At 45.4% G+C, this 107551-nt stretch overlaps 3 protein-coding genes and 1 long non-coding RNA gene across 12 annotated transcripts; 1 reads left to right on the forward strand and 3 right to left on the reverse strand.

Moving 5' to 3' along the window:
* Positions 1-7985: 7985 nt before the first annotated feature.
* On the reverse strand, positions 7986-60975 carry LOC143498992 (NLR family CARD domain-containing protein 3-like). 9 transcript variants are annotated; one of them, XM_076993920.1, is made up of 16 exons: positions 60882-60975; positions 60639-60777; positions 56556-56626; positions 55704-56472; positions 54125-54264; positions 53518-53774; positions 52984-53091; positions 52646-52870; positions 47926-47980; positions 47358-47562; positions 44891-46679; positions 43844-44017; positions 17548-17721; positions 15480-15653; positions 8952-8998; positions 7988-8849 (listed from the first exon to the last, which is right to left on the reverse strand). In XM_076993920.1, the coding sequence occupies exons 7-16, from the start codon at positions 53031-53033 to the stop codon at positions 8311-8313; spliced, it is 3432 nt and encodes a 1143-aa protein (XP_076850035.1). In that variant the 5' UTR covers positions 53034-53091; positions 53518-53774; positions 54125-54264; positions 55704-56472; positions 56556-56626; positions 60639-60777; positions 60882-60975; the 3' UTR covers positions 7988-8310. The 9 variants fall into 9 exon arrangements, with proteins under 9 accessions (XP_076850040.1, XP_076850035.1, XP_076850034.1 ...); XM_076993919.1 differs by having other exon boundaries at positions 53418-53774; XM_076993921.1 differs by having other exon boundaries at positions 53418-54264.
* Positions 60976-64229: 3254 nt separating this feature from the next.
* Positions 64230-75428, reverse strand: LOC143498986 (uncharacterized). The gene is made up of 3 exons (XM_076993908.1): positions 75410-75428; positions 73723-75321; positions 64230-68130 (listed from the first exon to the last, which is right to left on the reverse strand). The coding sequence occupies exons 1-2, from the start codon at positions 75426-75428 to the stop codon at positions 73763-73765; spliced, it is 1578 nt and encodes a 525-aa protein (XP_076850023.1). The 3' UTR covers positions 64230-68130; positions 73723-73762.
* LOC143498981 (uncharacterized) lies at positions 64230-76599 on the reverse strand. Its single transcript, XR_013126030.1, has 2 exons — positions 76064-76599; positions 64230-67237 (listed from the first exon to the last, which is right to left on the reverse strand). It is a non-coding gene; the product is annotated as an uncharacterized LOC143498981 (long non-coding RNA).
* On the forward strand, positions 68016-69452 carry LOC143498985 (ras-related protein Rab-35-like). Its single transcript, XM_076993906.1, has 2 exons — positions 68016-68150; positions 68437-69452. The coding sequence occupies exons 1-2, from the start codon at positions 68016-68018 to the stop codon at positions 68986-68988; spliced, it is 687 nt and encodes a 228-aa protein (XP_076850021.1). The 3' UTR covers positions 68989-69452.
* Positions 76600-107551: the final 30952 nt, after the last annotated feature.

Below are 107551 nucleotides of genomic sequence, written 5' to 3' on the forward strand. Positions count from 1 at the left end.
GGGGGGGGGGGGTGCATGAATAACAATAGGAGAAGGTGCGGTGTTAATGTCCAGACAGTCAGAGACTGAAGTAGCAGGAGAAAAGATGAGGGGGGAAGTGGAGGAAGTGTCAGCCTGAGCCATAGGGTCTTGAACAGGGCAGTCAAACCGGTTATAGAAGGTGTTGAACTCATTGGCTCTCTCACCGTCACCGTCTGTGGCACTGTTCTCCCTCTGCTTACAGCACATGATGGTCTTCATACCATTCCATACCTCCCTCATGTTATTTTCCCTCAGCTTCTGCTCCACCTTCTTCCTGTAGGAGTCCTTGGCCTCTCGCAAGTGGACTTTGAGCTCCCTCTGTACACTCCTAAGCTCCTCCTGGTTGTTGTTCTTAAAGGCCCTCTTCTTTTTGTTCAGAAGGTCTTTAACGCTGCTGGTTATCCAGGGTTTGTTGTTGGCAAAGCAGCGTACAGTTTTCACAGGATCAACAACGTCCATGCAAAAGTTCATGTAGTCCGTCATGCAGTGTGTCATCCCCTCGAAGTCGGCGACGTTCCTAGCAAATTAGACTTAACGTTACCTCAGAAAAATGCTCAACTATTTCAAGGTTCACCTCACATTAAAACCAATTCAAAATAAGACAGAGACCGAATTTGAGTAACTAGCTATGTCGCTAGATTTAGTTATGTTCAATGAACCTTATAACAAAGACTTGATTACTGCATAGAGCATTATTTAACCCATTATGTATTTAACAATGACCGAATTAAAGTATTTTAAAGCATCGGAAAATATTAGATATTAATATTTTATTGTTTTCATCTTTATCAAATGAAACATTCAAGTGAAATGTGTTTTTAGACTGGGCTAACTAGCTAGTTAACTAGCTAACGTTGGCTTACATAAAGTAAGGACGTTTTCTTACCTGATGTCACCAATAATGCTTCACTTAAATTTTCTTCCTCTGTGCCCCGTTTCCATCTTATTTTGTGGAATCATCCAACGATAATCCGCTCAAAATAATAATTTGGCAGGCAGATGTAAAATAATCCAGGTAGCTAGCCACCACAGCTCGTAGGCTGACCACTAGGGGTGGGCGGATCGATATTTATATCGATAGTATCGATACAAAGGTGAGGATCGGTATCGGATCGATACCACGGCGAAAATATCGATTCTTTTGCTGCAGTTTAGAGGTCTGCGCGGGACTGCTTTTTTAATCCCGCTCCCGCTTGTTTTAATCCCGCTCCCGCCAAAAAATCGCTTGTTTTAATCCCGCACCTACCCGCACCTGCTTGTTTTACGCAATCCTAATATGAATTGAATTAATTAGATTTAGTACTTGAAATTTTCTTATGTATTTATTAAAACAGCAATATAGCGATAGATCGCGCTGTCCCATTTCTTACCACAGTCCAAACACATGCCGTCAGGTGACGTACACAAACACTTTCTGATATCAATCACAACAAGCCGATTTCCCTCTCCATTAATTACAATGGAATATGACTCCCATACATCAGACTTTCCTGTAGTTGGCTTAATTGTGGTGTATTCGCCTGTTTTAATTGAATTTTCCACAGCTGAAACTGGTTGACCGTCTACAGCAGGGGTCGGCAACCTATGGCACGCGTGCCACCATTGGCACGAGGCATAATCACTTGCACGCGACACGCTGGACCAGCATCAGCAAAAATATATAAATTATTATATTAATGGATTATAATTTAAAGTAAAAAGTATCGCCCCCCCCAACGGTTTGGAAGTATCGGTATCGATATCGGCGATACTGACCAGTATCGTATTGGTATCGTATCGATACCAAAATTCAGAGTATCGCCCACCCCTACTGACCACCATAATGTCCACCGTCAGCACACTCACTGAAATTTTCAAACATGACCTGAGAGGCGCGAACAGTCATTGGCCAGTTTCCTGAAACAGTCAGATTAAACAATTATGGTTAAAAGCAACACGTTGAGCTCAAATCACGTTTATGCCCCTAGCCTAGAGATAACATTTATATTTAAGTGGTTGTGGTTTATTCCAGTGTGTAACTATAGGCACACACATTTTTAAGTTTAAAAGCCTGTTCCATTACAATGTACGTCTACCAGTATATCAGTTCATCTGTCTCTCAGTGTGTTACAGGTTATTTCCTTGGTTATGTTCAAGTATAGACCCAGTGTTTAGAAATGTTTCTTTTAAAAGCACCCAAACAAACTGCCATTTTCGATTGCCATTGACTGCACAAGAACTAAAATGAGAGCAGACATCAATAGAGATGGAACTATCAACAGAAATCTCCTACAGCCATTACTACTGTTACATACTTTAGATATGCCAATGTAAAAATCTAATGTCTGAACTGACATTAGGAAGTCACTCTTTATTCTGTAGGCATCATAAAAATGAGCATTTTCAATTGCAGAAATTATTTTCTTTTTCGTCAAATCAATTACCATCACGTTCTGTGGCAAATTAATATGTCCGAACCTATATATTTTGTCCTGTGTACGTTTTTCTCCTGAACATCAATGGATCCTCTGAATTACGAGGACGCCTAACAATCAAAATACAAGTATTGATACATGTAAGCTAATACTATGAAAACCACATTCATTTCTGACATTGAAAATCATGTTTAAACCAGCAGTGCCAAAAGACATAAGATTTTGATTAAAATGACAGAGAAAAAAACTTTTTAGTTCTTACAGACATAAACCTTTATATAATCAACCGAATGTTTAATTGCAGATAATTGCTGTAAATATACATGAATCTGTATATAATTTAAGAAAGCAGAAAAATACCGTATAAATAATACTGTATTATTTCCGTAAAAAAACGAGAAAAGCATGTAACTTGTAATTACTGTCATAATTCTTAAAATAAAAGACATTTTGTCAAATTACAAATGTCTGTAATTTTACAAAGTTTTGCATACAATTGGAAAAAATGTTAAAATACATTAAATATTTACAGTTATTTTCCATAAAATTAGGATTTTTTTTTACAGTGTAGCGTCGGCCCAATGGGTGATGACGCTAGCTACCCATGAACCCCAGCGGTTCCGGGATTGTCATGTTATGTCAATGCTCATGTCTATGTGATTATTGATTATATGTGTGAATATCTGTGCTGTTTAGTTTAAGTTGACCCATGTCTGTTTATGTAGTCGTACAGTGTGAGTCATTCCTGCCATGTGTGTGTGATTGTACCCTGTTACTGACATTGCCTCATGTTTCATGTAGTAAGTCGAGTTTGTTCTACGTGATCATTCTTCAACCACATGATTACGTTGCTAGGCATTTAAAATAAAAGAGTCCCTGAATTAGAGTGGGCGTTGCGCGACGTTGAGGCAAGGTCAATGCCGGATTGGGACGCTGTAGTGCGGCTGGGTCCCGTAGCCAAAGCCATCTGATCGAGCTGGTGCAGCATGAGGGTCATAAAGGGCATCTTCCCCTTCACCCGCAGTGCGATGGGCTAGTCAAATGATTCAATTGGACTCTGGCCGCCCAACTGGCCATCGCTACCAGAGGACACCAACAAGACTGGGACAAGCATCTGCCTCTTGTACTGTTGGCTTGCCACTCAGCAGTACAGGAGACCACCGGTTTCACGCCAGCGATGCTCATGTTCGGGCGGGAGCTGCGGTCTCCTGTAGAACTGGTCTTTGGTGCTCCCCCGAACGATGAGAACAGCATGCAACCTGGACCCCCGTATGTCAGGGACCTGCTGGACCGGCTGCGTGACCTGCACAGACACACCAGGAAAAACCAATCCGCAGCTGTAGACAGGCAGAGGCGCGCATACGACATACATTGCTACGGTGCGCCTCTGCCTGTGGACTCGGATGTCTGGCTGTACAACCGTCAGAGAAAGAAGGGACTGTGCCCTAAGCAGCAGTCGGCCTGGGTTGGGCCATGCAGGATCCTCTCCTGGTTAGGAGAGGTGGTCTACAGGATCCGTTGGGGTCGGCGGCGCCTTGTGGTGCACCGCAACCGCCTGGCTCCTTACAGGCCAAAGCTAGTGGGCACTGGACATCACCCGGACTCTCCCGTCCCTGTTTCCCCCAGTGCTTCCCCCGTTGTTCCCCCTTCTGTGTCCCCCATGGCCGGACATGCCAGACCGGCGCGCGTGCGGAGGCCACCGCGTTGCCTGCAGGATTACGTGTGAGTCGCCTACTGTCTATCGCGGTGTCTATGTGTGGGTTTGGAATTTCCTGTGGGGACGTTAATGTGTTATGCTATGTGTTGAAACAAAGTGAGTGTTGAGTTGTTCATATATGCTTAAGAATTTCCAGAAGAAAGTGTCATTTGAAGTCTGAGATATTCCTTTCAGCACAACAAAAACTGTTACAGCTCCTCCAGTTCCTTTATTCTACAGACCTAATAGGTCACATATGAGAGGACTGACTGAAATAATCTTGAAGATCTTTAATATTTATGGGCTTTATAATCTGCTCTCTTGTCTACATTTTCAATTCAGCTATTTTGTCATCTTGCAGTAACACTCACAGATCGATTCGTACATATACAGACTGGATTAAGCTCCTATATCGTTAGAAGAATTAAACAATATATTTTGTACATAATGTAACATTTGTAAGATTTCTCAGTATAAGTGTTAATAAACTCACCGTCATATGTCATAGACCTGCATTCATGTGGTGATTCTTCTTGTTTCCTTTCGGTTTATTCATCTGGCCTCACCCATCTCACCTTTACTTGTTTTACCCGTTTGTGTTGTTTTGTTAAACAGGTGATGGTGGTAACCGCCTACACAAAAAACATAGGTAGGTTTGCAATATCCTATACAGCACTTATATATACTGTATACTGCATACTGCTCTCAGTATATACTGTATACCACTGGAACCCACTATATTCTGTATATACTACAGTTTTATATGACTGCATGGTGGTTCGGTCCACTTGTGAATGGTTTTCCTCCACCAGTTTGGTGCTTGTTCTGTCCTCCTGACAGTCAGCCCTGGTAAGATTTTTGCTGCAGATGCATTAAACTGAAACTGCATGCAATTCATTTGTTTGTGTGCCAGAGAAATATGCAGTTCTGCCATTCTTTTGCATGCTGAGATATAAACTTATGCACTATGTAAATGTCTGTTTCTTTTGTAGCTCGAATAAAAAAACTAGTATATGTTTTTAAAATAATGCCCATGTGGGACCCACTAGGGCCTGCAACTATAACCCAGCTGGGGCCAGGATTTACAGTATAACCCCAGTGGGGCCCGAATAGAACCCATGGACACATGTGACAGAGAGAAATATGCAGTTCTGCCATTCTTTTGCATGCTGAGGTATACAATTATTAAGAAAATGGAACCTAACACGCATTTTCACATTCACAGGCTTAGGATCAACAGATGTAAAGGTCTGGATGTCCTCTGCTGAAGTGGAGGACCTGAGTACTGAGACGCCCATTGCAGACTGAGCTGTTCTTAGCTGAATATTAGAACTGCTTTTTGCATCAGTCATTTCTGAATGGATAGACTAAACATGTTTGTCCAAAGAATCAACAATTGAGCTCGTATTATTAACAGCACCATTCTCAATGCTGCTGATCTTCTCTTCCATACAGGTACTGCCATCACATGGAACAATTGAACCTTTCATTGCAGGATGATTTACTACATTAAAGAACCCTTGAATAGTGCAGAACCAGCAGTGATTGTCAGCGGACAATCCAGAGTCTTTAGGGGCTTCAAGCACCTCGCTTACAGCTCTGAAGGTCTTTGCCCTTTGATTCTTTTCTCCAAATAAAGAGTGTCATACTGGAGAAATTTTGTTTGGACTTAAATATGTGAACCCACATCTTTCTTGCTTTCACATTTTGCATTACAGCTGCCATCCATGCTATCAAGTGCCACAGCGATCGTAACCGTGAAGGTGGCTGCATCTGGGTTAGACTTCTCTCATGCCTGTTTCATTCCTGGAATATTTTGTCCAGTCACTGCAGTCTCCAAGGGGTGAGCAGCTTGAATTGTGTTTGACAGCATCTTTGCCACCTTTGCGGTCACAGAAGGCCTTGCTGTCCTCCAGGTCTGGGATAATGGTGTTTTGGTAGCAACAGATATGAAGACTGCTTCTTGCATTGCCATTTGCACTTCATTCGCAGTCATCTGGCACATGGAGTCCGACAGGTCCACTGACGATCTTGATGAAGACATAATTGTGAAACAAGGCAGGGTCATTAAATTTCTTCTCATATGACACAAAATAGGTAAGATCTTAAATTTCTAACATATTAAAATGCTAAATGTACTAAACTATTATAAATTATAAACTAGGCCCCTGTTACAGCCCCTGACCCCTCCCCTTTGGGCGTGTGTTTATGTTGTGTACGTCTAGTCGTCTGCATCTGTGGATCTTCGTGGATGTGGATGTGTCTGAGTGTTCATATGTCTCACCTGTGGCTCGTCTCTTGATCACTCGGGGCTTATGTGGTCTGTCTATTTAATGTGTGTTCACGCAGTGTTCTGTGCTCGTCTTTGTCAGTGTTTGAGTCACACAAGACTTAATGTGTAAGTGTTCTACGTGCGCTGTCTGCGCTATTTGTTTTATGAATGAAAGTGACATTTGTGAGAAACCCATCGTCACAGAAAGACGAGCTGAAGAAGAGTTATGCCAGGATAGGCACCACCAGGATAGGCACCACTAGGCACCACCAGGATAGGCACCACCAGATGCCCAGTAGGCACCACCATGCCTCTTCCCCTGTCCATCACCACGAGAACCCCGTGACCTTCAACGAGATGCGGCAGGATCCCGTGGTTGTGTTTCTGCTGCGTCAGGCTCAGGAAACCAAGGAAGTGTCACTGGCGGAGCAGTCGCGCCAAGACGCGCAACGGTTTTGGAGAGCGAGAGACACCTCCCTTCCTCCAGAGACACCTCGCCTCTGAGAATTGGCTCCTTAGAGCTTTGCACAGCGGAGAAGAGCTTTGCACAGCGGAGAAGACCCCCGAGAGTGAGTTTGAGGGGGAGGAGTCAGAAGAGGAGAGCCCTCCTCCATCCTCTGCCCCCACAGAGCGAGACGGAGAGGATGCGACCTCTCCTCCGTCCGAGTGCTCCGACCTGTTAGGAGTAATCAGACGGTGAACCGTGCACGGGGAGGAGTACTCGGAGGGTCAATCATACACCGAAGGGGAGGAGGTGAGCCCGCTCCCATCGGAGCACTCCGGGGACACTGTGAGGGGGAAGGGAGGCCCGGCTGAGGGCGTTTCTCATATGTCTTGTCTTTGTACCAGTTGACCAGGTAATTCTTCATCTTCCACCTTTCTCTGGTCCTTGGTCTTCAGTGGTGTCTGTATCAGTTGCTGGGACACAATGTCCTGCTCTTCTTTTATCTGTTGTTCTGTCTTGGTCAGTGTGTCCACTGTAAAGAAGACATGAGGATATAACGAGGATCCAGCAGTGTCACTAGCACCAAACATTTTCTCTCCTCCATCCCTGCAAACCTTTTCTGCAGCAGGTTTCCCTGAGTGTTTCCATCCTCCTCGTGTTATGACCCTCTGCCTGAAGCTCCATCTTCAGCACAGCAATGCTTGGGATGACACTGGAGATGGAGCCTCTGAACTGTTGATCTCAAGAGGAACTTCCTCAACAGGTTCCAGCATGTCAATCAAACTGGAAATTATGTCCCATTGATCAGCAGTTGGCGTAGCAAATGTTCCCTAATCTCCAGCGTAGATGTTCAGTGTTTCTGCTCCAGCATCTCTGCATCATGTGGTGTGTGGAGCTCCAGCGAGTGGGTTCAGACTGAATGATGCTGTGCTGGAGGAGGCCAAGTTCTTTTACAACTGTTTTCAGATTCTGCTTTGCAAGCACAACATGGTTGAAATGTTTATCAATGTTCTTTAGCTTGGCAATAACGTACAAGTGGCCAAGAGAGAGAGAGACAGACAGTCCTGTTATCTAGATGCATGTGTGTGTTTGTGTGTGAGAGAGACGGTCCTGTTAACTGCGTGTGTGTGTGTGTGTGAGAGAGAGAGAGAGAGAGAGAAGCAGAGAGCTTTTGAGGGTTGACACTATTTTATTGTAAGAATTCTTCAACGTTACATTCATACTGTACAACATCTGCATCTGTGTCACTCCAACAAACAGAAAACAGAATGAAAAACCTTTCACAGTTTCCACAGAGAGTTGAACGTAGTGAGGTTGTGATTCAGCGCGCGCGTGTGTGTGTGTGTGTGTGTGTGTGTGTGTGTGTGTGTGTGTGTGTGTGAGAGAGAGGCTTTGTTCTCCAGTTGTGTGTGTAGAGTGTATGTTTCCATGGAGACTCAGGTGTGCTCCAGTACACAGGAGGTTATTCTAGCTCACACACACATACTGAGTAGTCAGAATTAACCCAAAACCCTGCATAGAGGGGCTCAGTGAATGTGGAGTGGAATGTGTGTAAGTGTGTGAGTGTGTGTGTATGAGAGGAGACGCTGTAGAAGGACAGAGTGCCGGCCGGCCAGTCCAGATACACTCCTACTCTGTTAGAGCTGGAGGGGGGGGCAGAGATGTAAGTGCGGTTATTATTGTGGTAGACAGTGTATCTCTTATTACAGCAGTGCAGCATCCAGGACTTTATATTACATCCAAACACACAGTCATCAGTGAGTCCTTTTCTGTTGATTCCTTTATATGTCACTGCTATACCAGCAGTTCCACTACACTCAACCTCCCAGTAACAGCATCCAGTCAGACTCTCTCTACACATCACCTGCTCCCAGCCATCAAATCTCTCTGGATGATCAGGATACGTCTGCTGCTCCCACACACACGTCACCTTTCTGTTCCCCTCATACAGAGAGAGACGTGTGTGTGCTGTGTTTGGGTCCAGTGTGAACTCACACGCATCTGCACACAAGAAGAGACATTAGAGGAGATCCCAAATACTGTGTGTGTGTGTGTGTGTGTGTGTGTGTGTGTGTGTGTATTAACTACATAAATGCTGCTTACATTTTCTTAGTCCTGGTTTGAGTCTGATCTTCCCTGCATGATCCAACCTAAAGAACACACACACACACACACTTATTTTTTTATTCTGAAGGCTTTGTCCTTAAATATAGAAATAGAGGTAGAAAGCTCCCTCCCTCTGTCTCTCTCTCTGACACACATACACCTAGATAACAGGCCTGTGTGTCTTGCTCATACACACATGCAGATAGGTAGCAGGACTGTCTCGCACACACATGCTGTGACAAGCACACAATAGGTCGACTCCTGTTAATGTTTTTATTTTGTTTTTTGGTTTTGTGGGTTGAAGTGATGTTTCGGTCGATACGAAAATTAATGATATCGCATCACTTTATCCCTTCCACATCCGTTAAGCCCTCATCACCTCATTCACGACGTCACGGGCAAATCGTCGAATCGGAAGTGAGGAAGGAGCACAAATAAGGAAGGAAGGGAGAGAGGAGATATGCGGGTGGACAGCATGGTTTGAAGGTGTGGGATACCGTTCTAGGGAGCCGATTTTTTGGAGTCGCCTGGCGTGCACGCCGAGGGTTTTGGACTGTTTTTACAGAGGGTGATCCGGCGCGGGATAACCGGCTTGTAGTGTTGCACGGTATACCGATACTAGAGTAGTATTGCGATACTTTGTCATTAAAAACGGTACTATACCCAATTTGCTTAGTATCGGTGCTATAGGACTGAGTGCGTTTTTTTTTTTAAAGAGCAGTATTTCCAAAGAGTGCCACACGGGGGCAGTGTGCGCGTACAGCAGTGCAGCACTTGCCTCCTCTCTGCAGAATAAGAAGAAAACGTGTATGATGGCTGCTAATACAAGCAATATTGCGGACCGTCCTCAGCTTGTTGAAAAACTACACGCACGAAGCAAAATATGGAATTATTTTGCATACATTTCAGGCAGTCATGGCAACCCCGTGGACACATTAAAACCAGTCTGCAAACGGTGCTTTAAAGCTGTACCAACCAAAGGAGCCAATCGATTCTTTTTACATAAAATGCGCTTTCGTTTGACCCACCCAAGCTGCCGTAATGCACAGAACAGTTTGTAATGCTGAAATGGAAGCTAAAGCAAACGCAGTGTGTTCGCAGCAGAAGTGCTGTGTGGAAATACTTGGAAAACCGAAGGACATGAACAAGCCAGTTTGCAAGCGGTGCTTTCGGAACATTTCAACGAAGGGCGCTAAAGCCTGGTTTATACTTGACGCGCCGCGAGCAGCGCGAGGGTCTGCGCGGCGAAAATGATGTAATTGCGGTGGCCTCGCGCGCTGTCGATTCGCGAGGTTGTGCACATGCACCTCTAGAATTTTGTAACTTTGTCATGTTTGCAGGGTTCATACACCAACAAGGTGGAATTAAAGCACTTGTACGTCACTTTCAAGGTCCATTTCAATATTTCCCAGCAAGTTAAACTTTAGTTAAATATTTATACATATACTCGAAATGATCAGAAATAATTCGCTTTTTATCACATTATTTAATGGTGGTTTATTTTCAAAACACCAAATCTTAACGTCTTCACGTTCTCTCATGTTTCGTCCTGGAATTACAAGAGGATCGTATTTGTTAACGTAATACAGGAGAACTGTTCAGACAGATAGCTATTTGTTTCAAGGATTTTCAAGCACTTTTCAAACCTGAAACGGTCAGGTAAATGTTTCTTCCCCTGTTGTTGAGGGGTGTACGGAGCCCGGGAGGGGACATGGGTAAAAAATAAAAATTAAACGAGGGATCGTTTTACCATTCGAGCGCACGTTTTCTGTAATTCGTGCTCACGATTTATTCATTCGTGCGCACGATTAACAATTCGTGCGCACGTTTTGTTTTAATCGTGCGCACGTTTTAATTAAACTCGTGCTCACGATTTAGTAATTTGTGCACACGTTTTGTTTTAATCGTGCGCACATTTTCATTCATTCATTTGCAAACCCTACTGGCCTAAGCGCATACATTGCAGATACAAGGAGAAAGGCAGTAACAGTTCCCTGAAACTGTATATACTTTGATTGTTTAGATTTATGCCACAATGAACAGAGATACGTTTATTAGGTCTTATTTGCTTATGCGTCATGAAGACATTGTAGCTTCCCTTGCACAGCGGGGAATCACAATCAGTAAACGGCATCTGAAGCGAATTCTAAGCCTTTTAATGAACATTTATGACGAATTTTAATGTTGCTTTGTGTTTCAGGTTTGAATAGGCTACTTTAAATGCTTGAAATTGTAACTACTTCGTTTCACAACAAATATCTGTCAAATAACTGAACAGTTCTCCTGAACCCTGCAAACATAACTTTGTTCATTGCGCTGAGGCGCGACACGCGAAGTTACAAAATTTGAGAGGTGCACGACCTCGTGAATCGACAGCGCGCTAGACCCTCGCGCACGGGCAGAGCCACAGCATAAGCAAATAAGACCTAATAAACGTATCTCTGTTCATTGTGGCATAAATCTAAACAATCAAAGTATATACAGTTTCAGGGAACTGTTACTGCCTCTCTCCTTGTATCTGCAATGTATGCGCTTAGGCCAGTAGGGTTTGCAAATGAATGAATGAAAACGTGCCCACGATTAAAACAAAACGTGCGCACGAATTACTAAATAGTGAGCACGAGTTTAATTAAAACGTGCGCACGATTAAAACAAAACGTGCGCACGAATTGTTAATCGTGCGCCCAAATTAATAAATCGTGAGCACGAATTACAGAAAACGTGCGCTCGAATGGTAAAACGTTCCCTCGTTTAATTTTTATTTTTTACCCATGTCCCCTCCTGGGCTCGGTAGGGGTGTTTCTTTACACTACCACATATCGTTTCGGACAAGCGGTTCGAGCAGGGTCGTGAGGTGTGTGTACGCGCGCACTACGGTCACTCGCGAAAGTATAAACCTAGCTTAACACAACGAATCTGACCAAACACTTGAAGGCACGCATATTTGTACAAAACATTCCAAGAGGTTGGTGATTATTCCCATTTCTAGTATTATAGCATACAAAATTATGTGTCCGATTATGGTATCCTAACAAATGTTTGTCATATTCTTGGTTTAAGAGCCGTAAGTGCGACAGCATACAGGGAGAAAAAAAAGAGTGATCATACTACAATGGATCAATCATCTATGAATACTGAACTTTAATCTAATACTAAAGTTTTAGTTACTTAAAGAGTTAAAGTTACTTAAAGTTGTTTAAAGAATACTTAAAATACACTTTTTGCACTAGCCTTTTTTAACTTCTAAATGTGAATTCCAGAGTGCACTACTATTATTTATGTTAATTTATATTAATGTGCAATTATTTATTTTTCTGTTTTAATGTGGTAGGGACTACACCTTTTATTTATTTGACATTTGTGAAACAAAATACAATATTCATTTGTTTGTTTATAAAAAATAATTAAAAAGCCTTTAAAACGGAAATGAGCACAGTATCTGACTTTGGTATCGAAAATCGTATCGAATTTCAATACTTTTTAAAGTATCGTATCGAAGTTGTAATTCTTAGTATCGTGACAACACTACCGGCTCGTTACTCTGATCGGATATTTTTCCCTGGAGTTTCATCTTCCTTGCTGTGGGTGAGCTGACGGATTTCAAGTGAGGCCGCTGTGCCTCCCATCCTATTCTGCTCTCTCTCTCCTCCACCTCCCATGCGCTTGTTGGAATCATTGAACTGTGTCTCGCGGTGTTTTAATCAAGGCCGCTGTTGAACGGACTTACTCACGCACCTACACACATAAGCACGCACACACACACATCTGTCGAACGGACACACAGGGGGCTAAGACCGCTGAGTCTTGGTGGTTTTGTTTGAATCATGGTATTATTCGCTTGATATGTATATACAGTGATGTCAGTAACGCATTACTTAGTAACGCGTTACTCTAATCTTATCACTTTTTTCGGTAACGAGTAATATAACGCGCTACTATTTCCAGTACAAGTAATCAGAAAAAAGTTACTTATCCAAGTAACTGTGCGTTACTATTTTTATTTTCCCTAGTAAAAATATATATTTTTGCTTTGTTCTTGGCTCAGTTCTACTTTTGCATCTGACCGTAGCGCTCGAGTTCGCACGCTGCGCGCGACCCTGTGAGAGCGCGAGCGCATTTTACAAGTCATTTTTTGCAGTGTCCTCCCGTAACGATATGTGGTAGTGTAAAGAAACACCCCTCAAAAACAGGGGAAGGAACATTTACCTGATTTACCTTTTAATGTTGCTTTGTGTTTCACGTTTGAAAAGTGCTGGAATTTGGACGTAGCCTACTTTAAAATGCTTGAAATTGTAATGGTATTTCGTTTCACAACAAAATGACTGAACAGTTCGCTTGTATTACGTTTACAAATAAATCTACTACTATTCACTACTCCTCACAGTGAATTCCCTAACAGACAGGCACTTGGCCACTCAAGGAGTCTTAGCCCTTTAAGTGACACTGGGGGGCGGAGCCTGCGCGCGCCAGGGTTGCGTTATCAATAAAGTTTCCCTCAGGATTTTTGGATTAAGCAGTTTCTGTCTCGGTTACCGAACCTGCTTCAATACATTGTTACTGTTAAAAATGCACTTCCAATAAAAAAGTGAGTATTGCAAAAATTTATTTTGCTGCTGAATGTAACTACTAAAATAACTTGTATTCTAACGTAGTTACTTTTAAAATCAAGTAATCAGTAACGTAACTAAGTTAAAAGGAGTAATCAGTAATCGGATTACTTTTTCAAGGTAACTAAGCCATCACTGTGTATATATATGTATATGTGGGGAAATAACAGGGCTGTCTCTCTCTCTCTCTCTCTCTCTCACACACACACACACACACACACACACACACACCTAGATGTATGCCGAAGTTTATAACTGTCTTGCATTGTATAGTTCTTCTCACAGTACAAGCATGGTTTTGTAAAAGCATGGTTGTATGACATCACTCTGTGGCCTTAGTGAATCATCTTTGGCATTTTGTTTTCATTTCTTCTACTCTAGTTGTGAAACTACTTTGTTTTCCTAATTACTTTGATTTTTAATTTTGATTGACTTTTCCAATCCTTTTTAAACCTTAGTACAAGGTTGAAATCTCTAAAGAGCGGGTCTGACACAATCTTTGTTTGGCGTTCAACAAAGTCCACCAGCTCGATGAAAGACGCTACAGATGATATTGTCGATTTACGTATCTATGCATAAATAAGAGCTAGACTTTAATTATCCATCACAGAAAACGGCACGGCATTATCTATGTCCAAAGCCACACCGGCTCAAGGGTGTTAGTTATTTTAAATAAAATACACACTGGCTATACCGAAGTTCACCTCTGACAACATGACTTCATAGTATTACAGCAATATTATGTTTAAATATCTAGTTAGGACAAAACTAGAGTGCTCAATGAATTATAGTGAACAATGAAGTTATAGTTATAATTATAGTCACTGTAACTCACTAATATCATCTGTAGCGTTTTTATGCGTGTGCAAACGAGGGGAGTCGGTATTTGGCACAACACATGTTTGTTTGAAGAAAATTCTCTGTCGTGCCTGCCACTGGCATGTGCTAAATGAAAATAAGCACTTTCTTCTTTGATTTACAACTTTGACCTACCACCAGATTAACTTTCTGCTCCGCCCCCTGACGGGTGAAGAAAAGTCTACAGAAAAGCCCCACCTCATTATAAGACGCATGGTTCAAATTATGGGGGAAGAAGTAGCCGCTTATAGTCCGGAAAATACGGTATATAGGATTTTATAGGTCGAATGTGGACCAGTCACTTACTGCAAATGCTGGTGAACAAAAGTTGTGGCGGCTGGTGGTAACAAGACCAATCTGCTGAATCACCCGCGAATTTGGAGGCGGAGACTCTCATTGCGAGGGAACTGTGCTTGTTCAGTGATTCGTTCACTGAACTAAACGAGAGCCCTCAGTTCAGTGAACAAATCAGAGAATGAATGAGAGCCCTCAGTTCAGTGAACGAATCAGAGAATGAACGAGAACCCTCAGTTCAGTGAACGAATCACTGAGCAAGCACAGTTCCCTCGCAATGAGAGTCTCCACCTCCAGATTTGCGGGTGATTCTGTGATTCACAGACCACACAGCAGTTCCTCTGCTGGCCTGCACGGTCCCAAACAGAAAACGGCTGTGACTCTATGAATGTGCGAGCAGATCTAGAGGTGGTTTTCCAAATTAGCTTGACTTTCTCTCATTCTGTTGCATAAGGCAAGTCAGAGAGACTACACTCAATTTCCTTGAGGTAGTCTTCAACATGGTAGTTTGACCTTGCGGGGTTGAATGGCTCCATGCCCTTGGCTAGTGAATCTAGCAACTCTAAGTAGCATTGTTTCTCTGGATAATTTGATGGTGGCGGCACCCCAGCACCCCCTACTGACGAGCTGCCACTGGTGTCATGTATGATACTGTATGTATTAGGAACAAGGCCATGTGTGTGTCATGTGTGCTGTTTCTATGTATGACACTGTTCTTCTCACATTTGAAGTACGTGTTCAGGTGTTTAAGGGGATTCCTACATACCTGAGTGTGTCCAGTCTGCAGTGGGGATCCTCCAGTCTAGCAGAGAGCAGCTTCACTCCTGAGTCTCCTGGGTGGTTGTAGGTCAGATCCAGTTCTTTCAGGTGTGAGGGGTTTGAACTCAGAGCTGAAGCCAGAGAAGAACAGCCTTCCTCTGTGACCAAACAACCAGACAATCTGCAGAAAGGAGGGAAAAAGAGGGAGAGAGACAGTGAGGGAGATGCATTTCCAGAACAGCCAGTATGGGGCGCTACAGAGGCCTGTAACTGTAGTGGAGGCTTCACCCTGTGCTTTATAATAAACCACTGGCATGGTGAGGCCTCGTATCCATTCCTCAGCTATGATCTTACTATGATGATAATAAGACACTTGGGGCAGAGCTGTTTTAGAGGCTATGTGTTTCTACAGGCTCTATGTAGGTGTGTGTGTGTGTGTGTGTGTGTGGTCGGCTTTGTGTAGTAGTGTGTGTGTGTTCAGCTCTGTGTAGGAGTGTGTGTGTTTCCATAATTTTATTGTTGAACACTTTTCCACCACTTTGTTAGCGTGCTGTTTATAGTCAGGCCAGGCAGACACATATAGGCAAAACAAAAGTCCGAGTTGCAGTTTGTTTTAACCAATGCGGCCATTTTTTTTACCTGCTGCATTTTATTTGGTAGCCTAGGCTGTTTACTTCAGACTCTAAAAAATTAGCTTGTAGTGTGAAATTACATGTTTCTGTCTTTGTTTTTGCTCTTGTGTGCTGTTTGTGGTGTCCACATTATGGCTTACAATTCATGAGCATGTTCTCTTTTACTTACTAGTCAGAATGCCTTTAGTATACCAGTAGAAGTTTAGAGAAGTCATTTTCTCAGTGTCTAAGTAGTATAAATTACTGTAATGTATAAGTAATTTTAAGTAAATACTACTGAACAGAAATAAGACAAAGTATTTTGTCTTTCTTTTTCCCTAAATATTTGTAATCAAAGTAAAAAAGAAAACAAAACATAAATCAATATTTTATTTCTTGAACTCAAGATACTAAGTAGTCAGTCATGGTCTGTGGTTAGGGAACTGGTCTTGTGACCGGAGGGTTGTGGGTTCGATTCCCAGACCTGAGGCCATGACTGAGGTGCCCCTGAGCAAGGCCCTTAACCCTCAATTGCTCACTTGTATAAAAATGTAAGTCGCTCTGGATAAGGGCGTCTGCCAAATGCTGTAAATGTAAGTAGAATTAATGGGTAAAGAGATTAGGATCACAAGAACAGAAAAATTCAATCATTGTACCCTTGATGCAAACCAACTTTATATTTTAAGTAATACTGACTTACATTTTCATTGCACATTACTTACATTTTTTAGTAAACTCAACTTATCCCTTTAGGTAAAACAACTTTATGTTTTAAGTAATACCAACTTAAGTTTTCATTGTACATTACTAAAATTTTTAAGGCAACCGGTTTACTCATATTTTTAAATAAACTCAACTTATCCGGGCTTACAGTGTGTGTCTCTTTAGAGTGTTACGTTTTTCTTGTAGGATATTCTGGAAATCTGCTTATGCTTCACAAATTTTTCTTTCTCTCCACAATGTTGTGATTTAATTAAATCTAGTTCATTTAGTTACTTTTAACAGAAAATATTTGGAATGGTTTAATGAAGAAAACTTCATAAATTAATAATAAAGTGTGAAATTGTCTTGCATTGCCTTGTGTGGTAGTATTTTTTTAATACTGTATTCAAAGGAAATGTATTCAACTGGTACAAAGATAAGACGTATATAGACAGACAAACGACCCTCAGGTGAGACGGATCGCGGGCTTCGCCCACATGAGGGACGAACACAATGGCCACAACAGGACAACTGCCACTGTAAACGGGGGCGACCAGTAGGGGGCCCTCCGTACCGTGACACTTCCATTGCCATGTGTGGTAGTATTATTTTATACTGTACTCAAAGGAAATGTATTATTTTAAAAGGAAATTGACATTTTAAAGGACATAAATCTTTATTTTATCTTAACATTCATTAAAACGCTGTAGTGTCACCACACGTTACTGTTTCCATTCCAGATTAAACTGAAAGAAAACTCACCTGAGAATCTCCAGTTTACAGTTTGAACTCTTCAGTCCAGCACAGAGTTGCTCCACTCCTGAATCTTGTAGATCATTATTATTCATTTCCAGCTGTCTCAGTGAGGAGTTTTCTGTTTGTAGAACTGATGTGAGAGATTTGCAAGACTCCTCAGTGAGACCACAGCCAGACAGTCTGTAAAGAAGGATTAAATACAATACAAAATGCAGATAAATCAGATTATGCTTGTGAGGCTCACAGCAGGGCGACGGACGAGGCACAAGTCCCACGGTCTCACGAACGTCACTTTATTTATTACAAAAATAGCGCAGACAGCGCACATAGAACACATATACATAAAGACGTGTTAGATTCAAACAAAGACGAGCACAGGACACTGCGCGAACGCACATTAAATAGACAAACCACATAAGCCCCGAGTGATGATGAGACGAGCCACAGGTGAGACGAATGAACACATTCAGACGCAACCGCACCCACGGAGATCCACAGACGCAGACGACTACACGTAGACAACGTAAACACACGCCCAAAAGGGAGGGGTCAGGGGCCATAACGTGACAATGCTAGACTACAGAATCTGAACTACTGATTAAATTATCCTTTGTATCTTGGAAAATAGGATGAAATTAATTGCATGAACAGATTAAAAGTATCAACCAGTATGGGGCACTAGAGAGGCCAGTAACTGTAGTGGAGGCTTCACCCTGTGCTTTATAATAAACTACTGACATGGTGAGGTCTCGTATCCATTCCTCACCTATGATCCTACACCACCAAACACCCTCCACAATATTAAAGCTAATAATCCTAACCTGCTTATGTCATGCCAAGCTCCGCCCTCCTCCCTTGTCCCACCTTGTTTCCCCGTCTCCATAGTTCCCTCCGTCTGCCATGCCCAGCCCTCAGTGTTCTCAGCTGTGTCTCGCTCTCGTTTCCCTATCTCTGTGTATTTAGTTTCCCCAGTCTCGTGCTTCCTCGTCGGTGGTTGTCGTAAGTCCTCTCTGTTCCCTGATTCTATATTATTATTATCCCCTGTAATTTTGCTATTGAGTATTTTGTTTCCCTTTAATTCTCGCCCTTCTTCCCGTGATGAGGTTCTTGTGCCTCTTTAACCTGTGTAGTCTCTGTGGTTCTGTTGTGGTTATGTTTGGATTCTCCACGTAACTTTCTTACTTTTCGTTGCTACTTGTCTTTTATGCTTTTTTCCCTGTAGCCTGCTTGTGCCCTGGTTTAATTGTTCTTTAGTTGCTTTGTACTTGCTATGTTTTGTTATTTGTTGCACTAGCTTGGTTATTCATTCATGCTCATTATTCTCTCTGATTAGTGTTGTCTATTTTGCTTAGTTTGTTATTCCACCCCTGGTTTTTCTGAGTATTGTTACTTACATTTTGTCATATATCTCATGTATATCTTGATTCCAGTTGGTCTAGTTTAGTGAATTGTCCTGACTGCTTGGTTGTGTTCTGTTGTATTTCCTGTACCTAGTGTTTAGTGCTCCTCTTATTTAAATAAAATTTAAAACTTTCTGCACTTGTGTCATCCTTTCCTCAGTTAAGCGTTTCAGCATGGCTCTGAACTTTGATATAATGTAGTGAAATGTATGTGAGAGAGAATAGAGGGGGGCTTATGCCAAAAAGTGATTTACGACTTTGACCTCTAGTTGACCCCGCCCCTTGCACAACACGTGCACAAACCCTAGTCACACAGACCAGCGCTAAAAGATAGGGATCTCAGACACACACACCCGTAGTCTCACACACACACACACACACACACACACACACACACACCCACTCCCCTGAACAGAACAGGAGGATCTCAGACACACACACACACACACACACACACACACTCCCCTGAACAGCGCACACACACCCCTAGTCACACACACCCACTCCCCTGAACAGAACAGCGCACACACCCCTAGTCACACACACCCACTCCCCTGAACAGCACACACACACACACACACACACACACAGAACCGCGCATGCGCACACAAATATGCTTACTTTGAGTAACTTCAAACAGTTAACAAAACTCTGATGAACCAATGAGGAGGCAATCTCAACAGACCAATCCGGGGTGCGTGTTTAGCGCGCGAGCATTTAAAGAGAGAGAGGGGAAACGTTTCCTTGAGGAGTCACCATGCAGTCTATGGTGGTATTATCCATACAAACCATTTTTTTCCTGAGAGAGGCCTCAACCTCTCATACTGACTTAAAGCTGTAACTCTGAGGGTCCTCGGCACGCTGAGTTGACCTTGGCACCTTTCTCCAATGAATTAACTCAGGTCTTCCCACACACACACACACACACACACACACACACACATACCGATGCACTCGCACATGACCTTGACTCACGCTGTAGGGAAACCTCCGTCCACTGCCCGCGACACACACACACACACACACACACACACACACACACACACACACACGCGCGCCCCCTAGTCACACACTCCCCTAGTCACACAGAACAGCGCACACACAAATATGCCTACTTCAAAGTAGCGTACTTCAAACAATTAACAAACTCTGATGAATCAATGAAGAATCATTCTCAACCGAGTTAAACCACACTGTATAAACATTAAAATTACCTCTTTTGAAATTTAATGTAGAGAACCTTGTTAAACTATCAAGTTTATAATGACAATCTTAAAACAATGTAAATATATGTAAAAGATTAATACATTGTTTTATTCACTTTTTTTTCTGAAAACATGGAACTCAGATTTCAGTCTCCCTATATCAAAGAAACTGCCATAACTTTTTATCAAATGTTGGAATATCTCCTCAGGAATCACCCGACTCTTTTAAAACATATCCTTTCTAAAGTCTGCAGGAGCCTATGATACATGTTGGGTCATAGTGCTTAATATCCGTTATGTGAAGCTCCACTGTGTAGCAGAGTTTCAGGGAACTTCCTGAAGACTTATGAAAGGCCGTCCTTTAACAGTAAATGTGGGTTTATCAATAAATGTGACAAACCCATAGAAAGTTGCAAAAAAACACGGGACCGAGGCATGAATTGTGCACCAGTTTAACACCAAGTTTAATCAATATGCATAGCAGTTCACAAAAATTGCTTCTGGGGCAATTTCTTTAACTTTATCTTAAAGTCCTTTAGCGGGAGCCATGACAGTAGTCACAATGTACATCACATTTTTTACATCACAAAGTGCTGCATCTGTTATTTTAAAACACCAAAGACAGATTGGACATTTTGTCGTTCTGAAATATAAAACATCCACAAATCATTACTAAGTTTGGGCCTGCGGTATTTACATAACAAATTATCAGACTGTTGTGCATGACATGAAAATGTCAGTTGTCTTATCTACTCGCCAGTCAAAAATGTAAGCAGATGGAACGTCATCTTTGATTTCATTAAGGCCAGAGGCTGTAATAGCAGAGCCTACAGTTGTAAATAACTCTGAATGTAGTTGGACATCCCAGAAAACAGAGGATGACTGGAGTGGTTAAGACATCATCGTACACGGATATTCTCTGTAATTGCCCTTGTTAGTAGATTCTACCCTCATTACAACCTCTAAAAGTGAGCTGTTTACCGTCGAGCAGTGAAGAACATCGAGATCTGGATAGTTGCTATTTTGTGCTGTTAAATCTTTATCTTTTGGTCCCTTAATATGTAGCCCATCATCAATCACACGTTCTACTGTGACTCTACATAGGAAACCTGACCATGAACATGAGCTCACGTTCCTTGTTTTTCTATTGAGTTTTGCATATCTAGTCAAAATTAACCAAACCCTCCAAACACACCTTTCACCAAACAATATGTAACTGAGATGATTGCGGCCAAACATTCTCTTCGTTTAAGGTAAGACACTACAGGTGAATAGGGTAAAAATGTCATCTAGCAATCACTATGAAACTTACCACATTGATTATTGACATTAAGAGAATTACAAGTTTTCTGAAATGTTATGTTTAAATATGCAACTTAGACGTTATCTAATTAAATATATGTTAATTTGCATTTATTTCAAAAACAAAAATCTAAACAATGCATAAAGTCAGGTTCAAAATTCTTGTTTTGAGATTCTGAATATCTCTTTATTACTTTATAAATCAGAAAAAAACTGTTTACTTACTCTCAATCTAATCATATCATTAGAGCATCCCCAACAATAAAAGGACAAACAACAGCAAAACAGAGCAATGTAATGACTAAATTTAACTTCAATAAAACGCAATCACAGCGCACACACTGCAACCTGTAGAACTTTTACCTTAGATTGTTGTATGTCTGTCCTGCACAATAGTTCCCCAGTCCTGTTTACAACCTAGTCATCCATCCCTGCTCCATATGTATGTCCCTCACACATTTCCTCATGATGTCTTTTCAGCTTTTTAGCTGTGCTCAGGTTTGCACTTGTGTTTCACACTGGCAGACGTGTCAGATGCGACAACCTCTGCTTTTGATATTCTGAGTATATCAGGTTCATTACATTGACAGTAAGACTGTGCTCTGATCATATCAGCTTCATTATATTGACAGTAAGACTGGGCTCTGCAGCCACAATCTCTCCATATCAGTCATCATAGCAGAGGCACCTTCACTAAAGGTAGAAATGGCCATACCTGTTGCTGCCTCAACCCTGCATTTACCAACACGATTAAATGTATAGGATATCACTACCTGTTCATCTCCTCACGTTTAATTGGTGTATTTATTTTTTACTTTTACATAACATAGGTATGAGTTTAAAACCTTTAGTCACAAAACATTGTATTCATTCACTTTTATTAATATTTTGCCCATTCTACCACTAAAGAAAAAATCTGTAGGGTAAAACTGACATTATTTAAATGTCATTATATAAAACTGTCTCTATCTCAACCCTGTCTCATACCTGTATTATTTTTGTAAACCTGCATGTCCCAAGACGCGTATATGTATATACAGGTTTGCGGTACCCATCTCTTTCACACAGACTGCACTCTTAAAACAAACTGCTGCAAATTCCGTGGTCTGATATTAATTTTAAGCCCTGTGCCTACACAATTAGGACAAATTAATCCACTAATTAGTTCAAACGCGCTTTGCTGTGCGGCGCATTTGGTCCGACCTGCTATCTAAAGTCTAAATGCGTGTAAGCATTTCATTATCTAATTGATTTTTGCAAGTTTCACCTTGCTTCTTCTCGCAAGTGACAATTGTTGTCTTTTCTGAGAAGCTGTTAAAAGCAATACTTTCGGCGTTTTTATATTATAAAGATACCGAAATGCTAAACCAGAAAGTGTGACCGCATGTGACCACGTGACGCTCTCAGGTTTCACATTCTCAGAAATCGACACCGGCCAACGAGATGTCAAGCTTGCGTTTAAATCACCCTTTTATTCTTTCACGATCTGTTGCTGTTAGAAAGGAAATGATCATATTTGGAGCAGATGTACTCGTGTAGGAGAGAGAGAGTTTTACAACGATACTCATGATGATGACAGATGGCGGTTCATGCTCAGTAAGAACGCTAACTTTTCGTGAACTTATGAAAAATCTACAGGCGCATCCAGATAAAGTGTAGATAAATAAACACTTTAATGTTTATTTTGCACATTTTCTTTCCATCAGCTTGAAATAAGACATGTTACGGAATCAAAATAGCCTAAAACCTCAAAATTGACCGGCGCATGATAAAACTATGTATTTGCCTGCCGTGTCTCGCCATAAGCACCTCTAATAATCATGTTCCCGGTCGTAACAGGAGAGTTAAAATAATGCGCTCCGGGCACGTCCAACAGGGAGGAGACCCAGGTCACGTGGGAGAGATTATATCTCTCAGATGTCCTGGGAACACCTCGACAACCCCCCCCCCCCCCCCCCCCCCCCCCCCCCCCTGGGTCTCTTTGCTCAGGGTACTGCCCCCCGCGACCAGGGCCCCAGATAAGAGGATGAGAATGGGTGGATGGATGTATCCTGAATTTTGAACTAAATGAATGCTGTGTGATGCTGTTTAATTCTCTACATAAGGAATGCCAAAACATGGCCCACATTTGCATTTTACACCTGAGAATATCCCTCTGCAATCTTCACTAAAATGAAGCGACTTAAGAAGTCAATATTTACATTTTTCTACAGTATATACAAACAGTATAGTAAATAATAAATTAAATGAGCTGGAGTTTATGAGTTTATATTCCATATATGCCCCATGAACCGAGCTTGAATTCCTCCAAATGCCGGGGTATGCTTTTAAAACTATGTTCTTTGTCAAAGTGATGAAAAGCTTCAGATGATCTTCCAATCATTATATATTACACTGCACAAATTCATTCCTACTGTGCAATAAATGTGTAAATATTCCAGATAACAACTGAACTGAAAACTGAACTGAAAAAGAAGTATACAGTCTGAAGTGTAGTACTGAACCCCAAATATGCGCAATGTCCGAGGGGTTAAACGTGTTGTGCTTCTATGGGGGAAAACGTCACGCTAGTTGATGACAACCTGTGAGAACTTGTTCTTTGAACACTTGCACGTCCGGTACATTGTTTTGGAAGAATATAGTTATGTACATATAATATTAAATATCTGCAGAACTTTTTTCAAGATATTTTGGATATTTTACCTGTCCTTACCTCACAGTTGCCTTTGAACTGCGGTTATCTATTACACTTTAGGTCTAAACTCATATCCATACTGTTTAAAAGGTTTTGAAGTAATGTAATGTTTTGTACTACATTTTCCATATGACTTGTGCAGTTTAATGAAGTTTATATATAGGCTACTTTGCACTTCACTTGCCCGGCTGAAGACCTCTGTCTAAACCTCCTGTTTCTCTATAAAATCTGCACAATTAGGGGAGACCGGGTATGTTTGTAACACTTTTTGCTTCCAGTATGGAAAACACAATATGTATTAGTTAAACAATATACAAGACTCGTGTGGCTTAATGAAATGTGGGAGTGATAGAATTTATAATTATTTTATAACTGTGGGATATTTTTCTTGTCCAGAATCAACCAGCTTTTTGCTGCCATGGTTCTATGGTGTAACTATTTTGCACTTCACTGCACACACAAACACACACACACACACACACACACACACACACACACACACACACACATCAACATTTTTCTCAACTAGGTATTCAACAAGTGTATCAACCACTTTGCAAACATTAATCTGTTTCTTTGTTGAAAGTTTTACTACACAAATGTCTATTATATACACACACAGACAAAGCACATGATCGATTTTTACAGCATTGTTGCTCTTAGGCATGAGAACCAACAGTTTACTAATAGACACTGTCACGTGCGGCTACGCCCCCTCTCGTAGCTGTCACTCTGGGTTCCCTCATGTCCGTGTTCCCTGCCTGTTTGTCCCGCCCTGCTCGTTTGTCTTCGTGTTTCCTTGTTTGTTGCCACGCCCCTGTGTCATTGTCATCACCTGTCCCTAGTTTAGTCCTGTGTTAAAAGCCCCTGAGATACCTGACCGTTGATTGTTCCTGCCTTTTTGATCCAGAGTCTGTACTCGTGTCCCCTGTCTTGGTAATGCCTGTTTTTGCATGTTATTCGGACTGCCCTCCCGTTATCGACCCGGACTGGTTATCTGACGACGAGTATGGAATGTCCTGCAATAAATCTCGCTCCTCTCAGCGGTTGTGTCCGTCTCCTCGCTCCGTGGCGCAAGCCACGTTACAGAATACTCGACCATACAAGGACACAGCGAGAGAGCGAGACTCTGGTAAGTTCAATCGCTGTAATGAGATGTTGGCTGGTTTAATTCGGTTCGACTCTCCGGTATTACAGCGTGAACGAACCAGAGACAGGAATTCCCCTTGCGCTGTGGGTACAGGGGAGTCTCGTCGCTGTAAAAACAAGGCGAAATCGCTTTCGGTTTCTAGCTTTGGCGACGAGCTCCCTGATAAGCGCTACGTGTCTGCCCGACTCGACACACGCTACAGGGAGGAGCAACCTGTAGCGCGAGATTCGGGTAGACGGAATGAATGTGCAGACAAGCGTTGGCTTGGCTCTCGGTTGGCTTCCAAAAGCCATTGTGAACTCCCGATACCTCCGACGAGGCGGAGTCACAATGAAAGCCACCGAGAAGCAGTTGTGTCTGTATGTTCTTCCAGGCGCAGACCAGACCGGGGAAGGAGGAAGACCACGCCCCCGGTTCAGAGCCCCGCTGCCACAACGCATGAGGTCGTCGCCTACCCTGAGGAGCTCCTCCCTCCTCTGATCCTGCCAGCTTCTCCCCTTAAAACGGCAAAGAATTTTTTGGGGGGGAGTAGTGGACACTCACGGCAGGAGTGGCCGACTCCGCCCCCCGAGGACGTCAGCCCGGTGGTTCCGCCCCCCGAGGACGTCAGCCCGGTGGTTCCGCCCCCCGAGGACGTCAGCCCGGTGGTTCCGCCCCCCGAGGACGTCAGCCCGGTGGTTCCGCCCCCCCGAGGACGTCAGTATGGCGGACACAGCCCCCGAGGACGTCACTATGGCGGTCACGCCCCCCGAGGGCGTCTCACCCACGCCGGTTCCTGTCTCCGCGACCCAGGAGGGGTCGTCCACGCCGGTTCCTGTCTCCGCGACCCAGGAGGGGTCGTCCACGCCGGTTCCTGTCTCCGCGACCCAGGAGGGGTCGTCCACGCCGGTTCCTGTTCCCGCTGCCTGTCTGCCGGCTCCTGTTCCCGCTGCCTGTCTGCCGGCTCCTGTTCCCGCTGCCTGTCTGCCGGCTCCTGTTCCCGCTGCCTGTCTGCCGGCTCCTGTTCCCGCTGCCTGTCTGCCGGCTCCTGTTCCCGCTGCCCGCCTGCGGGCCCCGCCTGTCCCCGCTGCCCGCCAGCGGGCCCCGCCTGTCCCCGCTGCCCGCCAGCGGACCCCGCCTGTTGCCCCTGAGACTGTGCTGCCCCCTGTTGGGCATGGACTTTGTGTTCCCCCTGCTCCGTCATGTGCCTCCTATGTTCCGTTGCCTGTGTTCCCCTTGCTCCCTGGTCCCATCCCTGGTTTTGTTTTGGTCCCTGTCCCCGTGGTTGTGTCTGTCAGGGTCTGTGTTCCTGTTCCTGTGTCTGGTTCTTGTGGTATCGTCTCTGTCCCGGTCCCCATGTCGGTTCCCCAAGTCCTGACCCACTTTGTTCCTGTGCCGGTCTCAGTCGTCCACGCCGTGTTTGCCTCTGTCTTTGTCTCTGCCCTGTCCCCTGGCCCCACTCCTGTGTCTGTTCCCAGTCCTGTCCCGTCCGGCCCTGCTCCCGTGCCTCGCCCGGTCCCTGCCTGTGTTGCCATGCCCCAGCCCAGCTCCTGGCCAGTCTCTGTTTCCCCTGTCTCTGTCCTGCCTCAGGCTCCTTGTCCTGCCTTGCCCGGTCTTGTCTGTCCCGTAGCGTCCTGTCCTGTGTCCCCTGTCCCTCGCCGTGTACCGTGGTTCCCCGTCCTGTCCGAGTCTGGTTCCTGTCTTGTCTGCCCTTGCGTGCCCCGGAGTGGCACGCTTTGAGGGGGGGTTCTGTCACGTGCGGCTACGCCCCCTCTCGTAGCTGTCACTCTGGGTTCCCTCATGTCCGTGTTCCCTGCCTGTTTGTCCCGCCCTGCTCGTTTGTCTTCGTGTTTCCTTGTTTGTTGCCACGCCCCTGTGTCATTGTCATCACCTGTCCCTAGTTTAGTTCTGTGTATAAAAGCCCCTGAGTCTCCCTTGTTCCTTGTCGAGTATTCTGATTCTTCGTTTCATTGTGTCTGTGTTGATCACTATACCTGACCGTTGATTGTTCCTGCCTTTTTGATCCAGAGTCTGTACTCGTGTCCCCTGTCTTGGTAATGCCTGTTTTTGCATGTTATTCGGACTGCCCTCCCGTTATCGACCCGGACTGGTTATCTGACGACGAGTATGGAATATCCTGCAATAAATCTCGCTCCTCTCAACGGTTGTGTCCGTCTCCTCGCTCCGTGGCGCAAGCCACGTTACAGACACATGGGGTGTTTCGTTAGAATCTACACACAACTGGGCCAAATGATGCCAATCATACTTTGTTGTTTTGACAACATTCATTTGATTCTTGAAATTTTGTAAACGTTTAACATCATCAGCGTTCATGTTATTAAAAAGTGTAAAATCATCCACACTATCGCCAATACAATTATACAACAAATGTGTCAATTCGTAGTACACACGATGTTTCATCACACGTTCTGACAAACACCTTTTTGAGTGATTTATGACCCTTGAGTGACATGTTTGATTGACAGGTCACCCCCACAACAGGGGCAAGTCTGGGCATATCCTACCCATCTCCACCCAACCACCCCCTTGATTTATGACATCTTTGAGTGACATGTTTGATTGACAGGTCACCCCCACAAGGGGAGGTCTGGGGGTACGCCCCTGCCACACCACACCTGTTGGTGCATGACGCCTTGACGTCTATGTCACACAGTTTAGTCAATCAGACACGAGACATTTAAATATGTAGATGTAGTATATAGTATTTAAACCGACACTGCAGTTTATGTGGCTACAGCATTTTAAAATGTCTGCTGTGTGTGGATCAGGCTCTTTTTAGAGATTCAACAGTTACGCCAAGATTTAGTTCTAGTGGTGAAACCAATTTGTTTTTAGCGCCAAGGAAGAGACGGTATACCAAAGCATTTGGTCAAATACCTCGCGACCACTTTAGGGATGTTAAAATTAATCTGTTTGATTCTCTGGCTTATGACGTTTGTGGGGTGGTCAAAGAGGATCACAGCCTACCCGAAAGTGCGTTAAAAGAAACACAACTCCACATCGTGGGCACACAACATCAAGACAAGGCCAACATGCAGGCCAACGTGTTTGAGGATTTTCATCCAGCAGACCAGCCGGATGCCTGTGAGCGTGTGTGGTATAGAAACTACAGAGGTCCGTGCTTTGAATATACAGAGATCGGCACCGGTCGTAGGTTTGTGGACTACAGCTATGATGAATCAGCTATGGACAACACGGGACCGGACAATAGTATGTTGGCTCTTGGATATGTGAATATGGCCTCCCCATCGGATGAGCAAGTCGATGTTCCAGAAGACACAATCACACATGAGCAGCCCGATGATGTGGACAGCCGAGTGTGTACTACGGCGTTGAAACTGATAAAGTCTGCCGTTGTTGCAATCCTACAACACATCATAGATCACAAGTTGAAGGAGATGTGTCTCGGTTGTGAGGTGAATCACCCCAGCCAGCGTCGACACACGTGTCTCTTTGAGCCGGATATCTTCTTTTTTGAAAAATACTATAAAGATATAACACAGTCACTGTTCATACCCGAGTTAAGAGAAGCCATAGCGGGTCTTCTAAAGTGTTTTGGAATACAGCTGGCTCTTCAAAAAGTGCAAGGATGTGCTGAAACCGTTGTCTGTGAATTGCGGAGCGAGCCGTACATTGTGGAAAAGCTGCAGGAGCTAAGGAAAAGTCTGGTTGATCAAACATCCGAACAATTCGTCTCTGACGCCGTTGACCATTGGGAAGGCGGTTCAAAGACTCGTAGTGCTGTTTAAGTCGAAAATGGGTCTGGCTTGTGTACGACAGAGTTTGTCAGAACGTGTGATGAAACATCGTGTGTACTACGAATTGACACATTTGTTGTATAATTGTATTGGCGATAGTGTGGATGATTTTACACTTTTTAATAACATGAACGCTGATGATGTTAAACGTTTACAAAATTTCAAGAATCAAATGAATGTTGTCAAAACAACAAAGTATGATTGGCATCATTTGGCCCAGTTGTGTGTAGATTCTAACGAAACACCCCATGTTTCTATTAGTAAACTGTTGGTTCTCATGCCTAAGAGCAACAATGCTGTAAAAATCGATCATTTGCTTTGTCTGTGTGTGTATATAATAGACATTTGTGTAGTAAAACTTTCAACAAAGAAACAGATTAATGTTTGCAAAGTGGTTGATACACTTGTTGAATACCTAGTTGAGAAAAATGTTGATGTGTGTGTGTGTGTGTGTGTGTGTGTGTGTGTGTGTGTGTGTGTGTGTGTGTGTGTGTGTGTGTGTGTGTGTGTGTGTGTTTGTGTGTGCAGTGAAGTGCAAAATAGTTACACCATAGAACCATGGCAGCAAAAAGCTGGTTGATTCTGGACAAGAAAAATACCCCACAGTTATAAAATAATTATAAATTCTATCACTCCCACATTTCATTAAGCCACACGAGTCTTGTATATTGTTTAACTAATACATATTGTGTTTTCCATACTGGAAGCAAAAAGTGTTACAAACATACCCGGTCTCCCCTAATTGTGCAGATTTTATAGAGAAACAGGAGGTTTAGACAGAGGTCTTCAGCCGGGCAAGTGAAGTGCAAAGTAGCCTATATATAAACTTCATTAAACTGCACAAGTCATATGGAAAATGTAGTACAAAACATTACATTACTTCAAAACCTTTTAAACAGTATGGATATGAGTTTAGACCTAAAGTGTAATAGATAACCGCAGTTCAAAGGCAACTGTGAGGTAAGGACAGGTAAAATATCCAAAATATCTTGAAAAAAGTTCTGCAGATATTTAATATTATATGTACATAACTATATTCTTCCAAAACAATGTACCGGACGTGCAAGTGTTCAAAGAACAAGCTCTCACAGGTTGTCATCAACTAGCGTGACGTTTTCCCCCATAGAAGCACAACACGTTTAACCCCTCGGACATTGCGCATATTTGGGGTTCAGTACTACACTTCAGACTGTATACTTCTTTTTCAGTTCAGTTTTCAGTTCAGTTGTTATCTGGAATATTTACACATTTATTGCACAGTAGGAATGAATTTGTGCAGTGTAATATATAATGATTGGAAGATCATCTGAAGCTTTTCATCACTTTGACAAAGAACATAGTTTTAAAAGCATACCCCGGCATTTGGAGGAATTCAAGCTCGGTTCATGGGGCATATATGGAATATAAACTCATAAACTCCAGCTCATTTAATTTATTATTTACTATACTGTTTGTATATACTGTAGAAAAATGTAAATATTGACTTCTTAAGTCGCTTCATTTTAGTGAAGATTGCAGAGGGATATTCTCAGGTGTAAAATGCAAATGTGGGCCATGTTTTGGCATTCCTTATGTAGAGAATTAAACAGCATCACACAGCATTCATTTAGTTCAAAATTCAGGATACATCCATCCACCCATTCTCATCCTCTTATCTGGGGCCCTGGTCGCGGGGGCAGTACCCTGAGCAAAGAGACCCAGGTTTCCCTTTCCCCAGCCACCTCTTCTAGCTCTTCTGGGGGGGGGGGGGGGGGGGGGGGTCGAGGTGTTCCCAGGACATCTGAGAGATATAATCTCTCCCACGTGACCTGGGTCTCCTCCCTGTTGGACGTGCCCGGAGCGCATTATTTTAACTCTCCTGTTACGACCGGGAACATGATTATTAGAGGTGCTTATGGCGAGACACGGCAGGCAAATACATAGTTTTATCATGCGCCGGTCAATTTTGAGGTTTTAGGCTATTTTGATTCCGTAACATGTCTTATTTCAAGCTGATGGAAAGAAAATGTGCAAAATAAACATTAAAGTGTTTATTTATCTACACTTTATCTGGATGCGCCTGTAGATTTTCACGAAAGTTAGCGTTCTCACTGAGCATGAACCGCCATCTACCTGTCATCATCATGGGTATCGTTGTAAAACTCTCTCTCTCCTACACGAGTACATCTGCTCCAAATATGATCATTTCCTTTCTAACAGCAACAGATCGTGAAAGAATAAAAGGGTGATTTAAACGCAAGCTTGACATCTCGTTGGCCGGTGTCGATTTCTGAGAATGTGAAACCTGAGAGCGTCACGTGGTCACATGCGGTCACACTTTCTGGTTTAGCATTTCGGTATCTTTATAATATAAAAACGCCGAAAGTATTGCTTTTAACAGCTTCTCAGAAAAGACAACAATTGTCACTTGCGAGAAGAAGCAAGGTGAAACTTGCAAAAATCAATTAGATAATGAAATGCTTACACGCATTTAGACTTTAGATAGCAGGTCGGACCAAATGCGCCGCACAGCAAAGCGAGTTTGAACTAATTAGTGGATTAATTTGTCCTAATTGTGTAGGCACAGGGCTTAAAATTAATATCAGACCACGGATTTTGCAGCAGTTTGTTTTAAGAGTGCAGTCTGTGTGAAAGAGATGGGTACCGCAAACCTGTATATACATATACGCGTCTTGGGACATGCAGGTTTACAAAAATAATACAGGTATGAGACAGGGTTGAGATAGAGACAGTTTTATATAATGACATTTAAATAATGTCAGTTTTACCCTACAGATTTTTTCTTTAGTGGTAGAATGGGCAAAATATTAATAAAAGTGAATGAATACAATGTTTTGTGACTAAAGGTTTTAAACTCATACCTATGTTATGTAAAAGTAAAAAATAAATACACCAATTAAACGTGAGGAGATGAACAGGTAGTGATATCCTATACATTTAATCGTGTTGGTAAATGCAGGGTTGAGGCAGCAACAGGTATGGCCATTTCTACCTTTAGTGAAGGTGCCTCTGCTATGATGACTGATATGGAGAGATTGTGGCTGCAGAGCCCAGTCTTACTGTCAATATAATGAAGCTGATATGATCAGAGCACAGTCTTACTGTCAATGTAATGAACCTGATATACTCAGAATATCAAAAGCAGAGGTTGTCGCATCTGACACGTCTGCCAGTGTGAAACACAAGTGCAAACCTGAGCACAGCTAAAAAGCTGAAAAGACATCATGAGGAAATGTGTGAGGGACATACATATGGAGCAGGGATGGATGACTAGGTTGTAAACAGGACTGGGGAACTATTGTGCAGGACAGACATACAACAATCTAAGGTAAAAGTTCTACAGGTTGCAGTGTGTGCGCTGTGATTGCGTTTTATTGAAGTTAAACTTAGTCATTACATTGCTCTGTTTTGCTGTTGTTTGTCCTTTTATTGTTGGGGATGCTCTAATGATATGATTAGATTGAGAGTAAGTAAACAGTTTTTTTCTGATTTATAAAGTAATAAAGAGATATTCAGAATCTCAAAACAAGAATTTTGAACCTGACTTTATGCATTGTTTAGATTTCTGTTTTTGAAACTGTGGAGGCTACCCTGTAAGCCTCGGCTTGGACTGAAGGTGTTCTCAAACTCAAAGCCATAAAAGAAAGGTGAAGTTCCAGCCAAAAATATCCTTCGAGGTTGTTCCTTCTTTATTGCAACAAAAAAATATGGTTAATACAAAAACTAGTTCACCTTAGTGCTGTTGAGTGCATTAAAAATGTGCTGTCTTGGCTGGTTCCCCATGGCTACGGTAAGAACCGTGTGTTCCCCAGTCCAAACCGTCCTAATTACTCATCACAGGCACCTGCCTTTATACCTGTGACCTAAAGTGCTCCCCCAAGTGAGTAAATCAAAAATTACACTAAAAACCTACCTATACGTGCAGATAAGAAATGGCTCCTACACCCCGGCCCCTAATTGTGAGAGAATATCAAACCACAATTACCCATTTAAACTAAGGAGCCATTTGTGCAGAGCTAAACTAAATTAGTTCCTAAAACTAAGTATCTTCTCAAGCATCCAGGTCTACCCATCATCTCAACCATCTATATCATCATCTTGGGTCTTGGAACTTGGGACTTCGGCTTCCATCAAGAGGCATATCTTTGTAACTGGCCTTTCCAGTTGCCCCGTTTTTGTTCTCAACTGGACTGAACGCACATGGCCTCTCTTGTCTGGATACGTCTGTGTGACTCGTGCCATCTGCCAGGACCCTCTTGGAGCCAACGGCTCCATCACAACCACGATGTCGCCAACGGCAAAGCTTCTCCTTGGCCTCATCCACTTATGTCTCTCCTGGAGCAGCGGTAAGTACTCCCTCACCCAGCGTTTCCAGAAAAGGTCAGAGAGAAATTGCACCTGTCGCCATCTTCTCTTCAGATACAAGTCATCCCTTTGGAACAACCCCGGGGGTAGGAGTGGCTTTGTCTTCAGGAGGAGAAGGTGGTTAGGGGTGAGAGCTTCCAAGTCATTGACATCTTCTGAGGCCTTCGTGATTGGTCGACTATTCAAGATTGCTTCAATCTCACAAAGAACTGTGTGGAAGCCTTCATCGTCCAGGGTTTGAAGTCTGAGTGTGGAGGCTAGGACACGCTTCACAAGCCGGATCAAACGCTCCCAAACGCCGCCATGGTGAGCGCCTGCTGGAGGGTTAAAAGACCACGTTAGCCCATTTTGTAAAAGATCATGCTGGATCTTGCTGTGGTCCAACTTTGAAACGGCCTCCCTTAACTCCCGCTCAGCTCCAATAAAGTTTGTGCCATTATCAGAAATTAAATGAGATATTTGACCTCTTCGACACATGAACCGCCTAATGGCGTTGATACATGAATCAGTGTCAAGAGCATAGGCTACCTCAGGGTGGACTGCTCTACTTGCCAGACATGTAATCAAAACACCATAGCGCTTCACTCTTCCTCGGCCTTTCTTCACTTCCACTGGGCCGAAATAATCCACACCTACATTGGTAAAAGCGGGCAGGTCTGACACAACTCGTTCCTCTGGGAGGTCAGCCATCTTCTGCTGCCCCATGTTTCCCTGGATGCGCCGGCATTCTGTACATTCTAAAATGACCTTCCTGCAAGCAGAGTTTGCATGAGTTATCCAATATTTCTTTCTGAGAAAGGACAACATGTGATTACGACCTGCATGGCCAAGACATTGGTGTACATGTTTCAAGATGAGTTTAGATACATTTTGATCTTTAGCCAGAATAACAGGGTGCTTCTCCTCTTCGGGCATTGCCGCCCTACTGAGCCTACCTCCAACTCTCAGCATTCCATCTTGCAACCTTGGGTCGAGCTTATAGAGATCGCTGCTGCGTTTTACAGACCTTCCTTCTTGCAGTGCAGCAATTTCCTCTGGAAATTTCTCTTGCTGATAGAAGCGAATAATGGCTTCTTCTGCCCTCTGCAGATCGGCTGTTGTTAATGATTCGCCAGTGACCTTTATTCTTTCTTTCTGGAGCTCAGGTTTAAGGGACTTTCTCTTTTGTGACGATGTTAAAAGCATACCTCTGAATTTAAGAATCCAAGCAGCAGATCTCTTTAATCTTTTAAAATCAGAAAAGTAGTTTAAAAACATTTGTGTTGCATTCAGTGGTGCCTGTACTACGAGGGCACTCACCAGTGATTCCCTTTTCACTTCAGGGTCTTCCAAAAAGACCATAGGCTGATCTGAAATGGTAACCGGCCACTCCTCTTCCCCTTTCAAGAGAAATGGAGGTCCCTTCAGCCACCTCTCACAGGCCAGGAACTCTTCAGCACTCAGCCCTCTGGATGCCTCATCTGCCGGGTTCAACTTTGTGCCAACGTATCTCCACTGTGCAACACTGGTCAATTCTCTAATAACTGCCACCCTATTGGCTACAAATGTATGAAATCTTCTGGTCTCATTGGCAATATACTTTAAAACAGTGGTGCTATCTGTCCAGAACACTGATGGCTGCAAGTCAAGCTGAAATTCTCTTCTCAGCATCTTGTCAAGGCGGACAGCTAGGACAGCAGCAGTCAATTCAAGACGGGGAATGGTTGTTTGCTTTAAAGGGGCTACTCTGGCCTTTCCTAAGATGAAAGCAAGACTCACTTGGTTCTCCTTGTTCTCCATTCTGAGGTAAGTGACGGTCCCATAACCATACTCACTGGCGTCTGAGAAGTGGTGTAGCTGCATAAAGGTAGGTTCCCCAAAGTTGTTGGGCTTCATGCAGCGATTCACTTTGAACTCAGCCACATAATGCAGATTTTTAAGCCAGTTGGACCACTGCTTAGAGAAGACCTGGGGTATATGGACATCCCAGCCGATGTTCAACCTGCACATCTCCTGCAGCATTCTCTTCACTGGCAATGTAAGTGGCGCAAGAAACCCTAAGGGGTCAAACATAGAGGACACAACAGACAATATGCCACGTCGTGTGGGAGGGCGCTCTTCCAAGGCTAACCTGAAAGTCAGGACATCAGCATCAATACACCAATGCAGGCCAAGAGCAGTCTCAACAGCATTTGCCTTTTGATCTAGATCAAGTCCCCTAGTGGTCTTTGATCTCTGGGCATCTGGAATACTGGCTAAGACTTCACTGCTGTTGCTTGTCCACTTCGACAAGTGGAACCCCCCTTTAGCACATGCTGCGGTCAGCTCACTCACCATCTTCCTAGCCTTTGCCTCTGAAGACACGGAAGTCAAACAATCATCCATATAAAAGTTATGCAATATTGTATTTAGAATGCATGGTTCAAAGTGATCTTTGTAATCTTGTACAATTCTTCTCAATGCGTAATTTGCACAACTAGGTGAAGACACTGCTCCAAAAAGGTGCACCTTCATTCTGTACTGCATAGGCGCAAGTGTGAAGTCACCATCAGGAAACCACAAAAAACGTAAAAAATCTGTGTACTCTGGAGACACTCTCACCTGATGGAACATAGCTTGGACGTCTGCCATCAGCGCTACACATTCCTTTCTGAATCTGGTGAGTACACCAAGCAAAGTACTGGTGAGCAAGGGACCTTGCAGGAGCTGGGAATTGAGTGAGATTCCTTGATAGACAGAGGCACAGTCAAAAACCACCCTAAGAGTTTTCTTCCTAGGATGGTATACCCCATGGTGGGGTAAAAACCAAAGCCTGCCATCAGACCTATTCAGCTGTTGACATGGCACAGGCTCAGCATAACCACTCGCAATGACTTCAGACATGAACTCAGTGTACTCTTGATGGAATTCTTTGTTCCTTTTGAACTTTCTTTGGAGACTAAAGAGACGCTGCTCTGCGACACAACGATTGTCTGGAAGCGTAACTTCGGCAACCTTGAAACGCAAGTCAAAGCAGTAGTGACCCTCATCCTGATGGATGGATGACTCAACAATTTGCATAAACCTATGATCTTCCCTGGACAAAGAGGAATCATCTGCTATAGCTTCATTGAAATCCTGATTGTATTGATCAATCAACAAATCTTGTAGCTTGGTAACTGAGATCCTATTGACAGTGACAGCCGGACAATCATACCTGCCCTCATCTTCCCTGCCTCTCAATGGACCACTCACGACCCACCCCAGTAGGGTCCTGATTGCATATGGCCCCTCCCCTTGGCTATTGATCACTTCCCAGGGTTCCATAAGCTTCTGTGCATTGGTACCTATAAGTAATTCGACATCTGCCTCCAAACTAGGAATATTAATGTACTTGAGATAAGCCCACTCTTCCAGATCTTCTTGACAAAGAATGTTTTTCCTGCTTACCGGCATGGCCTTTTGAGTAAACACTTCAGGCAAATCCAGAAATGTTTCTTCATTCAGGCCAGAAATCTGAAAGCCTTTAAGTGAATAGGTGCTAACTACTCTTTCTTGGCCTAGGGTGCGAAGCAGAATGTTAGTTTTAGCACCGGAGAGATTCAGCTTCCTCATGAGTGTCTCAGTGCAGAAAGAGGCTGAGCTCCCAGGGTCAAGGAAGGCATAGGTGTTGATGATGTGACTGCCAGACTTTGCCTTCACCCGTACCGGCACAATGGAAAGGACACATTCATCATTCCCGGCCCCTGTATGGGCACATGTCTGCAATGACACAAGAGCATTACTAACTGAAACATGTGGCGTTTTTGAATCAACATGTAAAATAGTCAGATGGCTCTTTGCACACACAGCACAAGTTAGAGGCTTATCGCATGCCTTACTCATATGACCTGGCATGAGGCAGCGAAAGCAGAGTCGATTTTCTTTTACAGCATCAAGTTTTTCTCTATGTGTCATTTGCTCAAGAGCAGAACATTTTAGCACTGAATGTTGGCCTTTACACACAAAGCATGCTCCATGGTCATACTTCTGTACAGGTGGACCCTTACGCTGATGTCGGGGTGCAAAGGAATTTGATGGTCGGGCAGCATCGACAGCAGCAACGGTAACATGCCCTCTTCCAGAAGGCCTGGCCTTGAACTTAAGGGAGGTGTGGTATGATGGTGTGCCCTGCAAATCTCCAAAGAGAGGGTCAGACATAATTTTCACCTGACGTTCAATAAAAGTCACAAAATCAGCAAACATGGCCCTTGTGCCACGCCTCTCCTGAAGGTCACATGCAACCGCCCTCCATCTCTCCCTCATCTTGTACGGCAACTTCATCATCATCAAGCGCAGGTTGGATGGCACGTTCATCTCCTCCAGATACTGCAGATCTTCCATTACATTACAGCAATCTCTTAGGAAGACAGACAAAGACTGCAAGGCGTTAACATCATCAGGTTTCACCGTAGGCCATTGCACAGCCCTGTCAATATAAGCTGCCGCAATCTTCATTTCATTACCAAAGTACTCCTTTAATAAATGTTTCGCTCTGGTGTAGCCTTGACCAGGTGCCATGTTAAAGCAGCTCCTAACGAGCTCTCTTGGCTGCCCTCTTGTGTACTGATCAAGGTAGTACAGACACTCTTCTTTGTCAGAAGTTTTCCTTTCGATTGCCTGTTCAAAAGCTCTGATAAAGGCGGCATACTTCAATGGGTGTCCATCAAACTCCGTAATAACTCTAGGTGGAAGAGAGGCTAGAGCTTGATTATGAACCAGCTGAGCCGTGATGTTATTCTGACGCTGCATGAGATCATACACTGTGGGTAGATGGTTATGAGGGAGCTGGTGGTTACCAAAAGACGCGGCATGGCTTGCCTGTGTCCGAGTAGATGGATTCATACGTGCAGATGGCGGTAGCTGATGCTGCACTGGGACTGGATTGTGGCTCCTGGGTCCACAGTTATCACTCAATACGGCCGGTCTACGTGATGGTATCTGCACTGTGGGTAAAGGGTTATTAAGCCCATATGAAATGCATTTCTCTTTAGGCCTCACCACCAGTGAAGCTACATTATCCTGGTGGAACACCTCAGGCTTAGGGTGCCAAACAGGAACATTAGATGACTGTAACTGTGCATGAAGATAGGCGTTCATAGCATTGGCTCCCTCCCCCTCATCATCATCATCATCATCATCACCACCATTTTCTAAGACATACAACTTGGCTGTATTAGCTTCCAACTTTGCCTCCATTTCCAACCGTTCCTTTTTTCTCCTCAGTCTTGCCCTCTCAATTTGCAGAACTTCTTCCTCAGCATCCAAATCATGCATCCTTTTTAAGACAGCAGCAGATTTTAACAGAGCAGCCCTTTCAGCCTTTGTTTTTATATGCACTGAAGAGATGCTGGAGGATTTGGAACATGCAGACAGCTGGCTTTTGTGTCTGGAACTTTTACTTGAAACGTTCGAAACGCTGTCCTCTGGCCTTACCTCTGGTGCTACGTTTTCACATTCCAATTCAGTCATAGGAACTGCATCCGCCAACCATCGACACACATCGTTTTCGAATTTTTCAATTTCCTTAGTTTTTTCTATTAACCAGTTTCGTTGTGTTTCGTATTCAGAGTCAGGCATTGGCATTTCTAACAGAGTATTCTGGATCTCTATAGCTTCCTTGCACAGAGCGGTAAATTCGCTCAAATTCCTCTTGACTTGGCTGATCGTGCGAGAAGTAACCTTTACCGAAAGCAGCTCATTTATCTTTGCTTTTATTTTGCCTGCTTGCTTAAGCTTTGATTTCCGATTCTTCTGTAGGTTCTCGCATGCCATTAAAAAACCCTTTGTAGTTAACATTCTCACACGTTTTTCTAATTCTTCAACTGGACTTTTTGGTGTGTCGGCGCGCTCCGATGTGGGAGCGGCGGCCGTAGCCTTGTCAGACTTATCTGTCATGTTGCGCAAAGCACACACCAAGCGCAAACCCACTAGGTAAGCCCTTAAAATTAATTGTTTGAAGGTGACGCTGACAACAGTTGAGATCTCTACAGCACAGCACTTTTACGCAACAGCACGGTGAATAAAAATAAAATTGGGCAATGCCACTACGCCTTTTATCTTTGCAAAGTCCACATCGAACAGTCTCAAAAAGATAGTGTCACCCACCAGTTTATGGGAAGCAGCTTCATCTTTCATAGACATAAGTTTACTCACTCGCAGCAGATCATCAACACCAGTAGGCACCGCAACAAGCAAGTAATCCAATTTCCTATGACGGTTACAAACTTCCAATTCATGCGGGCGTAGTTCTTAGCAGATCCTCAACCTTTGATGTACGTCCATTTAATGAGCCACAAAGGTTCTTACGTTGTGGAGGCTACCCTGTAAGCCTCGGCTTGGACTGAAGGTGTTCTCAAACTCAAAGCCATAAAAGAAAGGTGAAGTTCCAGCCAAAAATATCCTTCGAGGTTGTTCCTTCTTTATTGCAACAAAAAAATATGGTTAATACAAAAACTAGTTCACCTTAGTGCTGTTGAGTGCATTAAAAATGTGCTGTCTTGGCTGGTTCCCCACGGCTACGGTAAGAACCGTGTGTTCCCCAGTCCAAACCGTCCTAATTACTCATCACAGGCACCTGCCTTTATACCTGTGACCTAAAGTGCTCCCCCAAGTGAGTAAATCAAAAATTACACTAAAAACCTACCTATACGTGCAGATAAGAAATGGCTCCTACAGAAATAAATGCAAATTAACATATATTTAATTAGATAACGTCTAAGTTGCATATTTAAACATAACATTTCAGAAAACTTGTAATTCTCTTAATGTCAATAATCAATGTGGTAAGTTTCATAGTGATTGCTAGATGACATTTTTACCCTATTCACCTGTAGTGTCTTACCTTAAACGAAGAGAATGTTTGGCCGCAATCATCTCAGTTACATATTGTTTGGTGAAAGGTGTGTTTGGAGGGTTTGGTTAATTTTGACTAGATATGCAAAACTCAATAGAAAAACAAGGAACGTGAGCTCATGTTCATGGTCAGGTTTCCTATGTAGAGTCACAGTAGAACGTGTGATTGATGATGGGCTACATATTAAGGGACCAAAAGATAAAGATTTAACAGCACAAAATAGCAACTATCCAGATCTCGATGTTCTTCACTGCTCGACGGTAAACAGCTCACTTTTAGAGGTTGTAATGAGGGTAGAATCTACTAACAAGGGCAATTACAGAGAATATCCGTGTACGATGATGTCTTAACCACTCCAGTCATCCTCTGTTTTCTGGGATGTCCAACTACATTCAGAGTTATTTACAACTGTAGGCTCTGCTATTACAGCCTCTGGCCTTAATGAAATCAAAGATGACGTTCCATCTGCTTACATTTTTGACTGGCGAGTAGATAAGACAACTGACATTTTCATGTCATGCACAACAGTCTGATAATTTGTTATGTAAATACCGCAGGCCCAAACTTAGTAATGATTTGTGGATGTTTTATATTTCAGAACGACAAAATGTCCAATCTGTCTTTGGTGTTTTAAAATAACAGATGCAGCACTTTGTGATGTAAAAAATGTGATGTACATTGTGACTACTGTCATGGCTCCCGCTAAAGGACTTTAAGATAAAGTTAAAGAAATTGCCCCAGAAGCAATTTTTGTGAACTGCTATGCACATTGATTAAACTTGGTGTTAAACTGGTGCACAATTCATGCCTCGGTCCCGTGTTTTTTTGCAACTTTCTATGGGTTTGTCACATTTATTGATAAACCCACATTTACTGTTAAAGGACGGCCTTTCATAAGTCTTCAGGAAGTTCCCTGAAACTCTGCTACACAGTGGAGCTTCACATAACGGATATTAAGCACTATGACCCAACATGTATCATAGGCTCCTGCAGACTTTAGAAAGGATATGTTTTAAAAGAGTCGGGTGATTCCTGAGGAGATATTCCAACATTTGATAAAAAGTTATGGCAGTTTCTTTGATATAGGGAGACTGAAATCTGAGTTCCATGTTTTCAGAAAAAAAAGTGAATAAAACAATGTATTAATCTTTTACATATATTTACATTGTTTTAAGATTGTCATTATAAACTTGATAGTTTAACAAGGTTCTCTACATTAAATTTCAAAAGAGGTAATTTTAATGTTTATACAGTGTGGTTTAACTCGGTTGAGAATGATTCTTCATTGATTCATCAGAGTTTGTTAATTGTTTGAAGTACGCTACTTTGAAGTAGGCATATTTGTGTGTGCGCTGTTCTGTGTGACTAGGGGAGTGTGTGACTAGGGGGCGCGTGTGTGTGTGTGTGTGTGTGTGTGTGTGTGTGTTTGTGTGTGTCGCAGGCAGTGGACGGAGGTTTCCCTACAGCGTGAGTCAAGGTCATGTGCGAGTGCATCGGTATGTGTGTGTGTGTGTGTGTGTGTGTGTGTGTGGGAAGACCTGAGTTAATTCATTGGAGAAAGGTGCCAAGGTCAACTCAGCGTGCCGAGGACCCTCAGAGTTACAGCTTTAAGTCAGTATGAGAGGTTGAGGCCTCTCTCAGGAAAAAAATGGTTTGTATGGATAATACCACCATAGACTGCATGGTGACTCCTCAAGGAAACGTTTCCCCTCTCTCTCTTTAAATGCTCGCGCGCTAAACACGCACCCCGGATTGGTCTGTTGAGATTGCCTCCTCATTGGTTCATCAGAGTTTTGTTAACTGTTTGAAGTTACTCAAAGTAAGCATATTTGTGTGCGCATGCGCGGTTCTGTGTGTGTGTGTGTGTGTGTGTGTGCTGTTCAGGGGAGTGGGTGTGTGTGACCAGGGGTGTGTGCGCTGTTCTGTTCAGGGGAGTGGGTGTGTGTGACTAGGGGTGTGTGTGCGCTGTTCAGGGGAGTGTGTGTGTGTGTGTGTGTGTGTGTGTGTGTGTCTGAGATCCTCCTGTTCTGTTCAGGGGAGTGGGTGTGTGTGTGTGTGTGTGTGTGTGTGTGTGTGTGTGTGTGTGTGTGTGTGTGTGTGTGTGTGTGTGTGTGTGTGTGTGTGTGTGTGTGTGTGAGACTACGGGTGTGTGTGTCTGAGATCCCTATCTTTTAGCGCTGGTCTGTGTGACTAGGGTTTGTGCACGTGTTTGTTTATGTGTGTGTGTGTGTGTGTGTGTGTGTGTGTCGCAGGTGTCTAGGGTTATACGGCTCTGGTGAGTCAACATCAAAGAAGATCAAAATAATGATTTAAATAACCTTATCAAGCAAAATTTCAAAGCACAACTTAATACTCTTTGGTCGTCTTGACGTGATTGATGTGATGATGATGTCATGAGTTGGGGTGGAGGGGCGGAGGGGGAGTGTGGGGGGAGGGGGGTAAGGGGCGGGGTCAACTAGAGGTCAAAGTCGTAAATCACTTTTTGGCATAAGCCCCCCTCTATTCTCTCTTATGTGCACAAGCACTGAAAAGGTGGATTTTTCATAACATGAGTTATGGTAGTATATCTGGCGTGCCTGCCGAACCAAAGGACCAAGTAGGCCTTGCCCAGAGGACCCTGGCATGGGAGGGGTGATGCCTCACCTCATGTGAGCCTCATGCTTAACTCGTGTCACAGAAGTATGATGAAATCATGTAGCAGAATAGTATAAAACTATGGTCTGTGAGAGGGAGCAGCTCTCTCTTGCAGACGCTCTTGAGTTTGGATTGATCCATCTTTCTATTTTTCTATCTTTTTTTATTTAACTTTGATACCATACCCAACTGGTGTTGACTGTTCATGCTCACCATTAAGGTTCAAATTTCCATGACACATGTCCTTTTAATATTGGGGTATTTGTCATAGGTTTAAATGAAATGAAAAGATATTGCCACAATTTATTTCACAGTAGTGTGGATGTGGACGTCAGGATTTGGAAGATTAATGAAACACTTGGGGCAGAGCTGTTTTACAGGCTTTGTGTTTCTGCAGGCTGTGTGTGTGTGTGTGTGTGTGTGTGTGTGTGTGTGTGTGCGTGTGTGTATGTGAAATTGTCTTGCTGTGCAGGGTGAGTGAAATAATATGGAAGCGATCACGCCAAGTCTCAGGGAAAAAGGACGGTTTAATGAAGAAAGTGCGCAAACCAAGAACCCGATACGTAGATCCAAATGAAGGATATAATGACCAGCAGTCAACTGGTACAAAGACAAGACATATATAGACAGACAAACGACCCTCAGGTGAGACGGATCGCGGGCTCCGCCCACCTGAGGGACGTACACAACGGCCACAACAACAGGACAGCTGCCGCTGTATACGTAGGCGACCAGTAGGGGGCCCTCCGTACCGTGACACTTGCATTGCCATGTGTGGTAGTATTATTTTATACTGTACTCAAAGGAAATGTATTATTTTAAAAGGAAATTGACTTTTTAAAGGACATAAATCTTTATCTTATCTTAATATTCATTAAAACTCTGTAGTGTCACCACACTTTACTGTTTCCATTCCAGATTAAACTGAAAGAAAACTCACCTGAGAATCTCCAGTTTACAGTTTGAACTCTTCAGTCCAGCACAGAGTTGCTCCACTCCTGAATCTTGTAGATCATTATTATTCATTTCCAGCTGTCTCAGTGAGGAGTTTTCTGTTTGTAGAACTGATGTGAGAGATTTGCAAGACTCCTCAGTGAGACCACAGCCAGACAGTCTGTAAAGCAGGGGTGCTCATTACGTCGATCGCGATCGACCGGTCGATCGCGAAGGAAGTGTCGGTCGATCGCGAAGGAATGTGCGTAGATCGCGTCACATAAAATAGTAGTAGATGAATCGCACATCTGCACTGACGGTTGTATTTTGATTGACATTCACGGTAGCCAATCTGCAATCCACTCAACAAATTACGTTCGCCACCCCCCCCCCCCCCCCCCCCGCTCAACAAATTACGTTCGCCCCCCCCGCTCAACAAATTACGTTCGCCGCCACCCCCGGTAGATCTTTCTGACTTGGTCACCTTATAAGTAGCTCGCAAGCTGAAAACTGTGGGCACCCCTGCTGTAAAGGAGTAAATACAGTACAAAATACAGATCAATCAGATGATGCTGGATTCCAGAATCTGGACTGCTGATTAAATTATCCTCTGTATCTTGGGAAATAGCTGTTTAGCACTAAAATTTATATAATGTAGTCAAATGTGTGTGCACAAGCACTGAAAAGTGGGTTAATGTCAATTTAATATTGGGGTGTTTGTCATGTGTAAATAAAATGTAAAGATATTACCACATTTTCTTTCAGAGTAGTGTGGATGTGGAAGTCTGGAGATGGAACATTTATAAAACTCTTGGGGCAGAGTTGTTTTACAGGTTGTGTTCTGCAGGCTCTATGTAGGCATGTGCGTGTGTGTGTGTGTGGGTGTGTGTGTTCAGCTGTGTGTGTCTCTCTAATGTTCTCTCTCTTTAATGTAGGGTCTCTCTACCGTTCTCTTTCTCTCATGGTCTCACTCTTCTTTTCATTTTCATATACCTTCTGAGTCAAGAACATCCAGTGTTACATCCACTGTTAATCTCTAAATGAAAATACTCACATGGATTTTCTGGATGCTTTGACCACTGGCAGCAGTCTCGGTAGACATTCCTCTGATGGGTGATATTTCCTCAGGTCAAACTCATCCAGCTCCTCTTCTGAGTTTAGCAACACAAACACCACAGCTGACCACTGAGCAGGAGAGAACCTGGCTCCACGCAGACGAGTGTCACCTCCTCTGCTCAGGTATGTTTGGACTTCCTGTACTAGAGAATGATCATTCAGTTCATTCAGACAGTGGAACAGATTGATGGATTTCTCTGGAGAGGGATTCTCCCTGATCTTCTCCTTGATGTACTTGACTGTTTCCTCATTGCTGTGAGAGCTGCTTCCTGTCTGTGTCAGTAGACCTCGTAAGAGAGTCTGATTGGACTCCAGTGAGAGACCCAGAAGGAAGCGGAGGAAAAGGTCCAGATGTCCATTCTGACTCTGTAAGGCCTTGTCCACTGCACTGTTGAGAAGAGAAGATATTGATTTTTTGAAAATACTGAAAAATCCAGGTTGTTGCTGTTCCAGCACATTCGTGTTGGTGGAGATGAAGGTAATAAACACATATAAAGCAGCCAGAAACTCCTGAACACTCAGATGTACAAAGCTGAACACCTTCCCCAGCTGTAGACCAAACTCCTCTCTGAAGATCTGAGTGCACATTCCTGAATACACTGACATTTCTCTGACATCAATGCCACTCTTTCTCAGTTCGTCCTCATAGAAGATCAGGTTGCCTTTTTTCAGCTGTTGGAAAGCCAGTTTTCCCAGTGCCAAAACATGTTTTCTAGTTTGGTGAGGGTAAGTGTCACTTTTCTGATCATACTTTTGGTCCTTGTGTTTGATGTTAAAGATCAGGAAGTGTGTGAACATCTGAGTCAGAGTCTTGGGGATCTCTCCACTCTCTGCTTCACCCAACATCCTCTCTAGAACAGTGGCTGCAATCCAACAGAAGACTGGAATGTGGCACATGATGTAGAGACTTCTTGATGACTTCATGTGTGAGATGATTGTATTGGCCAGACTCTGGTCTCTGATTCTCTTCCTGAAGTACTCCTCTTTCTGAGGGCCACTGAACCCTCGTACCTCTGTTACCTGGTCAACACACTCAGGAGGGATCTGATTGGTTGCTGCTGGTCGAGAGGTTATCCAGAGGAGAGCAGAGGGAAGCAGATTCCCCTTGATGAGGTTTGTCAGCAGCACATCCACTGAGGTCGAATCTCTTACATCCCACAAGCTGTCATTGTTCTGGAAATCTAGAGGAAGACGACACTCATCCAGACCATCAAAGATGAACAGGATTTTGTAGTATGTATAGTGAGTTGGTTTTAATTCATGTGTTTCTGGAAAAAAGCAATGAAGAAGCTGCACCAGACTGAGCTTTTTCTCCTTCATCAAATTTAGCTCCCTAAAAGGAAGTGGAAATATGAAGAGAACATCCTGATTTACATTTCCTTCAGACCAGTCCAGTATGAACTTCTGCACTGAGACTGTTTTACCAATTCCAGCCACTCCTTTAGTCAGCACAGTTCTGATGGCTTTGTCTTGTCCTGGTAAGGGTCTAAAGATGTCACTGCATTTGATGGGTGTCTCCTGTGTTGCTGGTCTCCTGGATGCTGTCTCAATCTGTCTCACCTCATGTTCATTATTGACCTCTCCACTCCCTCCCTCTGTGATGTAGAGCTCTGTGTAGATCTCATTCAGAAGTGCTGTGGTTCCATGCTGTGAGATTCCTTCATTAATATTCTGACATTTTTCCCTCAGTTTGGATTTGAGTTTTCTGTGGAAAGCAGGGGCCAGTTCTGATAAAGAGGAAGACAACAGCACACATGTTAATGTCTTTTGGGTCAATCATAACAGACACTTCTCAGGAAATACAAATAAATACATCATTATGAATAGATTTGTATTCTCCATAGATTGGACATCCTAATTCAGGTGATAAATCTTCAAGGACTGTAAGTGTTAGATATCAGGATTAAACCAGTGGCTGTAAGATACATTATTAAGTTGAGAGAGTCTACTGGATGTCGGTAACACTGATCAGCAATTTGAAATGGAGAACACAGTGTTCATGGAGGAAGTCATTATACCAGTTGAAGTTCCACCACACACATACTAGTCACCTGACTGAGGAGACCTACAACTATCAGACTGGACATCTGAGAGACAATGGGGGGAAATAGAAAACACATCTGTGTATGACATCAAGAGAGTGATCTGTGGTCAAATCTGATCTGGTCAAATCTCAGTTCTAAAGAGTAACAATGTATCCTCAAAACATTCTACAATCACATGACAACAGTGATAAATTTAGGAAAGTCTTGAGTCTGCAGTGTAGCAGACTACACTGAAGGGACGTCAACTGAGGACAGACCAACAATGATTTAAGATACTCATCATGAGCTGAGATTTACCAACAGTTTCCTCCCTCTGAAGCAATAAAGTGATGATATGATGTCATGAACCAGAGCTCTTACTGGTCTGTAGTGTGTTAGCGAGGTCTGTTTGGTTCATGTTCCTCAGAACGTGCAGTGTGATCTTCAGCGCCCCCTCTCTGACACTGCTCTGATCTTCCTCATCCTCCACCTGTCTCTCAGTGCATTCTGGGTAATCAGGACTCAGTAGATTCTTGAATCTCTTCAGCTCATTTTTCACCAGAGAGATGATTTTGTGCTCCAGCTCCTGAATAAACAGTATCAGTAAAACTACAGTGTTACAGACAGATGATTATAACACAGGATAATCCATTAAACACAAGAGAGGACTGAACTGAGAGGGACTGGTGGTTCTGTGAATATTCTGATTTATTAAAGTACATATGCATCATATTAAAGTTTCAATTGTAGGTGATTTTATAAAGCCATAACACAGTATCTTTATAAGTTTTGTTCATCATCAGCTAAATTACAAATAGGCATTAAATTTAAGCATGAACCAGTAAAGCCACAGAGTCTCATCATGATCTGTGATGTAAACACACTCTAATGATAAGAACCTTCTCCCACTCACACAATAAACACAATCCACATACACACACGTACATACCTTGAATACTGCCTCCAGTTTGTCTTTAGAAATCTTTACAGGTTTCTTTTCAGCACTGTTGATATACAGTACAACAACTTTAATTGACAATCTACATTTTATAGACAAAATACACATTACATTCATGAATATGTTACACTTATAAACAAGTTACATTCATGAGTACATGTTACATTCATGAATACATGTTACATTCATGAATACATGTTATGTTATATGATGATGATGTGATATTATTATTATTATAATTATTATGTAACATTTTATTTGTAAAGCGCCTTTCTGGACACCCAAGTGCACTGTACACACAGGAAAAAATAAAATACAATTAAAAATACAGATAAATATGCATAAAAATATAGGATAACACTACAATCTACAAATCTCATCCATATGCCACTTTAAAAAGATGAGTTTTAAAACCTGCTTTAAAAATATCTAAATATCTAAAAACAAGCCCGCATTTCATCAGGGAGCCCATTCCACAGCATCGGACCCGCGACACAGAACGCTCTTTTCCCAGTGGAACTTAACTTATAGGGCGGAACCACAAGCAGGTGTTGGCTTAAAGATCTAAGTGTACACATCGGGGAGTATGGCTGGAGTAACCTACTTAAGTAGGGAGGAGCAAGGTCATGCAGGGATTTAAAAACCAACATAAGCAGTTTGTACTGAATGCGATAATGCACTGGAAGCCAATGAAGGTGACACAGAACTGGAGTAATATGCTCCCAAGATCTTTTATGGGTAAGCACCCTCGCAGCTGAATTCTGCACATACTGCAGTTTGCTCAAGGCCCACGCAGGGGGGTCATACAACAGAGCATTGGAGTAATCAAGTCAGCATGTGACAAACGCATGAATCAAGGTCTCAGCAGCAGCAAAAGAAAGGAAAGGGTGAATCCTAGAAATACTTCTAAGATGGAAAATGTCTTCCCTACATGTATTTTTGATGTGTGACTCAAAAGATAACGTAGAGTCAAACGTGCCTCCGAGATTTCTTACCTCAGCAGAGGTAGAAACAACCAAACCCGGAATGCTAACAGTAGTGTCACCAAGTCTCCTAACTGTAGCAGGAGAAGCAATTATGATGGCCTCAGACTTTCTATTGTTTAAACTCAGGAAGTTCTCCATCATCCATGCCTTAACATCCGTTAAGCAGCTCAACAAGGCAAGAGGAGGCAAGCTATGGGCAGGTTTGGTGTAGATATAAATCTGCACATCATCAGCATAGCAGTGAAACTGCAGCCCATGCTGCCTAATGATGTCCCCAAGAGGAAGCAGGTACAAAATGAATAGCAGAGGTCCAAGCACTGAGCCCTGGGGAACTCCATGTGAAACTGAACAAATGTCAGATTTAAAACCTCCAATAGAAACAAACTGCTGCCTGTCAGAGAGATAAGAAGTGAACCATGCAAATGCAGTCCCAGTTATGCCAATCATATTTTTAAGCCGAGACAGCAATAGGCTATGGCACACTGTCAAATGCTGCAGTCAGGTCCAGTACAATAAGCAAACTAAGCAGTCCTGCCATCAACAAATCAATCACCACCCTGACAAGAGCAGTTTCAGTACTGTGATTTCTCCTAAAACCATACTGAAAGACCTCAAATAGATCACAGGATTCAATATGTTCCTTTAACTGTGTTCCTTCGCTCCAGCAGTTTAGTGAGAAATGGGAGATTCGAAATGGGCCTATAGTTATCAAAATTCTCAGGATCTAAGCCAGGCCTCTTGAGAACTGGAGTGATGGCTGCCAGCTCCAAACATGCTGGAACCATTACTGAGCTAAGTGAAGCATTAATAACCATAGTAATAAGAGGACAGACAGACGGAGAACAGGCTTTCACCCATTGTGTTGGCATGGGATCCAGTTGACATGTCGTTGCCCTAGAGGTCATAACAAGCTTTGAAACAAACTGCTGATCTACAGCATCAAAAGCAGTAAAATAACTGCTACTGGACTGCGAGAATGGTCAAGATGTGTCTAACACATTCACAGTGGACTGAAACTGTGAGTATACTGTGTCTATTTTATGATTGTTCTCGTTTTATGGATTTTTTCAAAGTTCAAACGACGGAGTTAAAGGAAAACTCTTCACAGGGCCAAGTATCCTATTGACAGCTTGAAACAGAGCTCTGGGATTACCGTGGGCACTATGAATAACATTAGAATAGAATAGAATAGAATAGAAAGGGTGCTGGTCTTTTATTAGTTCCAAAAATTAACAAGGTAACAGCAGGGGGAAGAGCCTTTTCTTGTAAGGCCCCCCAGCTTTGGAATAATCTTCCTAAATGCGTCCGGGACTCTGACACAGTCACAATCTTTAAGTCTAGGTTGGAAACCCACTTATTTAGTCTAGCGTTTGATAATTAATATCCCCCCTTAGATAAAGGTACAGATCCAAGGGTTCACAGGCGAAGGATTTTATGGTAGACTGGGGCGCTGGTTCTGTCATCCTGTCACTGCTCGTGGTCACTCAAGTTTGTTGACAGTGCAGTGGACGGATGCCATTGTCTCAGAATGCCCCCAAGCCTATGTTACCTTCTGGTTCTGCCTTTTTTAGCTAGGCTGTAATAATTTTACTTAATGCCGGAGTTGCTGCCACACTCCAGAAATGTTTATAATTTCACCTGTCCTGTATATGTCCTGTACAGCGCTAATTTTTCCTGTTTCATTTCTCCACATGGCTGCCCGCCTGCTTGAGGAATAATGAGATGAGGAAAGACAAGCGATCCATCATGGGCCGGCCACCTCCTGCCTAACCGGATGCCTACACCATGATGGACATTATTACATCTTTTTCCTTTTCTTTCTCTTCTTTCTGTCTAAATTGTTGTTGTTGTCATGGTGACCGGTGTCGGCCAGAGGAGGATGGGTTCCCCCCCTGAGTCTTGGTTCCTCTCAAGGTTTCTTCCTCCAACTTGTGAAGCTGCTTTGTGACAACAACTGTTGTAAAAAGCGCTATATAAATAAAATTTGATTGATTGATTGAATAATAAAGTGTTTTAGCTTCCTGCAGTTTTTCCTTGTAAAGCAGGACATGATCACTGTAAGCACAAGCATGCACAGTTAGGCCAGTTCTCTTTACAAGTCGCTCAAGCTGTCGGCCAGCAGCTTTCAGCTTGCGCAGCTCAGCAGTATACCAGGTAGCAGGCTGAGAAAAAGATACAGAGCGAGTTCTGAGAGGTGCCAGGTTATTCAAGATAACTGACAGTTTCATCATAGTGAGCCACTAGCAGATCTGGATTTAAACAATCAGGTATAGTCTTCTGTCTGAACATCTCCATAACAGCCAGTGGACTAACATTTTTGAGGTTCCGAAATGTAATCTGGTGTGATTGGTGCAGCCCTCGCAGAGGCCGTGACAGTGGAAAATCAAAAAACACAGCTTTATGATTAGACACACATAGATCAATGCTATTAAAATTTAAGGGAGATTTACCCACAGAACAGACAATGTCCAAGATGTGGCCTTTCTTGTGTGTAGGAAAATTGACATGCTGAGAAATATCAAATCACCAAGCAGCAACAGATCAGAGTAAACAGAGATAAGTGAAGCGATTAACTCAGAAAACTCAGCCATGAAAACCGAAGTTAGCTTAGGAGGATGATAAATAAGCACAATTAGTACGGGTCTAGCAGCAGAGACTAACATAGCCAAACACTCAAACGATGTCATGTTTGAGATTGAGACAGATTTAATTTTGAGGTTAGATCTGTAAACTACTGCAAGCCCTCCACCACGACCAGTTAAACACGGTTTATCCATGTATTGGTAATGTGCAGGCAATGCCTGATTGAGAGCATAATACTCATTAGACTGCTGCCAGGTTTCAGTAAGACAAAGCAGATCAATGTCATGTTCCAGAATAACATCTGCAATGAACGATGCCTTGTTATTTAAGGAACGAACGTTGAACAGAGCACATTTAAGATTCAGATCTGCACTCAGCACCGGGACAGTTGTTGATATGTAGTGTAGGTTCCATTTGTTAATTTGGTTGTTTAACCCAGCCACCGCCTGTGAAACCTTCCGGCGTTGTGAGGCCCACATCGAAGGAATATTGTTGGGGAGCTGCCTAAAATTGTAAGACCGACCACGACCCCGATGACAGTATTTAGGTCATCACAAAATGCCAAGGTGACGATGCATCAGTAGCGGAGCAGGAGTCTTATCCCCGTTGCCATGATGGGACCACAATGGTAGTTGCAACCGTCACAGCCCAACAGACAAAATAATACTCCCAAAATAATCCACATAGCCCGGAAGAAGCGTAGGCCCTTACTCACAGCAGTTGTATAACCTCACCGGTGCTCTGCAACACCTAGTGGAATAACCCAACACACTTGAACATGTCACGGTTCACTGGACTCCCAGACTGAGGGACACTGAACCCAAATGCTGTAGTGACAGTAGAACAAACACAGAGAACCTGCACCTGACTTTAACTCTGGTGATGTAGAATAATATTTATGTGAATGGGGCCTCACCAGATACTTTATTAGAAACACCTAGTACCTGTACACACTGGACACCTTTTTAGAAAAAGAGAGTCTAGTTCTTGAATTTCTGTGGCATGTTTACACTCGTAATTGTGATTCAAATTGTAATGCTGTTCTTCACAAAATAAACACACAGCTTTACCGGTTACTTCAATAATTAAATATTTAGAAGTCCATACTTTGTTAAACACTCTGTCACTAATGTATAACTCACTGTAGGTCAGAGGTCACAGGTCCACTGCTGAAGTTAGGAATATCACTCATGGACTTGGCACTCTTCATAGACGCACAGCTGGGTACTGGAGATGATTCACTCTTCATAGACGCACAGCTGGGTACTGGAGATGATTCACTCTTCATAGACACACAGCTGGGTACTGGAGATGATTCACTCTTCATAGACACACAGCTGGGTACTGGAGGTGCTGCTGTCTTTACCCTGATGAAGATGAAGAAAATGTTGAGTAATTACATCCTTCACTACTTCTCATTTATCCTGAATATTCCCTCTTCCTGTTTCCTCAGATTAAGTGCTGATGTAAAGCTCCTCACTTTGGGTCAGAGGTTCCTCCTCCACTGCTGGAGTTATGAGGCTCCATCATGGAGTTGTTCCAATTCACACACACACAGCTGGTCACTGGAGATGCTGCTCTCTGCTCCCTGTCAACAGTTCATCATAAAGAGGAGGAGCAGGACACTGAAACACTGATTATAATGAACCTGATGTCACTGCAGGATAAGTCTCTCGCTAACAGAAGCCCAGTAACACTACAGGAAACAGGATGAGCTACAAACATATTTCATAGACATGTGATTCCTGACACTTTCACTTTTCACATTCTGTACAGTATTGTACATGTACTTCAATTCTTACTTGACTGATACTTGTGATAACACTTGTTCCATCTTTTGGCAACTTATCTATATATTGTTTTCTTTTCTTTGTTTTTTTTAACCAATGTTCCACAAAGAGTGGCTGGGCGCACCCTTAGAGATAGGGTGAGAAGCGAGGTCACTCGGGAGGAGCTCGGAGTAGAACTGCTGCTCCTCCACATCGAGAGGAGTCAGTTGAGGTGGCTTGGGCACCTGTTTCGAATGCCCCCTGGACGCCTTCCTAGGGAGGTGTTCCAGGCATGTCCCCCGGGGAGGAGGCCCCGAGGAAGACCCAGGACACGTTGGCGAGACTGTCTCTCGACTGGCCTGGGAACGTCTCGGTGTTCCACCCGAGGAGCTGGCTGAGGTGTCTGGGGAGGAGGAGGTTTGGGTTTCCCTGCTCAGACTGCTACCTCTGCGACCCTGCTCCGGATAAGCGGTAGATAATGGATGGATGGATGGATGTTCCACTAAGAATTTCCAGAAGAAAGTGTCATTTAAAGTCTGATATATTCCTTTCAGCACAACAAAAACTGTTACAGCTCCTCCAGTTTCTTTATTCTACCGACCTAATAGGTCACATATGAGAGGACTGACTGCAATAATCTTCAAGATCTTTAATATTTATGGGCTTTATAATCTGCTCTCTTGTCTACATTTTCAATTCAGCTATTTTGTCATCTTGCAGTAACACTCACAGATTGATTTGTACATATGCAGACTGGATTAAGCTCCTTTATCGTTAGAAGAATTAAACAATATATTTTGTACATAATGTAACATTTGTAACTTTTCTCAGTATAAGTGTTAATAAACACACCGTCATACGTCATGAACCTGCGTTCATGTGGTGATTCTTCTTGTTTCCTTTCGGTTTATTCATCTGGCCTCACCCATCTCACCTTTACTTGTTTTACCTGTTTGTGTTGTTTTATTAAACAGGTGATGGTGGTAACACGCCTACACAGAAAACATAGGTAGGTTTGCAATATCCTATACAGCACTTATATATACTGTATACTGCATACTGCTCTCGGTATATACTGTATACCACATACTGGAACCCACTATATTCTGTATATACTACAGTTTCATATGACTGCATGGTGGTTCGGTCCACTTGTGAATGGTTTTCCTCCACCAGTTTGGTGCTTGTTCTGACCTCCTGACAATCAACCCTGGTAAGATTTTTGCTACAGATGCATTAAACTGAAAGGGCATGCAATTCATTTGTTTGTGTGCCAGAGAAATATGCAGTTCTGCCATTCTTTTGCATGCTGGGGTATAAACTTATGCACTATGTAAATATGCATGTTTCTTTTGTAGCTCAAATTAAAAAACTAGTATATGTTTTTAAAATAATGCCCATGTGAGACCCACTGGGGCCTGCAACTATAACCCAGCTGGGGTCAAGATTTATAACCCCAGTGGGGCCCGAATAGAACCCATGGACACATGTGACATGTGTTGTTAAAACCTCCCAAAGACCTGTAAAAAAACCCCTTAAAAATCAATTTACTATAAAAAAGACCATATACAAACAGAGGATTCCTGAAATTTTAGTCTTCCCCTCCAATACCTAGTCAGACTCCAGGTAATTAATAATAATAAATAAACACAATGGACTGCGCTGCAGAATGCCTTCATTGGTCAATAATGAAACAGTTCTTAGGACGCTCTACGCATGCATTTGAAAGGCAAAGGCAGGGCTTTGAAAATGGCTAAGCACATCTGGGACAAACATTTGCAGCATTTGTTTCTTGAGGATGTAGAAGAATTTGATTCATGGTGTGAAGCTGTAAAAGATAAGATTAATTAGAACTAGGGCTGCCACTAACGACTATTTTTCTATCGATTCAACTATCGACTATTTTATTGATTGGTCGACTAGTCTAAACGATTAATTTTCTGTTATGCGGGGACACTGCTCTCGACCACGGACCCGACGGACATCCAAAAGGCGGCGAACCGTGTAGACGGGGCCCCCGCCCACCATACGCGGAGCCGGCGGTGGAGGTGCCAGAGGAAGACCACACAAGACCGGCCGGAGTTTGGACACGTGTGTAGTGGTATGGCCAGAACCAAGAGGTAACTGACTACGCCACCCCCGGGGGTATAAGCTTCCGAGGGAAAGTGAATTTGTTAACACCAACTCCTTGAAATGATCCCAATTACCAGGGTTTCCACCCCATTTAGGTTTTTGCAACTTAAGACAGAGACAAGGTCAAAATAGAAATGTTTATTATCACAGTAATCAATTTTATAATCTATTTTTAAAAATCTCAGCTCCCAACACACACCTACTCACTCACACATCGGGTATGGTCGTAGTAGCCCAACAGAACAAACACAAATACTATAAAATAAGAACTAACTAAACCAGGCAGGGAGGGGCTTACCAAAGGGGATGACCGTCGCCACTAAAGTGGGTCAGCAGAACCGCAGGAAGAATACGCTGGCTTCACACCCCAGTGACCCTGTCCTACCCAAAGGGTGAACTCGCAAACGTAAACACCCACCACCACCGGCAGCGGCCTCTTGTCCCTGCTCCTGCCAAAAGAACAAAAAAACACAATCATTGGCCTTGTCCACCACCCTCCCAAAGAATGGCCGGGCGTCCCAGGCCAGCAGCACAACAATCCCCAAAGCACAGTGATCACACACCCGATAAATTGCACACTTGACTCACTACTACATCCCAGAGGGCACTGCAAGCATCACACCCCTACAAGGGCACCACAACGCCCCAACCACCCCCCAGGAGGAACCCAAGGCCCCAAAGAACATAAGGCAAATAAAACACAAAGCAATTAACCACTCCACACAATAAGGAAATAAACAAACCCAAAAACCAAACCAATAAAGTCAAAACCAAGAAATTAATACCCACTTACGCACCCACCCGCACACACACACACACACACACACACCAAACATGCTCGTTCTAATTGACACCCCCGCTCTACCACGTGCAGGGACGACACTCGGCCCCTGCTCGCGGCAATACCGCCGTTTGGCAGGGCCAGCCCCACGTGCGAGTACGCTATTATAAAACATAAAACACCATAAAACAAAGTAGCAGAACAACAGCCGGAGTGAAGCCCAGCACAGCGAAGCTTGTTGTAGGCCCGGTAGAGAGAGAGAGGGAAGGTGGAAACACTCAGTAACCTATAACAAACAGATATAACAAGATTAGCCAACCCCTCAATAGTTACTGCTCATAGTAGCGGCGATATTAAAACACTACTTACCCACAGTCTAGTAGTACTAGACACCAGGCCCAAGTACTAATCTCGGAGGTAACAGTCGCGAGATATAAAGCCTACATGGAAGGAGGAAACGTTAGCCACGACACTATAAAAATGTAACGTTAGCGAGTGCGTGACCGAATAATCACCTGCCAAACCACAGGGAAACCGCGAGCTAGATAACCCCCTGTAGTGGATTGCAAGCGCGTAAGCACCGAACGCAATAACGTTGAGACGCCACTGTAGAAAGCTAGCTGCCGAGTGAATCTACCTGGACACAATATAACAGCTAACATTAGCAATCGATGACTAACTTGCACTCCGATGCCAGAGAACACAATTTACCTACCTCTAGGAAGAGTGTAGTCTAAACGAACCCCAACCACAGCCTTGACAGAAATCGCCCGCAGACAAACAGCATCAAACTAACGCCGATGACCGGACGGCATAGGGCAGCCAGAACGTGCGTTTGGCAATGTCGGCGCCCTGAATTTAAAGTCCAGCCCTACATGGAATGCCCGAGCAATGTGATGACGCAACTAATGACGCGACGTGGCTGCAGCACCCGTAGTGGTGCTGAAGCACCACTACACGTGGAAGACCGGATGCACCCGCATGGAAGGGGGAAGTGCCAGGCGGTAAGCAACAGGGTTGATTTGCCTTTCCACCTTAAAGGGCCCCAAGTACCGCGGGGCCAACTTCCGCGTACCCCTACGGACAGGCAGGTCCTTAACAGACAACCAAACTCGCTGGCCAGGGCGGAACGAGGGAGCAGGGAGCCTATGCCTGTCGGCCTGGCGACGTTGGGCAGCTGAGGCAGATAACAGGGCCCGACGAGCGCCCTTCCAGGCCAGCCGGCATCGCTTGACAAGGGCCCGGGCCCCCGGCACCACGACCTCGCCCTCCTGGTCAGCGAACATAGGAGGGGGGTACCTGTTGAGACACTCAAATGGAGACATCCCCAGGGACGAATGCCACAGCATGTTGTGGGCGTACTCAGCCCAAACCAGGCGCTCGGCCCAGGACGACGGACAAGCGGAGGCAAGACAACGCAAGGTCTGTTCTAGGTCTTGGTTGACCCTCTCGGTCTGGCCGTTGGACTGGGGGTGAAAACCCGAGGACAGACTGGCCTTAGCCCCCAGCAACCCGAGAAAGGCCACCCAGAACCGGCTGGTGAACTGGGATCCCCTGTCGGAGACTACGTCGACCGGGAACCCATGAGCCCGCACCACGTGCTCCAGGAACAGACGGGCGGTTTCTTGGGCAGAGGGCAATTTGGGCAAGGCCACAAACTTGGCCGCCTTGGAGAACCGGTCGACTACGACCAGGATAGCGGTGTTTCCCCGGGACGCCGGCAGCCCGGTCACAAAGTCCATAGAGACATGAGACCATGGACGTGAAGGCACCAGGAGAGGGTGCAAGAGCCCCAAGGGCTTGGACCTGGGGGTCTTACTGCTGGTACACACCGTACACGCTGCCACAAAGCCTCCGATGTCCTTTACCATACCGGGCCACCAAAACCGTCTGCTTATGAATTCGGTGGTCCGGCGTGACCCGGGATGAGCGGCGAACAGTGAGGCGTGACTCCATTGCATGACCCCTTTCCTTTGGTCAGAGGGGACGTACAGCCGCCCAGGTGGCCCGCCTCCTGAATCGGGCTCTGCCACGAGTGCCCGTCTGACGGCCGCTTCGACGTCCCACTGAATGGGCGCTGGCAATATGGCGCCAGGGACCACAGGACCAACCTGCGGTTCCCATTGACGTGATAGGGCATCAGGCTTGGTATTTTTGGAGCCCGGGCGGTAGGACAAGGTGAAGTCGAAGCGACTGAAAAACAAGGACCACCTGGTCTGCCTAGGGTTCAGGCGTTTAGCCTGTTGAAGGTTGAAGCCTGTGTGTTCTACTGTGAGACTCCTCTAGTCATCATAAGTGTTCCCATTTTTACTAAACTCTCTCACTGGGATCAGGAGGGGGAGGACAGAGGAATTTACTTGTCAGCGGTGCTAGAAAGTGTAGATGGGATGTTTTCTGTTTCCACCATTGCAGTATCTGACCAGTGTGTATGTCAATCAGTGGCTCATAGAGGTGCTGATCCAGCTGCTCAGTGATGCTCATCATCTCTCTCCTGAGTAGGAGATCCATGAGACCCCAAGATGTTTGCATATGTTTGCTCGAGAACGCTGGAGTGACCAGGTAATTCTTCATCTTCCACCTTTCTCTGATCCTTGGTCTTCAGTGGTGTCTGTATCAGTTGCTGGGACACAATGTCCTGCTCTTCTTTTATCTGTTGTTCTGTCTTGGTCAGTGTGTCCACTGTAAAGAAGACATGAGGATATAACGAGGATCCAGCAGTGTCACTAGCACCAAACATTTTCTCTCCTCCATCCCTGCAAACCTTTTCTGCAGCAGGTTTCCCTGAGTGTTTCCATCCTCCTCGTGTTATGACCCTCTGCCTGAAGCTCCATCTTCAGCACAGCAATGCTTGGGATGACACTGGAGATGGAGCCTCTGAACTGTTGATCTCAAGAGGAACTTCCTCAACAGGTTCCAGCATGTCAATCACACTGGAAATTATGTCCCATTGATCAGCAGTTGGTGTAGCAAATGTTCCCTAATCTCCAGCGTAGATGTTCAGTGTTTCTGCTCCAGCATCTCTGCATCATGTGGTGTGTGGAGCTCCAGCGAGTGGGTTCAGACTGAATGATGCTGTGCTGGAGGAGGCCAAGTTCTTTTACAACTGTTCTCAGATTCTGCTTTGCAAGCACAACGTGGCTGAAATGTTTATCAATGTTCTTTAGCTTGGCAATAATGTACAAGTGGCCAAGAGAGAGAGACAGACAGTCCTGTTATCTAGATGCATGTGTGTTTGTGTGTGAGAGAGACAGTCCTGTTAACTGTGTGTGTGCAAGAGAGAGAGAGAGAGAGAGAGAGAGAGAGAGAGACAGTCCTGTTATCTAGATGCATGTGTGTGTGTTTGTGTGTGAGAGAGAAAGTGAGAGAGAGAGAGAGGCAGTCCTGTTATCTAGGTGCCTGTGTATGTGTGAGAGAGAGACAGTCCTGTTATCTAGGTGCCTGTGTATGTGTGAGAGAGAGACAGACCTCTTATCTAGGCGCATGTGTCTATTGAGGGTTTTCCATCCACCGAGTTTTTGCGCATTTTGAAAATGCGCATGAAAAAAACTGGATGGAAAAAGACCAAAATTCGAAAAAAGCCCCAAATATCACAAAAAGATTTTTACGCTAGGAGGAGGTGGAAAAGTTAGACTATCGCATCGCCAAAATTCGGAAAAACTGGATGGAAAAGGGTTTTTCGCATAAACGATGACGTATCATGCCTCAAGTCATGTGGTTCTGTACATGATCGCGATGTAAAGATGGCAAATGCATACAAAAACAGTTCTGGAGAGAGCAAAAATTGAATTTAACATCTCCATGTATAGAAAAGAAAAAGAAAAAAATGTTTCAAAACCTCAACATGCAAAAATGCGTAACTGCCAGATGGACGTAAAACCACTATTGTTTGGCGTCCTCTCACGTGATCTAAAGTTTATTCGCATAACTGTAATGAATGGAAACAAGGCTTAATTCGCATTTTTTTCTGCTGAAACTTGGAAATTGCGCATTATTTTTTCGAAAGGTTTGGATGGAAACCCGGTGGGTTTGGGATTTCCTATGGGGACGTTAATGTGTTATGCTATGTGTTGAAACAAAGTGAGTGTTGAGTTGTTCATATATGCTTAAGAATTTCCAGAAGAAAGTGTCATTTGAAGTCTGAGATATTCCTTTCAGCACAACAAAAACTGCTACAGCTCCTCCAGTTCCTTTATTCTACAGACCTAATAGGTCACATATGAGAGGACTGACTGCAATAATCTTCAAGATCTTTAATATTTATGGGCTTTATAATCTGCTCTCTTGTCTACATTTTCAATTCAGCTATTTTGTCATCTTGTAGTAACACTCACAGATCGATTCGTACATATACAGACTGGATTAAGCTCCTTTATCGTTGGAAGAATTAAACAATATATTTTGTACATAATGTAACATTTGTAAGATTCTCAGTATAAGTGTTAATAAACTCACCGTCATATGTCATAGACCTGCATTCATGTGGTGATTCTTCTTGTTTCCTTTCGGTTTATTCATCTGGCCTCACCCATCTCACCTTTACTTGTTTTACCCGTTTGTGTTGTTTTGTTAAACAGGTGATGGTGGTAACCGCCTACACAAAAAACATAGGTAGGTTTGCAATATCCTATACAGCACTTATATATACTGTATACTGCATACTGCTCTCAGTATATACTGTATACCACTGGAACCCACTATATTCTGTATATACTACAGTTTCATATGACTGCATGGTGGTTTGGTCCACTTGTGAATGGTTTTCCTCCACCAGTTTGGTGCTTGTTCTGACCTCCTGACAGTCAGCCCTGGTAAGATTTTTGCTGCAGATGCATTAAACTGAAACTGCATGCAATTCATTTGTTTGTGTGCCAGAGAAATATGCAGTTCTGCCATTCTTTTGCATGCTGAGGTATAAACTTATGCACTATGTAAATGTCTGTTTCTTTTGTAGCTCGAATAAAAAAAAACTAGTATGTTTTTAAAATAATGCCCATGTGGGACCCACTGGGGCCTGCAACTATAACCCAGCTGTGGCCAGGATTTACAGTATAACCCCAGTGGGGCCTGAATAGAACCCATGAACACATGTGACAGAGAGAAATATACAGTTCTGCCATTCTTTTGCATGCTGAGGTATACAATTATTAAGAAAATGGAACCTAACACGCCTTTTCACATCCACAGGCTTAGGATCAACAGATGTAAAGGTCTGGATGTCCTCTGCTGAAGTGGGGGACCTGAGCACTGAGACGCCCGCTGCAGACTGAGCTGTTCTTAGCTGAATATTAGAACTGCGTTTTGCATCAGTCATTTCTGAATGGATAGACTCAACATGTTTGTCCAAAGAATCAACAATTGATCTCGTATTATTAACAGCACCATTCTCAATGCTGCTGATCTTCTCTTCCATACAGGTACTGCCATCATGTGGAACAATTGAACCTTTCATTGCAGGATGATTTTCTACATTAAAGAACCCTTGAATAGTGCAGAACCAGCAGTGATTGTCAGCGGACAATCCAGAGTCTTTAGGGGCTTCAAGCACCTCGCTTACAGCTCTGAGGGTCTTTCTTCTCTCGTGCCTGCTTCATTACTGGAATATTTTTTCCAGTCACTGCAGTCTCCAAGGGGTGAGTAGCTTGAATTGTGTTTGACAGCATCTTTGCCACCTTTGCAGTCACAGAAGGCCTTGCTGTCCTCCAGGTCTGGGATAATGGTGTTTTGGTAGCAACAGATATGAAGACTGCTTCTTGCATTACCATTTGCACTTCATTCACAGTCATTTGGCATATGGAGTCTGACAGGTCCACTGACGATCTTGATGAAGACATAATTGTGAGACAAGGCAGGGTCATTAAATTTCTTCTCATATGACACAAAATAGGTAAGATCTTAAATTTCTAACATATTAAAATACTAAATGTACTAAACTATTTTGGGGCATATAATTGTCACGTTACAGTCCCTGACCCCTCCCCTTTGGGCATGTGTTTATGTTGTCTACATCTAGTCGTCTGCGTCTTTGGATCTTCGTGGATGTGGATGTGTCTGAGTGTTCATATGTCTCACCTGTGGCTCGTCTCGTGATCACTCGGGGCTTATGTGGTCTGTCTATTTAATGTGCGTTCACGCAGTGTTCTGTGCTGGTCTTTGTCAGTGTTGGAGTCACACAAGACTTAATGTGTAAGTGTTCTATGTGCGCTGTCTGTGCTATTTGTTTTGTGAATAAAAGTGACGTTTGTGCGAAACCGCTGGACTCGTGCATCGTCCATCGCGCTGCGCCCATCGTCACAGAAAGACGAGCTGAAGAAGGGTTATGCCAGGATAGGCACCACCAGGCACCACCAGGTTAGGCACCTCCAGAGGCCCAGTAGGTACCACCATGCTTCTTTCCCTGTCCATCGCCACGAGAACCCCGTGACCTTCGACGAGATGCGGCAGGATCCCGTGGTTGTGTTTCTGCTGCGTCAGGCTCAGGTAACCAAGGAAGTGTCACTGGTGGAGCAGTCGCGCCAAGACGCGCAACGGGTTTGGAGAGAGAGAGACACCTCCCTTCCTCCAGAGACACCTCGCCTCTGAGAATTGGCTCCTTAGAGCTTTGTAGAGTGGAGAAGACCCCCGAGAATGAGTTTGAGGGGGAGGAGTCAGAAGAGAAGGAAAGCCCTCCTCCATCCGTGTACTCTGCCCCCACAGAGCGAGACAGAGAGGATGCGACCTCTCCTCCGTCCGAGTGCTCCGACCTGTTAGGAGTACTCAGACGGTGAACCGTGCACGGGGAGGAGTACTCGGAGGGCCAATCATACACCGAAGGGGAGGAGGTGAGCCCGCTCCCATCGGAGCACTCCGGGGACACTGTGAGGGGGAAGGGAGGCCCGGCTGAGGGCGTTTCTCATATGTCTTGTCTTTGTACCAGTTGACCAGGTAATTCTTCATCTTCCACCTTTCTCTGGTCCTTGGTCTTCAGTGGTGTCTGTATCAGTTGCTGGGACACAATGTCCTGCTCTTCTTTTATCTGTTGTTCTGTCTTGGTCAGTGTGTCCACTGTAAAGAAGACATGAGGATATAACGAGGATCCAGCAGTGTCACTAGCACCAAACATTTTCTCTCCTCCATCCCTGCAAACCTTTTCTGCAGCAGGTTTCCCTGAGTGTTTCCATCCTCCTTGTGTTATGACCCTCTGCCTGAAGCTCCATCTTCAACACAGCAATGCTTGGGATGACACTGGAGATGGAGCCTCTGAACTGTTGATCTCACGAGAGAGAAAGAGAGAGAGAGACAGTCCTGTTATGTAAGTGCATGTGTGTGTCTGAGAGAGACAGACCTCTTATCTAGGTGCATGTGTCTATAAGAGAGAAAAAGACTAGGAAAGGAAAGACAGAGAAATACTAGGTGTGTGTATGTGTAAGACAGAGACAGATCTATTATCTAGGTGCCTGTGTGTTTTTTTCAGAGACAGACAGAACTGTTATTTAGGTGCATTTGTGTGAATGTGTGAGAGACACAGACAGTCCTGTTATCTATGTGCCTGTGTGTGTGTGTGTGTGTGTGTGTGAGAGAGAGAGAGAGAGAGAGAGAGAGAGAGAGAGAGAGAGAGAGAGAGAGAGAGAGGCTGAGAGGTTTTGAGCGTTGACAGTATTTTATTGTAAGAATTCTTCAACGTTGCATTCATACTGTACAACATCTGCATCTGTATCACTTCAACAAACAGAAAACAGAATGAAAAACCTTTTCACAGTTTCTACAGATTTCCACTTTTAATGTGTAGATTTGTACAGAGAGTTGAACACAGTGAGGTTGTGATTCAGCATGTGTAACTTGTAGAACAGGATTTATGTCATATGTACAGAAATCAACTGCAGCTCAACAGTCCTTTATTGGAGCATCAGAGTGCTGATTTACAGACTGTCATTTACCACCAGCAACAGAGAACCAACACAAAACCTGTCGTGGAAATTCTCCGTCACAACAACCGGGGTCTCTCTGTAAGAAAAGATGCGAGCTCGGAGAGTGACAATTAGTGAAAGCAACACACACACACGTTGGTTACTTTACCAAATCACTCTGGTTTATTGTTCAACCCTCCAACCCTTTTATACAGTCTTAGGGCTGGTTGGTCATGTGAAACATTATCAGCACAATTACAGTCAGGTGATTATTTGTAAATACATGGCATGATTGAATGCATGTGTGCCAAACATCAAATGTAAGAATAATTCTGCAATCTCAGGGGAACATTTCTTGCTGGGCCTGCTGTCCGTCTGGAACAGAAAACATGTCATCTGCCTGGAACATGTCCTCACTCCCGCCTTCTTTCTGTCTAGTCTCCTTGACCCAGTGGATGACCTCAAACTTCCCCTTTCGGTAGCACACTATGTTCTTAAACACTTCTCTGGGAAAGCAGTCTAATGAAGTCTATATTTCTGATTTCTATTACATTCCCCACTTGTTTGTACTTATTTCACAGTACAAACACATAACTTTACCACAATAAATTTTATCATAATCAACATGAGTACCTTTCATTTAGGATACAGGAAACAGATACAATAAAACCCTTACAAGAATATATAGGAATGCATAAGGATACCGTCATAAATCGTACCTGATTCATTACTCAGGGTTTAACCAAAGATTATTGAAAATAATCAAATAAAACATGAAATTAAACATGTCATTTACTCCATATTACTCATTTCGGAACCATAACATCATTGTTGGATGTATTAGACTTTAATCACTAAACATAATCTTTATTTTACTACATTATTAGTTGTCCTAAGATCTGATTTGATTGTCAACTTTTTGTTTTTAGTCAATTCATAATTCATCAATGCAATTCAAGCACGGTAACAGTTGATGATATACATGTATAGATATATAAAAATGATATGTGGTTAAGAGCAGATTAGTACCTGGATACAAACAATAGTAATGGTTATTAGTCTAGATTAGATAGGCCCCTGCGATCAACACAGAGGACAGAACCACACTGAGTTTGAAAATAACATCCCCTACAACAAGCCTTTCCAGGTTTAAGTTGCAGGATCATAAATCAAACTTATCACTCCACACTCTTCATCCTCCTTCACCATTCTCCCATTATTCATTTTACACACAGCTCACCTTAGGTTCTACTTCGTCATAAACGGGTAATTCTGCTAAGTACACCCGATTCTCTACGGCCGAAACCATTACAACCTCATTCCTCTCCATAGGTTCGTACACAGCATCTTCTTCCTCTCCTTCGCCGTCATTGGCATACACAGCTTCATCTTCTTCATCATCTGCTGATTCATACACCCCATCATCATCGTCAAGGTTATCACGGACATTAAGAGCAATCATTTCCGTCTCCACTCGAGTCATCTGTAACATACGTCTCCCGCTGTACATCGTGGAGACACACATCTGACATATCATAGGTCCACAACATAGCAGAACCGCAACTACCACGATGGCGGGCGTAGCTGCCATGAGCCACGCTCTCCAGGATGCAAACCATGTCCACCACTCTGACGCAGCTCTCTGCTCGTCTTGCTTCAGTCCTGCAGCCACCTCCTTCATCTTTCCCACAGCGATGGTGATGTTTCCTGTGGGCTCATCGTTAGCGGGTATATAGGTACAACATCTTTCTCCTACCATGGCACACACTCCTCCCTCTTTGGCAAGGATGATGTCCAATGCCATCCTGTTCTGTTCTGACATCATTCTCAGTGCAGTCAGCTCGGTTTTGATACCTTCTGTTGCCGCAATAGTGCTGTTCACGAACGTTGCCAGTCTGTAATGCACTCTATTCACATCTCTACGAATGCTGCCTACTCCGTACATAGGTAACATTATTTCAATAAAACGCTGGAACTCGCTGGTCAGTCTGTACTCCTCAGGAACAGTGTTTACCATTGCCCTCCTAGGTCTACTTCTCTTTGGAGGGTCGAATGCGGTGATTACCTTCAAATGTGCCTCTACTGCCACCAGTGCACATCTTCCTCTTTGCGTTCTTGGCAGATATAGATACAGCTGGCTTCCACACCACCAATACCAATCTGGGATCCACAACTTACAGTCACTGTTAAACGCTGGTCTGGCCTCCGCCAGATGGGGTTCGTTCCATCCTCTCAGGTTCACAGAACTCACGCACTGCTCGCTGCTCAAGCCCTTCTGGGATGGTGAAAGGCCTGCTGTGTAGAAACAGTCCTCTCCCCCATCAGGCTTCTCCACACACTGAATCTGGCTCTCGCTGTCAGGGCTCCTCCCGTTACTGTCATTCCTGTAAACACACAAAGGGAAACGGGTCTTCGCTCCAGGCCACACTATCTCTATTCCTGCTTTGGGAGTTGGATGATTCACCAGGAACTTCTCTGTTCTCTCGTAGCCCACGTCACCTATTGACCTCCAGGCTTTAACTGTTGTCTCCCAGGAGCTAGTTGCAAGGGAATAAACGAATGGTCTCTCTGCAGTGTGTGGCAACAGCGCACACACTATACATGTTTTGTCTATGTTTAGAACATCTTTCACAGTGAAGTTGGCATATTTCCAGAAGTGGTTAATCTTAGGGTTGCGTAACCCCCGGCTCGCACTTTTCACTTCCACTTCCTCCTGCGCGATCCACAATATGGCTGTAGCGAGACCTGCAATGACAGTGGCTCCTATTATCACAGAACCCCACTTCTGGATCTCTTCATCCCTAGCCTGTTACCTTCACCTTCCATACCTTTCTTGAGTGTTTACGTGTTACCAGAATGTAAACAGTCTGGCCCCACTTTTCACACAGGATTTCAGGTGAAGTCAGGATCCCTGTTCTACTCTTCTTTCTTCTTGTCCTCCGACTCCTCCTCAGGCTGTGGTACTCGTCTGCAGTGGCTGGCGTGGACCCACGTAGCTCGTCCTGTCACCTTCACAGCCGTCTGCGTCACCAGGAGGACTTGGAAAGGGCCTCTCCACCTCGGGTTGTTCCACCTCGCTCTCCTGAAGTCCTTTATCACCACCCACTCTCCAGGCTGGATGTCATGCAGCGGATCAGTGGCTGGATCAGGAAGTGCCTCTCTGACCTGCTTGTGGACAGATTTCAGAGTAGAGGAGAGTTGCACACAGTAATTTAACATTGCATCCTCACAGCCCACAAGGCTGTCGGCCTGTGTCTTCACCGGACCCACGCCGGTGTTTGGTGGTTTGCCAAACAAAATCTCAAATGGACTCAGGCCGTGTTTCGGTCTTACCTGCATTCTCATTTGCATGAGCACAATAGGGAGGACCTTAGTCCACCCCAGACCTGTCTCTGCACATGCTTTGCTCAATTTGTTTTTCAGGTTGCCGTTCTCTCTCTCAACGGCCCCTGCACTTGCTGGGTGATAGGCACAGTGCTGTCTCATGTCAATCCCTAGAAATGTGCCTACTGATTTCCAAGCCCCACTAATGAAAGGGGTTCCATTATCACTGGATATTTTACTTGGAATGCCCCACCTAGGAATTATGTCTTTTACCAGGGCCTTAGCCACGGCATCTGAATCCTGCTTTGCCGTGGGGAAAACCTCAACCCACTTTGAGAACATATCCACAATAACCAGACAATACTTCTTCCCTTCGCTTGGCGTGAGCTTAACAAAATCCATCTGCAAGTGATCAAATGGTTTCTCAGGTGTTGGGTGTGCTGCTTGCTGCATCTGTGTTCCTCTTCCTACATTGTGTTGTGCACATATCACGCATTGCTGGCAAAATTTCTGAGCATAGATAGCAAACCCCTGCGTGAACCAATGAGATTTTAACTGATCAATCATCCCCCCTTTTGACACATGGGCCTTCCCATGGGTCAACTTAGCATAATACGGAAACATGAACTTTGGCAGGCACGGCCGGCCCGAGGGGCAGCGCCACACGCTGTCCTGGAAAGCACAGCCTGCTTTCTTCCAAGCCGCCTTCTCCTCCTGTGTGGCTGTGCGCTGCAAATCTGTGAGTGAGAGGGAGGGGGTGAGTTGCAAGGTCAAAAGAGGAACTTCTTCCCTTGGCTGCTGAGCAGCTCTCTTGGCAGCCGCATCCGCAGCTTGGTTCCCTCTAGAAACAGAGTCAACGCCGTTAGAGTGGGCGGCACATTTAGGGTAGGCAGCGCCGCGGGAAACGGGCCTAGTCTGGGTTTCACGTCGCTGCACGGGGGGCCGTGTAGATGATACCGAAGCAGGTGTAACGAGGCGGTGAAGTTTGTGGTTCCGAGCCAGATTTAGCCGATGTACCGACACGGAGAGTGTTTTAAACCGTCGGTGTGGGGAAGAGCAGTCTCCTTCTGCGGTTTGCCGACAACACGTTCTCAGGTAGTTATATTACCACAATAGGAGTTGACTTCAAGATCCGAACTGTAGAGATCAATGGAGAGAAGGTGAAGCTTCAAATCTGGGACACGGCGGGCCAGGAGCGCTTCAGAACCATCACCTCCACATATTATAGAGGGACCCATGGGGTCATTGTAGTATATGACGTCAGCAGTGCAGAATCATTCGTCAATGTTAAACGATGGCTGCATGAAATTAACCAGAACTGTGATGACGTATGTCGAATATTAGTGGGCAATAAGAACGATGATCCGAACTCCAAAGTAGTGGAGACAAACGACGCACAGAAGTTTGCCGAGCAGATGGGCATCCGCTTGTTCGAGACCAGCGCCAAGGAGAATGTGAACGTGGAGGAGATGTTTAACTGCATCACAGAGCTGGTTCTGCGGGCCAAGAAGGAGTCGGTGGCGAAGCAGCAACTGCAGCAGAACGACGTGGTCAAACTGAGCAAGGGCAGCAAGCGCAAGAAGAAGTGTTGCTAGCGGAGGCAGCACCACCCACGTATGGAGGCAGCACCACCCATCACCACCACCCCCACTACGGGGCCATGCTTACAGGAGCACACCATCACCGCCTCCATTAACACCCGAGAAGGATTCCGAAAAAAAAACAAAAAACACAGTAATGGCGACATGGAGAGGGAGACAAACACAGAACATGTCCCTTTTGGACAAGTATAAATCATAGACTTTTAAGAAAAAAATAAATGTACAGATTTTATTAGAATTAAGCAGTTTTATGTGGAGTTCAACAGATGTGGTCTTTAATAAAGGATCTTCCTTCTTTGTCGAAGGACCTGCAAGCTGACATGGTCACCACAGTGTGCAGGGTCATATATGCATTAAAAGTTGCTCTTATAGCAACTTCTGTCGTCTCTCTTAGTCACCACATCTCCTTTTCAGGGGTGTGTGTGTTGATCCACCAGCACCCCAATAGATGATTTTTCCTCTGAAATGGAATGACAAGAGGTGCAACCTTCTCACTTACTGCAAATCCATGACCCCCCCCCCCCCCAATAGACGCAGATGCCAAGAACAAAAAAGAAAATTTTTTTTTTGGAGCTTAAATAAAATACAAGTGACTGGAGTGATCAACGGATTTGTCACTTTGTCAGTGACTCAATAGAATTATATTGCCAAGCTTTCTCTCTTTGGGTCGCAGGCCCTCTGGGGCTGTTACCCCAACCTTGCTGTTATCCCAACTACTCCAGCACAGTCTTACTGCTTCATCTCTTTTTTGACATCTTGGTAGGAAAAGACCATGAAGCCAACAGTGACACTGCAGTGGTCTTAAAGGGTAGCGTCTCAGGACGGGGACGGCACCCTCCTGCAACGCTGCCATAGAAGTCCTCCCACCCTTTTTTATTTTATATCAACCGTTGCCATGGTTATATCCTCAGGATTGCCGAATTGGACTTGCGGGAGCCGTTTGTAGAGCGCGTCCCTTTCCCTCCCGAGGCAAAACCCTCTGTGTCATCCGTCACTCTTCTCACTTCTCGACACTGACTCATCGTCGTTATTGAGCTCCAGCGCTCTGTTTCTGTTCCTGCGGTTATGGCAAGTCTTCGTAGGTCCAGTGAGTCGTGACAGTATTGAAGCAGTAATGATAAACAACTGCACATGTCAAGATCATGGGGCGTCTACTTGCTCCGCTGGAACTGTAACCTAAACGTGGAACTACCCAGCAAGGCCAGAGTGGCTATGGGAGAGTCGGTGTACTGCACAGGTTTTGTTTGTTTGTTTTGTTTTGGTTTTTTATGTCTTGGTCAAGCATCGTGTCTTCCATGTCCTTCTGTGGGCGTTGCCAAACTAATGTCCCGAGCTCCTCCTACTTCAGCTTAATCCTTACGTCCATTCGATCTGAAGTTCAGAACCTTCACTGAGCTAATGGGGAAGTTGGGCGTGCACATGAACATGGGGGTCTAGTTCTTTGGCCATGCAGTGACCCAACTTCAACCAAGTAAAAGTGTCAATGGTAACAAGTCATTCTGACTGTTATTAATGATGTATATGTATATATAAATATATTTGTATGATGTATTTAATATATATTATATACATACTTGCACATATCCATGAGAATGGGCACGTGTTTGTGCTATGGTTGAAACACATTTTCAGCTGTGGTGATACTGTACACTGGAGTATAGATATGTATCGTGGATTTCTCCCCCTTAAGAACTGAATTGATAATAAATATTTTAAATTGGTTAACATTTGAAAAAAAAAAAAAAAAAAAAAAGAGTGGGCGGCACATTTACACACAGCAACAGCAGACGGCAATTGGAGAGCATCCAGGAGATCGAGCACAAGCTTGTGATGCGCAATCAGAGTCCCTGAACTAGTGAGAAAATTACGATGCTTCCAAATCGCCCCAAAATCATGAACTACTCCAAACGCATACCTGCTGTCGGTGTAGATTGTAACAGACTTGCCCTCAGCCAACTTGCACGCCTGTGTCAAGGCATACAGCTCTGCGGCTTGCGCAGAAAGATGGTGAGGCAAGGGCCCTGAGTCTACCAAATAGAAGGGGGCTACCACGGCCCAACCTACTCTATTCAGCCCAGTGCTGGGATCCCTGGATGCTGACCCATCGACAAAGAAAATGTGATCAGGATTGTCCAGGGGCTCCTCCTTCAGATCCAACCTAGGGGAGCACAACATGTTAGTCACAGCAACACAATCATGTGGTTCACCATCCTCCTCTGTGGGCAGGAGTGTAGCAGGGTTAAGAACAGTGCATCTTAAAATAATTATGTTGGGCATGTCAAGCAACACAGTGTTGTATCTCAGCCAGCGCTGAGTGGACAAGTGTGATGTTTTCTTTTCAAGAAGCAGAAGTGAAACAGCATGTGGGACGAGTAATGTCAGTGTAGAATAGCCCACGATGTCTCTGGATGCTGCCACCGCTTTCTCTGCTGCGGCCACAGCACGCAGACAAACTGGGAGCCCTGCAGCAACAATGTCAAGTTTACAAGAGAAGTAAGCAACGGGTCTCTGTCGATCCCCGTGTTTCTGCAAGAGAACAGAAGTCATGCAACCATTCTTTTCATCGACCGTCTGAGTGTAGGGTCGTGTAGGATCAGGAATGCCCAGGGTGGGCGCAGTCTGCAAGGCCAGCTTCAAAGTTACAAAAGCTTCTTCAGCTTCCTTGGTCCATTCAACAGCTGCTGTTGCTGGGCCATGGGTCAAGGCCCGCAAGGGAGTTTCAACACAAGAATAGTTAGGAATGAATGAACGACAGTAAGAACACATCCCTAAAAATGACATTAGCTGCTTGATTGTCTGTGGTTTCGGTATTTTCGCAATTGCTTCCGTCCTGGATGTTGCAAGAGTTTTCCCTTCTGCAGAAATGTCATGCCCTAAGAATCTAACTGAGGGCTGCACAAACTGGAGCTTGCTGAGGCTCACTTTGTGTCCCTCGTCTGCCAAGTGTTTCAACAATTTAATGCTGTCATCAATGCACTGCTGATAATTAGGCGATGAGAGTAGGAGATCATCTACATATTGGACTAAATTAGTCCCCTGGGACAGTTCCAGGGAATCAAGACTTTGTTTGATGGCTTGATTGTATATTGTAGGCGACTCACAGTAACCCTGGCACAGCCGCGTGAAGGTGTAGGGCTGTCCGTCGAACATGAAGGCAAACCAGTACTGGCTGTCCGGGTGCACAGGAATGCTGAAAAAAGCATTAGACAGAACAATGACAGAAAACCACTTGGCCTCTGATGAGACCTGACTCAGTATTGTGTGCGGATTCGGAACATTTGGCACTCTTGGAATGACTGCAGCATTTACGGCTTGTAGATCTTGAACGAATCTCCATTCGTCTGGTTGGGGGGGGTTTCTGGCCTTCTTGACTGGAAAAATAGGAGTTCTAACAGGGGAGTTAGGACATGGCACTATTACTCCTTTTTCACACAGTGCTTTGAACACAGGCCTAATGCCCTCAATAGCCTCAGGCTTCAACGGGTATTGCGCTTGTTTTGGTCTAAAATCTGACTTGGGTGTTATCACTACCGGGGTGGCGCTTTTGACAAGGCCAACGACACAGAACTGAGGGAAACTGGCCTACACGCCTCCTCCGTGAAAAAATGTATGCAGGGTCAAACCTGCACTCTTTCCCTTCACAAATCATTACGCTGCGCTCAACATCAATCACAGTTCCCAAATGCATTTTGTACACTGAAAGCCCACTATTGAAAAAAACAACAGGATTCTCTGTTGTCTCCCACTCACGCACTCTGCACATTTTTGCCAACCAATAACCTACACTCTGCCATGTCTCATCTTCAGGTTTTGCCAGAGAGACATGGGGAGGAACATTAGTAAGCTGAAAACAACATTCTTGGCACCCACAGCTCTGCTGCTGTGTTCCAAGCAGTTCAGATAAGGGAGCCATGCGTGTGTGTGCAACTCCTTGGTTCGCACAGTCAGAAAAATTTACCACCACACCAGAATACAAATTCACCGGGGACCAGTACACATCCCCCAACCGCAATCTCTCACGGAGGGGTGGCCTGTCCCCAAACCACACTTTTTCAAAATAAGAGTCTGGCCCATCACACACTTTTGCTGTTACATGAAGTTCCTCAGCCTTCATAACACTATGAGGGCAATCTCGCATGCGCTGTTCGGTCTGCTCAACCAACATTTCAGTAGCTCTTGTTAAATTGTTAGTGCATAGTTTCCAGTTGTACGCATACAGCGGCGGCCCCGGTGCATATTGGACCATTGCAAAATCATCAAAATCATTTTCAGCAATTTCAATCTGTAAGCCCCCAGGCGTTGAAGTGATTCGAACCCCCATTTCACACATTAAATCTCTCCCCATTAAATTTACTGGACAAACTGTGGAAAGTATGAAACTATGCAAGACCCCCCCTTCCTGATTCACACACACATTTACCTGCTGCTGTGAGCGGTTCTTGCACAATCACCCCAGACGCCCCTTTAGTGCACAAGTTTTTTCCTGATAATGGCGGTGTGTTCAAAACAAACTCCTGTTTCCTGATGACTGAATGCCCCGCCCCCGAGTCAACTAAAAACAACATATTTTGTCCATACACATTCATTGAAATCATGGGCATCTCTTTAAAAGTTTCAGTGTTGTATTTAACAAAACATAAACATCCCTGTCTTTTTTATTCCTCTCTACCAGTTGGAATGTATCAATATGTGTGGTGTGTGCATCATTAGAAACAAATTGTGTCTTACCTGCACTGTCCAGTCTCACCAGTTCTTGCTCTTGGCTTAGTCAGTTGGACTGATCCGTACCCCCGGGCGCTCCCCCCGCAGCGTTTGGACAGTCCTTTGCAAAATGTCCAGCTCCGCCACAGGTCCAGCATATATCTCCAGGCCCTGCCGGTCTTGGGGCCCACCCACGGTTTCCGGGTGTCGGCCCCCCTCTTCCTCTTCGCCTCCCTCGGCCTCGCCCTCTTCCGGGTTGACCTTGGTAGGGCATGAACTGGTTGGGTATGTACTGTACCATAGTCAATTCAGCTCCATCCTTCTTCGCTTTACGCTTGTTTTCCCCCTCCTTGGCCTTCTCTTTTGCAGTGTTTTCCGCGTGGAGGGCATGTGAGAGGAGCTTTGTCATCGGGGCTGTTTCCCATCCGATGCATAATTTTTTCACTGTCTTTTGCAAAGTGGGCAGTAGTCCATTAAGGAAATTTGTACACAGCAGGGTCTCCCATACATGTGGAATTCCATCTTCTCTAGCCATTTCTCCAGGATTCTCAATGCCACAATATCTCTCATGTAGCACTATTAGCCTATCCAAGTAGGCCTCCACAGTCTCGTTATCGTCCTGTCGGCATCTGGCCACTTTTCCTGGGTCAGGGCGCAGTGGGAAGGCCGTTTTGATGTGACCTTCCAACCGCTCAATGGCAGCGCGGTATTGCACGTTTTCAGCATCTTCCCAGTCAGGGGCTGTCATTCTCAAGTCCTCCTGTGGCCAGCCCGCGGACACCTTACCCCAGTCCAGACCCAGGTGTTGCATCAGCAGTCTCCTCAACTCACCGGTATTAGGTTTGAATTCTTGACATAACTGGTGGACTTGCCTGGCGAACCTTTCCCCGCCCACGTCTCTAGGGTTGTCCATTTGTCTCATAACTTCTTTGATATCTGTCATAGTCCATGGGCGGTGGACCAACATGATTCCATCGTGGCCCGCCACCTCCACCATTGGCAGCTGGTGGACCTCTCGCCTTTCTTTCCTCTGTTTTTTCTTCTTGATGAGGCCTGTATTCCGAAACTTGGCCCCAGTCCGAGTGAGCCCGCGGCTTTGTTCTTCTTCTGCATCTTGATCGCTCTCTGTGTCGTCCTCGCTGTTGTCCTCGCAAGGGTCAGCTTGACCTCCCGCCGCTGCTCTGAGTGTCTCTTGATCTGGAGGCGGGGGGAAGTGAAAAATCGGTGAGGGGAGTTGAAATCTCACAGCTGTTGTGGGGTCTGCTGCTTGTGCTGATGGGGCAGCCAGCAGCTGGGGCGGTGCCGCTTGTGATGGTGGTATTGTCAGCTGGATTGGGGCTGCTGATGTTGGTGGTAGCGCCAGCAGATAAGTAGGTGCTGCTGGTGTTGATGGCAGCGTCAGCAGCTGAGTTGGTGCCGCTGCTGTCGTTGGTGCTGACAGTGGAATGGGTGCCGCTTGGGTTACTGCTTGCGCTTCCACTCCCGGTTCGACCTTTGTCAGGTTTTCGCTGATGGTGTTGTTCTTGAGGGAGTGGTGGCTGCGCCTGGACCGGTTGCTCGTCTTGTGTTGCTGGTGGCAGTGGTGGCGCTGGTGGGTCCCTCTGTGGTGCTGGATTGTCTCGAGGTCTCGGGGGGGCAGCGTCCAGGTCGGGATCAGCCTGCAACTTCAAGCACTGAGATGGTTGAGACGGACCTGCCTGCCTGATTCTCTTACCTGCTTCTTCCTGCCACATTCCAACTGCCTTCCAATCAGCCCAAAACTTGCGTCTACCTTTCCTATCTACCAGCTTATCTCTTAATGCATTTATTTGCTCTGAGCTAAACGACCCTTTAGCTGGAAAACCAAAATCCGAAACCCATTTTGGAAACTGTTCAACACTTTCTGCACCATAATTTTTTATCATAAAATTAACATTGGGTGGTGTATATTTCATTGCAACATTCTCAGGCTTCCCTTTACTTTGTTTTGTGTTTCTGTTCCCCATTTTCAGTTCTTACCGAGAGACCTTATTTTATTTAAAAATAAATTTAGGCCTGACTTTGTGCTGCACCCGCCACGAACTCCTACGCTGGGCGCCTATTTTTCACGTACCGGTACGAATTTTTTAGGCGAATAACGACCCTTGTCTAGTTATTCCCTTACGCTATCAGTGGTCGTCACCACAAGCGCTCAGTCAGCCTCGCTGCAACTGAGATTTTTAGATACTAGACTATCCTGTCTTAGTATCGGCCGCCCTGCTCTCTTCCCTAGTTTGATCCACCAACTGTGGATACACACTACGGCGTCCGGGTGACCTGCAGCACAACAGGCATCTAAAACAATTCACACTTTTGCCTTAATAATTCGTAAACCTCGCTGGTGAAGTACCTTTCTCTGATGAGTCAGATCCTCACTCAGGAGGTCCCTTCGTGGTCGCCAAAATTGTCGTGGAAATTCTCCGTCACAACAACCGGGGTCTCTCTGTAAGAAAAGATGCGAGCTCGGAGAGTGACAATTAGTGAAAGCAACACACACACACGTTGGTTACTTTACCAAATCACTCTGGTTTATTGTTCAACCCTCCAACCCTTTTATACAGTCTTAGGGCTGGTTGGTCATGTGAAACATTATCAGCACAATTACAGTCAGGTGATTATTTGTAAATACATGGCATGATTGAATGCATGTGTGCCAAACATCAAATGTAAGAATAATTCTGCAATCTCAGGGGAACATTTCTTGCTGGGCCTGCTGTCCGTCTGGAACAGAAAACATGTCATCTGCCTGGAACATGTCCTCACTCCCGCCTTCTTTCTGTCTAGTCTCCTTGACCCAGTGGATGACCTCAAACTTCCCCTTTCGGTAGCACACTATGTTCTTAAACACTTCTCTGGGAAAGCAGTCTAATGAAGTCTATATTTCTGATTTCTGATTTCGTTGACAGTATTTTATTGTAAGAATTCTTCAACGTTACATTCATACTGTACAACATCTGCATCTGTATCACTTCAACAAACAGAAAACAGAATGAAAAACCTTTTCACAGTTTCTACAGATTTCCACTTTTAATGTGTAGATTTGTACAGAGAGTTGAACACAGTGAGGTTGTGATTCGATTCAGCATGTGTAACTTGTAGAACAGGATTTATGTCATATGTACAGAAATCAACTGCAGCTCAACAGTCCTTTATTGGAGCATCAGAGTGCTGATTTACAGACTGTCATTTACCACCAGCAACAGAGAACCAACACAAAACCTACACACACAATCTCAGCTCACTGGAAGAGCTCTCTACTCAAATATAGTGTGTGTGTGTGTGTGTGTGTGTGAGAGAGAGAGAGAGAGGTTTTGTTCTCCAGTTGTGTATGTAGAGGTGTGTGTGTTTCCATGGAGACTCAGGTGTTGCTCCAGTACACAGGAGGTTATTCTAGCTCACACACACACACTGAGGAGTCAAAATCCCAAACCCTAAACCCTGCATAGAGGGGCTCAGTGAATGTGGAGTGGAGTGTGTGTAAGTGAGTGAGTGTGTGTGTGTGTGAGAGGAGACGCTGTAGAAGGACAGATTGCCGGTCGGCCAGTCCAGATACACTCCTACTCTGTTGGAGCTGGAGGGGGGGTCAGAGATGGCAGTGTAGTTATTATTGTGATAGACAGTGTATCTGTTATTAGAGCATTCCAGCATCCAGGACTTTATATTACATCCAAACCCACAGTCATAACTGCCTCCTTTCCTGTTGATTCCTTTATATGTCACTGTTATACCAGCAGCTCCACTACACTCAACCTCCCAGTAACAGCGTCCAGTCAGACTCTCTCTACACATCACCTGATACCAGTAATCAAATCTCTCTGGATGATCAGGATACGTCTGCTGCTTCTTCACACACGTCACCTTTCTGTTCCCCTCAGACAGAGAGAGACGTGTGTGTGCTGTATTTGGGTCCAGTGTGAGCTCACACGCATCTGCACACAAGAAGAGACATTAGAGGAGACAACACAAATAGTGTGTGTGTGTGTGTGTGTGTGTGTGTGTGTGTGTGTGTGTGTGTGTGTGTGTGTGTGTGTGTGTGTATCTGTGTGTGTGTATTAACTACATAACTGCTGCTTACATTTTCTTAGTCCTGGTTTGAGTCTGATCTTCCCTGCATGATCCACCCTAAAGAAAACACACACACACACACACATACACACACACACACACATACCCACACACTTAAGGCTTTGTCCTTAAATAAAGAAATAGAGGAAGAAAGCTCCCTCCAGCTGTCTCTCTCTCTGACACACATACACCTAGATAACAAGACTTTCTCTCACACACACATGCTTCTAGTTAACAAGACTACACACACATGCTTCTAGTTAACAAGACTCTCTCACACACACACACATGTACCTAGATACCAGGACTGTCTGTCTCTCACACATGCACATAGATGACAAGACTGTCTCTCTCTTTCTCTCTCTCTCTCTCTCACGCACACATGCACCTAGATAACAGATCTGTCTGTCTCTCACACACACAGGCACCCAGATAACAGGACTGTCTGTCTGTCTGTCTCTCTCTCACACACACGCACTCACACACACGCATGCACACATGCACACACACGTCTATAGATAACAGGACTGTCTTGCACAAACATGCACTAGATAACAGGACTGTCTGCCTCTCTCTCTCTCTCACACATATCCACCTACAAAACTGTCTCTCTCTCACACACATGCACCGAGATAACAGGACTGTCTGTCTGTCTGTCTCTCTCTCTCACACACACACGCACACACACACACGCATGCACACATGCACACACACGTCTATAGATAACAGGACTGTCTTGCACAAACATGCACTAGATAACAGGACTGTCTGCCTCTCTCTCTCTCTCACACATATCCACCTACAAAACTGTCTCTCTCTCACACACATACACCTAGATAACTGGGCTGTCTCTCTATCACACATAGGGACCTAGATAACAGGGCTGTCTGTCTGTCTGTCTGTCTGTCTCTCTCTCTCTCACACACACACACACGTACACACACACACACCTAGATAATAGGACTGTCTTGCACAAACATGCACTAGATAACAGGACTGTCTGCCTCTCTCTCTCACACACATATCCACCCAGATAACAGGACTGTCTCACACACACATGCACCTAGATAACAGGACTGTCTATCACACACATACACCCAGAGGTGGGCAGTAACGAAGTACATTTACTTAAGTACTGTACTTAAGTAAAGTACAAATACTCAAGAACTGTACTTAAGTTGATTAAAAAAAAATACTTATGACTTTCACTTCACTACAGTTGAATAACAAATACAGTACTTATCACTCCACTACATTTCTGTCCAGCTCTCGTTACTCGTTACTTCCACACACAACTCTCCTCCCCTCCCCCGATAGTATTTTCACAGGTGACAGCCTATCAGCAATCAAGGATGTGTCTGTGAGGTGTAAAATCAGGTTCGGTGTCGCTAGTCGTTCTTTTCCTAAATAACAGCAACATGAGCGGAGACGGCGGTGATGGAGCATGCCAGGGTTGCCAACTTTTCAAGATCGCTTGGAGGGAGATTTGAACCTGGACTTGGTGGCGAGTGTAAATTGTTGATCGGGGGGTGGCGAACGTTACCGGGGCGGTGAAAAATTGACACAAATTAAGTATTATATCGCGATCGCCGGTGGTTGATAGATATAGATCAGAGGTAAATAAACTAGATTTTTTATCGGCGTGAGATATCGGAACTGTGGCGTGAGAGCGTGTGAAAACGGTTAAATGCGTGTGTCTCACGCTCAATGCGTGAGAGCTGGCAACGCTGGCATGCTCTTTTGCACCCATGGCCGTATCTCGACAAAATGTTCCAGTTTTCTGAACGGATGAATCATTCCTATCGTTTTAAATGCATGCTTTGTTTGCCAAAAACAAACTATATCACTGCATACCAAAATTCACCGTCCCACCTGAGGAAGTATATTACGGTGTGCAGCCTAAATGTTTTGTTAAGTGACTATGTAGTCAGAGGAGCTTTGCAGTAAGGCTAGTGAAATGACTTTGCCTGCTCACTCCACTGCTAGGTCTGCTAGGATCACTATTGTAACTGAGTTATAGAGAACGTTCCTGGGTGATACGAAATGCCTCTTGGGGCGCTGTAGTGTGTTCGGCCGGTTCTTGAAAAGAAAAGAAGAAAAAAGTTTTTGTGTGGTGGAGAGAATAAAACAGAGAATGGTGCAATGTTCATACTTGTGTCTTCCAAGTTAATTCGTTTTACACTGCGACTCGAACCCCCGAGAAGCTCGGTTACATTGGTGGCAGCGGTGTTTCTTATTTTTCCTCTTACGCGTTCGCAATATAATTAGTGGTGCGCGGTAGCGTTAATATACTGTCAAGTGAAGTTTAGCTTCGCCGCTAAAGTTGGCTAGTGTTGGCTCGGACGGGCACGTGCTTCACCATGTGGATGGACGATATAGGAGCGTCTAAGTTCAGCCCTGGACACGGCAGGAACGACGTTTCACGCAGCGGATTAAGAATTGAATTGCCTGCCCCGTTTACAGGAGATGGGAGGCAGAGTTTTCTCAGCTGGGCGAGACAGCTGGAGGTTGCGGTCAAAGCACTAACGGCGGATGCTTCCGAAGTGGACTACGAACTAGTAAGAATTCTTCCTACGCGGTTGGGTCAGGCTGCGTTTTTGCTGTGGGACAGTTTCCCCGCGGCTGTGAAATCGGATTATGCTGCAGTTAAAGAGAGGCTTAATGATGCTTTCGGACAAAAACAGTTTATAGACTGCTTCAAAGCGAATCTCGCCGCCCGATTGCGGGCTCCTAACGAGAGCCTGGAAGTCTATGCTGCGGACATTAACAGGTTAGTGCTGGAAGCTTTTCCAGAGTATGGGGATGTGGCGCATAGACAGGAGAAGTTTCGCCGCTTTCTGGCTGGACTGGATCCGTCGCTCAGAGCCAAATGCTATGAGCAGGGGGCTACTGACCTAGAGGAGGCTCTGATCATTGCAGGGCGTTGTGAAAATGCTAGACTGTCTATTGGGTCGGACTATGCGAGCGCCTGCAGCGACAATCAGTTTGTTAAAGGACAGATGACGGTGCACTCAGTGTCGGAGGACAGTGGCCTGAGGAGAGCGGTTGATATGCTTAGTGAGGATCTGTATGCCATGCGACTAGAAATGAAAGAAATGCGGGAGGAGAACAGGAGGCTACGGGCTGGCGCTGGGGAGCATGAGGAAAGACGTGGCTCGCGCTCTCCTTCTCGTCCTGGGTGCGATGGCAGCTGTAAGCAGTCTTGGATGGACCGAGGGCCACAGAGAGGTTGGTCACCGGACCAACACACCCTGCGTGGGAGGGGCTTCTACGTTCAGCGTCAGGACATGGGACAGCCCGCTCGTGGAACACTGGGTCGACGGAGCCCGAGCCCTAGGTGGCGCCCTCGGCAGGAGGAGGAACAGCAGTCACGCCGTGTTGTGCGTTTCCGGTCGCCTCAACGAGATCCAGGGTCCACTCAGCAGGGAAACGGACGGTAGTTGACGTTGAGGCCCGCACGTCAGCTTATACATGTCAGGGCCAGCCTGTTCAGGACAATGCAGCGGATACGGTTGAGGTTGATGTTTGTACCCATAATCTTACATCCTATGTAAGGGGGGTTGTGGAAGGGAGTGAAGTGATGATGTTAATAGATTCTGGGGCTTCTGTTTCACTGATGAGCGCAACATTTCGTATGTCAGTCCCCGCCTTGCGCAGCCGCCCCTTGAATAAAACCTATGTGGGTTCACGGGCAGTAAATGGACAGGTGTTAGACACGCTGGGGACAATGAATGTCACTTTTAGGCTGGGGCTCGTGATGTGGCAGCACACATTCCATATTCTGAGGGAATCCACCCAGGCAGTCCTGCTGGGCCTGGATTTTTTGGCGAGGAATCATGCCAAGTTGGATTTGGATAAGGGGGTTCTTAGTCTGTGGGACACACAAGTGCCGCTGTTGCGGACTGCGGAAATGATTCCTGAGTGCTGTAACGTCTCCCTGGCCCAAACAGTAACGATACCTCCGCTCAGTGAGACGCTGGTGCCAGTCGTTGTGTATGCTCCTTGCACTTCTGATATAACGTCGGCCGTTTTCGAAGGTTACTTGGAGCCGAATACTCCCGAGTCCACAGGGGTGATGGTTGCACACACTGTTGCCAGTGTAAGGGACGGTGCCAGCGTGGCCCGTGTTTTAAACCCGACTGGTAAGGACATTCTGCTCAAACAAGGGGTGTACTTAGGGGAACTGTATCACATTGAGGACACTCAACTTGCACCACTTTATCATCCAGGAGGGGCTAATTCAGTGTCTAACTCGCCTGCCTCCATTCCCGTCACACTGGAGGGGTCACCCATTACACCCCAACAGCGCGCAGGTTTAACTGAACTTCTTCAAAAGTTTTCGGGGGTCTTTACTGGGGCATCTGAGGGTAACACGGGTAGATGCAAATTGGTGAAACATCACATTAGGACTGGGAACCACCCCCCTGTCAAGCAGCGTGCATATCGCACATCCCTTGAAAAGCAGGCGGAGATTGAACGTCAGGTGGCGGGCTTGCTGGCGGATGGTGTCATCGAGGAGAGCTGCAGCCCCTGGGCCTCCCCAGTAGTCTTAGTAAAGAAAAAAGGGGGACAATGGAGGTTTTGTATTGATTACAGGCGGCTTAACTCTGTTACCATCAAAGATTCGCATCCCCTGCCCCGGGTGGATGACAGCCTTAATGCCCTGGCAGGCTCCACCTGGTTTAGTACACTTGATTTTTCCAACGGATACTGGCAGGTCGAAGTGGCTGAGGAGGACAGGGAGAAAACGGCCTTTACCACAGGTCGGGGGTTATACCAGTGGAGATCTATGCCCATGGGTCTTACTAACTCACCTGCGACTTTCCAAAGGATGATGGAGCTGATCCTCAGGGGGCTGCCATGGCATGTTTGTATGGTGTATTTGGACGACATTTTGATTTACAGCCGGACATTTGAGGATCACCTCCAGCATCTGGAGGAAGTTTTGCAGAGAATTCGGCTGGCTGGTCTGAAATTGAATGCCCAAAAATGTCACCTCGCAAGGGATCAGGTAGTGTTTCTGGGCCATGTGGTCTCTCGTGATGGTCTTCAGCCGGACCCTAAAAACACAGAGAAGGTCAGGTCCTGGCCCACTCCCAGCTGCCCTTCAGAGGTCAGGGCGTTTGTGGGATTATGTTCATACTACCGGCGATTTGTGAAGAACTTCGCCAGGCATGCAGCGCCGTTGCACTATTTGGCGGGAAAAAACGTGCCATTCGAATGGACTGCGGAATGCGCTGTTGCTTTTGACTATCTAAAAGGGGTACTCACTTCTGCCCCCCTGGTGATACTACCCGACTTCTCTGTGCCTTTTAGGATTCACACTGATGCCTCGAAGGACTCTGTGGGTGCCGTTTTGGCACAGGATATAGACGGGAGAGAACATGTGGTGGCCTACGCCAGTCGGTCCCTCACCCAAGCCCAGAAGCGGTGGTCCACTTTTGATAGGGAGCTTTGGGCTGTTGTATGGGCTGTCAGGGAATTCCGACATTATTTGGGGCTGTCTCAGTTTGCCATCATCACAGATCATCGCCCGCTGCTGGGCCTGAGAAAAATGAACATTGAAAATGATCCAACTGGTCGTCGGGGCAGATGGGTGTTGGAACTGGACCCATTTAACTGGGTCATGTTCCATAAAGATGGCAGTCGCCACACAAATGCCGATGCAATGTCTCGTCGGCCTATGACACCTGACGAGCCAGCATTGAGTGAGCCGGTGTCGGGAGTGCATTCTGTGGTAGAGGAATCCCACGGCCCCTCGACTACTGCTGAGACCGATGTGGACACAAGCCTGGTTTATTCACTCTCCCATGATGGCTCGGACATAGGTTCTCTGCAGCGGGCAGATCCAGATTTTGCCAGGGTGCTAACCTGGATTGAGGAAGGCGTCAGGCATCCCCCACGTCGTCAGGTACATGGGGGTTCCCTCAACCTTCGGAAATTGTGTACGGAATTTAGTCGCCTTTCTATTGTCAATGGCCTGTTGTGTCGTACGGTGCGTGGGTCCCGAACTGGTGAGCAGCACGTGCAGGTAGTAATTCCCCCAGTTTTGGTGTCTCAGTTGCTCGAACATCTACATGGGGGGCCTGTTTCTGCACACTTCTCAGCAGAGCGTTTGTGGGAGAAAGCACGACGAACGTGCTATTGGCCCTCTATGCTGCGTGACATTAAGCGCTGGTGTGAGCAGTGTGTAGCTTGTCAGACACGCAGATCCCCTGTACCACGACAGCGTGCGCCTATGGGCGGGATGTCTGTCAGTCGACCCCTGCAAAGGGTGGCTGCAGACATTCTAGAGCTGCCTGTTACGTCCAAGGGTAATAGGTATGTTCTGGTGGTGGAGGACTACTTCACCAAATTTGTGAATCTATACGCCCTTCAAAATCAGACAGCACAGTCAGTAACTCGGTGTTTGTTTGATGACTATGTTCTGTTGCATGGTGTCCCAGAAACCTTACATAGTGACCAGGGTCGCCAGTTCGAGGCAGAGGTGATCCAAGGGCTCTGCCGGTTGTTGGGGATTAAGAAAACTCGCACGACAGCCTATAATCCTCAGTCAGATGGCATGGTGGAACGCCATAACAGGACATTGATTGATCAGTTGGCTAAGCAGTTACTGTCTTGTGGGGGCGAGTGGGATGACTTTTTGAAACAGACTGCATTCGCCTACAACACATCCAGACACAGCAGCACCCAGTTCAGCCCCTACTTTCTCATGCATGGCCGTGAAGCTCGGGTTCCCGTTGATGTGCTTGTGCCTAACAGTCTTTTGGGGTCTTGGGGAACTGCGTCTTACACCCCATTTGTGTCTTCTCTGGTGCAACGGCTGCAGATGGCTTTTGGGACGGCTAGACTCAATTTGGCCGAGGCTCGAGAACGGCAAAAGCTATATCATGATGAGAGGGTTCGACACCACACTTATGTTGTGGGCAGTTTAGTTTGGTTGAGCAACCCTGCTGAGGGTCGCGCGAAGCTGGCGCCGCACTGGCGAGGCCCTTATCAGATTATGCAGGTTCAGCGTTCAGGGGATGAAACTGGCCTGACGTACTCCATCAGTAACCCGAGGGACCCGGGGGAGCATGTTCAGATAGTTCACCACAACCGGCTGAAGCCATATACATTGTCTTTGCCCTCACGACCCTCTTCTCCATGTCATGCTTCTCCGATGGCAGGTGACCCTCCCACACAGCTGGATGTTCCGGTTTTAGGCACTGGGGAGAGAACCGGCTTCGCTGATGCGCTGGAGGGGGGTCTGGGGTTATCGGAGCCTGGAGCTGCTGTATCCCGTGCTGGACGTGTTCTGCGTGCCCCGGCTCATCTTCAGGACTTCATGACTTATTGACAGTGGTAGTTGTGGGGTTCATATTTTTTTTTTTGTGTTTGGTGTTCAGTTTAAGGCATGGGGTGACTCGGGCTCATGGTTATTATCCTGTTGTTTGTGGAGCTGAGGAAAGGTCATTTTGGACACTGACTTCTATTATTATAATTTTTTTTTTTGTTGTTGTTGCTGCTGTTTTATTGTCTAATTTTTCTGTGATTTGTTTGTGTGATTATCGTTCTGGAATGTTATAAACAGGGACGTTTATATTTGGGGGGGGACGTATGTAACTGAGTTATAGAGAACGTTCCTGGGTGATACGAAATGCCTCTTGGGGCGCTGTAGTGTGTTTGGCCGGTTCTTGAAAAGAAAAGAAGAAAAAAGTTTTTGTGTGGTGGAGAGAATAAAACAGAGAATGGTGCAATGTTCATACTTGTGTCTTCCAAGTTAATTCGTTTTACACTGCGACTCGAACCCCCGAGAAGCTCGGTTACACTATGAATAATGTTAACATTATATTGGCAAGTAATTCAAACGACAGAAACATCAATAAGGGAAACCGTGTGGGTTAATCGAATCTTGTCAAATAATGTTTCCATTCTAATGTCTGTAGAATTAATGTCAATAATTCTAATGTGGCTGTGATTTCTAGTTTGAAAAGAGTTTGTTAGCATGTTGGGTGGCATGGAGTTGGTGGGCTTTAGCCATACTGCAAAAGGTTGTAGCAAGGTTAGACTACCAAGATGCCACACTGCTAATTTTACTTTGTCTTTGTTTATATTGACTGTAGCATAATGTTGTATTGGATGACTGAATACCTAACTAGCAAAGAGAGAAAACCGTCATTTTATTATTGACTTTTAATATGGTAACATAATTTGCTTAAACAGGTTAGGCTAGGCTAATCAGTGAATTGTGGTTTTACAAAATGTTTTTGTTCCTTAAACTAAAGTGTAGGTTAAACTTTTCTGCTACCACTACCTGAATGATGTACATCATTGGAATATGCCTTATGGATTATTATCAAAGACTGTATGAATATTATGCCCAAAGAGGATTTGGTAGGATGTATAATACTTTTAAACTATAACTTTTTTACAAATGTGACGGAAGGTGTACTTTAATACTTAAGTATTTTTAAAAGCAAGTACTTCAGTACTTTCACTTAAGTAAGATTTTGAACATGCAACTTTCACTTGTATCGGAGTAGCATTTGACCAGTGGTATCTGTACTTTGACTCAAGTAATGAAATTGAGTACTTCGTCCGCCTCTGCATACACCTAGATAACTGGACTGTCTCTCTATCACACATAGGGACTGAGATAACAGGACCGTCTCTCTCACACACACAGGCACCTAGATAACAGGACTGTCTCTCTCTCACACACACGCATCTAAATAACAGGGCAGTCACACACACACACGAACCTAGATAACAGGACTGTCTGTCTCTCTCATACACAGACACCTAGATAGCAGGACTGACTGTTTTTTACACACACACACATGCACCTAGATGTATGCCAAAGTTTATAGCAGGGGTAATCAATTAAATCTTTCCGCGGTCCATTTTTGGCAGATAGCTCAGACCTTAGGTCCGGGTCCGCGGTGGCGAACGAAAGTTGTCGAGCGGGGGGGGGGGGTGGCGGCGAACGTAACACTCAAATGGGTGGTGAACGTAACACTCGTCTGAAAATAAATTCTCCGGTTTAAAATATAGTCTCCCGTTAAAATTTTTTTGGCATTTGGGTCCGTATCCAGTTAATCAGGAATGTGATTGGGTCCGGACAGGACGGCGTTCGGGTCCGGATCCGGACCGCGGTCCGCCATTTGGTGATACCTGGTTTATAGTTTATAACTCTTGCATTGTATGGCTCTTCTCACAGTACAAGCATAGTTTTGTAAAAGCACGGTTGTATGACATCACTCTGTGGCCTTGGTGAATCATCTTTGTCATTGTCTGTTTTCATTTCTTCTACTCTAGTCGTGAAACTACTTTGTTTTCCTAATTACTTTGATTTTTAATTTTGATTGACTTTTCCAATCCTTTTTAAACCTTAGTACAAGGTCGAGATCTCCGAAGAGCGGGTCTGACACAATCTTTGTTTGGCGTTCAACAAAGTCCACCAGCTCAATAAATCTGACTCATCTTCTCTGTCACTCTTGGATGTCATATGTATGAAATCTCCATTGCTCTCTTATTTTAAATGACAACTTGGTAATAATGGCTCTCATGTTGGTGGGATTGTCCATCTCTGCCATATAATCAATGTCCTCCATAGCATTTCTACAACTCACCAAGAATACTGAGAACTTACTGAAAGATTTTCATCTTCAGTCCTAATTTGGGGCCACTTGAATGCATTTTCAATCAATGCATCAGCCACTTTCAGCTCATTCCCATACTTGTCTTGCAGCAGACTGAGGGCCTTTGCATACCCACGTTGTTCTGGCATATGCAAACAACTCCTGACCAAATCACAAGCCTCACTTCTGGTGTACTGCTACAAAAATATAGCTTATCTGCTTCACTTTCTGCTTTAGAGTCAGTGGCATTCCTGGATCCCCCTGGAATACTGGTACATCTCTGGTACAGCCTATGTGCTGCTCACTGACGCTGTTCATTGGTTAAGCTGACATGTGGTTCCTGCCTTACCCAAAACACACCCGCGGCATTAGAGTACACCATTGAGGAGTTTTACAGGTATTTACAATATTTACCACTGTATGAGAGGTAGCAGTTGTCATACATTTCTAAAAAGAAATAAAAACAGTTGTTCAACGCTCCGTAGTGCCTCGTTTATTAATTTAAATTAGCTGTGCTAGTGCTGATAGATCGTGTTTTAGACAGATGTTTTAGTGCACATGTTGTCCTGTAAAGTTTTATTCATTTAGCAAGGCTTTATCTCCCAGCTATTGCTTAAAATGTGTCTGGTAAGTATATGTGAAAAACCATTGTTAGTTTTATAATGACTGAAATGTAAGTAGGCTATGTCATATGAAAGCTTTTAATTATAACCTGACTAGTTATATTAATTAATTCATCTTTTAAAATTTAGTACTATGTTAGTTAGCTACAGAAAACTAAAAACTAGTTTTAATATTAGGTAAAATGGTGTTGCCTCTGCCAAACAGTCATGGCGTCTAAATACCAGGCTGTCTTATTTTGCGTAGAGCCCAAATGAATGTAGCCCTGGTATAGGTCTTCGTTTTTTTTCTTGACTATTTGTGGGTATGGGAGGTGTATTGGAACTAGATTCATTGGTTCATTTTTATGATTTACAGTCGCCACTAGGTGGCAGTGAATATGTAATCTGGAGGAGAAGTCAGTAAGTGGAAGAAAACAGGAAGTAGGGCAGAAATCATTTATTCACATGGATTCCCCAAATGTTCTGTAATTAATTCTAATCTGTCATCTTAAAGTCCACAAAATCAGCTTCATCTGTAAGTTCTATTACATTTGCAGTTATATACTAATGCATGTAGTGATATTTCTTGTGTTGAATACCAGATGCCTGTTAATTGTTTTTTAGATGTGTTAGCATTTGGTGGATAAACACGGGCGCGAGCGTAATGGAGCTTTACGGTTCTATTGTCACCTTTCATTATATTGATTTGTGTCAGTCAACCTTTATGGGTGTACTAGAGACAATATGTACATGGGATCTCAATTAATTTTGGTTGTGTTTTGTCACAGTTTTACAAGAAGAAAAACATTTTTCCTTATTAAATCCTGCCAAATTCAACAATCATCTGTTCCTTGGAGGATGCAAGAGTGAAGAATGTATTGTTGTTCACTAGCTGTATAGCTAAAAACGTAGTTGTTTGCAACAAACTTTAGCAAGGACAGCATAGTAAAAAGACCACGCTCTGTGGGATTTAGGAAGGATTTGAAGACCGATAGGTTACACTGCAGTCAATCATCATGGACACGAAAGACAAGACAGTAGAGGTCCCATCCAAAGGAAAACCATGTGGCTCACAAGAGGACGTTGAATCAGGTTCAGTCCTTTCTAGCAATCGCTCCAGGAAATCGTATGCTTCACACACGACGACGAGCTCTAGAGCCAACTTGGAAGCGGCAAGAGCACACGCTAAAGCAGAAGCAGCCAAAGCCAGGCTGGCCTTCACAGAAAAAGAGAAAGCCAAGTTGGAAGCCAGAATTGATTAAATATCAATCTTCAGCGAGAAGCTGAAACCGCACATGTCGAAGCCGTACTTCTTGAAACAGCAGCAGCGGATTTAGATGGTGCTGATCATGTTGGATGGTTCGAGCTCCTGCTCCCACAAGAGGATACATTAAAAATAACTAATGATTATATGACCCACCAAGCCCTAAATCACTCCGCCCAAGAACATAGGGATGAGAGGAATGTTTACAACCCCGCTCCTCCTGTACCCTCAACCATTCGCCCAGACACCTAGAAGTGAGAAGGATGTCTGCCGTCCCACATTTCCAATAGTTTCAGCTCAACAAGACTACACTAGCCAGAGTGGAGCTCAAACATTGAACGTCAGTAGAAGGTGGCCGCACCAACATGGGGACATAAAACAAATTTACACAGAGGTAAATTTACATTTACCACAACACAGAGATTATACACAGCAACACGCTGCTTCTCCTAACAATCCATCACATCCAAACAATGCAAATCACAATGCCACTGCAGTTGATCTTGCCAAATTCCTTGCTAAGAACCAACTAATATCTTCAAGACTGACAAAGTTTGATGACTTACCTGAACATTACCAAGCCTGGAAGGAGACCTTCATCAATACAGCTGAAAGCCTCAGCCTGTCGCTAAGTGAAAAGATGGATTTAATGATCAAATGGCTGGGTAAGAATTCAAGTGAGCAAGCATTAGAATTAGATCTGTAAATGTCAGACAACCCCTGATTGGTCTAAAAACAATCTAGGAGAAATTGAATAAAACATATGGATCTCCAGAAGTGATAGAGGGCCTTGTTTAGTAAAATGGAGAACTTCACCAAGATTCATCATAGAGATAGTAAAAAACTTCAGGAGTTAGCAGATCTACTGATAGAATTAGAAGTTGCCAAGAAAAATGATTACTTGCCAGGGTTAGCTTACCTCCTTCATTCGTGGTCATGTCTCGTGGTAAGTGTTTGTCTGCATGGTGTTTTGTTTGAAGAGCTCCACCATGCTTATGTGTTTTGTGTGTGTGTTTGTGGCACGGCGAGGACCAGGGCGTTTTCCCTGGAATACTCTTCATGTTGTGTGGGTAAAGTGTACGTGTGAACGGGCGTGGGAATCGGTGTGCGTGCTCGTGGTGTTTTGTGTTTAGTGTTTTGTGTGTGACGTTGGTGCCGCTCGTCACTGTCGCCTCGCTCCCCTGTCGTCTTGTGTTTTGTGTGTTTTGTTTGTCTAGTCTTTGCGTGTGTGTTGTCTTTGTGTGCCTGTGAAATGTTGTATGTAATTCCACGTATGCTCCTCCCCTTAAGTGTGTGTTTGGGGGGGACCGGCTGTGGTCCCGTGCCACTCCCCGTGGGAGGGCGTCGCTCCTGAGGGAGGCCCTGACCAGATAAGTGGGGGGTTCTACTGGGTTTGAGGGAGACCCCTCCCCCATGGTAGGGGGATCAGGGTAAGTACGCGTATGTGTTTTGTGTTGGTGTGTGTGGGTGTGTGTGTGAATTTGTGTTATATGTGCAGGTGTTTCTCCCTGGCGGTGGATCGGGGCGTTCCTGGACCTTGTGGAGGTCTCCACCTGGCAGGAGCCCCCTTATGTTGTGGGGTGACCGGAGCCCGGTCTTAAAGAGCCCCTCCCTAGAGGGTTGGGGCCCCCGGATATTAGGGGACCATGGGGCTCCGGTCTGAAGAGCTCCTGCACAAGACGGAGACCCTTCCACGGGGTCCTGGAAGTGACGTAGCCACGCCCCAGGGAGGTAACCTGCACACACATACCCCCGGACGAACAAGGAGCCGTAGCCCGTCGTCCTCGCACCTTGGGGCTAAGCGGCTTAAAGCTGGTTAGGGCGTGAGGGCCCTGTGACCGACCGGGGCGTGGTTTTGTCTTGTTGATGGCCCAGTCGGTCCAGGGTCCCGCCCAGGTAGGTGAGCTAACGTGTGTTTGTTTTCGCTCACCCTACCCGTCACAATATATATATATATATAATTTCATACATTTCATTATCTTCATTAATTCCAGAGTAACAGTGGTTTAAAGATGAGACATTTTTGTCACAATTTTATTTCTTTGATCTAATGCATTTCAATGAGCCCTAAAAATCCCTAAATAACACATTTTAAAATGTCATAACTTCTGTTTGGATTGATGGATTCTAACATATGAGGTGTCATTTTTAATGTCTCACCAGGATCTATTCAAAAAATCTATATTTTAAACCCATTAGAATAATCTGAAAAATGTATCCAAGTACCTAACACATGTGACATGTGTTGTTAAAACCTCCCAAAGACCTGTAAAAAAAAAAAACCCTTAAAATCAATTTACTATGAAAAAGACCACATATTAGTCAAGGACTTGTGATTAACAAACAGAGGACTCCTGAAATATTAGTTTTTCTCCTCCAATACCTAGTCAGACTCCAGGTAATTAATAATAATAAATAAACACAATGGACTGGGCTGCAGAATGCCTTTATTGGTCAATAATGAAGCAGTTCTTAGGACGCTCTACGCATGCATTTGAAAGGCAAAGGCAGGGCTTTGGAAATGGCTGAGCATATCCGGGACAAAAGTTTGCAACATTTGTTTCTTGAGGATGTAGAAGAATTTGATTCATGGTGTGAAGCTGTAAAAGATAAGATTAATTAGAACTACAGTAAACATGCCTATTAAAAGCTTTTAGAATACTGGAATAATTGTGTCCTCCTCTCAGAGCATTCTGACTCATGGACTTACATTCCTGAAGATGTGCAGAGGAGGAGTAAGGCTTCTGGTCATCAGGTACCAGACCAGCAGGATTCCTTTTATTTGATGTCTTGAAGAATAAACATTAAACAAAGCAAACTGACATGAGGATTCACAAAAGTAGCAAGACAAAATCTATAGAATAATCAACTGTTTCACTGATTTATGGAACAGTAGGGGGGACCTGAGTACTGAGACGCCCGCTGCAGACTGAGCTGTTGTTACGGTGGGTCAGCCCAGACGCCGCCAGAGGGTGCACACACACACACCTTCCTCTACCCACACACCCACTCTAGCGCTGCACACGCCTCCTCATGCACGGTCACTCCCTCGCTCCCAATCGCCCGAGTACTGACACCTGTTACTGATCAGCCTCGGGCTCTTTATATTCCAACAGGTCGCGCCGTCCAATGCTGCGCATACTACTTGCACGCCTCGCAACGTGAGAGTCTCCCGTCGCTTCGCAGGTCTCTGCTCTACACTTCGTTCCTGCCTTTCTTACTTTCGTTAAACCTGCTGTTTTGTACTGCCTAGTGGCCTGAGTTCTTTTGTTTTGTTATGGAGAATAAAACTGTAGGAGCCGTGTCATATTTGCAGCTTTAATGGTTTGTTCTGAGTGTGCGCCCTCTATAGGTGAGCCGTTCCTATAAATTGGCGACTGAGATGCAGAGCCGGAGAGGGGCAGACCAGCAATACCATTGTTGACCTCAGCTGGTTCAGTTGGCGCACTCCAGTTCGCTTGTTGTGAGGCCTGCAGCCATTGGGGCCTGCTAACCAGAGCAACTCCGCTTACTTGGGGATACGCAAAGACTTCATGCTACTATTGCTGTTTTCATTTGTTACTTTGGTTTTTTCCTTTTTTCTTTGTTTAAACATTTGCTTGCAATAAATATCAGCATCAATCAGAAGTCGATTCTCTTTGGATTTATTGGAGGCCAGCTGCGAGTCCGACAATAACACTGCCCTCTCCTGAGTGGTAAAGACAATCTATCTGGAGATTGGAGGCAAGGGGTTACAGGACAAACCCTAAACTGTTTTACCATTACAGTACGTCAACAATGCGCTGTGGATTATTCGCGGATAGAATCCTTGGAATTGCACTTGTTTGAGGACAACAGGAAGCTGCAGCCTCACAATGGCAAGTTGAACAATGAAATGCTTCAACGGAGGTTTGTGCCTTTCAATGTCAGATTTGGATGGGTTTCTCGTTAATACATAATACGGGAGGAATTTAGATGTAAATTCGGTCTAAGATTTTTTAGATGATGGACTGCGATTTTGTTTGTATCTGCTTTTGAATGTATCCAGTCCTGTAGCGTTTAGTGAATTTTGGTTCGATTTTTATGATTTTTGAAAGTGGCTTTTTTCAGTAAGTATGGCTGAGAAGGCAATGACCGACACTTTGAATGGTGACACGGCGGCACGTTTGCGCTCAGCCAGATCTGGAAAAATGTCTCATATCACTCGGAGAATGAACATTTTGAATCAGTTGATGGCCAGCAAAGATTATATTGATGAAGTGAAGGTAAACATGTCTAAATTCAGTGAATACCTCTCCGAGTTTGACGAATTACATACTTCTTACGTCGGTATGTTAAATGAGGAAGAGCGCATTAAAGACGATGAAACATGGTATCAGTCAAGACGAGCTCAAATAACTGCTTTTACCGCAAACGTGGAAGAATGGATTATGGCTGTGGAGAACCCCAGTTCCATTACCACTGTTTTTTCTGATAATGTTGATGCTGAGTCCGACTTTAACGACGCTGCATCGCACAAGTCAACGGAATCAAACGCATCAAGTGAGACGTCAAAGTCATTGCGCATTAACACAGCGGCTGAGAGAGCTGCTTTAATGGCTAAAGCTTTGAAATTACAAGAGAAACATGTTATTCAGGAACAGGAAGAAAAGCTTAGGAAAAGGAGGGAAACTTTAGAATTGAGCGCTGAGATAGATGCAGCAACTGCGAAAATAAACTATTTAAAAAAGGCTGCAGCTGAGCCTTATTTAGTATCAGTACCTTTGTTAGGTGCTGAAGCCATCAAAGCCACAGCCGACACTTTAGCTGCCACACATGTTCCATTGGGTGAAATGTTGACCAGCTCTCTTAATCTTTATGGAACGTCCAATCCAGCAGTCAGGCCTAAAGCAGGCGTTCATGTACAATTTCCCATACTTGATGTGGGCTCAGATGCTGATTATACCAGGTCTTCCTTTTATCCAAGAGCCATTGGTGAAGTGAGGACTCAACCACAACACACTTCAGCTCGTAGTCTCCCCTCTGCTGTTCCTACCACCATTCCTTCTACCCATTCTTTCACTTCCCATCCAGCCACAGCCACAAATGGCGCAACAAGGCATATGAGCTACATGAGCATCGTAATCGGAGAGTACGAATCTTAGATCTTGTCTCTTTTATTGAAAAACAAGCTTTTATATCAGCTGATCCAGTCTTTGGTGATCTTCAAGATCAGACACCCAGTAGGGGAAAGCTTAAGCCTATCTTGAAGTCACCACCTTTAAAGTCATCTGGCACTAGCTATGTTACGAGTGTATCTCTCCCCCTAAAAGAGGCAAAGTTTCAACCTTCTTGCATTCTTTGTCACTCAAAGCACACTTTGGATAATTGTAAGGATTTTGTAAAGAAAGTTCATAAAGATAAGCTCAGCCTTTTAAAGGCCAACAGGATATGCTTTGGATGTCTTCAGGCCACAAACCATATCAGTAAGGATTGCAAACAACGTCTCACATGTAGCATTTGTAAAGGTGCACATCCAAGTGTCCTACATATTGGGAGAAACACAGTACAACAAGCGGACAAGATCTCTGGTGTTATAGGTAGCGCATTAGCAGAGTTATGTGGTCACATAGGGGCTGGAGATCAAGAGAGTGTTCTTCCTATTGTTCCCGTTAAGGTCAAGGCAGCAAAGGGCAGCCATGTCTTGCAGGTCTACGCTCTCTTGGATCCTGGATCTTCTGCCACCTTCTGCTCTGAGGAGCTGATGTCGTGCCTCCATATGAAAGGTAAAAGGACACACATTCTTCTTCGGACTATGAATCAGGAATTGTCTGTTCCCACTTATGTAGTTCCAGGATTGGAGGTTTCAGCATTGGATGGCGATAACTTCCTTTCTCTTCCAAGTACCTTTACACAAAAGGAAATGCCTGTCACCATAAACAGCATTCCCAAGCAAAGTGACTTGAAGCCTTGGGCATATTTAAGTAAGATAACTCTCCCCACCATCAGTTCCAAGGTAGAGCTTTTGATTGGTACGAATGCCCCTAACCTTTTAGAACCTTGGGAGGTTGTTAATAGCCAAAACGGGGGTCCCTATGCGGTCAGGACACGATTGGGGTGGGTTGTAAATGGGCCCTTAAGAAGTTCTGTTATTAGTGGTGACTGTGCAACTGTGAATAGGATCTCTGTGGTGGATCTGGAAAAGCTGTTGATTTCACAGTATAATCAGGATTTTAATGAGGTTGCGTCACAGGAAAAGACTGAAATGTCTATTGAGGACAAGCAGTTTTTAGGGATAGCCAACAGAGCTTTCTTGGACGATGGACATTATAGTCTGAATTTGCCCTTTAGGGAACCCGGTGCGTTTATGCCGAACAATCGGCAAGTTGCAGAACAGCGCTTGCAAAGCCTGAAAAGAAAAATGAAAAGGGATGAGCAATACCAATATGACTACATCACATTTCTCAATGACAGCCTGGAGAATGACTATGCTGAGGAAGTTCCAAAGGAGGAATTGGTAACATCACCAGGAAAAGTATGGTATTTACCACACCATGGTGTTTACCATCCTAAAAAGAAAAAGCTCAGAGTGGTGTTTGATTGCGCTTCTTCTTTTCACAGTGTTTCTCTTAATGCGGCACTACTCCAGGGTCCGGACTTGACCAACTCCCTCATCGGAGTCATCATGAGATTCCGCAAAGAGCCTATTGGAATCATGGCTGATGTCAAGTCAATGTTCCATCAGGTTAGGGTGGCAAAGTCTGATGTGAACTATTTGCGATTCCTCTGGTGGCCACAAGGTGACACCAGTCAGAACCCAAGGGAACACCGTATGCTTGTACACATATTTGGTGCTGTGTCTTCCCCAAGTATTGCAAGCTTTGCTCTGCAAAAAACCGCTGCTGACAATGAGAGCTGTTTTCCCCCTCAGGTGACAGAGACCCTTCGGAGTAACTTTTATGTGGATGATTGTGTCAAGTCTGTGGCCAAAGAATCGGAGGCCATTCAGCTGGTACAGGATCTTACTGCATTGTGCAGTAGAGGTGGGTTTCAGCTTACTCAGTGGGTCAGCAATAGCAGGGCTGTTCTTGCATCCATTCCCGTAGAACACCGAGCCAAGGGAACTAAGTCATTGGACCTGGACAAAGACCATTTGCCTGTGGAAAGAGCACTGGGGCTGCAGTGGTGTGTGGACTCTGACAGGTTCCGTTTCAACATCACCTTAGGCCAAAAGCCGCACACCCGCAGAGGTATGTTATCCGTTGTCAGCTCCATTTTTGATCCTCTTGGGTTTCTTGCCCCTCTAATTCTTCCAGCCAAGCAGTTGTTACAGGAGCTCTGCGGTAGAGGCATTGGATGGGATGAGCCATTACCGCAGCCTGTGCTTGACCGGTGGATGGCATGGACCGGTAGCCTGGAGAGGATCAAGAACTTCAGTGTGCCACGCTGTCTGAAACCCCAGGGCTATGGAGTGACGAGGTGTGTCGAACTGCACCACTTTGCTGACGCCAGTGAGGGTGGCTATGGCTCTGTCAGCTATTTAAGACAAGTGAATGAACAGGATGTGGTGCATGTCGCCTTTGTCCTTGGAAAGTCTAGAGTCCTTCCACTAAAGACCATCACTGTTCCTAGACTGGAGCTGGCCGCTGCAGCACTGACAGGTTGCTTAGGAGAGAACTGCACCTCCACTTAAAGCCCTCGATTTTCTGGACTGACAGCCAAACAGTGTTGAAATACATCGCAAATGACTCAGCAAGGTTTAAGACTTATGTTGCAAATAGAGTCTCGCTGATCCGAGACAATACAAATCCGTCTCAATGGAGATACGTGAGCAGCAACGACAATCCTGCTGATGACTGTTCCACAGGACTAAACGCAAGAAGGTTCTTTGAACAGAGGAGGTGGCTTTATGCCCCTGAATTCCTTTGGAAGTCTGAGGACAGTTGGCCAACAATTGGAGCCTTGGGCTCTGTGTCTCGAGAAGATCCAGAGACAAAGAAGAACGCCATCGCGTTTGCCGCTGTGGTGAAAGCTGAAACACCCACAGACCGGCTTGTTCTGTACTTCTCCGATTGGATGAGACTACTAAAAGCAGTGGCATGGTATCTCAGACTAAAAAGAGTTTTGACCATGAGGTTGAAAGGAGGAAAAGGATTCACCTCATCGCATGGTGCTTGTTCTAAAAGGGGAAAGATGGGTATCAAGTCTAAGGACTTCAGGAGTTCTACTGGTGGTCAGCTCTTTACAGCAAATGACATTGTGGAAGCAGAACGGGCTGTCGTTGCCTACGTCCAACGACAGGCATTTCCCACAGAAGTTGCATCATTGGGTTCTAACCCATGTAGGCTGTATAGGAACAGCAATCTCTGCCGACTGGATCCTGTGCTGGACGACGGCATTTTGAGAGTAGGTGGCCGACTGCATAAATCTGCAATGCCTGTGGAAACCAAGCACCCTTGTATTCTGCCCAAAGAGTCCCACATTTCAATTCTCCTGTTAAAACACATTCATGAGCGCAGCGGTCATAGTGGGAGAAACCACATGCTCTCAAAGCTGCGGGAAAGATATTGGATTTTACAGGGCAACTCTGTTGCAAGAAAGGTACTTTCGAGATGCGTCACATGTCGAAGGCTGAAGGGCAGAGCTTGTGAACAAAAGATGGCGGACTTGCCTCTGGAGAGGATCCTGCCTGATCTCCCTCCCTTTACTAATGTGGGAATGGATTACTTTGGCCCTATTGAAGTAAGGCGGGGAAGAAGCACTGTAAAAAGGTATGGAGTTCTTTTTACCTGTATGTCTAGCAGAGCAATACATCTGGAAGTTGCTTACTCGTTGGATACTGACTCATGTATTCATGCGCTGAGGAGATTTGTGTGTAGGAGAGGCCAGGTGAAGCACATCAGGTCCGACAATGGGACGAACTTGGTGGCAGCTCATGCGGAGCTAAAACGGGCCCTGATGTCATTAAACGAGGAAAGGATCCGAGAGTCCCTACTTCCTGATGGGATCGAATGGAGCTTCAATCCACCAGCTGCATCCCATCACGGCGGCGTTTGGGAAAGGCTCATTCGCTCTGTTCGGCAAGTGCTGAACTCTACACTCCGTCAGCAATCTATTGATGATGAAGGTTTCCAGACCATGCTTTGCGAGGTAGAGGCAATCCTTAACAGCCGCCCCCTCTCTACGGTGTCCTCAGACCCACATGATCTGGAACCATTGACCCCTAATCATATTCTCCTACTTAAGTCTATGCCGATTCTACCTCCTGGGACTTTCTCGAAGTCCGATCTCTATGCCAGACGTCGCTGGAAACAGGTCCAGTATATGGCTGACCTGTTCTGGCACAGATGGACCAAAGAATATCTTGTCTTACTGCAAGAAAGGCAGAAATGGAGAATGGTTAAGAAGAACCTAAATGTTGGAGACGTTGTCCTAGTAGTGGACCCCACTGCTCCTCGGGGTTCCTGGCCATTAGGAAGAGTTTTGGAGACCAAGCCTGACGGCAAAGGGCTAATTCGGTCCGTTAAGCTAAAGAACAAAACATCATTCCTCGAAAGACCCGTTACCAAGTTGTGTCGACTTCTTGAGGCAGAAGAATGATCATTATCTCCTGGTTACACTAAAAGGGAAGTACCACTTACACATCATGCAATTCATGTAGGAGGTTATACCGACTGCTTACTGACATAATTTTTGTGGCTCCTCTTGTCCATGTTAAAATAATTGATCTATGATCATTTAAGGGGCTGGTGTGTGGGAGCCGTGTCATATTTGCAGCTTTAATGGTTTGTTCTGAGTGTGCGCCCTCTATAGGTGAGCCGTTCCTATAAATTGGCGACTGAGATGCAGAGCCGGAGAGGGGCAGACCAGCAATACCATTGTTGACCTCAGCTGGTTCAGTTGGCGCACTCCAGTTCGCTTGTTGTGAGGCCTGCAGCCATTGGGGCCTGCTAACCAGAGCAACTCCGCTTACTTGGGGATACGCAAAGACTTCATGCTACTATTGCTGTTTTCATTTGTTACTTTGGTTTTTTCCTTTTTTCTTTGTTTAAACATTTGCTTGCAATAAATATCAGCATCAATCAGAAGTCGATTCTCTTTGGATTTATTGGAGGCCAGCTGCGAGTCCGACAATAACACTGCCCTCTCCTGAGTGGTAAAGACAATCTATCTGGAGATTGGAGGCAAGGGGTTACAGGACAAACCCTAAACTGTTTTACCATTACAAAAACCTTCGATTTTCAACCTCTGCCTCCAACCCCGCGTTACAGAATGCGTAGCCTGTGGCAGCTGGGGCGGAGGAGCCGTCGCCACTAGAGGTCCTTGCCATGCAGGGCAGGACCATCGGGAAACAGCAACAAGAGATACAGGAGCTGAAGAACCTAATGCAGGCCATGTCCAGCTGTTTGCAGGTCCTCTCCTCACAGGCGAGTGCTTCCTCCTCCCGTCCGGTCCAGGAGGAGAAGGTCCACCTGGCTCCTCCGGAGCCCTACGGAAGTGACCCGGATAAGTGCGGGGGGTTCCTCGTACAGTGTGGTCTATATTTCAAGTACCATTCTCACCTGTCCGAATCGAAGAGGGTTGCGTACGTGATCACACGTTTGACCGGCAAAGCGTTGGAATGGGCAGCGGCGCTCCTGAATAGTGAATCACCGATCCTTTCCACCTACGCCGGTTTCATCGCCGAACTTAAGGAGGTTTTCCACCACCCAAGACAGGGAAGGGCGTGTGGACAGAGCCTCCTCCGGATGCGGCAGGGCGCGCGGCTGGTATTGGAATACGCGCTAGAGTTCCGGACCCTGGCTGCCAGCACCGGATGGGGCGATGCTGCTCTAGTGGACGTGTTTGTGGCCAGCCTTAAGCTGGAGTTGCGTGCCGAGCTGGCGTGCCGCCAGGAGGGCCAGTCCTTTAATCAGCTGGTTAGGCTGGCGGTGACCTACGACCGCTTGCTGCAGAAGAAGCGTCCGGCGTCCGGTTTCATGCCCAGCACACCCCCAGCACCCGCGCCTAGGGAAAGCCAAGCCCCTGAGCCGATGCAGCTGGGAGAGACTACCGCAGCCAGAGAGACCGCTCACCTGGGCGGTGGCAGAGCTCGGGTGAGTAATTCCTTGACCGGCAGTTTGCTCTCCATTTCTGCATCGGTGTCTTATAAGGGTTGCTCTGTGGGGGTTTTCGCCCTAGTCTATTCCGGAGCGTCAGGCAACATAATGGAGCGGAGTTTGGCGGAGCGACTGCGGGTTCCCTTGAGAGAGTTGGAGATCCCGAGGCATGTGCAGGCATTGGACGGCCGGCCGGTGGGCGAGGGCACCATACGTTATCGCACCTCTCCCATCCGCCTCACCATACAAGGTCATACTGAACACATATCGTTTCACGTGCTGTCTAACCTGCGCTACCCAGACACCCTAGGGCTCCCGTGGTTGCGTTTACACAATCCCCTCATATGTTGGTCGTCAGGCCGTATTTTACGGTGGTCCACCTCACCCAGGGGGGCAAATCATCGCGCCCCCACACGTCTCATGACCACTAGTATTGAGAGCCCTAATGTAGCCTCCCTCCAAGCGATCCCTGGGCAATATCGCCATCTGGCGGAGGTGTTCAGCGCCACCAGAGCAGCTCAGCTTCCTCCGCATCGCCCGTGGGACTGCACCATCACCCTCAAGGAAGGCACCACTCCACCCAAGGGCAGAGTCTACCGACTCTCTCAGGAGGAGGAGAAAGTCATGGGTCAGTACATCAAGGAGGCTTTGGCGCAGGGCTACATCACTCCGTCCACCTCGCCTGCCTCAGCCAGCATCTTCTTTGTGAAGAAGAGGGACGGTGGGCTGAGGCCGTGCGTGGATTATCGAGGGCTCAATTCCCTCCTGGTGAATTACTCCTACCCGCTTCCGCTCGTGCCATCGGCACTGGAGCAGTTGAGGGCAGCGAGGGTATTCACCAAGCTTGATCTACGCAGCGCCTATAACCTCATCCGCATCTGTGAGGGGGATGAGTGGAAAACGGCATTTAGTACGTCCACGGGACACTACGAATACCGGGTCTTGCCGTACAGCTTGGCTTCGGCGCCGTCGTTTTTCCAGGCGTTTATAAACGAGGTCCTTAGGGAGTATCTGAACAGATACGTCGTCGCTTATATCGATGACATCCTCATCTATTCACCATCCCTGGACCAACATGTGCATGACGTACGTGCTGTCCTGGGCACTCTCTTGCGCAATAGGCTTTACTGCAAGCTTGAGAAGTGAGAGTTCCACCTATCGGAGGTGAGCTTCCTAGGCTACATCATTAGGCCAGGCTCCGTGCACATGCAACCTGGCAAGGTGGAGGCTGTGAAGGGATGGAAGGCGCCTCACACACGGCGCGAGCTCCAGCGTTTCCTGGGCTTCGCGAACTTCTACAGGCGATTCATCCGTTCATACAGCCGTATAGCAAAGCCTCTCACCGATCTGCTAAGCGGGGGATCCAAGAGGCTGCAGTGGTCTGCAGAGAAGGCGTTCGAGACGTTGAAGAAAGCGTTCGCTTCCGCTCCCGTGTTACACCAGCCTGACCTGAATAAGCCGTTCATAGTGGAGGTGGACGCCTCGGATATCGCAGCACTTTAAGAAGCACAGCTCACCAAAACCACTCGCCGCCTTCTCCAAGAAGTTAAGCCCGGCAGAGCAGAACTATGGGGTAGGTGACCGCGAGTTACTAGCCATGAAGTTAGCCTTGGAGGAGTGGAGGCATTGGCTAGAGGGAGCGAAACACCCATTCACCATCATCACAGATCACAAGAACCTGGAGTATCTCAAGACGACCAAGAGAATGAATGCGCGGCAGGCACGCTGGTCCCTGTTCTTCTCCAGGTTTCGCTTCCAGGTCACCTACCGCCCCGGTGCCAAGAATGGACGTGCTGATGCCCTCTCCCGATCGTTCCCAGAGAGTCGGGAGTCCACGGAGGAGGAGCCGATCCTCTCGGCCGACTGCTTCCTAAACGCAGTGGATTGGGAGATCGACAGAGCCATCAGCGCCGCGAATCCCCATCCGCGGTGCCCTCCTCACCGTAAGTTCGTTCCGCCGGCTCAGCGCACACCTCTCATCAGCTGGGCACACACCTCTCTGGACACAGGTCACCCCGGATCCACCCGGACTTCTCAGGTGCTGGGAGCGCGCTACTGGTGGCCCGGGATGCACAGAGACGTCTTGCAGCACGTCGCCTCCTGCCCGGAGTGCGCCCGAAGCAAGGTGCCACGCACGCCTCCGGCAGGTAAGCTGCTGCCCCTCCCTGTGCCTAACCAGCCCTGGACTCACATTGCTGTCGATTTTGTTACAGTCCTACCTCTGTCGGAGGGAAAAATCGTCATACTCACAATCATAGACCGGTTCTCCAAAATGGTACGGTTTGTAGCTCTGCCCGGGTTGCCCACGGCTTGGGAGACGGCAGAGGTGCTGTTCAGAGAGGTGTTCCGCCAGTTCGGCTTACCGGAGGACATCGTCTCCGACAGAGGTCCTCAGTTCACGTCATGGGTGTGGAGAGAGTTCCTAGCGAAGCTCAGCGTCACCGTCAGCCTTACATCCGGGTACCACCCGCAAGCAAACGGACAGGTGGAGGAGATTCCTAAGGGCGTTCTGTAGCGAATACCCCGATACCTGGTGTTCTCTGCTCACCTGGGCGGAGTACGCACAAAACTCCTTAGTACAGGCAGGCACCGGAAAGACGCCGTTTGAGTATGTGCTAGGTAGACAGCCACCCTTGTATCCTTGGAACACTGCCGCGTCAGACCAGCCCATGGTGGAGGACTGGTGTAGGCAAAGCGAACGTGTATGGGCAGACACACATTGCAAGCTGCGAGCGGCTGTGAAGCGCTTCAAGGCTAAGGCGGATCGCCGAAGGAGTGAAGCTCCTGCCTACGAGGTGGGTGACAAGGTGTGGGTGTCTACCGGCGACGGTCGGCTGGAACCCAGGGGTAAGCTGGCGGACCGCTACACGGGTCCCTACGTCATCCAGCAGCGCGTTAACCCGGTGACGTATCGGTTGAGCCTGCCGGGGAATCGCAGGATCTCGCGGTCTTTCCACGTCTCTGCTCTAAAGCCGGTCCGAAGGGGGCCTCTGAGTGAAGAAGCTGGGTCCAGTCCCCCCGTCCCCCCCGTCCCCCCCCCCCCCCCCTTGCAGATGGGTGACGGTCCTGCATACATAGTGCAGAGGCTGCTGGATTCGAGGCGCAGGGGCAGGAACCTGCAGTACCTGGTCGACTGGGAGGGCTACGGTCCAGAGGAGGGGTCGTGGGTTCCGGCTTCCCGGGTGCTGAACCCCTCCTTGATCGCCTCCTTCCATCGGGAGCATCCGCGTCATCCGGCTCATCGCCACCCGGGTCGTCCGAGGAAGCTTCGGCTGAAGGGGTCCTTGGAGGGGGGGGGGGGGGGGGGGGGGGGGGGGGGCTCTGTTACGGTGGGTCAGCCCAGACGCCGCCAGAGGGCGCACGCACACACACACACACTCACACCTTCCTCTACCCACACACCCACTCTAGCGCTGCACACGCCTCCTCACGCACAGTCACTCCCTCGCTTCCAATCGCCCGAGTACTGACACCTGTTACTGATCAGCTTCGGGCTCTTTATATTCCAACAGGTCGCGCCGTCCAGTGCTGCGCATACTACTTGCACCCCTCGCCTCGCAACGTGAGAGTCTCCCGTCGCTTCGCTGGTCTCTGCTCTACACTTCGTTCCTGCCTTTGTTACTTTCGTTAAACCTGCTGTTTTGTACTGCCTAGTGGCCTGAGTTCTTTTGTTTTGTTATGGAGAATAAAACCTTCGATTCTCAACCTCTGCCTCCTGCTGCCTCCAACCCCGCGTTACAGCTGTTCTTAGCTGAATATTAGAACTGCGTTTTGCATCAGTCATTTCTGAATGGATAGGCTCAACATGTTTGTCCCAAGAATCAACAATTGATCCCGTATTATTAACAGCACCATTCTCAATGCTGCTGGTCTTCTCTTCCATAAAGATACTGCCATTATGTGGAACAATTTCTACATTAAAGAACCCATGAATAGTGCAGAATCAGCGGTGATTGTCAGTGGACAATCCAGAGTCTTTAGGGGCTTCAAGCACCTCGCTTACAGCTCTGAAGATCTTTGCACTTTGGTTCTTTTCTCCAAAAAAGAGTGTCATACTGGAGAAATTCTATTTGGACTTAGTTAAAAACCACATCTTTCTTGCTTTCATGTTTTGCGTTACGGCTGCCATCCATGCTATCAAGTGCCACAACGATCATAACCGTGAAGGTGACTGCATCTGGGTTAGACTTCTCTCGTGCCTGCTTCATTACTGGAATATTTTTTCCAGTCACTGCAGTCTCCAAGGGGTGAGCAGCTTGAATTGTGTTTCACAGCATCTTTGCCACCTTTGCGGTCACGGAAGGCTGTGCTGTCCTCCAGGTCTGGGATAATGGTGTTTTGGTAGCAACAGATATTGCCATTTGCACTTCATTCACAGTCATCTGGCATATGGAGTCCGACAGGTCCACTGACGACCTTGATGGAGACATAATTGTGAGACAAGGCAGGGTCAATAAATTTCTTCTCATATGACACAAAATAGGTAAAATCTTAAATTTCTAACATATTAAAATGCTAAATGTACTAAACTATTTTGGGGCATATAACTGTCACGTTACAGCCCCTGACCCCTCCCCTTTGGGCGTGTGTTTGTCATCTACGTCTAGACGTCTGCGTCTGTGGATCTTCGTGGGTGTGGATGTGTCTGAGTGTTCATCGGTCTCACCTGTGGCTAATCTCATGATCACTCGGGGCTTATGTGGTCTGTCTAATTAATGTGCGTTCGCGAAGTGTTCTGTGCTCTTCTTTGTCAGTGTTTGAGTCACACAAGACTTAATGTGTAAGTGTTCTACGTGTGCTGTCTGCGCTATTTGTTTTGTGAATAAAAGTGATGTTTGTGCGAAACCGCTGGACTCGTGCATCGTCCATCGCCTTGCGCCCATCGTCACAGAAAGATGAGCTGAAGAAGGGGCAGTCATGGCCTGGTGGTTAAGGAACTGGTCTTGTGACCGGAGGGTCGTGGGTTCGATCCCCATACCTGAGGCCATGACTGCGGTGCCCCTGAGCAAGGCCCTTAACCCTCAACTGCTCACTTGTATTTAAAAAAATGAAATTAAAAAAATTGTAAGTCGCTCTGGATAAGGGCGTTTGCCAAATGCCATAAATGTAAATGTAAATGTAAAGAAGGGTTATGCCAGGATAGGCACCACCAGGATAGGCACCACCACACCTCTTCCCCTGTCCATCGCCACGAGAACCCCGTGACCCTCGACGAGATGCGGCAGGATCCCGTGGTTGCGTTTCTGCTACATCAGGCTCAGGCAACTAAGGAAGTGTCACTGGCGGAGCAGTTGCACCAAGACGCGCAACGGTTTTGGAGAGGGAGAGACACCTCCCTTCCTCCAGAGACACCTTGCCTCTGAGAATCTGCTCCTTAGAGCTTTGCACAGCGGAGAGGACCCCCGAGAGTGAGTTTGAGGGGGAGGAGTCCTCCTCCATCCGTGTACTCTGCCCCCATAGAGTATTACGGTGAGGGCGAGGAGGAAGAGGAGAGCCCTCCTCCAACCGTGTACTCTGCCCCCACAGAGCGAGACGGAGAGGATGTGACCTCTCCTCCGTCCCGAGTACTCAGACGGTGAACCGTGCACAGGGGAAGAGTACTCGGAGGGTCAATCATATGACAATCAATCATGTGAGGGGGAAGGGAGGCCTGGCTGAGGGCGTTTCTCCTCCCCTCCCCAAGTCTTCCCAGGGAGGGTGTTCTAGGCTGTCATACCGGCTGTCTCGCACTCAGCTGCAAACTGATCCAGTTAGAGCTGTAGGTCCTGATCCAATATCTCCAGTCCAGAGGCGCTGCCCACAGGACAGTCCCACAACATCCAGAGCTTTAACAAACTCAGGGCAGGTCTCCTCCACCTGGAGCCTTTAACAAACTCAGAGCAGATCTCCTCCACCCAGGAGCCTTTAACAAACTCAGGGCAGATCTCCTCCACCCTGGAGCCTATAACAAAGGGTGTGTATGGTTGTGTATCTGTGTGTCTTGGTGTGTGTGTGTGTGTGTGTGTTGGTCTATATATGGTTGCGTCTGTGTCCGTCTTGGAGTTTGTGTGTTCATTTATATATACAGTCATGTCCGTGTGTGTCTTGGAGTGTGTGTGTGTTCATCTTTACATGGTTGTGTCCGTGTGTGTCTTGGTGTGTGTGTGTTGGTCTATATATGGTCGTGTCCATATGTGTCTTGTGTGTGTGTTGGTCTACATATGGTCGTGTCCATGTGTGTCATGCAGAAATTCCGCAAGTAAAAAAACAATAAAAACTTAATTTTTAGTGAACTTAACAGCATCAAATATTCTCTTTTAGTCCAAAGAACATAAGCCCCTTATTTTTGAGTGAAGGCGATTTTGTAAACATTGCAGAATCTAAAACGAATGTGTTAATGTGCTTTAATTTGAACTCAGTTGCAGCTCCTGAGTCTTCCTCACTCTCCCCATCTCACACTGAAAGTTCTCAGTACTCCCAGTTTAAGAACGGCAGGTTTTCATGCAGGAAACACAACTGTTCTGTGTGTTCTCCTGTGAGGCTCCTCTTGCCATCATAAGTGTTCCTAGTCTTACTAAACTCTCTCACTGAGATCAGAGGAGGAGGGAGGACAGAGGAATTTACTTGCCAGTGGTGCAAGAAAGTGGAGACGGGATGTTTTCTGTTTCCACCATTGCAGTATCTGACCAGTCTGTATGTCAATCAGTGGCTCATAGAGGTGCTGGTCCAGCTTCTCAGTGATGCTCATCATCTCTCTCCTGAGTAGGAGATCCATGAGACCCCAAGATGTTTGCATTCGTTTGTTCAAGAACGCTGGAGTGAGCAGGTAATTCTTCATCTTCCACCTTTCTCTGACCCTTGGTCTTCAGTGGTGTCTGTATCAGTTGCTGGGACACAATGTCCTGCTCTTCTTTTATCTGTTGTTCAGTCCCACCAGGATTTCGCGGGCCTTTTTTGTGATTGTTCCGGGCTAAAATGTTTGATGTTGCGGGTGTTTTTCAAAAAAATTGCGATGGAAGTTGTGGTGTGTTTTTGCTTTTTTGTGAGTACATTACAATAGGGAGTAAATGTTGTATGGTTTCCTCTATTTAGTAGTCCATTTTAATTATCTATTTACCTATTTATTCAGGGTTGCCAACTTTTCAAGATCGCTTGGAGTGAGATTTGAACCTGGAGGGGGTGGCGAACATTAATTGTTGACGGGGGGGGGCGGGGTTAGCGAACGTAAGTTGTTACTGGGCGGCCTGT

Source organism: Brachyhypopomus gauderio, unplaced genomic scaffold, assembly GCF_052324685.1.
Source record: "Brachyhypopomus gauderio isolate BG-103 unplaced genomic scaffold, BGAUD_0.2 sc128, whole genome shotgun sequence".
NCBI classification, from domain to species: domain Eukaryota; kingdom Metazoa; phylum Chordata; class Actinopteri; order Gymnotiformes; family Hypopomidae; genus Brachyhypopomus; species Brachyhypopomus gauderio.

Excerpts from the sequence above, each read along its gene's own strand:
- LOC143498992 (XM_076993925.1), bottom strand. The coding sequence starts at position 53,033 with ATGATGGAGCCTCATAACTCCAGCAGTGGAGGAGGAACCTCTGACCCA. Across the intron at positions 47,981-52,645 it reads CCTGTGACCTCTGACCTACA|TGCTGAAAAGAAACCTGTAA; the intron begins GTGAGTTATACA and ends GTATATCAACAG. Across the intron at positions 44,018-44,890 it reads AAAGCATCCAGAAAATCCAT|ACTGTCTGGCTGTGGTCTCA; the intron begins GTGAGTATTTTC and ends CCTGCTTTACAG.
- LOC143498985 (XM_076993906.1), top strand. The coding sequence starts at position 68,016 with ATGAACTTTGGCAGGCACGGCCGGCCCGAGGGGCAGCGCCACACGCTG. Across the intron at positions 68,151-68,436 it reads CTGTGAGTGAGAGGGAGGGG|GGTGTGGGGAAGAGCAGTCT; the intron begins GTGAGTTGCAAG and ends TTTTAAACCGTC.